The sequence below is a fragment of the Petromyzon marinus genome, chromosome 6 (assembly GCF_048934315.1).
Source record: "Petromyzon marinus isolate PM22_M1 ecotype Great Lakes invasive population chromosome 6, UKy_Petmar_22M1.pri1.0, whole genome shotgun sequence".
Taxonomy (NCBI): Eukaryota; Metazoa; Chordata; class Hyperoartia; order Petromyzontiformes; family Petromyzontidae; genus Petromyzon; species Petromyzon marinus.
This window is the reverse complement of record NC_133672.1, coordinates 1,962,224-2,097,832: the sequence shown is the minus strand read 5'-3', so window position 1 is coordinate 2,097,832 and position 135,609 is coordinate 1,962,224. Positions and strand designations below refer to the sequence as shown.

The 135,609-nt window shown below is 50.9% G+C and overlaps 1 protein-coding gene across 8 annotated transcripts; it reads left to right on the top strand.

Annotated features, from left to right (window-relative positions):
• Positions 1–27,259: 27,259 nt before the first annotated feature.
• Positions 27,260–118,553, top strand: EHBP1 (EH domain binding protein 1). Of its 8 annotated transcripts, XM_076063650.1 has the most exons (28): positions 27,260–27,444; positions 33,862–33,985; positions 35,840–36,208; positions 48,930–48,987; positions 52,249–52,344; positions 53,657–53,710; positions 59,362–59,543; positions 60,898–61,037; positions 62,268–62,372; positions 63,188–63,343; positions 64,013–64,523; positions 67,165–67,230; positions 69,805–70,108; positions 74,443–74,621; positions 75,132–75,180; positions 75,700–76,626; positions 77,055–77,144; positions 78,133–78,291; positions 84,663–84,783; positions 86,653–86,742; positions 90,885–91,021; positions 94,323–94,437; positions 95,041–95,138; positions 96,268–96,388; positions 109,255–109,354; positions 111,140–111,213; positions 113,428–113,542; positions 115,303–118,553. In XM_076063650.1, exons 3-28 carry the CDS (start codon positions 36,105–36,107, stop codon positions 115,391–115,393), a joined length of 4,242 nt encoding a protein of 1,413 aa, XP_075919765.1. In that variant the 5' UTR covers positions 27,260–27,444; positions 33,862–33,985; positions 35,840–36,104; the 3' UTR covers positions 115,394–118,553. The 8 variants fall into 8 exon arrangements, with proteins under 8 accessions (XP_075919765.1, XP_032804305.1, XP_032804304.1 ...); XM_032948414.2 differs by lacking the exon at positions 33,862–33,985 and having other exon boundaries at positions 67,168–67,230; XM_032948413.2 differs by lacking the exon at positions 33,862–33,985.
• Positions 118,554–135,609: the final 17,056 nt, after the last annotated feature.

Sequence of the window (135,609 nt, the reverse complement as noted above, 5' to 3'; positions counted from 1 at the left end):
TGTTTACCCATGATGCTCTACGGCAACGTAAAGTGATTGTAAGATTTGTATCCTTCGCCAGTTGGGGTTGCCCCGAGCATGCCTGAGCTTGACAACGTATACAGGACGTGGCTTTGCTTTAGCTCTCTTGTGAATGTTTGCCAACGGTTTATCGCGTTTTTCCATTTTTTCCCCTCTCTCTCCATAATTGTACTTTAGAATCGCGTGCTGTCCACACCGGAGCATGTTACGTCCTTCATCGGCAATTTGTGGTCGAGCAACTTATCTCTGCTAAGCTTCCAGTGTTCGTAATTGCCACTCGGAGGGACAAGAGGCCCTCATTGTCCGAGGGCTTCGTAGATCAAGGACCCTGCCTTCAATAAACCTGCTTCACTGAACGATTGCCCTTCAGAAGGCGACTCGGGCCAGCACGACGAACGTACTGCAACTCGCACTGCGTCGGGCATTTGTTCACAAGTGGCCAGACTCTTTGACATCTTGGATATTTCCTCTGGATTTGGATTGTACGTTTGTTCAACTCGTTTAATTTGCGTGTGCGTGTGTCTTTTCAGAGTGAAAATTGACGCTCGTGAGTTGCAGTGCGTTGTGAATGCAATTTAGAATAACTCGCATAACACAGGGCCAGGGTTTTGATTGCATAAAAGTGGGAGGCCAAATTTTGATGTTTACGTATGTGAAAATGTGTTTAGTGTGTTCTGGATTAAGATAAACCAACGTATAGCAAGAACATTGCTCGCGTACATGCCACATTAAACTGTCAAAGATATATAGGAGATATGAAAGCATATTAAAATTGGTTTAAAATGATCCTGTTGTGTGTGTGACAGTCCGAATTACAATTCTCTTGCTGGGTGTAGATAACGTGGTACAACTACTATTAAATTGATAAAGACCTTTTATAACGTCTCAAAGCGCTGTACAAAAAACCCACACTCCCAAGTACGAAGACATTCCAAACGAAATACAGTACAAGTTGATAACAGGAATAACGGCGATCACAATATCGATACAAAATTAAGAACTGATGGTGGTGTGGAATTTCTCTTGCTTTTAGAGCTAAATGCCAGTGTCGAGGTTTGCTAGCCTGGAGAGGGCTTTAAGGAGAGAGTCCGTGTCGTTTTACTATTCCTTCTCCGTTGAGAAGCGCAGAATGCAGTGGGTTTACCATACGGCCCATAGTTTGTATTGCACGGCCACCATCGCACTGCTTTGACTTGTATTTCATTTATCTCGAGGTCTCTATGTCTCCATGAGTCTCTATCCCCGTGTGTCTCATCAAGTATACCACGCTATGGGCCAGTTTGTGTAACCTGCAGTGTGAAAGTGTTGCCTGCAGAGGGCAGGGTCAGCCTGGCTGAGAAATGAGACCTGAAATCCCCTTCCCTTGAAGTCCTCTGATCATATACGTAATTATACTCGAAAGAGCAAAAGCGCAGAGAGTATTTGCAATGCAATGATTAAAGCACGGCATTTAACACAGGCATGCCAGCCTGCAGTACCAACCACAGTATCTAAAATAAAATTCATTTGTGTTCCAGGGCTAATTGGATTTCCAGTGGGCCTGACAAAAAGCAATGACCGACCACTCTCATCACGTGGGGAGTCGATTACTACGACTCTCCACTCTATGACTTCGCCAAATATCTCACCAACGAGCTCTAAATGGTCAAAAAAATGCCAAGGCAAGGCTCCCAATCCAATCCCTGATCAACGTCAATACCCTGTTCCCCGTGGACTCTCCCCAACTACCTTTCCCCTCATCTCACTCTACTCCCTCTCCTCTCTGTTCCTGCAATCAAAGGCTTCTGTCAAGCATCCCCCCTCAGTCAGCCGACACCCAGTGGGAGGTCACCCGTTCTCCTCTGCTAGCCCCGTGGTTTTGGAACTCTCCCTCGACCTTCCATCCTCTTAACCTCCCAGCCTCTGTTCAAGTCTGACGGCCTCGGTCCCAGCAACATATTTACGTTATTTATACACCCGCCCCTTCCCCGTTATAAATGTAAGCATGCCTCTAAGCAGCAACTATTTACCCATGCTTGCGTAGGATGTGCAAGTACGATTGCACACGTTGGCGTTGTTTTCACCGTGCAGGAATCCACAAGTACAATGCAGGGATTTAACCTCTGACTAGTAGACACTTGTGCACCCGTTGAAAAGAGCTAAGCAGAGAATTTGCCGATGCTGCTTCTGTGTTGAAAATGGCGCACAAGCGCAATGCAATACAAACAAAACGCATTCGTAAAAAAATTACATTAAATACAGAAATCACAATATTAACTTATACCGATGAGCTATCTGTCGTGGCCCTGAGAGGAAAAAATTGTATCGGCGACGTTTTAGGCATGGGCCTTCATAGCAAATAGAGGGCAACATTAAGAAATTGGGTGTAAACAACTGGTGTTAATAATGTCAACAGTTTTGAATATACATCGTAAGCATTGAGTATATTCTGAGAATCACAACATCCATCATTGTAACCGTGCTGTGTTCCACGCTTATGCTCAGTCTTCTTTCCTTCCCCAAGCCAGTGGCCACAACGGTGGAGCGGCAAAAGAGCTGTGTACGTGCCCAAGTGTTCCATCAACGAATTAATGGCCCTGTTCCACTATCGTGCACAACAGAATCAACTGCAGGAGCGTGCTCGAGACATCTGGGCGTCCCTGACAGTGTAGGGCGGAAATAACTCTCCGGGCTTTGGACAAAACCACTTCCCCACTTAAAGTAAGAAACAAGAATTGTAAAAAAAAGCTAAAACAAGACAAAAAAAACCTACTCCCAAAAGCAGCAGCAGCTGAAACAGGAACCTGAGCAGCATCCGCTTTCTCTTTCAACTCGCTGTGAATAAAGAGAGGGGGGGGGGTCGCTTTAGCTCTTTAATTGAGCTGCGTGGCACTGCGAGGATTGAATTATATTTTTTAAAAAAATCGGAACGCTGTTTCGGGGCTTAAAGGGGATCAGCGGCTCCGGGAGTCACGAAACAAAAAACGGCCGGGAGGAGCCGTCGCCCCCCGCCCCCCACGGCTTCCCCGGTCTCCACCACCCCACTGGTCTCCTGCGCCCCGGCCTCTCTCTCTCCCCCCGACTAACTCAACCCCCCCCCCCCTCGCCTAGCGTCGTCTGACAGGGCCAGGGGCTGCTACCCTCACAGCCACCACCCCCGTCACGCCCGGCCAAAGCAGGGCGTTGTCGCTGTGTGTATGTACGCTGTATGTTGAACTTCTTTCGCGCCGTACGTAGCCAGCCGTGCTAATTGGAGGTGCAGGGGAAGGACAACAATCTGTGGTGAGCAAGAGGGCATAGCGAAACAACAACAACAACGCGACAAAGGGGATGATGGGCGACACGCCGGTGGAGATACGGTTCGGGTCAAGGATGTCCACTACTGGATATCTGTGAAAAAAGAGCTTTAGAGCTCATCGGATTCCTCCAGTATAAATACACATTCTGAAGCATAGGGCATATTGCTGTAGGCTGGACGACTGATTGCCAGGCTTCGGGGTACGGGAGCGTGCCATCGCCCCATTGCCAAATGTGGCTTCGTTACGGCTCGCTCTCTTCCACGTCTGGCGTTTGAACGCACTGGCGGGGCCGGTGGGGGAGTGGCACGTGCCTCCCCAATGATCCGATCGAAATCCCTAATTTCGATTGGGGTTTATTAGTAATAAATCGGCATTTTGCGACCCCCACTGCCACTGTGTAGCATATTATTATGTGCGAGGGACTCTATGAGATGATAGGACAATAGTCTGAGTCCATAGTTGGCAAGAAGTAACGGCAAAGCAGTAATAAGTGACTCAGAATTGTGCGTAGTTGTGTATACAGCACACGACTTCCCTGAAGACAAACACCTTCAGCGAGTGCGATGCCGACCACACAACGCGGTTCGAAATCGACCCTCGATCGATGGCTGTGCCATCGCCGCATCACGCGTCGAATAAAAAGCAAGGGACAAGTCCTTACTAACAACTCCTCTATCATTTTTAATTGCTGGAGGGGTTTCCCCCCCCCCCTACCTGAAAATCCTGGCTCCGCCATTGCTTGCACGGGAGGGATTGTTTGACCATACTTCGCCTCTCCGGTCCGACCGGGTTGGGACACGGGCTGGTGGTAATGGCGATGTTTGCATGCTGGCTTTACATTTAATTCGCTGGAGATCAGGAAGCAGGTGGTGCAGGATTTAGTGTTGGCTCATTCGTTAAGTGATTTCAAAGTTGGCGGAAAACACATTTTCATTTGTGTACTTTTTCACGAATGTAAATTATGGAAATAAAATTCCACATTAACAATAAAGGTAACATTCGAGGCTTTTAAAGTGTTTGGTTAATTTTCGTATAAATTGTTACTCATTACATTGCCCATTCATTCAATATGTACCAACCCATTTAGAGATATTCTTCAATTTGAAAATGTAGAAGTGTCAGGTAAATAAATATACGCGCGGCTTGCTGGCAAGTGACCCGGCACAGTTTCACAAACACAATGGACTTGTAGTCCCGCTGTTGAGAGGAGGCTGGGTGGCTACTTTTCCCATACATCGTCCTTCCTGTCCACTGTGTACGCACAGGACGAGTGCAGCACCCACAACACCACGCGGTCTGTCTCAGCAGCAGCAGATTGTCTGCCTGGAGACCTCTCACCAATTCGATCCGTCTACTAATATTATCCTTCCCATGCACTTTTAAAATTGTCAAGATTAAAAACCTCATTACCTGCAGAACGACGTTGTGTGTGTTAGTCTGTTTGCCTATACCCTCCGGCACCTCCGATGACCACGGTTGGCTACGTACGGCGCGCGTGGTGCCTGGGTAGACGCTCTCGGTCCTTTGGCTGACCCCCGACCATTGGGCCACGACCTCTGCGCGTTCCGCTGCCCTCGCCACGAACGCCCGGACCGCGTTGGAGTCGCTCGGGGCTCTGTGCAGATTCCCCTGGCCGCACAATGGCGGGGGTGTGTTTGGGGGGGCAGTGGCCTCTAAACTAAGAGGTAAACATTTAAGTCGTGGTGAGACGCGACGCGCAGAGAGCGCTCGGCGCTCATTTAACAGTTCTGCTTCCTACTTAAAAGGGCCCTTCACGGTCTCGGGCCTTCATATTCACAGGAACAGTTGATGCCACCTTTGTGCTTCTCTAATCGCACCGTCAGGTCAGTGGATGCCGAACTCTTGGCACGGCACTTGCTCCAAGTCGTTTAAAACCAGGAGGATCTTTAGCTCTTACAGCAGAATACTACTCCAAATCACATCAGGATTTGCTGACAAAACAATGGAATATGTTAAACGGTAAACATATGTTTGAGTTCGTTTATTGTTAAGTGTTGGCCGGTGGCGTTGGGAGGTTTTTTTTTATTGTTAATCGCGTCTGGAGATGCTCTGCATCAAGAGCATCATCTGCATCATCTGCGCCACGTGAATTGTCCGCAGTGACAGCTCACAGCCCAACTCCATGCTGCCTGCAACCATCACGCGCCACTCTCCGTCATCTCGCCTGCACCACGTTTTGTACCGCATTTGAGACAACAAATGAACGGTCGTAGTTTATTTGGGGAAAATGCGATAATCAAAAGTCTTCTTTGGTTCTTTCGGTAAAGTCACGTAGAATGAGAATAAAATAATAAATTGATAAAATAAAATAACACAATAATATTCTCACGACGTTTCGGCCACAACACAAGCGGCCTTCATCAGGTGAAGGGAGCGAGACTGTCTGGTAGGACAGCGCTGGAGTGAGAGAGCCACGTTCAGATCACGGCTTTTAAGCTGTGTGAGAGGAACAAAGAGCCTTGACGAAGGAATTAGCATAAAATTTAGCATTGAAAAGGCTGAATGATTAGCTTGTGACTGGTCACAGAAATAGCTATGTTAAAAGTTAAAGCATACACATCCGCAGAGGCACCCATTGTTAAAAGGAATTAGCATAGAATTTAGCATTGAAATAGCTAAATTAAGGCATTCGCTTGTAACTGCTACAGAAATAGTTACGTTGAAGTCAGAGCATACACATTCACCGAGGCACTTAGTACAAATCAAAACAGGAGAATTTAGCATTGAAATAACTAGGCGAATTTAGCATTGAAATAACTGGGTGATTTGCTAGTGACTGGTCACAGAAATGACTACAAATCTGAGCTATTCACAGTACTATATAGTGAACCAATAAAAACTAAAATATAAATTACCTTCATGTTATCAATAAACTCTATATTCTCCAATCAGCTAAGCTACCAACCATAAGTCGTTATATATCACAATGCTATATGGCGAAAAAATGGGTGGATTCTTACCCTCAAATTTCCGTACCACGGATAGCTACGGGCCCCGTTCAGACAGACGAGTTCGTCCATGGTCGGAACAGAGGAGGGGGAGAGAGACAGCTGCGAAGCCCTAGTATACTCCATGTTGTAAACCATACCATTAACCGTGGTGTGAGAGGTATTAAGAGGCAATGCTGGCGAAAGAGCTGCGGTCTGAAGGTCATCGTAAAATTACAATTAATTAAGAACAGAAATGATTTAACACATCTTTCCAGTGGTTACTGAGCCTGAATCCATCTTCTCGGTTGAAATTGTCTCTGTGCTTGTATATGTGAATGGCCTCATGAACGAATCTCTCATGGTAGCCAGTTGGTTTGCAAAGAACCTCCGTCTTGGAGAAGTCAATGTCATGTGAGCCCACTGAATTGTAACAGTGATCTGCCACGGCAGAGGAGTTCGTCTTACCGTGTTTCAAGTCTGCTTTATGTTCGCGGATGCGATCCGAGATATGTCTTTTGGTTTCTCCAATGTAGCTACTACCACAGAGGCACTTTAGTTTGTAAACGCCCGGGTACTGTATTGGAGAATATAGAGTTTATTGATAACATGAAGGTAATTTATATTTTAGTTTTTATTGGTTCACTATATAGTACTGTGAATAGCTCAGATTTGTAGTCATTTCTGTGACCAGTCACTAGCAAATCACCCAGTTATTTCAATGCTAAATTCGCCTAGTTATTTCAATGCTAAATTCTCCTGTTTTGATTTGTACTAAGTGCCTCGGTGAATGTGTATGCTCTGACTTCAACGTAACTATTTCTGTAGCAGTTACAAGCGAATGCCTTAATTTAGCTATTTCAATGCTAAATTCTATGCTAATTCCTTTTAACAATGGGTGCCTCTGCGGATGTGTATGCTTTAACTTTTAACATAGCTATTTCTGTGACCAGTCACAAGCTAATCATTCAGCCTTTTCAATGCTAAATTTTATGCTAATTCCTTCGTCAAGGCTCTTTGTTCCTCTCACACAGCTTAAAAGCCGTGATCTGAACGTGGCTCTCTCACTCCAGCGCTGTCCTACCAGACAGTCTCGCTCCCTTCACCTGATGAAGGCCGCTTGTGTTGTGGCCGAAACGTCGTGAGAATATTATTGTGTTATTTTATTTTATCAATTTATTATTTTATTCTCATTCTACGTGACTTTACCGAAAGAACCAAAGAAGATGAATCATTGCAGTCACGAAAGCTTTAAATCGAAATCAAAAGTCTAATTGCCACAAATGTTACACGGTAGGGTGGCTAGGAGAGTGTGGAGTTTTCTCCAGGCACCCAGCTTTTTTCCCGCTTGCCAAAGACTTACGAATGCAATTGAACAAAAAACCAAAATGCAGGACCCTCCTGAAAATATGAAGGGACTTTCTTTAAAAACACACACACTGGATGTGCGTGTGCGACGCAGCTGCTATCATCATCGCTGTTATCATTCCAAGGGCTATGGGTGGAACGTCTTTTTTGTGTGCAAAACTCGCCCCACCACTCTCCTGCACGGGTGCCGATGGACAGACGGACGGAGAGACGTGACCCAGAGAGCCAGCCTCCTCCTCCTCCACCTCATCCTCATCCTCCTCCCTCTCGCAGAGGCGCTCACAGACGCCACCTCTCCCGTCGTGGTTCCAACGCTTTTACCATTCCCTCGCGAGTCGTGATGACAGAGTTAACGCCTTCCAGTCACTCGAATGCTGCACGTTATCGCTTTAGTGAGTTGCAAACTTCTTCATAGCCTTGCTGTTGACAGTGGGAGAGCCCCTGATGTTTACTGCTGTGGTCATTTGAGCAGCAGCAGCAGTAACGACAACGACAAGAAAAACTGACGAAAAAAAATCAAAATCGGCGGGGAGGTTGTTCGTGGCCGGGTCATGTTTGCATACTTTAATGAATGCGTCGTTTTGTTCTCCTAATCCTGGAACAAAGTCCCCTCGAGCCGCCGTGGCGTTCTCCCAGCTGCCATCGTGGAGCGCTCGTGGCGGTGATGGTGGCTGGTCGGTGGCCCGCTGCTTGCCTGCAGTTGTTGTGTTTCGTGAGGTCGCTGTGCGTGGCCCGCCTCGGGTTCCGCTGGGCTCTGCTCAGTGTCACCTCGACAAAGATGTTTTGGCTTTGCCTATGCCCGTTCATTGCTGTCCACTCGATCGCCCCATCATCGCCTTCGCTTGTCGTCTCTTGCCCCGTGTTCAACTCGTGTACTTTTGGATATTTTGATCCACCTTGTGGAGATGTGGAATGAGTAAACTGTCATCATTGTTCATGAGAACGGGAGTTAGATTAAGAGACGCCCTCTTTGCCAAAGTTACTCGCGGTTACATTGGAAGAAATTTTAAAATTGTGTTTGAAAAATAAAGCAATAGAATAAACTATATGCGTGATCTATAATGGGTCCTTAAACTCCGATATGTGTGCATCACATTTGTATTTGTAGTATGTTTTTTGTTTGCATTTTGACTGCAAGTGTTGTGGTTAATGCAGACATGAATCCTTGTAAAAAGGTTTCAGTTTTGTTGCCAGAAAAAAAGGGGGAAAACCATATTATTAAATTGTATTTGTGTTTAGCCAATACACCATTGGCACAAGTGCATTCTGGTACACAACAATAAACAGCTGTAGGGTCAAAGTTTGAGATTTCCTGGTGCGTGCATGTTCTTGTTCTTAAATAGATATGTGTTTCATTCAGGTGCCGTTATAATGTACGGCGTATTATGTGATTTCACATTTATTGTTTCACGTGATCGCTATTCAGGATATATTATCAGTTTTTAAAAAAAATGTGTACAATTTACAAATTGGGATTTCTAAAACGTTTTGTTTACACATCTAATGTGATTTACGTTGTTGCGCTTAAATCCAGCCGAAGACTCTTCGTCTCAAACAATGAGCTCTCGGTCAAAAAATAAAGTTCGTCTGTCTAGCTCCCGTCTCCACGTCTCACAACACAATCCTCCTGGAGGATTGATACAGTCGAGTCGAGCGCACGCCGCTTGACTCGCCCAGGTGAGTGAGAGAGACGAGCAGGGCTGGAGCTGCCCAAGCCGGGTGCTCCAAGCCCCTCGTGGATCCCTCTTACGTCTCCCGCCTGACATCCTCACTTGAAGGCGACACGACCTCTTGCAGGCTGAGCACCTCGCCTCGAGACAAATCCCCGTCGTTCCCCGCCAGACTTTTGTTTGAGGTCTCGTGCAGCGTGGCTTTGTGGTCACGTCTCAAAAGTATGGGCCAGAGTTGAGTGGCTGCCATCAGACTAAGTGCGATAGCGCACATGCTGTACGTGCTTTTTGTGTACACGGCGCTCTGTGTGGAACTCTAACACATTCCTGCGGAGGGAGCTGGTAGGAACGTTGGGTTGCTCGGTCAATGGCTAGGGTCAACGGCGGCACCACGTGGTGTATTCCGCAAATATGCCCGACTGTGAGGGCGGGCACAAGCCGGCGTGAGTAGGTTAAACGTTGAGTTTTATAAGGGCACCACGGGGTGACCAGCCCCTACCCACCCAGCCCCACCCCTCCCACCCCCCACCCAGCCCCACCCTCCTTACACAGCCCCTCCCCACCCTCCCCTCCCCACCCAGCCCCTCCCTCCCCACCCTCCCCTCCCCACCCAGCCCCTCCCCACCCTCCCCTCTCCACCCAGCCCCACCCCTCCCATTTTTGGATGCACGACGGACGGACACAATAATCCCCTGTGGGCTGGTGGTGTAACCAGGAGGTTCCTACCAGTGTAACGTCTCCATAGCTGAGGTGCAGTGTTAAATTCGCATATTTATTTTAGTTGCAGTCTTAGTCGAGGAGAAGACGACATGTGGCATTGTGGTCAAGGCTGTGGATTTCTTGTTCGTCATTCTCTTCGTCTCGTCGATGGCAGCAGCCGCACACTGAGTCACTCTTAGTCATCGAATGTTGCTGAGGGGTGGACAACTCCGCCTCAACATTTATAACTTCAGCCATGCAATGAACTCGCGAATTATTTGTTACATATATGTAGCCATTTACCACGTGTGATCCTTCCTCGGTTGCACTGGGGTCTGTAAAAACACGACCGAATGATATTGGCCCGCGTCTTCATTCAGGCTCGCTGATTCCATCTCATCATGGTCGGTCGCGTTTCGGTCTGCGGTGTATAAGCTCAGTCGTCGTCACTCTCGGTGATTCTTGTCTACTCGTAGTCACCACTGGTTATGCAAATAAACAGCACGTTTTATTGAGCAATATTAGTCACTAATTCCTTTTTTTTTAACTAAACGTGGCATGAGATGTGACTTGGCCTAAACACTCTTGCCGGAAAGAATATCAGGGAGCCGATGGAATGACTTCGTTGGCGAGACATCCAAAGTGCCCCACAGGCAGAGCTTCTAAAGCTTCCACTTCTGCAGGGGCCCCACGCGGGGACTGTAATTTCATATCCACCGGTCAAACCTCGCGCGCATTGCACAACAGCAGCTAATGTTGCGAGCACGCGCGCGCGCACGACTGGCTGTCACGGAAAGCTGAACCGGGCGTGCTGGGCACGGGATGGGAGTCGTGAGCTGCAATGGTCACTGGGGCGAGTGGATCACGGAAATTAACCGCTCTCGGGGGTGAGGTCAAGAGTCACTTTGGTGAGCGGATAACGTGACAATAAGGGTCGACAGGGAGGTGGATAGATAAGGGAGTGCCTTTGGGTTCGTGGGGGCATTGTGACCCTGTCAGTCAACGTGCCACGGGCTGCCGGAGAAACAAGGCTGTTGTCTAATCAACAATAAAAGACAATCAATGTAACCCTTTTTGGAACAATCACAGTAGCGTACATTTGTGTTTTACACTTGTATTTAGACTTTTATATACAATGTTGTAAAGTATTTAAAGTTATTGCTGTATTCCTCTGGGTGTCATATCATGAAATGAAGACTCCATTTGTAAATCTCACTGAGACCCATTTGCGTAGTTTTTTTTAAATCTATATATATTTTTACCCAGTAGAGGTCACACTCCCCCCACACACTCTGCTATTATGGGATTGTTTATTCTACAACAGTCAGAGCAATTTTTCTAGTTATCAGAGCTGGAATTTCGACAAATTATGTACAGCACCAGATGTGATATCCTGGGGGGATTTGTGCGTGTGTGTGAAGTCATTGTTGACTGGCCTATGGATTTAACACGTAGGCTTTCGCGACCAATATCATCCATAATAGAGGTTTTTTGGGTAAGATCGCGTAAATATATAAATGTGTCGTTAAAACCCGCCACCACCGGATGAGCGGATGAAGCTGTTGTCTTCACTGGCGTTCCTCAAAAGATGCAGAGATTCACACATCTACGCCTCTATATAAGGAACAAAACAGTAAGACTTCGCCACAAATCTGGCTGTCGCCTGATGAAGCTAGTTGTAATTACTGGCGAAACGTCGTGCTCAGTTTGTAAATGTTGTGGCTTTGCTCTCCAACACACCGGTTAGTGCTCTACTAGTGACGAATTGGCCACATTCTGTTTACGTGACAAACCTCACTAGTTGGCTGTGTCGGGTGGTGGCGGGTTTAACGACACATTTATATATTTACCCGATCTAACCCAAAAAAAACCTCTATTATGGATGGGCTATGGATGCATGAAAACCCGGTTTAGTCACGAGCAGCAGCCTGGATTTGAACCCTGCACCGTAGCAGTGCTGGCTCATTGTCCCCGAACAGCCGCGGAACTCCCCCGCTTGGGGGCAGCACTGAGTCCCACGACGTCCATGGGCAAGGGAAATCATCTTGATTTATTACTTAGCATGCAGTGTGACCTCGACCTCACGCGGGTGGGTATCCCGTGTGTCGTGTATTGACCAGAGTGGTTTCTTTGGTGGGGGGGAGGGGGGGCTACGATAAAAAAATTGCACCCCCCAAAGTTCAAATATGGAACAACGTGGAAATCAATGATGACGTTGTTCGCTGCATCTCCAGGTCGCTGGTAACCTTTGCGTTTTACAGTGACGTTATATATTTGAATATCTTTTACAATTTGTGTTTATAATATGAATGCATAACGACAGCAGTATAAATTAAAATGACAGGCTCTAAATTAGATACATTTCACGTTCGTCGAAATATCAGATCTCCCGCTCCCGTCAATATCACTATTCCCACGCCATCTGCTGGCCACTGCCACGCAACGTCACTTCTCTTCACGGAGGCGTTGGCTCACCTCCATCCCCATCGGTACAAACAGCATGGCGAGCGGGGGATGTCCGTTTTGGAAACAGGCGTTGTTAGACAGTCAGCGGACGTCAAACGGCCGTGAACATTCTTTCAGATGCAATTAGCCAAACTTGATATGATGCCGGTCCACTACCACGCATTACCCATCGCGCAACGTCACTTCTATGCAATGGCACCACCTTCTTGTCAGTCCCAAAGTAAGAAACATAAGAATAGTTTTTTTTTCTCCCCATTCCGGCAATAAAACAGGTGGCAAGACGTTCAAACAACGAACAGAGAACCTCATGCAAGGAATCGACGTCACTTCTGCAAAGGGACGCGTTGGCTCCCGCAATCGGCACAGGGGCCGTCCATAAATGACGTCACGCGATTTTGGACCCCCCCCCCCTTCGTCACACGGCGTCACAAAAAGTCAGACCCCCCCTCAAATATGACGTCACAAAGCTCTGCCCCCCCCAAAAAAAATATATATAAAACATGCTTCAAATCGCTTTAAACTATTGTCATTGTAGTGCGTCTTTAATGCGGCGCTGCACTCTGATGTTGTAGGAGAAAACATTTATTAAAAAAGTCTATTTAATTTAAGTAGAACGTGTTGTCTATATTTATTTAAAGTTGCGCATTTTTATGTGACGTCACATTTCTCACCCCCCCCCTCGTCACACATCGTCACAAATGTCTGACCCACCCCCCCCTCCCCTAGGTGCGTGACGTCATTTATGGACGGCCCCACAGCAGCATGTGGTGAGCGAGCGATGTCCGTTTCCGAAAGAGGCGTTGTTCGACGGTCAGCGCGGACGTTAGACCGGTCGTGAACATTCTTTCAGATGCGATCGCCAAACTTGAGATGATGCCGAGGAGCGCGAGGTGTTTGCGGCAGGCGTCGCCACGTGAGACGCGATGTCTTGCACGCTGCATGGAGGAATGATGTGACACAGTCGACACTCGGTCTCCACCGCCTACGGGCTGGCCCAAAAGTCAGGACACGCAGGGTTTTATATTTCTTTGAACAAATCACAAATGTTACTTTTGTGTATTTCAACAAACGTTCAAACCGACTGCTATTAACATTGATGCGTGCATGAATTCTGGTTTGAAAATAATTTAGGACGTTTTTAATAAAAAAAAAGATGTTGGTTTGTTATCTCAACCCGTTCGGGGTTCTTGCTCGAGCTTTGTAAACCGTGCGTGTACCTGACTGCTAGCGGAGGTACCTGCTCGTGGTGACGATGATGATCAAAGACCATTGATGGGAAGCAAACACATCACTCGAGAGAGGTGAACCCGTTGACTCCACTCCGCGTGTCGAATCAGATCACCACTGCTCTCCACTCAGATTACAATTCTTGAGCAATTATAATGGATGATTATTTTTTTTTACTTGACTGTGATCGTCTAAGCACAATTGGTGGTCCTGCTACCTGGAGTCAATCACTGGAAGAGATTACAATCATCTCTTTGTTTACGTATACAGCCCATTGTAAATCCACTGCTGGATGAAATTAGGCCCTCCCCATACCACGCTGGTTATGGGGGTTATTTGACCGTACTGTCAAATAACCCCCATTGCCTCTTCCCCACTTGACCCGGACAAGTCTGATGCATATCAAACCGAATCCGATGCCTTTTGGCGCCTTTTGGCGTACCTCTGACGTACCAATGGCCTAACACCGTTTGAGTCGAGGCTCAAAAGAAAGCTGTCTCTGGTGTGGACCAATCAGTTTCAAGGACAATGCATACAATGCATATATATGAATCCCTGCAGTCACGAAAGCTTTAAATCAAGACAATGCATATGTTATCAGAGTATGTTTTTTGTTTGCATTCTGACCACAATCATTGTGGTTAATGCAGACATGATTCCTTGTAAAAGGTTTCAGTTTGGTGTTTTAACATCTTAACACCTGTTTTGTTGCAAGAAAAAAGTAGAAACCCCCTATTATCAAAGAGCTTCATAGCTCATCGGATTCCTCCTCCTGCAGTCTAAACAAAGATTCGGATTCCATCACAGTCCCACGCCTAATTCGCCGCTTGCCCCCGTGGCGTGCGAGTCCAGGTCGCGTCTGAAAAATAAGTTCATACCTCAGTGGGCTTTGCCTGGTAGGATGGGGATGGTTTCGTTTTATCTGTGTGTGTTTGGGTGATTTGTTTGCCTTGCTTGTACTTTGCACTCCTATCGTGTTTGTGTGTACTGTTTGTTGTTGTCACGTCATTACCCGTGCCCCTACTGGACATATGTGAAAAATAGCTTTATAGCTCATCGGATTCCTCCAGGATAATTAAATATTCTGATCCTGAAAGGAGGGCAACCTGAGCAACAACTTGCGATTAATTCATGCGCGCAGTCATACCCCTCAAAAAGCCGAACATTGTATTTTAATAAAGGCCGCGGAAACCTGAAATGTAAAGGAATTGTTTATCAGTGTCACGTGCCCTAATTTGTGTTGTTTTTAAAGTATGGTGCTGATTATAACTCTCTGTGATTGGATATAATCCTTCAAGTGTAGGTCATTTCAACTTAAAACACATTGTCTGCGTCCACAACGCACTTATTTGACAAAATATGGAGCAGGAATATATCGTTTGAAAGTAAATATAAAAATTGTATTACCCTGCTCATCAATTTTCCACGCAACATATATTATAATTAATGGCACTTATTTGAACAAAAGTGAATTGGCAACTCGGTATATAAGAAATAAAATAAATAGCATTACTGTCGAGTGTGGCGATGGAAGGAAGTGAAGCTTAATGCATTTTCGAGCCAGATTAGAAACCAAACGGCTCGAATCTGGGCTAGAATCCAGATTTTGGAGTCCAACGCAAACCAAGTTATGTGCAGAGCCATATTCACACTTCTATCCCCTCCCCAGACAGAACTTTTATTTCCCTCCAGAGGGCCCGGGAACCAGAGAGCCCGGAGAAAACGCACGTGAGAGAAAACCATTCACATCAGTAACCTACTTGATGTACTGCCTCTACAGGTACGCAACTTCGCGCGTTGAAAACTTCGCGCGTTACACTGTCAATGACATTACAGGCAATTCCTGTGTGAAGCAAATTGGTACTGTACTCGGGGAAAATTGCACTGAAAATAATTTCCATATGGCTGTGGGGGGATCGAACCCACAAGGGCATACATCGCGCAGCACCGGTCCTGGGCCCTCCACTGATCAACCCGCATTGACCAGCGCGGTGAAGTCTGGTCAAACAACCCCAATGACGAAACAAGGCCTTTATTCAAGCAGTGGATAACGAAGCGTGGTGAATACGTTCACGCTGAATTGTCCACGTCAACTGTGGTTGTCCTTTGGAGAGATTGGCCACGTCCATTGGAATGTGGAATATTTACCGCAGGCTCGGGACTGCCAACTAAAACCACCTCCCACCACCACCGCCAACCACGCCGGCCACTGATTGCAGCAGTGAGTTGCTGAGATTTTTCCACTACAGGCGAAGTTCGTGAGCCATCGTCGCACTGCAACCCGAACAGATGCTCGCCCACAGCATTTGTGGGAGTATCACACACACACATCCTGCGTACAATTTTTGCGTTGACGAAAAACGCGTTGATAACATTATCAAACAAAAACTCTTGGACAACTATTTTAAGCTACATCTCTGTGTACGTACGTTGAAATATACACACACATAGAAGTAAAAACTGCACTCAAGAATGAATTGGCCAAATATCACATTTATGATAATGTGTGGCCATTATTTATCCAGAAAAGTCTTGTGGAGTCTAAAAAAGTATCTTCACGAGAGTCCTGTATTGGGATGTTTGGCCAGTTCTATTCCATGAGTGTTTTGTGTGTGCGGGGTGGCAGGAAAACCACCGCGTGTGTACATCTACAGTCCTTTTGTCAACCCACAGCTGGATGAAGAGTTCACCACGCCGTGTGCGTGTGTGGATGTCATGGGGTTTATTTGACTGTACTTCACCACGCTAGTTAGTGCTTGGTCGGTGCAGACAGGGAGTAAATACATTCCAGTATAGTGCAGTACAATAACCAATTTTGCTGTGCTGCCATCTGCTGACAACTAAATTGCGTGTAGAAAATCCATACCGGAGGCTGAACGGTCAAAGTTGTGCACAGATGGGTTCGTGAACCCGCTTTGCTGTACTGCCACCTCCCTGGCCACCTCGCAGCCCAGCGAGTTCGCACTGCAATCTGAATAACTCCGACGGCTGTGGAGCAATGGGGCTCAAGCTGTGGTGACTGTTTTCACTCTACGGAGGGAAGCGATTATTGAAAATAAACCAGACGGCCCTTGCCAGGCGGTGGCGATCGATGCCAGCGCAGCATTCCACCTGAAAGAGAAATGTGCGCAACGCACACGCTCTTGGTCGAACACACCTCGCACAATGCGCACGCACGCACACACAAAGTCCTTCAAACAGTCAACCGATGAATGATTGAATGTTTTGTTTTGTGAATGTTGGCAAGCACGCCAACGTGGTGTGGACGCCTCGGTTCGTGTAGCCGTGCGTTCCGACTGCGGAGAGCAGTCCACGCACCAATCATCAGAGTAGTCGCTTCCAAGTGTGCAGGCGGTGCCACTGCACCAGCTCAGAGGTGCATAGAGGAGGAGTGCAATTGCATAGGGGTGGGGCTCTCATTGCATGAGCATTAATTTCCCTGTGTGGTGGTGGTGTTAGTTGGCAGTCGACCTCTAAAGGGCAACATCTGTTGGCGTCCCACAGCGGGGCACATTCGTCGCACGAGGGGCCCATGCCCAGCAAGCTACGCCACTGCCTACTATGACGCAAAAATCACATTCACAATCTGAGTACGTACGTTTCGCCAGTAATTACAACTAGCTTCATCAGGCGACAGACAAATTTGGCTCAGATTGCAACTGTTGTGGCTTGGCTCTCCAACACACCGGTAATGCTGTACTAGTGACGAATTGGCCACGTTCTGTTTACGTGACAGCCCTTCACTAGTTGGCTGTGTCGGGTGGTGGCGGGTTTAACGACACATTTATATATTTACGCGATCTAACCCAAAAAACCTCTATTATGGATTATATAAACTAACATGACACAGCGTTAACGACGAGGGGATATTTTGTCACAACCTATTAAACTAAACTATTGTTTTATTTTACTAGGTAAGGCCCATAACTCTTTTTTTCAGAAGCGACCTGGCCACAAGTGATAGCTCTACGAAGTGGCTTATCGTGTGGAAATGGATAGCAGTCAAATACTAGAAACGCGCGACGTTGATTCTCAGTGTGGAGGGGAAACCCGGAGGACCCAGAGAAAAATCCACGCGACCACGGGGAGAACACGCAAAATTCAACGATACAGCAGGCGTTAGGATCGCGTTCAAACCCACAACCTCCTCCATACCAGGCGAGGTGGTTTGCATCTCATAGCAACCTCTGTTCGTTTCCACCTCTCGGCACAATTAGGGCAAGGCTCAAGGCTCCATCCCCACCAGACCGCTCCCCCACTCCCCTCCTCCCTCTGCACTTCGCAGCCCCACGGCCCCTGCTGGGGTTTTGGAGCCGTTGCTCGGAACGGGCGTCGAGGTGGATTTCCATATCCATTCTCAACCGTTGGGTGGCCAAACACGGCTGGACGCAGCTCAACGTCAAACCAACAATGAAGCAGTCTACCGTGCAGCCCTCTGTCAATCCACTGCTGGATTAAGGCCTTCTCACGCCCTCTCAGTCGTGAAGCTTGTTTGACCGAACTTCACCGTCCTGGTCTGAACAAAGTGGCGAAGGAACAGCAGAGGCACACCTAATTTTTTCGAATATCACTCACCACTGGTGTCAGACACGACCGGGAATTGAACTCAGCTCGGCGGGTTCAGAGCACGGTGCGCTAACCACTGCGCCACCGCTCCCCACAGAAGCACTCTAGCAGTGGTAATAAAATCGGCATCGAGCACCCCATGAACACGCAGGCGATGGATCCGACACAGACGCACGATCCACCATACACATCGATCAAACGTTGGGGCACCGTGACCCATGCGCGTGCTAGCCTCACCAGGTCCTTGAGATGATAATCTCTGGAACGCTCAGCAATACCCTCCAGAATTCACACAACATGGAATGGGACACACGCCCAACTATTTGCTACACTTTTGCGATGCGCCTGTTTTAAGATGTTATATAATCCATGTTGTGTAATATTTTATATTTATATACGTAATGTGATGTTTGAGAACAGTAAAAGGCTGTGTCATTTTTTTTTAAAACAGCTTTTAAGAAAAAAACTACTCAAATACAAATATCTACAAATCGACCAGAAAAAAACCCACACATCACTAACGTTCACCTCTATGAACCCTCCCGAGTCGCCACGACTCACGCACGTACCAATCTTACCAGTTTCCAACAGATAAACATCTCCAAGGGAAATCGCCAAATTTCAAATTTCACAAAATTGTAACAATGTGCTGTGGTGGGGTTGGTTTAGTTTGCGTGACATCGTTGCATCAATTGTTCTGGCTGGGCAGCATCAGCTCAGGGAAACTGAAATAACACTCCAGAACTTAATGTAGTCTTAGAACAAATACGTTTGCACGTGTATTAATTACGGAATTTTCCAGAAACCACACTCGAATCTGGCAGCACTTGGTGCATGCAGTAGAGAGAGGCTTTTAAATGCGAAGTGTCAGTGTTTCCACTAAGTGTTTTGGGCTTTTGGCCAACAACCCCGAGTATTGGTGCAACGTAGGGGCTGAGCGGTGTCACAGTGTTCCGCACATTGCGTTATGAACCCAGAAATCTAAGTTCGATTACAGGCCCAGGCTGACGTTTAGCAGTGATATTTGAACCGACCCTATCCCCCTCCTCTTATAAACCCGCACTGACCGGTGTGGGGAAGTATGGTCAAACAATTCCCTTGACAGACATAGAATGGGAAGGCCTTCACCCAATAGTGAATTAACAAAAGGCTGTAAAATAAATAAATAAAAACATTACATGATTTTATTAAATAAAAAAATCCCCACATTGTGAAACAAGACGATGTATTTTTGTTCCAAGACGTTTTTCCCCAGTTGGGTGGAAAACACCAAAACAACAACACACGAAACTCGTTCATCTTAACAAAACAACACCAAAAAACCCTCTCTGAAAACTACCTGATGCTAAATTCCCCCGAATTCACTTTCAGCAGCTGAAGGTGAAACCTCTAATCTGGAAGTAAAACCTCTGATCTGGAGGTGAAACCTCTGATCTGGGGGCGAAACCTCTGATTTGGAGGTAAAATCTGGGATCTGGGGGCGAAACCTCTGATATGGAGGTGAAACCTGGGTTTTGGGGGCGAAACCTCTGATCTGGAGGCGAAACCTCTGATCTGGACCCTCCAACCCAGGCGGCTTCCACAACCCCCGCAACCCCCGTAATTCCAGTGTCCACACGCGCGGTCTTCGTGAGCCAGCCAGCCAGCCAATCGCCGCTGCCCGTAGCGGTCATGTGAGCGTGGTGCTCGGAAGCGGGAAGCGAAACCAGGCACGGATTTCGTAACTCTCTGACCACTGGCGCCGCAACCACCAAAACTGCCGCCCTCCCCCATCTCCCCATACCCTCCTGCACAATGAAAATTCAACAACACGTGCATCAATAACGTTGCCTTCATAGTCCACGAGTCCAGATCAGATAGGGTGACATAACCTTAGTGGGAATTATGTGATAAACATTGCAAACATTATTTGACTATCATGAGCCAAATTAATAAACGCGTGCTCCTAACGATGGGACCTTTGATGGAACCAAGTTCGGATCTGGTTCATGGATTATAAAAGGAAAATATAATCGGTAACGTTTCGGGCAGTGACCCGACTTCATAGCGCAACTAAACTGTCCAAAACGTTACCTTTTGTGCGTTTCCGAAAAGTTTGTGTGCGTGATAATTTAATTATCGATGAGTTTTATTTTTATAAACGGAAGACCGAATTCAATTTCATTCAATTTTTTTGTGCTGTTTCTTTACATCACTGTTTTTTTTCCCTCCAAAACATGCTTGTGTCATGCACTGCACTATGAACCTGGCATCCTGAGTTCAATTCCCAGTAACGGCTTGCATCAGCAGCGATCGATATCTGACGCGGTCCCGGGACTCCACCAATCCGCACTGAGCAGCGTGGTGACGTTTGGCGAGACAACCACGTCATAGGGGAGGCCTTCATCCAGCAGTGGATTGACAATGGGCTGTAAATATAATGGGCTGTACCTTTATGAGACCTCCTTTGCCAGTAACAAGATATAGTAATAGGTTTTACCCTTTTAACTGGCACAAAAAACTGACACCTTTATTCAAGGCATCATGTCTTGCAATAACCGCAACACACATATAATAATATGGCAGTCCTTGAATTTGATTGGTCCACACCTGAGACGGCTTTCTTTAGAGCCTAGTCTCCATTGGTGTTGGACCAGAAGACACCAAAAGGCGTACAACTCAAAAACCTATTACTATATCTTGTTACTGGCAAAGCAGGTCTCATAATGTAAATGCTCACCCCGAGCCCTCAATACTCTGATAGTGTGCTGTTTTTGAGTTGTACGCCTTTTGGCGTCTTCTGGTCCAACATCAATGGAGACTAGGCTCTAATGAAAGCCGTCTCGGGTGTGGACCAATCATATTCAAGGACAGTGCATATTATCAGAGTTGTCTTTTTGTTTATATTTTGACTGCTTGTGTTGCGGTTATTGCAGACATGATGCCTTGAATAAAGGTGTCAGTTTTTTGTGCCAGTTAAAAGGGTAAAACCTATTACTAGGGCTGTGCCTTTGTTTATAATTTATTCGGATTCCCATTCAGCTAAGATGATGATAATAATGCAGACAACATGTGACACGGTGAGATCATTGCAGAATATGACACAGCAGTTATGTATGTACAGTATGTATGTTTAGCTTCTTTCGCACCGTACGTAGCCAACCGTACTAATCGGAGGTGCGGTGGGAAGAACAACAACACCAAACACAAAAAGGAACCATTCCAGAGTCATGTTTCTGTTGGTTCACTGTTGGGGCAAACACAACAGAGTTACAGAAAAGCCTCTGTTTAAACGGTGGGCTGAGAGGTTCAAACTAATAAATATGTGCCACGTGTGTCGTAAATTATTAAAGTTTGGAATATTTCTCAACAGCGGCATAGCGTGGTTGGCATGGACCGGGAATGCAATGGGGCCTCGTGTCCAATTCCCTGCCCCCTCTGCGTAGCGGGCATCCCCAGGCCCCTTCTGACCCCCTGCCCCTCTCGCCCGTGGGAGCCGCTGCAGTTGCACCGCCTGCGCACTCGATGGATTTTTATTAAAATATATTTTTTTCTGACTTCCATTCGGCTCGTGGCTTCAGGAAAACAAGAGCAGTGGCTGTCTCGCTTTGTTTTTGGGTGAGGAAAAGTAATGAACGGGACATGCACCCCCCAGCAACGCGCAGGAAGGGACACGAGGGGGAAGCCCTCCCAGGCAACCCCCGTCCGTAGCGCGGATTAAAGGGAAACTCAACCCCGGTGAGGTCCTGAATGGGAAACTTCGCAGTGGCTCACTCCTCACCTCGCCCCACCCTCCCTCGCCACCCCCATCGGTGGGATTAACAAAACACAAAATCAAAACCCTGGCTTCGCCAACGTGGGTTTCCCCGTGCGTGTCGCCCCACGGGGGTGTTCGCTACCCCGGGCTTGTCTGTGGACAGGGACACAGTTGACGCCGCCTCTCTCGGTTCAAAGGGAGCTGCTGTGGCGTCACGGTTATGGATGTACTGTATGTTGAAATTCTTTCGCACCGTACGTAGCCGACCGTGCCGATCGGGGGTGCGGGGGAAGGTCTGCGGCGCACTGGACTTGCAATCCGGGGGTGGGTCGCCGCTTCGATTTCCCGGCGCGGCAGTTGAAACAATTGGATATTCATTTTGTCGATCAAGCGGCAGGGCGCGTGTGGTGAGGTACAAAGTTGTGAGTCTCTCCCACACCGCTTCCAAGATATCTGGCCTGCGTGGAAGAGTAGGCCAAAAAAATCCCTTTTGAAAAATGCCCTCGCTAGAGCTCCCTTTATTTGAAGCCTTTCCACCAGCAGTGGCGTGAGCCAACAATTTGCAGGGCTGCACCTTATTTCAAAGTTGCGTGATCAGTGCATGAAGATGGGACATAAGCCTAACCTCTGTAAGTGCCCTATCGCTCTTGCATCGTTTTACATACTGACTCTTCCACACATCGTGGGCATGAAGATCTGGTGGTAGCGCAGTGGTTAGGGTACCACTCTGTGGACTCAGCGAGCTGAGTTTGATTCCTGGCCTTGGTTAAAATTAGTGGTCAAGAAGGGATATATGAACCAGTCCTGCCCCCCCCACCCCCCATCTTTATCAACCCGAAATGACCAGCGTGGTGAAGTAAGGTCAAATAATCTCTAGAACAACAGCTTGAGGAGATCTTCACCCAGCAGCGAATTGACAAATGACTGTAAATTATTTATAATATACGAGCCGTATACCGTCGCATGGTTTTCAAAGCATTTCAATCTTACGCTCTATTAAACACGTGTGTGACTCTCGGCTGATCTTGCTGCGAGTGTCGCTTCGGAGCGCAGGGCGTGGAGTTTTGCACGGCTATATTTATTTATGTACGCATTCCGACCAGGACGAGGAAGCGAGCGGCGTTTTCAAGGCCACCCGAGCCCCGTTACGAAAGGAAATGCCGCTCCATCTCCTCCTCCTCCCCACCCACACCCCCTGCCCCGTGCCCCACAGCTCTACTCTGAACCCATCGGAAATTTGTCATCGTCGTTCGTGAGATTCCAGCCGGCGCGCACCGGGCTTGTGTTAGCGGGCAGGCACCGGGCGCACGTGGCACGGGCCAGCGAGCACGGACGGGTTTTGTGCGATCGACAGGGAACTGTTGAAGCCAACGCTTAAAGTAATAATGACGATGACCATTTACATTCGTAAGGCGCATTTAATCCGTAGATCCTCATGCACGCCATGTATGGGAAGCAGGAAACGAACAGAACCTGCAGGGTAAACGGCCAGAACTTGCGGGGGGTAAATGTTAATTTAAGGAGGTGAGTTTTCAGGACAGACTTAAACAGCTCTAACGACACATTGTCTCATTGCCAAAGGCAAAAATCGTTCTTCTATAGTCCGGGAGCTGCACTGCCAAGAACAGAGCCTTGACGTCAGAGTCCTTAGAAGAAGGCCATCCGAAGATCTCAGGAACCTCGTTGGAGAGTGAACAAGGATCAGTTGTTGTGAATATTGCGCGGCTAACCCATCGAGTGCCTCGTAGGTAAGCAGCACGACCGTATAATCCACTCGACGCTTGATTGGCAGCCAGTGCAAGAGACACGAGAGCGCGTAACGACTCCAGTAGCCGCATCCTGAAGGAGCCGGAGTCTAACCCAGCGTGGCGCTTGTGTGGTGTGGGGTTAGCCACGCTTTACCTCGCTGAGCACCGTCAGCCAATTGCCTTTGCTGGAGTGGGTGGATGAAGGTGACGTCTCGAACGAAGTAGTTTGGGGCCGTCCATTAATGACTTCACGCGATTTTGGACGATTTTTTTACCCCCCCCCCCCCCTTCGTCACACGGCGTCACAAAAAATCAGACCCCCCTCAAATATGACGTCACAAAGCTCCCCCCCCCCCAAAATAAAACATGCTTCAAATCGCTTTAAACTATTGTCATTGTAGTGCGTATTTATGTGGAGCTGCACTCTGATGTTGTAGGAGAAAACATTTATTTAAAAAGTCCATTTAATAAAGTAGAACGTGTTGTCTATATTCATATAAAGTTGCGCATTTTTATTACATTGCGCCTTACATTGCGTTTATTCGATCGTAAACATTCGAATGCGTTTAGAACCCTTACATACCTCCTCGCTCTGTTGCGCAATACTCCTTCAGGGCCCTGCTGCACTCTCCTCCTCTGTGCTCACGCGCCACGGATATTCCCTTTTGTAAAGTAGCCGCGACGCTGGTTAAACGGACCATCCTTGTCACGACAAAATAAATTAAAACTTAACCAGGAGCGTGCCACTGTTCACTCCAACCCGAGTGAGCAGTCGTTCTTCTTCTTAACATGGGGTGGACGCTGCACCTGGGGGTTCGAGATGCCCTTTCTAGGGGTGCGAGATCTGGCCAGATGTTTTTATTTAGAAAGTAAATACATAATCGAAACACAAATTGAGAACGGGCACGTGAGTACAACTACTTTGTTTCATGTATTTTTAAACACATTTTTAAGCGATTGAAAACCAAAGTTGTCCAAGGCTGCAGTAAATGTCACGGACCACTGCTATTGAGACTACACATCCCCTTTGCGACGTGGATCGCAGTTCGTTTACGCAGAGGACAACGTCGCGTATCCAACCGTCAGACGTTCGACCCCATCAACCAATTAATGGCCCGCACCCAGCGCAGTATTTGTGCGCGCGGTGTCCACCGTCATTCGGTGTCCACCGTCATTCGGTGTCCACCGTCATTCGGTGTCCACCGTCATTCGGTGTCCACCGTCATTCGGTGTCCACCGTCATTCGGTGGAGATCTTCCCGTGTCCGAGGCTTCTCACTCATTCGACTGCGAGCACTGTACACAAGTTCCCCAGTGAATCGGATATGTGATGTACAGGGTTGTCCAGATGTCTTGTGACCACCCCCCCTCCCCTCAATTTAATTCTCTAAAACGTGATATATTTTGGAAGTAAGGTTTATTTAAAACAGAAATGAATAAGCAAATGGGAAAAATATATATGTTAGGGGCCAATTAATTTGGGGCCACGAGACACCTGGACCACTGTATATTAAATGCACGATAGACTACTCGATGCAGAATATAATGCAGTGTAATGCAATAAAATACCGTTATCAGATGCGGATATGAACACTTCCCAATGGGTGGGGGTAATCAGCACCATCGCCCCTGGCAACTGGAGTGCAGGTTTGATGTGGATTGGAATGTACGGTACACTCGTATTAGCGCAGGTGGAATCCAGGTCAGGTTTTTATGAATGCAAAGGCTTTACTTGGACCAGATCTGGCCATGTGTTATATCATTTCAAGCATTACCTGGTCTGGACTTTATGAATCCGGTGTGGTCCATGGATTATTGTAACTAAAAAATAAATATCTCAGCCGGATATGTGAAGCCCAGGTGTAGTCTGAAGCAGGTTTCAAGATTCTGGATGCAGTCCGGGCTGGGATTTATGTGTGCAGCTGTGATTCCAGCGGGATTTGATGTACCCAGTTTGGATATCATGTATCCAGACCAGATTGTATGGGTCAACGTTATTTCCAGAGCTCAGTCACAGTAATAATACTACTATCATCTATTAATCCGGGGAGCCTCAGCGAATCGTAAGATACCTCTTCAAGAGGATTCTGCTTTAAGATGTTGGGCCGGGTATCAAAGCTTAGAAAGACACCAGGGGGTTGGTAGAGTGAATTAAAACAGTTTATGGCAACATGCGGTTCAGACAGGTTTCAGTTGCACTGTAATCCGTAATGTGTGGGTTGTGCTGGTGTGAACCCCCTTTCATGTCCTCTGTGGTGTGTGCTTGCTATATCGTTGCGTAAATTTTAAAAAAATGTTGGTTCGATTTAATGTTAAGGAATGTGTTTGCGAGTATCGGTGTATAGCAGTGGGGGTATAGTTGGTGCTGCATCTACCCGGTCATCTCAGCCAGCCAACCCATGGCAACCGGGTCTGCCCCGAGACCTCCCGTCAGCGAGCCTTCGACACCCTACGTGATAACCTCAAAGTGCACCTAGCCTGGCACAGGCGCCGCGATGGCGTCACCGTCACGAAGTGGTATTTGATATTGGATTCCGATGTCCAGGTGTGGTCGTGGCCTGCTATATACGTTAACACGTTCAGAATCTACACAACTCACAGCAGCTGAGTTTCATAAACCTCGGCACGCGTCTCGTCGAGGGCCCGGAACAGCGCGAGTCGAAATGCAGTCGAATGACTCCCTATTGCAGTACAAAAACTGGAGGAAGGGCCTTTGCTATTGATGCCCCCAGGGTCTGGAATGCTATTGCCAATAAACTGCAACTTGAATTGCTACCAATGAGATCTTCTCTCAGAACTGCTCTAGAGGAGTTGTACACCCCTAGCTGCCACTGCTATTCATTGGCGTAAAATAAAATAAAATGTTTCGCTCCGGATGACGCTGCAAAGTATTATTTGTATTTTGATTTAGCGTGCTGATCTTAAAGGTGCATTGAAAAGTTTAATACTCCGACCGATGCTTCTATTGTTGTGGAGTAACTCATGCAGCCAGCTATGGCTCTAGGATTTGGTGTTACATGTTATTTATGTAGTTTATTTTTTAAAAAATCGGTCAGTCCTTGTGATCACTGTTACGTTGCAATTATGGCTTTATTTTTTGGTGATTTGGAAAACTTTTTTTGGTTTGGACATGTTTGTTTTGTTGTAGTACGGAGTTAGACTGTGGCCTTAATCTAAGTTTTTGTGGTTGTTGTTGACTTGCATCCCACTGGGATTTTTTGCACACAGCGTTGGTGTACGGTGCTTTTTTTCAGGAATATTTTTGCAGTTTTTTCCATGGATTTTCTGTTTGCACAGTCACATAGTCACTTTAAGATGTTTTTCTTGTTCGTGTTTTAGTTTTGTATTGTTTGTTGTGGTTGCACCCGATTCAAGAGCCGAATGGCTCGCAGGGCTATACCAAAATAAACTGAAAAAACTGATTCGGGGTCGTGCGAGTCCAGTCGGAGTCCAGTCCGAGAAATGTAAATGGATTGCCGCTTCGCTCCAGTCCGGGATTTGTCGAGAGTCCGTCCCGTGTTTAATGAGCGGCCCCGGGGGTGGGAGAGCGACGCGGAGGGCGTGGAGGAGGAGGAGGCGGCGGCTCAGGCAGAGGAGCAGCAGCGGCAGCAGCACGGGAAGCAGATAGAGAAGCAGCAGCAGGAGGAGAAGCAGGAGGAGGAGAAGCAGCAGCAGCGGGAGTGAGACCGGGGGGACGAGGCTCTGCGATGGCCGCTCGGTGAGCAACACAGCCTCGCTTTGTGTTCACACACCACCATCACCAGGAACACCACCATCATCAGGAACACCACCATCATCAGGAACATCACCATCACCAGGAACACCACCATCATCAGGAACATCACCATCATCTTGAACATCACCAGGAACACCACCATCACCAGGAACACCACCATCACCAGGACCATCACCAGTGGTGTGAGTGCGTTCGCGAGGTGGGGCCTCTGGTTACACACCACGTCGTCTTTCATTGTTACACACGTACGGTATATCTCGTGGTAACTGTGGTGATGTGGTAACTGTGGTAGTGTATCATCAGTGGTAACTGTGTGTGATGTATCAGTGGTAACTGTGGTAGTGTATCATCAGTGGTAACTGTGATGTATCATCAGTGGTAACTGTGATGTATCATCAGTGGTAACTGTGTAATGTATCATCAGTGGTAACTGTGTAATGTATCATCAGTGGTAACTGGTGATGTATCATCAGTGGTAACTGTGGTGATGTATCATCAGTGGTAACTGGTGATGTATCATCAGTGGTAACTGTGGTGATGTATCATCAGTGGTAACTGGTGGTGTATCATCAGTGGTAACTGGTGATGTATCATCAGTGGTAACTGTGGTGATGTATCATCAGTGGTAACTGGTGATGTATCATCAGTGGTAACTGGTGATGTATCATCAGTGGTAACTGTGTGTGATGTATCATCAGTGGTAACTGTGTGATGTATCGTCAGTGGTAACTGTGGTGATGTATCATCAGTGGTAACTGTGGTGATGTATCGTCAGTGGTAACTGTGGTGATGTATCATCAGTGGTAACTGTGGTGATGTATCATCAGTGGTAACTGTGGTGATGTATCATCAGTGGTAACTGTGGTGATGTATCATCAGTGGTAACTGTGGTGATGTATCATCACTGGTAACTGTGTGATGTATCATCAGTGGTAACTGTGTGTGATGCATCATCAGTGGTAACTGGTGATGCATCATCAGTGGTAACTGGTGATGCATCATCAGTGGTAACTGGTGATGTATCATCAGTGGTAACTGTGTGTGATGTATCAGTGGTAACTGTGGTGATGTATCATCAGTGGTAACTATGTGTGATGTATCATCAGTGGTAACTGGCGATGTATCATCAGTGGTAACTGTGTGTGATGTATCAGTGGTAACTGTGGTGATGTATCATCAGTGGTAACTGTGGTAGTGTATCACCAGTGGTAACTGTGTGTGATGTATCATCAGTGGTAACTGGTGATGTATCATCAGTGGTAACTGGTGATGTATCATCAGTGGTAACTGTGTGTAATGTATCATCAGTGGTAACTCGTGATGTATCATCAGTGGTAACTGTGTGATGTATCTTCAGTGGTAACTGTGGTGATGTATCATCAGTGGTAACTGTGGTAGTGTATCATCAGTGGTAACTGTGGTAGTGTATCATCAGTGGTAACTGTGTGTGATGTATCATCAGTGGTAACTGATGATGTATCATCAGTGGTAACTGGTGATGTATCATCAGTGGTAACTGTGTGTAATGTATCATCAGTGGTAACTCGTGATGTATCATCAGTGGTAACTGTGTAATGTATCGTCAGTGGTAACTGGTGATGTATCATCATTGGTAACTGTGTGTGATGTATCATCAGTGGTAACTGTGGTAGTGTATCATCAGTGGTAAATGTGGTAGTGTATCATCAGTGGTAACTGGTGATGTATCATCAGTGGTAACTGTGGTAATGTATCGTCAGTGGTAACTGTGTGATGTATCATCAGTGGTAACTGGTAATGTATCAACTGTGGTAATGTATCATCAGTGGTAACTGGTGATGTATCATCAGTGGTAACTGTGGTAATGTATCATCAGTGGTAACTGTGGTGATGTATCATCAGTGGTAACTGTGGTGATGTATCATCAGTGGTAACTGTGGTAATGTATCGTCAGTGGTAACTGTGTGTGATGTATCATCAGTGGTAACTGTGGTAGTGTATCATCAGTGGTAACTGTGTGTGATGCATCATCAGTGGTAACTGTGTGTGATGCATCATCAGTGGTAACTGTGGTAGTGTATCATCAGTGGTAACTGTGGTAGTGTATCATCAGTGGTAACTGTGGTAGTGTATCATCAGTGGTAACTGTGGTAGTGTATCATCAGTGGTAACTGTGGTAGTGTATCATCAGTGGTAACTGGTGATGTATCATCAGTGGTAACTGTGGTAATGTATCGTCAGTGGTAACTGTGTGTGATGTATCATCAGTGGTAACTGGTAATGTATCAACTGTGGTAATGTATCATCAGTGGTAACTGGTGATGTATCATCAGTGGTAACTGTGGTAATGTATCATCAGTGGTAACTGTGGTGATGTATCATCAGTGGTAACTGTGGTAATGTATCGTCAGTGGTAACTGTGTGTGATGTATCATCAGTGGTAACTGTGGTAGTGTATCATCAGTGGTAACTGTGTGTGATGTATCATCAGTGGTAACTGTGTGTGATGCATCATCAGTGGTAACTGTGGTAATGTATCATCAGTGGTAACTGTGTGTGATGTATCAGTGGTAACTGGTGATGTATCATCAGTGGTAACTGTGTGATGTATCATCAGTGGTAATTGGTGATGTATCGTCAGTGGTAACTGTGTAATGTATCATCAGTGGTAACTGGTGATGTATCATCAGTGGTAACTGGTGGTGTATCATCAGTGGTAACTGTGGTGATGTATCATCAGTGGTAACTGTGGTGGTGTATCATCAGTGGTAACTGGTGATGTATCATCAGTGGTAACTGTGTGTGATGCATCATCAGTGGTAACTGTGGTGATGTATCGTCAGTGGTAACTGTGTGTGATGCATCATCAGTGGTAACTGTGTAATGTATCATCAGTGGTAACTGGTGATGTATCATCAGTGGTAACTGGTGGTGTATCATCAGTGGTAACTGTGGTGATGTATCGTCAGTGGTAACTGTGGTGGTGTATCATCAGTGGTAACTGTGGTGATGTATCATCAGTGGTAACTGTGGTGGTGTATCATCAGTGGTAACTAGTGATGTATCATCAGTGGTAACTGTGGTGATGTATCATCAGAGGTAACTGTGGTAATGTATCATCAGTGGTAACTGTGTGATGTATCATCAGTGGTAACTGTGTGATGCATCATCAGTGGTAACTGGTGATGTATCGTCAGTGGTAACTGTGGTGATGTATCATCAGAGGTAACTGTGGTAATGTATCATCAGTGGTAACTGTGGTAATGTATCATCAGTGGTAACTGTGTGATGTATCATCAGTGGTAACTGTGTGATGTATCGTCAGTGGTAACTGGTGATGTATCGTCAGTGGTAACTGTGTGTGACGTATCATCAGTGGTAACTGTGGTAGTGTATCATCAGTGGTAACTGTGGTAGTGTATCATCAGTGGTAACTGTGGTAATGTATCATCAGTGGTAACTGTGGTAATGTATAATCAGTGGTAACTGTGGTAATGTATCATCAGTGGTAACTGTGGTGATGTATCATCAGTGGTAACTGGTGATGTATCGTCAGTGGTAACTGTGGTGATGTATCATCAGTGGTAACTGTGGTGATGTATCATCAGTGGTAACTGTGTGATGTATCGTCAGTGGTAACTGTGTGTGATGTATCAGTGGTAACTGTGTGTGATGTATCATCAGTGGTAACTGTGTGTGATGTATCATCAGTGGTAACTGTGTGTGATGTATCGTCAGTGGTAACTGTGTGTGATGTATCGTCAGTGGTAACTGTGTGTGATGTATCATCAGTGGTAACTGTGTGTGATGTATCATCAGTGGTAACTGTGTGTGATGTATCATCAGTGGTAACTGTGGTGATGTATCATCAGTGGTAACTGTGGTGATGTATCATCAGTGGTAACTGTGGTGATGTATCAGTGGTAACTGTGGTGACGTCTCGTCAGTGGTAACTGTGGTTACTGGTTCATCACCACGGATGCACTTTCAAAGACGTCCTGTTGTACATTAAGAATGTATCCGGTTAACCTGGTGTTGTATACGGTGGTAACGGTGGTGTGTAACCCAGTCTGTTGTTGTACACACGTGTCCTTGTGGTTGGGACCTGCTGACACACGCTACGTAGTATGTGCTAGACACATGCTACGTAGCATGTCCTACACACATGCTACGTAGTATGTGCTATATACACACACTATGTAGTATGTGCTACATACACACGCTACGTAGTGTGCCCTACACACACGCTACGTAGCTTGCGCTACACACGCGCTACGTAGCGTGCGCTACACACGCGCTACACACACGCTACGTAGCGTGCGCTACACACGCGCTACACACACGCTACGTAGCGTGCGCTACACACGCGCTACACACACGCTACGTAGCGTGCGCTACACACGCGCTACACACACGCTACGTAGCGTGCGCTACACACGCGCTACACACACGCTACGTAGCGTGCGCTACACACGCGCTACACACACGCTACGTAGCGTGCGCTACACACGCGCTACACACACGCTACGTAGCGTGCGCTACACACACGCTACGTAGTGTGTGCGTGGCTAATTGGGATGCTTTAACACGCGTGTCAATATCATGGTCGCAGTCGTAGTTCCATATATGGAGTATGTGACGGATATTGTATCCTCCTTGTTATTGTAGCTATTGCTGCTACCACCACAGTTTAACATCGCTGTGCATTTCGTGTACACAGTTACTCAAAATACTATGGCACGTGTTGCGTTAACACACATGTACCGTATGATCTCACACACGTGTACCGTACGATCTCACACACGTGTACCGTACGATCTCACACACGTGTACCGTACGATCTCACGTGTACCGTACGATCTCACACACGTGTACCGTATGATCCCATACACGTGTACCGTATGATCTCACGCGTATACTGTATGATCTCACGCGTGTACTGTATGATCTCACACGTATACTGTATGACCTCACACATACTGTATCTCACACGCGTGTACTGTATGATCTCACACACGTGTACCGTATGATCTCACACATGCGAATTGTGGTGCTATCATACAGCTTTCGAACGGTGGCTTTTTGTGTTGTTTACAAATGTGTTGATACGGCCATCGTGTGTGTATTGTCTTGCAGTGTTCACTATTTGTATCATTGTAATGAGGAATCGTGTAAGGACACGTCCGATTGTGTGTTTACAAATGTGTCGTTATCAACACGGATAACTGCGTACAGATGCATCGTTGTGATGATGATATTTGTGTGTGTGTGTGCTTATTACGTTAATCACAATAGAGGGATGATCGGTGCTCACCCATCATGTATCACTCGCACTAATAAAGGTTATATTGTCGGGGAGTTACTTCTGCAATGTATCGGTGGTTTGAGTGTTTATTGTGTGTTACGAGTTTATCACTGTGGCGGTATTTGTGTAATACAGTAGTGGACTTTGAGAGTGTGTGGTAGGTATTCATAAGTATACTCAATGCTAGAGCTGTGCGTGTTAACAATTGTGTTGTTGTTATAAAGGCGATGTTGGTTCTAATCTTTCATTGCACCGGCATTGACAACACTTGCTAACACGATTTTTGTGCCTGGGTACTAATTGTTTATTTTAAATTTGTTATGCTTAAAAAGTATATAAAATGGCTATTATTATATACCCCACAAACTTTGCTTCTGTGACCAGGACTTTACGTGAAGGAATGACACATGCACACCACGTTTTCTCATTGACAATAGGTACATTTCAAAATATCACAAAAGCAAAGTTTGTGGGTAATAATAGCCCATTCTCTGTACTTTTGAGGCATAAGCAATTAAAAAATAACACTACCCAGGAACAACATTTTTGTTCTTGTTGCACAGTGCAATTTACTACACTCTGCTGCAGGGCTGTTTTTGTACTATTTTATTCATGGCGGTGGCCTGTGTGTTTACAAATGTGTTCTCACATTGCAGGAAACGAGGCACGTTACACATGCGTTCTAATTGCAGAAATACAAAGATACGGAATACGCGATAACTGAAGTTGTTTTTTATGGACTTTTATAAACCTAGCTATCAAGAGGAAAGCTTTACTCCGTATATGTTTTCAGTGCAGTGGAAACCTCGTTATTCCAAACAGATGTGTTCCATTACATTTGTTATTATTGTATATGTGTTGTAAATACAATAACCGGATCAGTTATTTTCAGGACTGTGATAACCGAACGGTTATCCTAATGGTTTGCAGACAGCGGAATACACCATATTCTCAACAGTTGATGTGGAGTGCGGTTATATAATGAATATTGCCTCTACCACGGCATCAATAGTGAACTGAGGTTATGGAAGCTGTTATTGGACGGCAGTGCTGGCACTTAATGAGCTCCATATGTGCCTTCCTCGATTTTGAAAGTGTCTATTGTGTGTGTACAGGGGGCAGGCAGGGACGTCGCGTACTTCGCAACATCACTGACGGCAGCGCAGTGTGACCCAATGCAGCGCTGATGTAATTGTCTTGGGAAATGCGTCACATCGTTGGAATAAAGTGGCAGCTAAGGCAAGGATTCAAACCGCATCTGCTGTCATTACAAACTTAGCACATCACCCGAGGTTGGTTAAATTTCATCAAGTCATTACGGCGCACAGGAAGGGGGCACAGTTTATTATTCCGCTGCCTGTCAATGAAAACAAACGAGGAATGAAGTAAGGCGAATTCACGGAGAGAGTATCTCGATCACCCGTCTCAAACTCGGACGCACCGGTGACATGAAACCAAATGACTGTACGTGGCAAATTTACTGGTGATGTAGTCACGGCCCAATTTACCACAGGAGCTATTGCCTACCCATCGGCATCGTGAAACATTTCAAGAGATGTATCAACATTATCCTGTTGGCGCGTGCCCTGCTGTTTTGGTTCCTCCGTCGCCTCATTCCACGACGTGTTTTTGGGTGCTCCTTCATCGAGGACGTCTTTGACCGGGTTAGACCGTGGCCCTCATTGCAAGTGTGGCTTGGTTAAACTACCGTACTGGGTATATTGAGTCTTAAGCGCAATTCGCGTCCGTGCTTTAATCCTCAGCCGTGCGAACAACGTCCGAATGTGGCATCGGCTGGGTCCGCTGAGTGCTCTTTTTTTATTGCCGTAATATACAGTGGTAATCACGTGGCGGCAGTCGGATGCGTAGATTGTCACGGCCAGTGGCTTGTGAACTTCACACGCAGGGCACGGGGACGGATGCCATCAACCTTGAACGTCTCTCGGTGGGTCCCAAGTGCACCGCAGGCTGCTCGACGGTTTGGTTGCGATTCTTCATAAGCAAATTGACGGAACCGTCTTGTCGACTGGGAACAATGAGATGGGGGCAAAAGTGGTCGTCGTATTCATCCCAGAATCTCGTTCATCGAGGAGGATGGGGCTGCCTGCATGCTCCAGCGTGAGACTCATCTGGTTTAGAGGTAGGATTTGTGATGGCACCAGTCTTGAGTCTGCTGCTTAAGTTACCCGGCCATCCTTTTACTCTCAAGAGATGCATTCATCTGTTCGTCACCTGCGCGTCTGAACTCGACCGATGGCGTTGCTAAGAATGCCAGGATGACTGTTGCTAATAAAGCTGGTTCAGTCAGGGTTTGGAACTATGGTGTGATTTTTAACTACCTGTCATGTTGTAACAGCTACGAGAAGAGAGGAAAAGGTAATAAGACTACTTCGGGCTTGCATTACAAACTCATTTCGGATGCAGACAGTCGGTTACCTCTGTAAACAAGTAGCTTGAACGAATAAAAACCCCATTTCACTCTTGTGAATAATTGACAGACGTACAGTGCTCGGCATGCCTACCGCTGGAGCGGGGATATTTGTGTAGGCAATGTCATTACAGTGAAATGTCATCGAGCTCTTGGTGATTTAAAAAAAATCATCTATATGGAAATGTTTTTTTTTATGACAACTTCTCATTTTGTTCGGAACCGACTGCAAAACGTGTCCAGTTATTAGTCTAGCTTATCGTAGATTTGGTGAGTGATGGAACTGTTCATGCTGCCTTTTGCAGACCTCTTGGGCCTCGAAGGCCACGTTCTTGAGTTTTTCTTTGTTTTTGGCAACCACATCTGCAAACTGCAGGGCAGCCCTCTGCTATGCGTGCATCATGTTAGTGGGGAGCTTCGGGCTGTTACGTGGCTGCCGTGACCTTGCTGCAACGTGTTGTGTTGGCCATAAGCTGCGAGTGTTTTGATCGCAGACAAGCAAGGACTGTGATTATGGTTTTTACTGACTGGAGGAGCAGCCAACTCACTTCCTGGAGCATATTTCAACTTATTTATTTATTTAAAGCTAGTGACGTGCGGTACGTGTTGCGAATGAAAGTTAATAATTTTGCTCATGTTTATTATCTTGATTTCATATTTTGCAGGGGCTGACTTTCGCGGAGTGAGGGCTGCGACCGGAGCCAGGCGAGCACCAGGCCCTTAACCAAGCCATGTAGAGCGGGCGCCGGCCTACTGACAAGTTCGCTGCGAAGACTTGACTATGCGTGGGACACTGAAGCCATACGTTTAGAGCTGTACAGTAACCGTTAATTTTTAAGCAACATTTTTAATTTATTTATTACATTTTATGCAATTGGAGCGATTAGCCGTCAGACTTTGGAGCTCGCTACGACGTGGCACGGCTCAATCATGTCTTCGGTTTGGAAGCGACTGCAGCGAGTGGGAAAACGCGCGTCCAAGTTTCAGTTTGTGGCCTCCTACCAAGAGCTGATGGTGGAGTGTACCAAGAAATGGTGAGTACAAGTACTTTATTCAATAATAATTTTAAGCAATTTCTCAATCTCTCTTGCTGGGCGAAGGCTTCTTCCCCGTGCCATGTGTCGGCCATGGGGTTCGTTTGTTTGCGTACTTCACACCGCAGAGGTCGGTGAGAGTTGGCGAAAGGGGAGGAATGCATCCTGCGCTGGTGCAGATGTCATTCTTCGCTGATGTTAGCATTGGTTGTAAATCGAACTCGGGTCACTGGGGTCAGAGCATCTTGTGCAAACCACTGGCTCCATTGCTCAACCGACCAAGTACTTGATCAACAGATACAATTTCTAACTTGTGTTTCATCATCCTTACGAATATTATATTGGTGGTTGTTGTAAGCGATAGCACTACGTTTAGAATGGCCCATTTCCCATTGATGAGCCAATTTATATCCAGGTAAAAGGTTATGCACCAGAGTTTGTAACTTAACGATCGTGCAGTGACATTATACTGCCTCTGAATATCAGTAGGGCAATTATGATTCACCCTCGCCTAGCTTTAATTGCTAATAGGCGTACCTGTGACACACAGTGCATGCTAACATAATTTAGCCACAGTAATTGGAATATTGACTGCTTGTTACGATGCAGAAAGTGTAACCCCTTTTATTGATGGGATGCCAATTTGGGAGGGGGGGGGGGGTCCCCATTGCTTAGCCCCCGGGCCCTCTCCGTGGCCACGCTTCGTCACGGGGCACACGAGCCACGAGAAGAACATCGTTGGTGGTTGAATGTTCTCATTGTTGTTGTCGTCGCTGCCCCGTTTATTTATTTATATAAAACCCACGCTCTGAACGGTCAAGGGAAGAACCGTGGAATGTTGGAGCGTATGACCGTGGAACACATGCCCCTCGGTCTCCTGACTCCATTCCTGCTCACATGACCATTACCCTGTGCACGGAGCACGCCGCGTCTCGATGCGTTAAGCATCGCTGTGCTGTCGCTCGGAGTGCTGGATTTAGGGACATTAAGGGGTCGTGTCGATGAATTTTTAAATAGAATTGCGCCGTGCATTGAGACTGCGCAACAACTTAAGACCTTGGCATGCGTACATATATTGGTTATGCTCGGGCAAATCAATCCGCAGAAGCTCTTTTTGATTTGGTAGTCTTGTATTTTGTGAAACGTGTTGGGCAGTTGAATATTGGATAGTACAGTGCTTGCTAAAAAAAAGTAAATAAAATGTAAACGGTGAAATTCTACCGAATGTAATTGCGCAGAGAGACAGAAGCAGATGGCGAGTGAGGTGGAGAGAGACGGGCAGCCCGAGATGCAAAGAAAGAGAGAGGGAGACGCACAGGGAGACACAGACGATGAAAGATAGAGGGAGAGACAGACAGAGGGAGATAATTCAGAGACAAGGAGGTGGATGGACAGATTTGTCGGTTTATTGAAGAAGAAAATAAAATATTGAAATATACTATATATACTATTCTGTTTCAAATTCGGATATTCAGAATACATAGATTCGATATTAAACCAAAATATCAAAAGTTTTTTTACGTACTCATGTTTTTATACATACAAAAAAAACTGATTGGATGTACTCATAGTTCAAAAATAAGTGTACAGTGTGTTCCATTTTATTGGCATGACACATTTTGACATTACTGCAATATTGATGCGAGCCGCTGGGTACACTCTGCTTGCACGTGTGTGCCACCTACGCGCTGCAGGAATTGAGCTAAGGGTGACCTTAACGCTACACACATACTCCGCAGTTATATATATAACATGTGACGCAGATGCCAGCAATGATATTCAGGGAAGACTCTCACTGTCTCTTGCGCTGTCACTGGTGTGAGCCGTCTGGCAGGAGAGAGCGAGAGAAAAAAAAGACGTCTGGCAGAGAGGAAAAAAACCACTTGCGCGCAGACTTGGCGAGCGTGCGCGTACCCAGCCTGGCTAATTTGCATGTTAACGGTGTCCCTGCGTCCCGCCCATCTCGTTCCCGAAGATTAGGCACCGCGCACTGAATTTTATTGCTCAGGCTTATGGTAAATTAAAGCTCTCGTGCCACCGGCTTTCACGACGAAAGCCGTGCGTGTTTTTAATTTGTGACTTGTTTAGCGCCTCGATCACTTTCCTCTTCGGTGCGGGTTTTCCGTCGAACACGTCCTTCGGATGGTATTCTTTTTCTCGGCTGGTCACGAGCCGCTTGGTGTCGGTTTCAATGGGGAATTCTGAAGCTCTCGCAGATATCGCATTTTGGGATTCACCCAGGATGCCAAACCCCAGCCAATGGCCTGCGCCGTTTGCTGGGGGTGGGATCGCTCCGCCGTGACGACTCGCGCGCAGCAGACAATTGGGATTATAAACGCACTGTAATGCTGGGGGCATTAACACCGGAGGAGCGATAATGCCATATTTAAACGTGATTACGAATCCAGATGCTTATGAGTCACTGTTGTCATCCGTATGTTAATTAAATGCTTTGTGGTAATTTTTGCATCGCGGAATCCTCCATGCACCCACACACTTGCACTGTTACCGTTCGCAGGAATATGAGATGGGGTTTTTGCCTTTTTTCCCATTGGTAAAATCACGTGACTCACAGTTTAAATCCTATTTGATGATCAACTCGCCCCTTAATGCCTTCTTGGTCACTACAATTAGTACCACTCTGTAGGAAGGCAGCAGTAATTGGCCTATGGATAAACTGACCCCTGTTCGAGAAATGCAGAATATCCACCATTGGCTAAGGGCTATAAACAGGAGATACCCCATGCTCATTTCTGTGCGAACTCAATTTGAATTCCTACGATGTTTGGTCATCTACATAAACATTTAAATTGTATCAAGTACTGTAATCTTATTTAAGGCCCATATATATTTACTCACATGTTTGGTCCTTTGACATTTAAACATACTACACAGTAAACTTAAAACGTAGGTTATTGCAGCCAACATGTCGATACTCTTTGGTTCTATTCGGTAAAGTGACTTTACCGAATAGAACCAAAGAGTATGGATCCTTGCAGTCACGAAAGCTTCAAATCTAGAATCAACATGTCGATGTTGAATTCGGTGATGAAAACTCTGATGCCCCCGGTGAAGGAGCATTACCGGTCAGAATTTGATCAATACATGGAAACGTGTATAACTAATACCTCTAAACGTGACAATCTCATCGCCCAGGTGGTGGTGGGGGGGGTGGGTTAATGACAAGAAATGTCGGTGTGAAACTACCACCACGCGGCCTAACCCGACAACAAATATGGATCACTCCAAAATATTTTGAATGAATAGCGTCAGTTTGAAGCCAACTGCTTCATCATTGATCACAAGCCACCGATCTCCGTTGCAATCGTCGAACCTGGTAAGGTATATGTGAGAAGAGACTGCCAGCATGTAACCTAGCCAGTGTGTGCTAAATGCTGCTGCTGCAAATTGTATAGGGTAACATTTTACGTTCACATTTGCTTGAGCGCCAACAAATCCAGATTCCCTACAAAATTGCGCAGGATGAATGTTGTTCTTGACTCCATGTGGCCATATATGGGTGCGTACGTGTACTGTACCACACCAAAATCTTGGCTGCATTCGGAAAATACTGGCCACGTTAAAAAAAATTACAGCCGTAAATGTCACGTTGTTACAAACATTACTGTAATTCGCTGGACTAGTAATTTCTGAAAATCTTGGCAACTTTTTTTTTATTCATCTCAAACGTAACGACAGTACACGTTGCATGCTGTGTATGCGGTACTTGGCTGTATTGTGTTTGTTTCTTTGTGAATGGCCTATAAGAGTGAGCTGCATGGTCCTGCAGTGCAACAAGAAAAAGTCCATAATCGGGAAAGGCTTGTGCTTGGGCCATGAAGCAGACTGCCCACAATGCACTGCTTTTTCAAGGGATCGATGTGTATTTGTAGAATCATTACACCCTGCTAGTGCGTACAAACACTTAGTATGTGAATTTAATGCCCAACAAGTTTATCTCGGCCAAACGATTTGTTTGTCCGTGAGCATTGTTGGAAAATACTCTGAGATGGGGTTTATTAATAAAGGGGCACGTGATGAATGGCAACCTGCAAATCGGATTCCTTTCACTCGGAGCTTGCTCTTGAACACGACCAAGCGGTCTGACAGTGGACATACCTTCCTCCCCACACGTGTGCACATCGTGTTTTGTAAAATGTGTCCTGCTCATTACAAAGTGTGTTGGTTACCAGCAATCCAAACGTCACGGGCAATAGGGTCCATTTATTTTTTGTGTGGTCCTGGTCCAAGTTAGTTGACGTCCAACACGTGATGTTAAACGGGTAAAACTGGGACCAAGATAAAAAATGCTGTAAACAGGGTGTCCTCTCTTGCTCAAAATCCTTGAACGCGTTTTTCAGGCTCCCCTTATCTTATACCTTTTTGAGAATCGTTGCGGGTACAGTAATTCGCACTTTCACCGTTGCGGGTTAGCGTTGCTTGTTGGATTTTAAGGTTCTGGAACCCTGAAGTATTTGCGGGCAGGAAATGTAAAAGCCGAGTGATCACACTTGGATGGACATCTAATGTAAAAAAAAATAATGGCTTTTAGAGTTACCATCGAAATGAATGGAATTTGACTGTGACTTGAAAGCTGATCTCACAACCTTAAACATCTGCGCCTGCTTTTTGCCTGCAAATATGCATTGGCAAGGTTACTGTAGACGTTGATGGTTTCCATACGAGAGAGAGAATAAGAGGCGGGGTTGGAATGAAATGCATTGAAGTCGAGTTTCTGCTGCCAATTCTTATGCCCTTTTGTGTGTAACATGCGATTGTTGAGCATCAGCATGAGGAAATGAAATGATGCTTACAGCCGTAGAGCATGACTTGGTCATCATTGCCTTCTCGGTTACCATAGCCTCCGTTATACAAGCGCAGTGGCAAATACAAGCAGAAGTACACAGGGGCCTGGGTTTCCGTGAGGAAGTTTGTGTCGGAAAGGAGTGTGATTCCAGTTAGCGAACTTTCTATGTTTGAACCTCAATTTTGCATAAAGAATTCCGCATTGCACGCGTCGCACCGCTAACTCGTGCATTGTGCTCTTGTCAGCAGTAATAGAAAGAATCTAAATAGCAGAGTATGTGATCAATGGTCCACATGGGCACATAAACTGGAGAAAGCTACATCACAATCACGGTGGCGGTGATTGCAGTCGCGTGATGATTATGATGATGATCGTGGCTTCTCCAACACGTATGAACATGGCATGAGGTCGGCTCTTACCAATCACGCCAAGGGTTATTTAACATCCACACCGATTATGATAGGTCTTTTTTACGTTTTTATTGCATGATAGAGCTCTCTTATCGAATCGAAATTATGTTTGGCCAGCAGTTCTCAAAGTGTGCACCTACGTGGATTTCCAAAAGTGTGATACAAGTCACAGCAAAATGTAACTTATGTCAGCGATAAAATGTTTTTTTATAGAAAAACATATCTCAATCACCATCGGTACTCGGTTACCAATTTGTCCCTTCCTGAATTCTCACTTGGGCTGAATGCCCAAGTGCTGAGTTGGGAGAATTCCCACTCAGCGCAAACTGCTGCTGCAAGCCGAGACAGTATTTGCCATACAATTTACAATGGCAGTGATGTATGGATGTTGAGCTTATTTCGCACCGTACGTAGCCATTCATGCTAATCGGAGGTGCGGTGGAAGAACAATAAACTAAACACAAAAAGCACTTGTAAAAAAATGAGTTTTCAAGTGATATTGATTCGGACCCTGCATGATCATGTGAGTGAATAATAGCAAATATCTTCTTGAAAATCTTAAAAAAATCTGGTGCCCAGATGATGATAATGAGCACGTGTTGTCTAGCACGGTTGTGTACCCACACCTACGTTGACTATACACAAGCGCGTACAGTACAGGCTCGCAGTACGGAGCTTTATTTTCTTTGCGCTATTTGACCAGCTGGATCGCACGCCTTCCGGAGTCTGTGGCGGAGAAATGTTTTTATCCCCACGAGGGTTCCAACCGGCACAACGCAGCTTTTTGCAGTGTGTGCATGAATATTCGCATGGATCATTGGGGTTGGTGTTGTACACTTGTGGGGAAATAGGTTTTGTCAATGATATTCTGGAAATCATCATCATCATTAGCCATGATCAATCCACTGCTGGCCTCCCCACTGCCATTTGCTCACGATGCTGTGATGTAAAAAAAGAATCCACCAAGCACCTGCGGTTACGCTGTTGGTATCGCTCCATCTCCTGGTACGTCATCTCGGATGCGTCCCGTCCCTTGCCTGCCGCTCTGCAATTATCCTTGACCATTGGCCACCGTCCCTTTTTTTAGCAAAGTCCTGCCCAAGCCCACTTACTTTATTTACTTAGCTGAACAGAACGACGCCTTATTAAACCCATGTAAATTCTCTAATCTTTTGTGTGTGCATCTCTCCTATGCTTTCATGCGCTATTTAAACACGTTTATTCCGTTTTACTTCGTCAACAACCGTGTTTCGTTTTTGTAACAGCTTGCCGATTTAAAACATTTTAAATGAGAGAAATATGTTATTCCAGAGACGCTATCGTGAAAACAATACTCTGCTGTGTAGTCACTACTATTTGCTGTACTCGGCAGTTTTGAAATTCTTTCACGTGGCAGGAAAATTAATGGAAAAAGTATATGTCAACCGGTAGGGCATTGTAAAAGTCGTTAGCAAAATCCGATAAATGCTGCAATTAATAAGTGGGAGCTGTGCATGCTGATCATGTGACCATGTACCGAAACGTTGAAGCCAACGGTACCCTGGCGGCTATCTATTTATTGCGTATTGATCGTTCGCGCTCGAGTATTTTTCTTCTCTCCTTTTAAAAAAAAAACAGCTCCGGGGGCTGGTCAAGTAAGAACACGTGCGAATATTTACCGTAGAGCTCTCGCACGCCCAAATGTGACGGCGTTCCGATGCGAATCTCTGCCGCGGGAGAAGCCATCGCGGCGCCGCCCCGCGATGTTGTTTCTGTGGGCCGCGTCCACGCCCCCCCCCCGCCGCCCACGAATTGCGAGAATGTTTTCTATCGTGGGCCCCCCCTCCCCGCCCCGTGGGTCACGTTTCGCCGTGCGATTCGGGTTACTTCGCCGCCCGGGCCTTGCGTGGCCTCCTGAAAGCGCGCTAAGTCGCTACCTCTGAGAGAAGGCGGCTGTGGTGGCGGCCGCGGCAGTGGCGATGGTGAAAATTTTAAACGAAACGGCGGACAAAGCTCCTTGCAGAAAGAGCAGAGTTTTAATTAAAAGACGGCGCAAGACTGGCACTGTTGAGTTCCGTACTGGGGTCCGCTTTAGAGCCAGGGTTTGGGATTCGATGCGGAAGGTTCAAGCTGGGAAACGCGGAGCTTGGAGCCCATCAAATATCGCAGAACTGCTTCTGGAATCTTTGATTTGACCGCTCATCCAGGAGGAAATACTTTACCAGAAATGAATGTTCATTGAATTACAGTCAAATAGTGTTTTTTTTTAATTCTCATGGCTGGAATTTAAGCGAATTAAGTGCAAACTCAAACTTATTGTAATGTACTCTTTGGTTTTTTTTTTCGGTAAAGTCACATAGGTAAAATAAAATAAAACAACTAAATTAAATCACGACGTTTCGGAGGCAACACAAGCTTCTGTCTTCAGGTGGAACAGTCACAGCTATTCTGCTATTCTGCTGTGACTGTTCCACCTGAAGACGGAAGCTTGTGTTGCCTCCAAAACGTCGTGATTTAATTTAGTTTTTATTTTATTTTACCTACGTGACTTTACCAAAAAAACAACGAGTATGAATCCTTGCAGTCACGAAAGCTTCAAATCTAGAATTATTGCAATGGGATTTTATGCAGTTATTGACCGGGCTGAGACCGCTAACTCGCTAAACTTGAGAACCAGGTTTAATCACAGGCAGCTGAAATATGGATTTGAAAGCAGGATGTCAGCAGTGCACGGACAGCACTCTGACCTCTGAGCCGGTTGACCACCTCGATTTTAAAATAATTGAACTTTCTAACCTTTTTGAGTTGCATTCATTTGCTTCACTTTTTTGTTTGTACACAGATAAACTTTCTAGTGTGCTGTGTTGAAGCAATAGGAGGGCACGTCTGTGACAATTTGGGTTTCTCTTTCTCATTTTTCTTGAACAAATAAGGGTAATACAAATGGAGCTTGAACCATCAAGCAAACTTAGGTCATCCTCGCAGCGGCTTTTGGGCTAACCATCGAACAAAGACGGTCACCGCATCGCGTGCTTTCAGATGCGCTTCTGTGACCGTCTGGAATGCTCTTCTGATATTAGGAAGCCACTGGAGCTATGTACTTTTAAATCATGTAGATTGAAAACTCATTTCTTTCGAATAGGTCTTTGTGTTTAGTTTGTTGTCCTTGCTTCGCACCTCCGATTAGCACGGTTGGCTACGTACGGTGCGAAAGAAGCTCGAAATAAAGATCGTGTTTCGAGCGCCGTCACCTGGTCGCCTGCGGCATCTCGCCGTAACATCGCGCAGCGTGGTTTTATTCGCGCAAACTCTTTTATACCGGATGACGTCCGAGTTTGTGTTATGTTGCTGCATCCTGCGGCATATATGATGCATGCGCGGCGTGTACGCGGGGCTTGTGCATCCCTGTAGGTTACACGGAGATGAATTGTGCAAAGGAAGTCGATAAATAATTAAACCGTAGAGACCTTAAGCCGTGCAACCACGCGCATAATTAGCAGTGTTGTCGTGCGTTTGGTTTTGGTCCATGTCAAATTTTCGCTGGGACGCTCGCACACTGCGCCGACACCGACGCCAATCTGCGTCCTCCGCAGGGCGATATCTCCTGCACGTGCGCGGCACTGCGGAGCCAACGCAAGCAAAGGATAGAGTTGACCCATTCTGCCTCCACCCCCCCTGCTAGAAAGGGGGTCGCATTTAAATTCTGTAGCGCGCCACGAATGCCTCCCAAGCTTGCCAATGAACCCTGGCTCGCAGTGCGTGCCATAAAGCGTAGAGGTTAATTTAAACAAGGCTCTGTGCTGGGGGGGGGGGGTCAAAGCAAAATAAGTAACCGACTCTAAATGAGTAAAGAACACCACACAAAGATCGCCTTTGTGAACGCCGGGCCGCCGTGGCGTTTTAAATAAAATACGGTCCGTACTCGTTAATGGCGGCCTCGCTCTGGGCTTGTGCTGCACCCGGGAGCACAAACTATGTGAGCGATGCGGGGCCCAGATCGCTTGCTCGCTCACTCGTTCGTCACTTTGTACCCCAACGGGGCGCTTTGCGCTTCTTCTGCGGCTCTGCTCGTCGCTCACAAACTCCTCCCGTCCTATGGCTCGCTTGTGGTGGGATTTGCCCGTGGGATAAATACCTCTGGGGGGGGGGGGGGGGGGGAAGAAGTCATCTCTCCCACCCTCCCCGCCCGCCTCGTCGCTAACGCTCTCCGTTAATTGTCATGTTGCGAAATACTGCATCCTCTTGAAAATGTCGTGGGGGGAATCTTCGCCGGACTTTGCGGGGTTCTCCTTCGGGGCCGTGAGAGCTGCAGCCAGGAGGACTTGCTCGCCCGACGAATGCTTGGCCTCTCCCAGTCAGAATCCCACCATCGTGGCTTTTCTGCAACATCTCCACCACGCGGCGCGTCGAGGGGCGCCGTTTCTCCTCCTTCTTGTTCTTCTTCCTCGTGCGAAATGGTGCGCAGAGCTACGCTCGCACGCTCGCACGTGTCGCATGACAGAACCGATGCGTGCGGGCGCACTTATCATAACGGCCCGCATTCCAGATGAGTAACATTTGCAACCCGCTGCCACAAAAGGCCTTCAAGCAAGATGCTCTGCCGAGTTCCCGATAGTTCTCACATGAGTCTGCTCGGTGTGGGGGAAAGGATCGGCGCTCTTGCTCATTGCATTGAAATGCTTCCGGTGGCTTCTTTGACGCACGGAATTGTTATTTCTTCTCTGCCGCCTCAATTCAATAACGTAAATCCCAAAGGAAATATTTCCGTCGCTTGTTTGGTGGGGACTCGAGAGTTGGTTTCTTGTCCCAACTTGCCGAGGAGAGCCGTGCAGCGTGAACCTCTTAAAATGATTGTTCCAAAATGGCGAACGTGAAATTGCGGCCGTGGTGGTTGTAGGTAAGGGCCGTTGGCGTCCTGCCCTGTGCTGTTAAGGACGCACGTGACAATTCGTCGATTTTGTAATAGATTTTTATTCTCACGAAACTGGCATGAAAGACTGTTTTCATTCAAACTAATGGTTGGAATGAACAGGGCAGTGCAAACTCAACCGAGGAGGACAACGGAGTACAGATAACATGGTACCATCGAGACAGCACAAACGAGAGTGCGCAGACAGTACTAAGGAACAGCACAATACAGACGCACACGAGCAGTAGAGACGAGGGAGATAGCCCAAACGAAGTGGACGACGTAAAATGAGATCGTAAAGTTGAAACAAAACAGATTGTTTTCTGGAATCAATTCTTGGGAATTAATAGAATTATTGGAGGACATGTTTCGTGCCCAGACTTCTCTCCGCCCTCTTGAATATTACTGGGGGATGTTGGCCACAGTGACTCTGGAGTTTGCCCCCCCCCCCCCCCCCCCCCGGGAGAGGGGCCTGAACTCGCTCACATTGGTTCACTTGTGTGGTGTCAAAGGGAGATGCGTGGGTGGAAAGTATTGGCTACAGAAACTATAAAGAGCCGGTGAGCGGCGAACTTGGCCGTGTGTTTGTACGTCACTGGTCTCCCTGAGTGTGACTCATCGGCTGGCAGGTGTGTGGCGCGTCCGAGATTATATTCCCTAGTTGTGGTTATAAAAAGTGAAGTGTGGCACGTAACTTGGCCTGGAACGAGCAACACGTGGGTGATGAGGCAGGGATGGTGGTGTCAATATTTGCTGCATCACCGTTTCCATTCCGGTCACTGCGGTGTCACGTAAACCGAGGTCTGATCAGCTTTGCGATTTGAACACCTGCGGTTCTGATTTAAATTCCCACTTGTCTTAAACACGAGCCCAGTCCCAAGTTTACCACATTTTGTTATCCCTGTCGGTGCCGTTAATGGATTCAAATGCCTTGCGTTAATTTAAAGGTGACAGCTGTCAATTGCCTTGCTTTGTTATTTTTATACGTTTGGGCCACGTGAGCGTGTAAGTCGGATAATATTTCTTTCCCTCTTGCCAGAGCTCTCTCGCTGTCTAAGTTTGGAAGCTTCCGGACGAATCTGTTCGCCCGTTTAGGAATTTTGCCTCGCCGTATCGGCACGTTCGCCGCTGGAACGGAGCGTGAGGAGTCGACGGTGGGTCGATTCCCTGCAGCTGCCTCCGAAATTCATGTTTTGGGAGATGCCAAAGTGCGCCGTCTCTCATGAAGCAGATGGCGCGGACACCGCGGCGTTGCCATGTGCCTCTGTCGTAAATTAGGAAAGCTTGGCATGCATTAAATAGCAAGGGGGATAACTCCGCACATTACCATGGTTTTCCAAGTTTTTCTCGCAAAATTAAAGATGACAAATTAAAGGTCACCGGCGCTTTGGGGGTTGTGTTTTGTAGACGTACAGCAATTGCTTTAAAAATTGCAGATGAAAGCCACGGCTTGCTGTCAATCGCAGGGCTTAACCCTGACTCCACCTCGACTTAGTCGAGTGTGCGGAGCCTGGTTTCGCTGTGCGCACGTGACAAGCGTGACTGGCGCGCGGTGATTTATGGCTTCGCTCAACCACACGCCACGTCGGATCCGTACGCCGCACCTGTACATGGACTACGCGGGCGGGCGGTAAAACCCAGGCCGGTGCGTGCGGCCGATTCATCGTAGTGTCGTTCCGCTGATTCGTGAGCCGCGATAGCGACACGAGGCGCTGTGCGCGTGTAACCGTGGAACGGTCGATAGGGCTGCTGGCTTGCCGCTGTGTCGTTTGTGGCAGGTGCTGATAGAACATTTCTCGGAGTCTTATTTGTTTTTTTGGTTGTCGTCCGTCCATGGCCGCTTTTCTTCAACGAAGGAATTATTGTTATAATTGAATTAATTAATTACATGGAGGTGCTTTTTCCGTTGTGCACTGGTGTGATTTGTGATGCGTTACACCTGCAGTGCCATAATGAATGATGTCCGCGGTCATTTGTTTGAAAACCGGGTGAATGACGCCAACACTCCTGTGTGTTTGACGTAAACTGTTTGAGTTTACGAGTGCATTTGTCATCGTTAAGCCCGCGGAACATGAGGCTGCATTTGCTCCTGGAAGCACGTTTTCTGACCACTCAGTACAGACCTCATAGTGAGCCACAAACTCCACAGGGAGCAGCTCGTAAATGCAGGAGCTCATTATTCAATTGTCTCCGTCAAAAGAAGTGAAGCCAAATACGCGAGAGTCGGTCGATGTGAGAAATATGTCACGTGACTTTGAGCAGTTACACAATGTACAACTCTGCTGAAAATGTCACACCTAATGAAACTTTAAAAATAATCTTCTGGAAAAGAAGTTTTTTTAAATTGGTAAGCCAGTTTGCATGCAGCAGGAAATAATTCTGCCAGCAGCAATCCTTGCCTAATGTTCTATTTTTGCTTGACATAAGTACCTGTTGGTATGGGCATTGTAGACGCCTGCCCGCTTGTTTGTACAGCGAGCGCGCGTGCCTTCCACGTGGAGGCTATCGCTGCATGCCCCGTGTACCCCTTCCCACGTCGCGATGCCGCTTCGCGCGGCGTGTCTGTGCCGCGGAGGCCCAGGTTGGCTAAGTGCCGTGTGGTTGGTGTTCCCGCAGGCAGCCCGACAAGCTCGTGGTGGTGTGGACGCGCAGGTCTCGGCGCAAGTCGTCCAAGGTGAGCGGAACCTTTGTGCGCTGCTGGTTGGCGGTGCTCTCCTCGTTTTCATTTTTGTAATCGTAGCGTTCCACCGTGCATCCGTTTTAAGGTTTCGCTGCTTCTCGCTCGATCGACATGCGAGGTGGCTCCGTTAGTGCGCATTCTCCTGCCACTTGTGCAACCAGTTATCGCTTTAAGTGCGTGCATCTGCGACGGTAAATTTCGTTTGGGAGGCTGCCTTTTTTTTTAAAATGTTGTATCATTAACTCGTGTTCTCTCCTTCACTCCATTGGTTCCAGTTTTGCGTGTGCTGCACACCCAAAGTGCCTACCCCCCGGTCAACCCTAAGCCTAACTCCTCCCCTCCCCCGCCGTAACCCCCGTATATGAAGGGAACGCAAAGCTCCATGCCGAACACGCACATACGATCCCCTGGGGCCGCTCGTCCTGGCCGAGAGCGAGGCTGGACTTTCAAGGGCGTCTGTCCGCAATGCGCGCGGTGGTTTATTCAGGGCGGTGATTCACGGCCCGAGCACATCCGCAGCCAAGTCACTGTGTGGCCCTCGATTCCTTCCGTGGGGGGACTTGTGCCAGCTGTTACAGCAGAGAGCGTGCGTGATTCGGGGTGTTACGGTTTTATGCTTTCAGAGGGCATGTCCCAGGTGTCGGAAGTTCGCAAACCAACTTTCCTTTTTGTGTCGCAAAATTAAGACATCGCTGGCCCCGAGGTTTGTTGTGAGACATTGGGCAGCGATCATCTCCGTGGTGGACATTCTACACACTCGCGGTCATGGCTGATCCCCACCCTATGGGGCGACCACTATTTTGATTTCCTGTGAAGTGCTACTGATTTTATCTTCTCCCAGACGAATGTGGCACTGAGTCAACCCCCCCCCCCCCATCCAACTGCGATTTTGAACTGCCGACCTTTTGATTGCGATTTCATTTCCGGTGCTCACGCCACAGCGCCACCTGGCTCGATCCATTGCTAACGGGGACGTTTATAATTTGTACGGTGAATCCTGGTGTCCGTGATTCGTTGTGCTCCCAACTGTGTTGTTTTGTACTTGCGCGCGGGAAAGCGTACGACGCTTGCGAACGTGATGAGCCCGCGGTGCTTTTGTTTTCTGCGCCTCGTGCGATCACAATAAAACAGCCACCGCCCCCACCCCGCGCACAGCTGACTCCACCTCGATGCTGTCACGCCCATCCTTTGACCAGCCACATTATTTTAACAAATAGTTTTAACAAATAATTGTAACAAATCACAAGTAGGCTCTCCCCAGCCGAGGATGTCCCAAGTGTCAGCTCCTCGAATGGAGGGTATAGGGAAGAGGCAGTAAACCGCTGGCCCCTCTTACACCACCAGACACTTTAGTTGAAAATCGTTAAACGCGCTCAATTTCTCAACTTGACGGTGAACGCGAAGCTATCCACCTTTCAAAGGCCACGTGCCGCACTAAATCTCTAATTTACGCGATGCCTGCGTCTGCTCTTATAGGTGATGTGTGGCGCCGGTGTTAGGGGTAGCTTGCTTTCGGGGTTGAAGGAAGGAAACATTTCCCTTCTTCATTAGGCTTAAGTGACCTCACCACCGTCGTCATTAACGCGCATGGCCTAATAGCACAGTACAAAATCGCCTGTGATGTTTCTGGCAGTGGCCTTATCGCTTTAAAATACCCAGAGGGGTGAATGGCAATGTGTAACACTTACCATGCGGCCTGTTAAGAGGCTATCCAATTGACAACCACTCGATACGTTCAAGCACATTACAGAGATAATGCACAAATGAATACCAATCGACGTAACTAAATTACGCTGTGCTAGTTTCACCGATGTTCGCGTCGGCCACTGATACCGTAGAGGCCTGTCAGGTGCAGAGTCGGCCGTCGTTAATTCTGTTAGACGAGAGTTATTTCATGAGTGCCGCACATCCCCGTATTTCCGCCGTGCCTGCTGGCGTGGGAGCCCGCCCGTCGCGGCACCGGCGCCGCTCGAACACCGTCCGCGGCGATAAGGGGACGGCCGCGACGCCGGAGTTCGTGGCGCGTGTGTGCAGCGCCGACAGCCTCAAGAGGCCATCGAGAAGTGGCGCTACTTCTCCCACGAGGGCCCTCGCGGCGGCGGCGGCGTCGTCGTGATGCGAGGCCGCGTTATTATTTTTTTGTCTCTCGATGTTCGCACCGTTGTGCTCCTTGTCCAGTCGTGTCGTCTACTCCACCGCGGGATTTATCGCTCGCAGCACGGCACCCGGCTCGCTTGCTGCAGCGCGGCGCCCTCCGGTCCGTTTTGCGATCTCGCCCGGTGCTCTTTAGTGATGAGCAGTGGTGATTTAATGTCAGGAATCGGACCTTGTCGGTCTGGTGCCTCTCGTAAATTTACGAATCAATTTCTTTACACGCACACACACACACACAACCACCCTGCTATTTATAACCTGCAGGGGTAAGTGTCTCCCTCGACTGGCTTGCGGTGATTGTTTTTGATGCCCCGTCTCATCGCAGGTCTGTGACCTATCGTAATTGTGTTTCTGCCGAGGAGAATGTATCTAGAGTTTGTTTACACCTCGGGGCGCTTGAAAGTAACCCGTCCAATAAAACCTAATTCAGGTCAACGCTTTTGAAGCTCCGCTTTAGGTATTTTGGGGCATCGAGGATGAAACTTGCATCGTAAATAAGTAGTTTACGTGGTAAATTCATGCGATTTATTTTGTGCCAAATATTTATTGTTACTGATTTTTATTAATATAATATTCACATATATTATTTTCCCCGCAACTGGTATCCGCTCACTGGTTCAACAGAATAAGAAAAAACACCCGAGTTACTGGTTGTGCGCTGTGTGTTAGGTCTGACCCTGTAAACAGTACCGTGATGGCCAGATCCCCAGGAGCTTGTTAAGTAGTGACGTGCTGGCAGTGGATGCCCTGGGGCTGGTCCTGGGGCTGGTCCTGGGGCTGGTCCTGGGGCTGGCCCTGGGGCTGGCCCTGGGGCTGGCCCTGGGGCTGGCCCTGGGGCTGGCCCTGGGGCTGGCCCTGGGGCTGGCCCTGGGGCTCATTGTCTGTTCTGAGCCCTGGTTATTCCTCCTGAGCTGCGTCTTGGTGTTGGGTTATTCTTCCGCCCCCAACCCAAACCCCCCCCCCACCCAAATGTAATTTATTTCTAGTTTTGCATATCGTCTGGAGTTGTGTAATTGCATCTGGACACCGTACGAAGTGAAATTGTTTCTAGGAGTGCCGATGGCTCGTTGCGGTCTCCGAATGGTCCCGTGTCTCGTGTAGGCGCACAGCTGGCAGCCCGGAATCAAGAACACGTACCGTGGTGTGGTGGTGTGGCCTGTGCCCGAGAACATCGAGATCACCGTCACGCTGTTCAAGGTGAGCGCCGCACCACGTCTCCCCCCCCCACTGTGCACCCCCTTTATTGAAATTGGAGCCCTTGCCATGCCAGTCCTTGAGCCTGATTTTCCCGCATATAACCCGCGGGTTATACCACTTTTTACAAACAAAACAAGACCCTACGGAGTATATGGAGGTGCGGGCTATCCCAAAAATATTTTACGCGTGTGACTTGTCATAACTCGTTAAATGTTTTCATGGTAGGACTATTTACTATGCAACACTTACCTTTGACTAAAGCACTGCTGAATAAACCACTCGCACTAAAATTGCACATGTTATCACGTTTTAAATTAATTGTTTGTGCAATTAAACGATAATGTTTGAAGTGCGCGCACTGTTTACCGGTAACGGGAGAGGTGGGGGGGTTGGTGGGTGGGGCAGCTGGGGGGAGAGAGGTGGGGGGCGAGGCAATGGCGTTACCGTAGTGCCGCTATTATCTGCGCAGTGCGCAATCTACTAGTGCTAAAACTGTACTTACTTATCTACCAGTTATGTGTTACTTATTTATTGGATATTTACTTTTGTTACTTATTTATTTAAGTTCACTCGTTTCCGGTTAGTTTGTTTTCTTTGTGCACGTTATGATTAAAATGTTAACAATTGATAGTGGAATGTATTACAAATGTAAACTTCGTATTAATATGGAATTAAGCTGCGGTAAGGACGTTAAATATATGAATGCATGCGGGGTATATGGAGGTGCGGGCTATCTGAAATTTGTTTTACACAAAACGCAATTTTTGCGGGGTATATACGTCTGCGGGTTATATGCGTATGCGGGCTATATGCGGGAAAATACGGTAATGCTTAACTCTGAAACAATACGATTCGTATGAATGCATTGTTGGGGGAGTACACATTCCTTATCAATACTTTTAAATATGTTCAAAGTTTCAATCGGGTTCCGCCGTGGTGCCGAATGGTTTTTGTGATGCAAACCGAACTTTATTCAGCAATTTGTTTCTTTCAAATATAAAGAACACCTCGTGGATGGTCGTAGTTTAATACATTGTTTGGCTAAAAATCCCGTGATCAACTTGGGTAAAACATAAAAACAGTGGCCCGGCCTGACCACAAAATTGTAGCGTGACAGCTGCATGCCACTCGAAGCCGCCGACGCCACGCAGACACAGGGCTGCGCCTAATGCTCGCCCTGGTCATCCCTCGTGGGTTAAATCGAACCGCACCTCTCATTATTAGCACGGTTGGCTACGTATGGTGCGAAGGAAGTTCAACAAACACACAACGTGCGTTGCCCGTGTGCGCGTGTCCTGCATGCGACCGACAGGACCCTCACGCCGAGGAGTTTGAAGACAAAGAGTGGACGTTCGTAATCGAGAACGTGAGTCGCCACGCTCACGGCCCTGCCCTGCTGCTCCCTGCACTGGCAGTTGTTCCACTCCCAGTGTAACCGGCAGTGGTGTGGTGTGTGTGTAGGGTGTGTGTGTAGGGTGTGTGTGTAGGGTGTGTGTGTGGGGTGTGTGTGGTGTGTGTGTGTAGTGTGTGTGTAGGGTGTGTGTGGGGTGTGTGGTGTGTGTGTGTGTGTAGGGTGTGTGTGGTGTGTGGGGTGTGCGGTGTGTGTGTGGGGTGTGGTGTGTGTGTGGTGTGTGTGTGGTGTGTGTGTGGTGTGTGTGTGGGGTGTGTGTGTGTGGGGTGTGTGTGTGTGGGGTGTGTGTGTGTGTGGGGTGTGTGTTGTTATGTGTTGGGGGTGTGTGTTATGGCGTGGTGTGTATGTCGGGTAGGTGTGTGTGTGTGTACTTCCTGTGCCTTTGTTACTTTTGTCAAGATCGCTTGTTCCACTAGGGGGCTGTTGGCACCAGTGAGCATCGGAGCTCGGGGTAGCAACGCTGTGTGAAGGTGTTTTTTTATTGGGCTGGTAAAGTATTTTTTTCCCTGAAGTATGTGCTTATTCTATCAAATGCGCACAGCTGTATTCTACAGTAAGGAAAAAATGTGTTTTTTATAAAAGATATATCCGACAGATTTTGCTTTCCTAAATTTATCAAGCCTACAATAAAATTATAGGTTACCGATGGTATAGATTGTAAATATCAGGAATCGATTCTTACCCCGCGTGTATCACGAGGATAAGAATTTGCTTTAACTGATACATTTTTACACGCTTACTTTTACACACAGCGCTTACAAGTTGCTTTGTTTCGAATTCTTGCGGTGTTTATCGGGATTGAGGGTTCGTGATTGTGGTTGGGAGGGGCAGGGGGAAACGTCCTTTAAAATACCAGAAACAATAAATAAAAACAATCTCTGTCCCTTTTTCAAATCTCGATATGTCGAGGCCCTTAGAACCCTGCTGAGGCCACGGTCAGCAAGTGGCTCTTCAGCTGTAGAAATGTGTGGTTTGAGGCGATGCCTTCCAGTTTGTGACCCACTTCTATTTAACTGGCCAATTCGCTGTGCACAGAGTGTCCAGTTTGATTAGACATTGGATGCTATGTGGGGTTGAGCCTAGGTAGTGCTTAGGATGTGTGCCCACCACACGCGTTAGTTGGGCGCTACAGGCTGCTGTGCGGCTATGTTGCCAGTAGGAGGCAGTGTAGCAACAGCAGCAGCTGTTGTGCTATACTTCCGTGGTCCCAAGTCTGCTTTCCTCCACCGATCCGCAGTGACAACTGTGGCGAAGTATGGACAAATAACCCCCCACCCCCATGCTGTGGAGTTGCTCTCATCCAGCAGTGGATTGCCAAAGGTTACGTGTACAGATTGAACTGCGGAGTGAAGGCACGTCTGTGAAATCATCCCATCTCATAAAATCACAAGTGCTCTGCTGCTGGGCTTAATTTGACACGATTCCAATTAACCTGGCATTCTCCGAAAAGAATTGCTTTATCTTGTCTTGGAATGAAACCTCACCTCCTAAATATTACGTCGTTGAAAAAGTAGCTCAAATGTGCCCTCTGCTGAGCAGCAAGCGCATTGGAGCCAGCCACGAGAATAGCCACCATGGGTTTAAGTAACCATCGTTCTCCCTCGCAGGCATTTTATCCAGCATTCTGTGGCTTTTGCTTTTTTTATTTTCATCATCATTCCTGTTTGCCCCGGAAATACTCTCTGAGTCTCGTGACTCTTTTCCAGGAGGCTCCTGCCAAATTTGAGGGACTACGATACTCCAATCGTCATTAAAAAAATTTATTCGGGCCAACGTGGGTGCTTTGAATATGTGAATCGTTCCGGTTGGGGATTGCTGGTGCAACTCCCTGCTCCGTGTTTCACGAGTCCTGAGCAGCTCTAACGTCCTGTAACCGCACGTGACTCTCATGCTAGAGCTGCTTCTCTTGGCCTTGTCTGCCACGGGGAATCCGCAGGTATCCACGCGTTCCCATCTGTGGTCGATGTACGTGGCTGGCTTCATTCTTCTTGTAGCGTATGCACGTGTTTGGCAGAGCCAGGCCACGGCGTCATCGTCCGCAGTGTTCGGCGTTCTCACTTCCCAATCCTCCTCCACAATACGCATCGCAGCCTGCATCTGTCTGCCGCTTTTACGGTTTGAGTTGTCGCAGATGCACCGTCTGCCCTCCGTTGGGGCATCCGGGACAGGCGCGTGACCTCAGCGGTGTGATAAGGATCATCAGCCCCCTTGTTGAGACCCTGAAAATTGTGTTTTTTTATATTTCAAGAGAAAACACATAGCTTTGTAGGGAACTATTAAAAACCTGGAATTTCAGACTTCTCCCCCCACCTCACACTTCTTGGGAAGTTTCTCGTTCCACCTCCTGGATGACCTTGTTTGTTATGTTCTGAAAGCGGCCCTGGAGAGCCTGACCACGGCAAGGAAGGGTTGCACGTGGGGTACCGGGTTTGTGGAGGTGCTGGGGATTATTGACGAGAAACTGGCTCGTCGCTGTTGGGATATGCTCATTCTGCTCGCCACCGAGCTGTTGTTGAGAGATCGTGGCGAGGATGCTCGGAACCACAGGTGGGTGTCTCGGTGCAAGTCGAGCCCAGGCTCGGTTGAAACGATCCGAGCCGGCTGCGTCGATCAGGAATGCGTCAACGCCGCTTGGGTGCCCTGTTTTGACGATCGCCACAGCCGGCCTGGTTACCCTTCCAGTGTGAACGTGTGCGATTGGTCCACACTCGCGTCGGCGTAGGTCTGTGTTGGGGTTGAGTTTAAGGTTACGTGGAAGCGCGTGTACCTTTGCAGGGTGGGGGCAGAATCGAACGAGAGGAACGTTTTTTTCTTTCTCTCGATTTGAGTGGCGTTTGGAGTTTCATCGTTTTATTGTTTTCTCGCTTTTGGGCCGATCGTTCTTTCGGCGGTGTTGAGCGAGTCGGTTTTGCGCGCGGCCCACTTGCGCAGTGGCGCTGGTGGGAGCGCAACTTGGATTATGTTTGACAGTTCGAGAAGAGCCTTTAGAGCCCCATTTGGTGATGGATGCGTTGGATGGGCAGGGGGTTTGTTATGTCACAGACATTACGTTCCACGTAATCTCGAATTAAATTTCACTCGGCACAGTTGACCAAAGTGACAAGGTGACAAAAACAATGGAATCCGCTTTCATCGGTTCTCGTTAGGTGAACGCCTTGGCGATCGCAAACACAAACGTCGCGAACGCTCGGCTTGGCTCCGAGGTGCAAAGGGATCCCCACCGTGGTTTTGTTGGCAGGTCCGGGTTCGTGGAGGACAGAGTGGAGCGGTTTGTGCGGATGAATGCAAGTGTTTGCAAACGTTAAAATCATCGCCTGCCTTTTGTGGTGCGTGCTTCGGCTTGCAAGGCGTGGAGAAATTACCCCTCAACCGCTGGCCTCTGTATTCGTACCACAGGTGGCTCACAGATTTGTGTGAAGATGTCAAATATAGAAATGTAAGCTACTTATTGTCCCTTGCTTTTCTACGCAGATTAGGTGTGACCTAAAAGACTTGAGTTTGTATTGGTGCTGCATCTGCTTTGTATATTCAGCTTGTAAGCCACCACAGGCAACTCTTGCTTGCATCTTATATGGCTGTTAAGCCCATGCCATTTAAGCCAAATTATTCCTTCATCAAATTGCTAATTCACACGTGTTCATTTGAGGGGTGTGGGGGTGCTTCATTGGAACACTTAATCTATTTGTGTAGTATTTGTTGTGTCCTCTCACTCCACGTGGTCGCACAATGACTGAATAATTAACCGTTTTCATTAACTTAATCTACTTGCTCTAAATAAGTCAATTTATGTACAATGAGATGTCACCGTTTATTTTAAGCTTTCCTGGACGTTCACTTGTAAGCAAACCTTACTCGTGAGTGTGTGGCTCTGAGTGGGATGGTGTCTTCTCACAATTCAATGGTGCCCCAAAAGTCTGAAGGCTATAATGGGGGTTCGGGGGGTGGGTGGTGGTGGGTCTTTGTCTTCTCTGTGCCTACGACTGTGCTGTCGAGGATTTGCTCTTCTGCCGATAACCGGGCAAGGATTTATTCTTCCTCAATAGCAACCGATTTGGTTCCACGAGGTTCAGAAGCCAGACTGCCTCCACCAACCCTCTCCTCCCGCTTCTCGGGCTGCTGCTGCTGCCCCATTTGTCCATTCTATTGGTCAACGCACGCTGAGCCCTCATCAGCACCCCCGCTCCTTTCTCCCACCTCTGGGCTCCGGTGAGCTCCCATTCTGCTGCCCGCTGTCAACACCGGCTCACGGCTCCGCCGCCGCCGCACTGTTTGCTCCTCCGTCCGGCCCGACCTGTAATTCAGCCCTGTCAACGCGCCTGCCTTGTTATCCTAAGCCCAGGGAAGTATGCACAAACCGAGGAGGAGTGCTTTTACGCTAACGGCTGCCACGGCCGCTTTTTGCAACGGCATTCGTACTGTAGACAGGAGGAGGGGAAGGGGCGGGGGGATGGGGGGGGGTTAGGGGTCATCGCGCATTCCTCCGAGGTGTTGGCTTTACCACAATTCTGTTTGTGCGTGACGTACATTGCTGTTTTCATGGTTGCACATTGATTGAGTATTAATTGTGGGATTTAGCAGGGCAACAGTCTCATTGATTGAGAATGGGGCTCCCCCTGTCGGCGTGCTCCCACGCCTGATTCGGTATCGATTCGGTATTGTTGCGTTGAAAGTTAATGAATGGGGTGTGCACAATGCAAAGCGAGTGCCGGCGTGAGGTTTATTCTGTTGCTGGCCGTAGGGTGTGGAGATGATGAGGAGGGGAGATGTAGTGCAGGGGGTTATGGGCGTTACGCCCGTGCGTCTGAACGCTTGTCTCTCATCGCTCTCTTCTGTCATCGCGCGATATCTCGCAAATCGCCCCATTGGACGCAGACGAAATTTGACGTGCAGGCTCCTGGTGCCGCGTTTCACCTTAGCGTCGCTTTTCAAGCCCGCGTTTGTTGGGTTAGAGCGTGCGCACACAGCCTTGAAGAAGCAGCCTGGATGTCAAAATCACTCTGGGTTTATGGAACGTCACTTGCCTGCCACATGATGGTTAAACATTTTGCTTTGTTTCGACAATAAATATCATTTGACGTAAGAACAATAAAAATAAGATTCCAATCTGCTTATTTGGCGCAATATGTTATAAACTGAGTTATCCGAGTTGGATTTTGGAGCGTGGCGAACACAAGTGGTGAGTGAGTGATCTTTAAACCAATCCTCATGACCGATATGGTGAAGTATGGTCAAACAGCCGTAATGACCAACATGGAATGGGGAGAACTACGTCCAGCAGTATTATTGTAATTTATTGTTATTAACAGAAGGCTTAAACAGTTTTTAAGTCAAGGTAAAAGATTGAATTTGAGTGCGGTATAGGTAATTGTATCTGTATGAATGATTCTCATCTCTCCACTTTGCAAGGCAAAGAAAACAAATCGACTGACTTGTCTTTTTGTCGTTAGCATTGCTGGAAATGACGGTCGCTTGAGGAGGCCTTCGTCCAGCAGTGGATTGACCACGGCTACCGCTGCTGCCGATGCTGATGATGATGCTGATGATGATGATCATGAAGATGCGGATGTCTCTTGTGTGACGATGTGGCGGCGGCGGCGTCCGTGCAGGAGTCGTCGGCGGGCCGGCGGAAAGCTCTGGCGTCGGCCAACATCAACATGAAGCAGTACGCCAGCCCCATGCCCACGCAGACGGACGTGAAGCTGCGCTTCAAGCCGCTGAGCAAGAAGGTGGTGGCCGCCACGCTGCAGCTGTCACTCTCCTGCATCTTCCTGCGCGAGGGCAAGGCCACGTACGTACACACGCGCGTTCCTTTAATCCCCCTCGTCACTGCGCGGTCGTTCGGTGCTGTTGGCCGACGGCGCTCGGCGTGCAACTATTTAACAATTCGATTCGTCCTAGTGATTGAAAGCTTCAGTCTTGGGCGACAAAGCGTACTGGCTCCACCATGTTTTGCTTCTTACGGGGAGCGTTATTTGGGGCGGCTTGTGATGTTAAAGAGGTCTGTAACGCTTACCACGTGACGTCTTTGCTGACTGTTGCAACCACCATGTAAGCACAGTTCCTCCTCGCACCAGGGTGGGTGGGACAGCAGTTGAATCGGGCCCCATGGGGGATACTGCCCCCTGCTGGGCGGGCACGAGGCTGCAGTGTCGTGCTGTGAACCCGACTTGGTCATCTCTCACAAGCTCGACGCTGTACAGAATCAGAATGTGTATCTATACTGGAGGAGTCCGATGAGCTACAAAGTTATTTTTACAGATGTACGAATTAGATCTCACCGTGGGTAGTTTCTGCAGTGTTTGTAAATTATTATTTTTTTAACACTTGCTAAACACAGACCCAAAGGTTCAAAACTTCATCAATAGATAAGATTTCCCTGGTTCTTGAATTGACCACGCTTATAAGCACTTGGGGGGTGGGGATGGGGGGGGGAAGGATACTTTTTTGTAGGGAATTCCAAAGTGGAGTTGTGCGAGGAAAGAAGCCGAGAGAGAGAAGTGAGGTGACCTGCAGGGTTCCCGGATTAACCTGACCACGGGGAGTGGGGGGTGGGGTGGGGGGGCGGGGGCATTGGGGGGGGGGGGTGTGTGGGGGGAGAACACAATGAGACGTGGCTAAGGTGGCTCACGTCGCTCGCGGCCACGTCACGGCGTTGAGTCGGCATCGCCGAGTTCCTGGGTTTGAATCCGGGTTTCGGCCGCGCGCGATTAAGCCAGCTTCCCACGTACGGCAAGCGGATGGTCTCGATTGAGTCTGTAATAATTGCACGGTAAACGTCGCGTTAAGTTTGTTTTTGTGAATTCATTCGGCCTATTCCAGTGCTGTTTCAAAGTGCCAGTTTATAACTGACGTGCGACGAACACTGTTTGCAAGGCATGTAAAAAAAAATCTCTCCCCCAAGTGTGGATAGAGTGGCTTATTAAAAGGTGACTTTGAAGTAGTTGTGCGAAGTCAGCTTTCGAGGGGGCCATTCTCTCGACACACGCGGTTCACTGCTCGCTGCGCGATATATTCACCTTGTGACATTGTGCAGGGGGCTCGAGTGGCATGTAATTGGGGGGGGGGGTTAAAAAAACAAAACGACGACGACAATGTTTAATTTAAATGTGCGCACACACGCACACGCTCGCTCACGCACACAGGGACGAGGACATGCAGAGCCTGGCCAGCTTGATGAGCATGAAGCAGGCCGACATCGGGAACCTGGACGACTTCGAGGAGGGTGACGAGGAGGACGAGGAGAGCCGCGTGGACCAGGAGGAGAAGGCGGCCAAGATTACAGGTGCGAAACCCGAGCCGCCCGGGCCCGCCGCGTTGGCCCAGCAACACGCTTTGAGACGCGAGGCGGTTACGGGAGGGTGGCGATATCTCTCGCTTCCGTTTGGTTTTGTGCGGTGGTGGAGGAAATGTCACAGTGATAACAACAGCCCGTACCCCTCAATTAGGTCATTTGAATACGTTCTCCCTGGAGTTTTGCGTTAAGGCATTGGATATCTGAATGATAATGCAAACGAGCTTTTTCCGTAAGAACATGGCAAGCGGCCATGTTGAAGCCCCAGTTGGTACACCTGCCTTGGCAGCGGTCCAGCCATTTGCAATGAGTGTCCTTTTCCTCCCGTCGTTTTGCACTCATCATTTCCAACAATACCGTAAAGTGTTGCCTCTGACGAACGCCCGCTAAGTTACCTCCCAGTTTCACAGGTTTCCGCGGTTGCATGCTGCGTACAGTGCGTGTTGCGTATCTGACGGGCACGTGAATCTTCACACTGTCTCCCGTCGGCGCTGCCCTCGCTCGGGGGGGTGTGGAGGACGGGCACGCCTTGCGCCTGCGCTCTGTCCGCACGCAAAACAGAACGTGGCAATTTCACTTTGCGTTTGTGTTTGTGTGCCCGTGTGTGTGTGCGTGCACGCGTGTTTTTGTTTTTTGCCGCGGAATGTGACTGCATGCAGCGTGCAAGCCGTCGCTTATTTAAGGATGGCTGACGGCTTTGGCTCGGAGGTTGGCCACACTCGCACAGGGCACAAGTGGCGGGAGGCGAATGACCGTTCCGCGTGCATGAGGGATTGACGGATATCTTGATCCCCCTCCCCTTTTTTGCTTCCCCTTCCTCCGCCGCTGCCCCGTGCCGCCCGCCCCGTTCTTCCCGTCACCCCGGGCTCCTGCGTTTTGTGTCCTACGCTCCCCTCCCCTCGTCCTGCATCGCCCCCCTGCCCCTCCCCACCACCACCCACCACTCCGGACCCTCCACGTCCTCGTTATCACCGCCCGACGACGCTGCCGCACTCTTCCCCAGCGAGCCGCGCCCCTTCCCTGTCCCACGCGATGCCGATTTCCCTGCATTTCTCCCGAACCCATTTTTTTTCCCTGTCGATGGCTGCGATGATTCCACCGTTGCTACCTGCGCTCCCTTTTTCCCACCCCCCGTCCCGCACGACGATCCTTGCCCCGCTCTCGCCCACCCACGCCCCTTGCGTGTCCGTGCTGCCTGTCCGTCACCTCTCTCCCCTCTAGACATAGTAAACCAGCTGAATGCTCTCTGCCGCTTAGAGGACGACAAGGATCAGGGCTCCTTTAAACAGGGCCCCCACTCGGCCGGCCTTGCCACCTCCTCCCAAGGTTTTCCTCTTGTCACCGGAGCCGATGGAAATCTGCGGAAGTATATTTTGGAGTTGTCGGCGTATGGAATGACCACCGATAGCTTGTTAAGTCACCATTGACTTGCCTAGTCCTTACTCGCTTTGATGATTGCAGTTAACCTACAAAAAATGAGGTTATTCAGATGGTACTTCCGTGGATTTCTTTTGGGCCCCTCTATTATATGCTGCCAACTTTGTCGATCAATTGATGGATATTTGATGTTCCCCATGTGTGTGTGTGCATTGATCCCTTTGTGAAAATGTTCCCACTCGATTGACTCCATCGTTGAACCCTTGCTGCCCTGCCCCGGTTCCCGTTCTCTGCAAGCGTTGTGTGACCGCTTGCCTGCCGGCTGTTGACGTGCTTGCCACCCGCCGTGCCCGTCTCGCGCTTGCATGCTCGCGTGCCCGCTCCGTCGTCGTCGTCGTCGTCGCTGGAAATCTCCTCCTCGTCCTAGGAGGCCGAGGCGTTGCCTGGCATGCCGCATCGTGCGTTGTGCCCTTGCTTCTTCGTGGCTGGCTGCCCCGTGTCCCGTTGTGACGTCACCCACCCGCTTCGCTTTGCTCCGCGGCGTCTCATTTCCGAGACCTTGCTTGCGCCGACGGACCCGTGGCACCTTTTCAGCCGGGATCGGCATTCGACGTTTCTCACATGGCGGGACATGTGGACGTTTTACTTAAGATCTAAATCGATTATCTTTTCCCCAACCCGAATGTACCTCTCCCCCCCCGCCCCCTCCACCTTCAAACGTGCCACCGTGCTCCGCTCGGCACCTCGAATCGCCCCGCCACCAGAACTCATCAACAAGCTGAACTTCCTGGATAACGCTGATGATGACGAGGAGGAGCCGTCTGGAATGGTGGTGGCGGCGGCAGCGACGGCCGCCATCGCCGCCCCCCCTGCCCCCCCTGCCCCCCCTGCCCCCCCCGCAGTGGTCGAGGTGCAGCAAGGTGAGGCTGATTGGTTGGGAGCTGGGTCGGTCTCGGTGTTTCATTTCATCAGGTAATCGATCAACTTATGTAAAACCAGGCGAGGGTCCTCTAAGGCTTAAGGTTTGTTTAAGCGAACGCTGTGTTACAAAGTAAGTGTCGTACGCGTAGCTAGGACGGTCAAAAGGAATACGCGTTGTTACAAAGGTTAACAGATGAAAGGTCAAAATATATTATTGCAAAACAAATCATCAAAGGATTGAACATTTAACTCGAAATTTCAAGTAAAATAGATTATCAAATGAGCTTCAAAATGTAAAAGTGAAGCATGAGTTAATCTCAAATTAGTACCATTGTTGATGAATGTTGATAACATTTTCCTGGATTTTCTGTTTGCACAGTCACATAATCACTTTAAGATGTTTTCTTGTTCATGTTTTTTTGTTTGTTGCGGTTGCACCCGATTCAAGAGCCGAATGGCTCACAGGGCTATACCAAATAAAATGAACTAAAAATGAATGGCCCTGTACTACGAACCCCTGCATTGCATTTGTAAATAGAGCTCATCAGGGCCTACATTTCAACAAAATAATGTCAACTTGAATATGCCTTGTAGTGTTCACCGCTGACGCTTCACTTGTCTGCCTGGAACCCATGTTGCTCACTCTGCTCTCGTCTGTCAAACCACAGAGGTTAAACCCCTCAAGCCTCCGAGGATCGCCGCGTCATTGACACCGCCACCGCCACATCGCAGCGACACTTCAGCTACCACCCCGGCCCCCGCCACCACCTCCTCAACCTCCGCCACCACCTCCACCACGACCGCCACCGCCGTCACGAATCGCCACCCCGACGCCACCGGCAACTGCGGCGGCGACGATTCCCAGAACCCGTTTGGCGATCCGGACGGGGCGGACGAGGGCGGTGGCGGAAACCCGTTTGAGGAGGAAGCCGCCTCGCCGCCGCAGTGTGGAAGCAACCCCTTCGAGGACGAGGCCGAGGAGTGCGTGCCAGCGCCGGCGCCGACGCCGGAGAGGCGGCCGGAGAAGGGGCGTGCGCCGCCCGTGCCGACGGTGACGCCCTCGTCCTCGCCCGCGCTCACGCCCCAGAAGCCGAGCCGCAAGCGCGACGCGCTCAGCGCCGTCGACATGAGCAAGTACCTGTACGGCAGCGCGGCCGACGACTCGGAGCAGCTCGACGAGTGAGTGGCGGCACCCCTACCTCCCCGGGGGCGTGAGTGAGTGGGGTGGCGGTGAGTGTCATCGCGTGTAAGGGGGTGTGTGTGTGAGTGAGTGTGTTCGAGTCTGTAGGGGTGAATGTTGGAATGTGTGTTTGTATACACACACACACGTGTGCGCATGAGGACACCTGTCTGCGTTCTAGCGCGCACCCGCAACACTGCCGAATGGCAGTGCTCAGACTCGACACGTTGAAACTTCGTAGCTCTGTCATTACTTTGGCAACGGCGGAAGTGGCTGACCCTGTACACCGCTGAACCCCCCCCAGGTATCGGTGCGTGAAAGCTGCTGCTCATGCTGCCCCCCTCCGCACTCACTCTCTCACACCTTCACCTCGACTCATCCTGGGTTATAGTTTTAGTTTCACGAAGTGGACTTGTTTTTTATATTTATTTTATTCATGAGCCGACATATCGTGGCACAACTGACGCTGGTCTCTCTGCAGAACTGGTTTGTCCGGGCAGTATTGCGAGCAAGCGTCGATCACACGCTCGTATCCACTCTGCCTTCCGCTCCCGTGGGCCACTCGGCAATAGCATCGCGTCGCCAGTGGACCGGCGCCGCGTGCGATAAGTGGCCGTCGTTTGTAGCCGAGCGGGGATGGGGCGGAGTTGTGTGGGGGGGGGGCCCTTGTGACGAGCCCCTTCTGCAATGGAGGCCCTGACGGGGCAAAACGGAGCGCGAGCTGAGCGTAAATAACCTGGTTGCAGGAAAATGAGCAATGCAATTGTAAAATAAATCCTTAGTGGTGACAAAATAAATACGGTTTAGGGAATCCATACAAGAGCAAACGTGAAATGAAGCCTTCTAGCTATGACATCGGAACAAAAGGAATAAGACGTGCGATACTGTACGAAAAGGTGTGCACAATAATCGTGCTTGCCTTGTTATTAACGATCACTGTTTTTTAAATAATGAACTTGCAACAACTTTGGTGTTTCACTACTTGGCGTGGCGGTTTAGACACGGACTGTTAACAAGAACTGCTGCATTGTCCTCAACTCCTATGACGTACGGTGAGAATGTTTGTAGACGCCGTGTTAGGCAGCGCTGAAGCTCACAATGTCCACATTATACGCCTTGCAAACCGGATGCGTTCCAATACGGTGTACATAAATTAGTACGCTCAGTCGAGAACAGGACTGGAGAAGATGATAGGAAACAGACGTGGCACGAGTCCCATACCAGTCAACCCCTTATCAGTGCCTACCTTATTACAGACAATCCCGTGCCCCTTATTAACCTCAACGTTCAGCCGACAAAGTCCCACCACAAGGGAGAAACACAAACTAATAGACATAACATTGTTTTGCCCGTATTGAAATGGCTGTACGCTATATGGACCCGAACTGAATTTCCCTGTGTAATAATCTGGGGTAAACCGTATGGGTTGACAGCTATGGTAGAGTAGTGTAGTGTATAGTAGTATATAGTGTCGTGTATAGCATACCTATCAACCCCTTTTCAGTGCTGACCTTATTACAGACCAATTCAGTCACCCCGTGCCCTTATACATCTCAAAGTTAATCCTACAAAGTCCCATCACAAGGGAGAAACACAAAAAAATTTGATTTAAAGCTTCCGTGACTGCAGTAATTCATATTCTTAGCTCTTTCGGTAATGTCACGTTGAAGGGAAACAATAAAATAATGAAATATATATAAAACAATAAAAATTCTCACGACGTTTCGACCATAACACAAACGGTCGTCATCACGTGATGACGACCGTTTGTGTTATGGTCGAATTTTTATTGTTTTATATATTTTATTATTTTATTGTTTCCCTTCAACGTGACTTTACCAAAAGAGCTAAGAATACAAAAAAAATAGACAAAGTTTTTCCTGTATTGGAACGGCTGTACGCCATATGGACCTGAGAACTGAATTTCCCTGTACAAGAATCCGGGTGAACCGTGTGGGTTGACGAGCTATGCAGTCCGGCTCATCACCCATGAGCTGGGTGATGAGAACTCGGCGGGGGTAGTAGCTAATCGAGATGTCGCCGGTCGCTCCCACCACATTGTGGTGGCTTTGGGGGTGGGGGTTCACTGCAGGCTTGGATGATATTTTGTCTTGGAGCGATTTAGAATTTACACGCGGTGATCTGTGAATACGCAGATAATTCAATTTGTGTTTCTTGAGGAAGATCATTGATTCTCTGTCGAAAGGCGAATTTATGAACGTTCACATGCCTACTAACCTCGCTGGCTGCTGTGAAACTTGCATCAGTTTAATTAAAGTAATAATAATGATTATTATTTTATACCATACCTGACTAAGCCTGCTAATGCGGTTTGGGGCAGGGCGGGGTTTGACCGAGACTGGTTTAGACATCGCCCGACGTGGTATTGGTCGTGGTCAGGAGTACAAACTCGGCACTGGTTCGGGGATGCAGTGCGCTAACCCACAGCTCCACCATCCCCCACCCCACGCATCGTTTCACTTCCGCTTGACTCGCGTGTTCATTGCCCGTGCCACGATGGGCGCGGCGCGACGGCGTCGGTAACGTTCCGCGCGCCACGGGACGCCGTACGAGGCCGCGACGGAGGAGGAGGGGAGGGGAATGACCGCGCGGCTCCGTCTCGGGGTCTCTTTCCCCCAGCAGCGCTGCCGCCCCCGCCGCGGAACCACCCGGCGATCGCGCAGCGGCCGACTCGAGCGCAGCAGAGTGAGTCGCCCCGACCGGGGGCGCCCCGACACGGAGGGCCACGTGCGCGTCAACGTCCCAGCGTTACCCGCGCCCCCCCCCCCCGCGTGTGTGTGCGCACGCACGCGTGTTTGCGAGTGTGTGCGTGTGAGCTTGCCATACGCTTTCTGTGCCACGGGGGAGCGAGCGCGCACACCTGTCCTGGCCCGCCTGCCCCAGAGCGGAGCTCGTTTTCATTGGTCGACAGTTGCAGGGAGTCTGTCACTCAGTTTTGTTTGTCTGCATGTAACAAACCAATATGTTAAAATGCATTTATAACAAAAAATCAACAACCATGAGACTGAACGTTGTTCGGTACAGAGCTGGCATCCTAACTCTGCTGCTGTACTCACGTTGTTCATGTAAGCCTCTTCAGGTGAACTACAACTTGGCTTTGGTTGACAGCAAGAGCGACCGTCTGAGAGCTATTCGCTTTGAATTCTCTGATTCTTTGGCCTGCGATCAATGATTTTAATATATAATGTGTGCACTCAAGCAAAATCCGCTTTCCCAAAAAGTAACCAGTCTTAAAGTTGACACAAGTGAGAACCATCCTTCCCTCTCAAATTAATAACTCTGCAAACTTTCGAAGCTTGACATTGTGACCAATTGTGCACATAATTAACACTGCAATTATAACGGTGGGTGACATTGGTGTGTTGTTATTCAACATTGTCGCGCAACAGAACCGGTATCTTTCTAACTGTGGCCTAGCTTGGGATGCCAGGGTGTGCCGTTTCGCTGAGACGATGGTGTGACGAGGTCAGCGGCTTGTCGAGAGGGTGACTGGTTGGGTGGTGGTGATGCCTCTGCTTTTAACTTGTAAGTGGTTTCTCAGACTCATGATATTCTACTGGGGTTGGTTACCAGCACGAGTGGCTGTTAAGAGGAATTTCAGCGAAAAAAGACAAACGTTCTAGATTTGAAGCTTTCGTGACTGCAAGGATCCATACTCTTTGGTTCTATTCGGTAAAGTCACGCGTGACTTTACCGAATAGAACCAAAGATTAAAGACAAACGTGGCTTTAAGCAACGCGGCTGTGCTTTCCCGCACGTCTGACCAGAAGTTTGAAGCTTCGTTAATCTTTGCAGCTCTGTAATGGCAGCACGGTCATCGTGTGACGTCAACAATGCTGCGTTAAAACATGTCGTAGTGATGTCACCGGACCACTGTAATGACACTGTTGAGAGCTTAATGTTTTAAGTCTCGTTGCTCGTCATTGCAGGGTTACAAAATCGTGTAGGACCATGCGGTACTCGCGGCCTCGGTACGGAGCCACCAGACGATCACCGCTTGTAAATTTGTTGGTCCCACCTCCTATAATCTCAGCGGCGTTGATTGTGGCCGTGCACCCCTTCACATCTGCCACCCCCGCCCGTGCTCTTGCATTGTTCCCCGTGAGCGGGTCGAGGTACCGCATCCGTGACGAACGCCGCAGCTTGACCCACTCACCTGCCCGGCAGGGAGAGCCGCACTGAAGGCCGGCAGGGCGCGGTGGAAGCCGTCCTGGGGCCTCTGGTCGTTTCTGGTGTGGGTTGTACGAACTGGCGTGCGGATTGTGCTAACCAACCTGTCGAATTGTGCTTGCACGGTTGTGCTAACCTGGCTGTGTTAACCCATGTGGTGGTTGCGCTAACCCAATTGTGTTTACTCAAATTGTGCTAACCCGTGGGATGACAACGTTTGCAGCTCTCTTTTGGTTGATTTGAAAATTTTAAATCGGGGTTCTGCTGGAGGTGTTGTATGCAGCCCGTCTGTGCGACTGATCGCACCTGCTGGTGCAGTGTGTGATCATTTGTGAAAATTAGCATGGAAACAATAGCTAGATGCAATTGTTTACCGGAGTAATTCCTCATCATTTCAAATCGCAGTTGCAAATGATTTTTCTCTAACAGCCCACTGGAGTTGGTGTCCTGTTATTGGATGGAAATTGTCATGTGTAGCTTATTTTTATTCCTGTATTTTATAGTTATAATAGCAGTCATGTACTACCCTTTATCAGTCCATTGCTGGATGAAGGCTTTCCAGGCACTGTGTCGTTCATAGGGGTTGTTTGACCATACGCTGATCAGTGCAGATTGATGGAGAGAGGGCCCATGACTGTTTCAGATATCACTCGCAACGTGTGCTCGCTATGGACCGTAACCAAACTGAAGGTCACCGGGTTCGTCGCACAGTGTGCTAACCACTGCACTCCCACTCCTGCCCTATATCTCCAATATCTTATTTCTTGTACCATGAATGTCCCCGAGCAGGATGCATTTAATGGTAGAACGTATCCATCGTTTGTTCAAAGAACAAAACCAGGAGAGAGGGAGCGTACACAGTTCGTTGAATGTCATGTAAACGTTTTGCACCTCTGCACAAAGCAACTCAATGAAGTACTTTTTTTCAAATAAAAACGCACGTATGGGCAATCGGCTTTTGTGGGTTCTCACGTTTGCCTTGGGCACCTCCGCAATGGTTATGTTTAGACCTGCAGTGTTAGTCGTGGTTATGAATACACCTGCAGTGTTATAGTCGGGATTAAGGATCTCACTGTTGTTGTGCGGCAGATCGAACCCGTTCTACGAGCCGCCAGCGCCGGACCCTCCCAAGAGCGCGGTGGCATCGCGCGGCAAGGCGCCCGCGCCCCCTCCTCCCTCCTCGTACGCGTCCCCCGCCGCCTCCTCTTCCACGCCCGCCTCCGAGCCCGTATCCGTGGCGATCGCCACCACGCCCGCCAAGCACGAGAAGAGGAAAGCCCCCGCGCCCCTCCCCCCCACGTTGGCTGCTAGCGGCGGTGGCGTCGAAACCCCAAAGGCGAAGCCTTCCCCTCAGGCCCTGTCGATCGCCGAACAGGTGTCACCCTCGCCCAAGGTAAGAGGAACCACCCGCTGCATTGGCACTTCTTCGTTCTTTTCTTTGTGCGGCCCATGTGGATGCCGAGCAACAACTACAGTTTCACATTCAGGTGGTCAGGCCGGATGACCGCACCAGGAGCAGCGGAGCGTATCATCGCCGCGATGTCTCCTTCGTGTTTGTGGATCGGGCATCGCGTCGTTGTACGTTGTACGGTCTGTTTCGGATGACCACAGTCGCGCACTGCTGGAGAGTTTTTGTTTTTCCATTTGTGCACCCGGTATCTGCATCTGCCACGGTTGGCACTGATCTTACGGGGAGTTGAGGTGCACCCGTTTGGCATGCGTCCGATCGCCCCCCCCCTCTCCAGCAATTCAGCCGTGTGTCACGATGCGGGGATTTATTATTATTATTATCGTCTCGTTTTTCTGTCTCGTTTGTATCGTTTCTGTTTTCTATTGCCTCTTTTGGACAGTTGTTTGTTCCGCTAGCCTACTTGTATTGCCCGCATACAATTGGTGTAAGTTGTAATTAATAGATTTTAATACTCAGCACATGAAGTTAATGTGTTTGCTGACCTGTGTAGATTTTTTTTTCATCTCCTCTCATTCTTGGATTTTCTTCCAGGCTCTCCGGTTTTTTTTATCCTACGTGTAAGTTCCTCCAGTTCTGGACCCTCCTGAATAAAGGTCATCCGGGCCATTGAATCTTTCCAGGTTAAATTAGACACACGTAAAAACACATTAGTCAATTGCAACTCGGAGTAAGTTTCTGTAATTGGGTCTTTGTAGTTAAAAGTGGGGTTTGGGCATGATTATCGTAATCTTCTGAAACTTTCTAGATTTGAAGCTTTCGTGACTGCAAGGATCCATACTCTTTGGTTCTATTCGGTAAAGTCACGTAGGTAAAAAATAAAACAACAAAAATCACGACGTAGGAATTCCTACGCTGTCTTCGTGACAGCACGGTCCCTTCACCTGATGAAGGCCACTTGTGTTGTGGCCGAAACGTCGTGATTTTTGTTATTTTATTTTTTACCTACGTGACTTTACCGAATAGAACCAAAGAGTATCTTCTGAACCTGCCAGAGAGCCCACTGCGATGTAGGGGAGGCCCACTGTCCCTCGTTGCGCAAAGTGGGTCTCAAGTAATAACCGACGCAACGTGTAATCGCTCTGTACGACGGATGTTGGGGATGGTCGGGAGGAAGGGGGGTGTATGGGTGGGGGGCGGGGGCACTTTAGAATCTTCAAACTAAAGTCACAGCAGCAGGGACAGCCCACGCTCACTCATAGCACCACTTTACGGGTTTGTTTGTAAAAGGATTTTTTTCTTTTCAACACGTTTTGAGGTCTCAAAGTTACGGAATGTTCCGTTTTCAAAATCGGTGCCGATACGTGCGTGGTGTTTTGTATTTTGTGAAATCCTCTGGTTCTGTCCAAAAACCCGCCCTGTATAATTTCAGTGGTTTCTTCTGATTTCTAATCCTTTCGAAATTGCGTATCTTGCTGAGGCTGCGGGTTGGCGATCGAGGACGGAAATGAAAGAAAAACTCTCCGTTTCCAGATGTAGCTCCAGTTACTCAGTTTGAGTTCACCGATCTCCTTCCGCAAAAAAAACTTACACGGGCAATCGGCTGTGGTCGGAGCAAGGATGGCCCTGACATCGATGCTCCTGTCGCACATCGGACCATGGTGAAACTCGCAGGAGGCGATCACTCCCGTTCCCCCTGTCTGGCACCACCAGTGCCTCCTATGCCCCGCCCACCCACCACCATCTCTTTCGTGTTCCTCTGACTCCTCTTATTGTCTGTAGGCACCCGGCAGTGCCACAGAGATGGAGAACTTTTGCACGTCGCCTTCAACTTAACCACGCGCTATCACGTCCTCCTCATGTGCAGTAAATCATAAATACCACAGTGTCGGCTCGAACCCATGGAACCTGAGACAACAGAGGCACTTGAAACTTTTATCCGAGTCGGCCCGTGCGGGCTGTGGCACTGTCGGTGCGGAAGTCTCAAACACAGGGCAGCGCCCTGCCACACGTGGTGGAAGTGAGGTGTGTGGGACTCGGCTTCCCGTGTCTGTGGGCCCCCCCTGCCCCAGGTCCATGGAGGTTCGTGTGCCCGTCCCCCACGCTTCGTGTCGACCCCGAGGCCCGCACTCTCCCCCCCCCCCCCATCTCTTGTAAAGCCGCATTCCTTTTGGGGCATGGGCTCCGCATCGCTGTGTGATTTTGCCAGCCGCCCCACATTACCTGGCCCTGCCCCAGACTACGCCCGCTTTTGTCCGGGGACCGGAGCCGTCGGTTCCTGGATCCCGACGCGTCAATGGCGCAGTGTGCGGCGGCTGTCAGTCACTGCCGCGGCCGTTGTCCCGAGTTGTTTTGATAGGGACACCTACGCTCAACTTCCCATGAATCTGAGTGGCTTCTATGGCTCCTAAGCAAATATCGCTGTCTAAACGCTTATTATGCGACTTTAATTTTGGTTCATCTGTTTGGCACGGTCGGTTTCGTGCTCTTTTGAAGACCTGGCAAACAAAAATAAATACCCCCGCGGGAGTTGGTTTAGTTAATGCATCGCCGCGTACGCCGCCTCGCCAGACGTTTGCTTGAGGCCTCCGTGGCACTTCCTGTGCGCCAGCTATTTCCAAAGAACCGTTTGTGATTTTATTATTTTTGTCCCCGCACCATCAAACAATGCCTCAAACCACTCGTGCACAAGTCAAGAGTGGCTTCTTGCTCAAATGGCCGCGAGGCGTTGGTCGTCTCCGTTGGCTACGCCGTGGAAATTCCACATTGCCGTGGCGTTAGGTCTCCAAATGACGTCGGTGGTGATGTGTCTGTTGACGTCATACTCGCGTGGGTGGAGTTGATGCTCGGAGACCGTCGGTGCCGTGGGCGGCGCTCCTACGATTACCGGCGAGGTTTTCGGTGGTCATGGCGGCGCACAGGTGGTCTGTTGTGGCGGTGCAGGCTCCTCGCGAGCCACCTGCGCCACCACGTGAGCCGTGGCGATGGCGCCAGGCCCACCGGCGTGGTCCTCGGTTGGCGCGAGGGCGGTGCCTGGAGATGGCGATTGCACGCCCGGCGACGGTGCGCAGCGCCCTGTTGCCGTGGTTACCGTGACCCTCTTCGGCGGGGGTCGCGGCAACCTTTCGGGAAAAAAGCAAAATAACGATGGGAGATAAACTTTTATGTAAATATATGAAATGGCAAGCTTGGCCAGTCTTGCTGACAAGTGGGGCGTCTTTAATCAAAGCGAATATTTTGCCTTGGAAATATGAGATTGAATTTGTCGAGTGGAGCAGGAAGTGGTTGTGTGTACAGCAGTACACACCGATGTAAATTAATTCAACTGTGCGACGTGGAAACAAGCGACTCGAATCCTCGCGTTGCGTGGTGTTTCCCTCCCAAGGGACACGTTCCGCTCGCGCTGGACTTGGCGAGGTTGTCCGTCGTTGGTCAACCCGCCCCACTGGAAGTGGGAGGAGAGCAGCGAGAGCTGTATTAGCATGCACGGCCACTCGGAGCACTTTCTCCCCCGCCCCTGGTCCAAGCACGCTTGCGCAGGTGCTCTCGTCCGCTGTTGTTGTGTCGGTGGGGTCGGCCACGGATGTGACTGGGCCCGCCCGCAAAAAAGAACATTACAACCCCTCTGCCATCTCAAAGGAGGGGATTTCTTTTCAATGGAGATTTTTTTTCTCTTCCCTTACACCCGGTGCAAATGGTCTCCGTGTGACATGAGGAATTTTGCCGTGCGGCAGGAGGGATGCTGCTGCGGCTCCTGTTGATGTAGCATCTCTTATTTTCGCCGTCCCAAACTCTCTTTGGGAAGCTGAGAGGCTGTGGATGTTACGGAATCCTCCACTCCGTGTGGTGTTTAAGGTTCACCCTCGATTCCCCTTGTTAGAGGGAATGTCCAGTTGAACTTGCATGTTTACTTTTGATGATGAACCAAACTTTGTTGTCGCGAGATGTATTTATACTGGTTACGATGATACCGTATTTGTGTATTTGTTTTGTTGTTGTGATGAGTTATATGAGCATAGTAACTAGTGTCACAAGTCTAGAATCTTTTACATTTGTCCCAACAGCCTGTTTGGCTTTGGATTGATGTTTGAGGTTTGTAGTTAATGTTTTATTAACATAATGTACATTAATAAAAATAGTTCATTAACCCAAGGGCCTCAGGGGAGAGTATTGATTTCAAGGAAAAGAGTGCTTGGAGTGAGGCCACATGAGTGTGCAACATTAAAAAACAAGCCCATCGCGTGCATGGATGATGATGACGACTCAAGGTCCCGCGGTTTTTCCCCGTGCCCCCCCCCCGTGCACCCCGGTGTGTGCAGCTGAGTCCGTCGCCGAGCCCCGTGCTGGACAAGAAGGTGAACTCCATCCAGTCCCTGCTCAGCTGGTGCAAGGAGGTGACGCGGGACTACCGCGGAGTCAAGATCACCAACTTCACCACGTCATGGCGCAACGGCATGGCCTTCTGTGCCATCCTGCATCACTTCCGGCCCAACCTCATGTCAGTGCTGAACCTTGCGCGTTTCCTCTCTTGACACTCGCGTCACCTAATGTATCCCTTCCCTGCCATTTCTCCCATCCATCCCCCATGTTACTGCTGCCCCCCCTGCACTATAACCTGCCCTCTTCCTGCCCTTCCGAGATCCTTGTCACGAATATCTTCTGCCCTGCACACTGACCGTGTCCTGCCCTTTCTCCCATCCCACGTTCACGGGGGTGTGCTGTCCTTTGTGCGCTGCCCTCTCTCTCGTCTCTTCTACCCGAGCTTGGTATCATCGTTGCCCCGTATTCTGTAACTTCAAATGGCACCGTGTCAAACAGCTGTGCACCCGTGAAAACAAAATATGACAAATGCTTTGGCATTGCACCGTTTAACCGAGGGATTCTCATTTGTACTGTGTGGGCCTGGTCCAAAATGTTTTTTCTTGGACTTGTGTTCAGCCTTTGCTGATGCTTGGCGGTCGATGGAAGCCATTCCAAATGGCGCTGTTTCTTTGTCCTTTTTGTTCAGCGACTACAAGGGCCTCAACCCACAAAACATCAAAGAGAACAACAAGAAGGTAACGACTCGGATTTATGCGTGTTTTATAATTAAACGTGAATATTGATGTTTTTTTTTAAACATGTATGCATAAAATGGTATAATGGCTTTTACATAACTAAAATACTGCGTTGTCATTCACGTGCTGTCCTTGAGCAAAACAAGCATGCCGGGGTGTTCGCCTCTGCTGAGCTAGAGGTAGAAATGGTGGAAATTACCGCGCCGGCTACATTGCAGAATGAATAATATTACTCTGTAAAAGTCTGCTTTGTTTTGGCATTCCGTGCTTTGCAAGATCGTGCCATATGTAAATGAGCGTGCTGTCAAGCGTGAGTGACAGGATTATTACTCTTTGGGATGAATCGGCTTTAAAGAGCCCTTGTGAGTGCGTGCGATTGTCGAGCATCATCCTAACCCCACGTGCCTTTTATTGCCACGCCGCTCAAAGGCAGCGCAGCTGCCAGCGCATGAAAGAACGAATGACCAAATCCACAAGTGAATGACCACGCGTGCCTGCCGTGTGTGAACTTCCCGGCAGGCCTACGACGGTTTCGCGGGCCTGGGCATCTCGCGTCTCCTCGAGCCGTCCGACATGGTGCTGCTCGCCATCCCGGACAAGCTGACGGTCATGACGTACCTGTACCAGATCCGCGCCCACTTCACGGGCGAGGAGCTGAGCCTGCTCCACGTGGGCGACACGTCGAGCCGCAGCACCTACACTGTGGGCAGCTTCGAGAGCGATGCCGCCGCGGCCATCTCGCAGCGCAGCTTCTACGCCGAGATGAAAGGCGGCGTGGCGGGCACCCCCGTCGACGGGACCGTCGCCGCCGCCGCCGTTGCCGCCTCCGGCACCGCCTCCTCAGCCCCACCGGCCAGAGCGCCGGAGATCGGCGGTGAGCCCGTCGACCCCGGCGACGGCTCGCCGCGGCAAAACGGCAGGCTTCCTGGCGACGAGGTTGGAGGAACCGGACCAAGGTTCGGCGACAGAAGTCGGAAGAGCGACGGGGACTCGGCTGCCGTGCCTGTGCAGAAACTCGCGGTGGAGCCAGGCGCAGCGACGGCGGACGCGCAGAGGGAGCCTTCGGCGGCTGCGGCGCCACCGTCGCTCGGCGTGGACAAGAAACGGCTCCTCCCGGTCGAGCGCTTCGACTTCAGCGACTTGGGCGGGTGCGGCAGCGGCAGCGAGTCCGAGCCGGAGGCGAGACCCGCGGGGGTGGCGCCGGGATCGGCCGCGGACAGAGCCTCGGGCGAGGCGGATGCCCAGGGCCTCCAGTCGGCACTGTCGCGTAAGCCCTCGGGGCACGCGCATCGGGCGAGCGCCTTCGCGCACAGTCGCGACGCCGACCTGGTGAAGAAGAAGCGCGCGGACCTGGCGCACCGCAGCGATTCGGATGGCGACAGCAGCGCGCCGGCCACGAAGCTCAACCGCAGCCTCTCGCAGCGCTCCGACAAGGAGGCCGACAAGGTGCTGCCGCTCTCCCGGTCACTGTTTGCGAGCGGCTTGCATGAGGCGCTCCCTAACCCAGGCTTTGCCTCTGTCTTTCCAAGTGTGAGCGCGTGCTCCAAAGAATGAACAAATGCATGAACATGGGGAGCGGTGCTATAGTGTGCACTGTGCTGCAAACCCGCTGACCTTGGTTTGATCATCGGTCACAGCTAATAACAGGAGCAAGTGATATCTGTACTAATCTTGCACCTCTCCTTAGTCGATGTGTAGAAAGCATCAGCACAGGGGACACAGAGGCGGCCGGGAGTGGCGATGGCCACACCACCCCCTCGTGTGCCATGCCAGCATTCATAGGTGCTCGCTTGCCCCAGCAGTCTGTTGTACGTGCGTGTCCGCGTGCATGCGTGTGTGCGTGCCACGACGACGGTAATGTCGTGTGCTCCCAGGCTCCGAGCAGCCCCGTGCAGAGGTCGGTGCCGCTCACCAAGTCCGCCACGCTCGCCGACGTGGGCACCAGCGGCGTCGCCACCGATAAGGTGCGGCTGGTCGAGCGTGGGCGTGTGTGGGTGTGTGTGTGCGTGGGTGAGTACGAGTGTGTCCGCTTGTGTGTATGTATGCCTGTGCTTGTGTGTGCGTGTATGTGTGTGTGTGCGCGGGTGTTGAGGTGTCATGGTTAGCGCACTAACCCGAGTTCAATTCCCAGCTACGGCTGGCATCAGTGGCAAGTGACATCTGAACCAGTCCTGGGCCTTCCCTAGGTACCACTGGCGGCACAGTGTTCAAACATAACTCGGGAGATGAAGGTTGGCTTAGTGGTGCTGGCCACACCACTCTCTCAAGCACCGTGCCGGCCTTCATAAGGCCTTGCTAACAGCATTTGCCCCAACAGTCTAAAGGGTTCATATTCTTGGTTCTTTCGGTAAAGTCACGTAGAAGGGAAACAATAAAATAATACAATTATAAAACAATAAAATTCTCACGACGTTTCGACTGCAACACAAGCAATCATCATCAGGTGTGATTGCTTGTGTTGCAGTCGAAACGTCGTGAGAATTTTATTGTTTTATAATTGTATTATTTTATTGTTTCCCTTCTACGTGACTTTACCGAAAGAACCAAGAATATGAATCCCTGCAGTCACGAAAGCTTTAAATCAAAATTTAAGCCTAAAGGGTATTGAGGTGCACGCAATGATGTTTCCCTTTTAAAGCATTTTTCATCCTTAATGGTAGTGGGTGACGTTCATCATTGCGATGATTGCTAATTGTTGTTATAGTGCCAAATGTGATGATGATGAAAACGATGGTGGAGGTGATGGTTGTTGCAGCTGTGTACTTTATGATAATATTAGTTTTCGTGGTGATGGTGGGAAGCATTTTTGCAGTGACTGGTGGCACTTGATCATGTAGGTGATGGTCGTGATGATGGGCGGTGGTATTGGACGTGGTCGCACTTATTGTTGTGATGACCCCCGTCGGCCGCGGCGATGACGACGACGACGACGACGTACGTGGCGTTGTGCAGCGTGCTCTGAGCCGCCAGGAGGAGCTGAAGGAGCGAGCGCGACTCCTGCTGGAGCAGGCCCGGCGTGACGCGGCGCTCAAGATGGGAGGGGGCAAGGGGGGCGGCTCGCTCGCCACGCCGGGTTCGGCCCTCCAGCCCGCCAAGCGACAGCCCTCCGAGGTGAGAGCGCAGCTCCCTTGTGCACAGCCATTCGTGGGTTCCGGCCCCTTTCCCAGTTTTATTGCAGTCGCTCTAAATTGTCCGTTCGGAGGTCTCGCCGAGCAGCACATCATCGCCCTGCGTGTTTTGAGAAGGGCCCGTGGTGGGCGATATGGAACTTTTGTGAAAGTGACCTTCATAGTTTGTCGGATTCCTCCAGGATAAGTAACGATTCTGAATAAAAGCAAGAGTGACTGACCCCCCCCCCCCCTTAATCCGCCCTCCAGGGGAGCACTTCCCCACGTGTGCTGCTGGAGAAATGCCCGTCGCGTGGCAAAGCTGACATTTTATAAACTTGTCGGAGGTGGAATGTAGCCAACTTAAGTGAGAAATCACATTTTAATATGATGATTATCCCCGCCTGGCTTTGGTGACTGGGCTGATACCATCAACTAATCGAACTTAAGAACCTGGCTTAGCCACTGGTGGCTGAAACCCAACATTTGAATCCGGCATCTCAGCAGTTCTGGCTCAATTGCTCTGACCCTTGAGCCACCCGGCCTCCTCCACGGACATCATTCTCAAACAAACTGAGCACACGGTGGTCGAAGAAATTGCCAGGAGGCACCGTTAGGGTTGGAGGCCTGAGTCGTGTTGCTGACGTTGGACCGAGACTTTGTCGAGAAGCCCTCGGGTTGGGTGCTGACTCGACTCGAATTCCACTCGCGCGCCACGTGCGGAAAACAATTTCACCTCTCCCTGCTGGTGGCGCCATTTACCTTCCCTCGCGCCCTTCAAAGAGCACACCGCGTGCGTGTCGCACTCTCTGTCGTGATGCCCTCAAGGCATCCGTGCGACGGAGCTCGTTGTGCGGTCTTCAGTAGGCCACTGATTCTCACGTGCGGGGTCATCGCGTTATCGCGCGCATGTGTTCCAGCACTCCTTGGGGAGCAGGCTGCTGTCGCTCGGGCTGTCGTACGGAGATATTTTGAGAGCATTGATGTTTTTTTATTTTCTAATTGCTTTGGCTCTATTGTTTGCCAAACAATGTTGTTACGCATGCGTGGGCTCAAGTGCCTCTCGGTGGCCACTTTATTCCCTGTAGCTTTTGGCTTGATGGATTTCGGACATGTGCTTATGACTAGAAACCCAAGTGCTTATGACTTCTAACCTGAACTATTCTTGTTCCTGGACATTGAAACTTCTAAAGACACTAGCATAAGCACGTTCGCTCCGGAATCCGCATTTCTCATTTGATAATCGATGCTCAGTGTACAGGCATGCACGTCATAAGGGCAAGGGAGGCCCAACTTTTGCCACTTCCAGAGATACTCATCACTCAGAGCCCAGCCTGTGGCCCAACTCATTTTCTCTCTGGCCTTTTGCCAACTACACACGCTGTGCGACCGTGTGTACGTGTGTTCATGTGTGTGTGTCAGGAGCAGTGGCAGAGTGGTTCATGCACGACCCTACTAACCTGTGTGTACTGCATAATTAAATACTTAACTACACACACAGGTGTGTGTGTGTGTGTATATCTACATGTTCTTGCACGTACAAGTGTTCGCACACCTACATTAGCACATGCACACATATGTATACACACAAAGACAAAGATCCCCCGTATAGCCATAACAGACGCTTGGGGCGAGTGCTATTCGTGAGTCGCACCTAATGAAGACTGGCACTGCTCACGAGGCGGTAGGTGGCCAGCACCACGCCCGGCCGACATTATCTCCCTCGTGGCGATGTTCACACATCTCACCATTTGCTTCTTTTCGGCTGACTGGACCTAGGGGAGGCCGTGAGCGAGGAATCGAACTCGGGCTGCCGGGATTGTATCGCGGCGCGCTAATCGCTTCACCACTGCTCCCCACACGCGCATACATCCGCGTACACGCACACGTACACACACTGGCGCGTGTGTGTGTGTGCAAGTGTGCAACATATTGAGTTTGTGCATCCCCCCTGCAGCAGAGAGGCCATTTCGCCGTATCGAGCCCATTATCGTCTCGCGCCGCTTCGCCACGCGCCACCTGTTCCTGAAAGCATTTTGCGATTGCCTTGATTGGGGAGTGGGCGAGCGCGCGGGCGGGCGGGCGCTGTGATTGTGACGTGTCGGGGTGGCCGACCGTGACGTCCATATGCACAGAGTTGATAAGTGCTGCTCCATGATGGACGGCCGAGATGCCTCCTGCAGCAACAACAACAACAAAAATGTGAAATAAGAAAATAAAATCTGAAAAATTGCAAAAATTGGAATTAAATTAAAACCCTTGCACATTTGATCATGCTATGAGTTTTGGATAATTTGTTGGCACGTGTAACTTGGCATGGTTGTTGTTTTACTCGTACGTGTGTGTGTGTGGTTCGGAATGCAAAACTTTTTTTATTGTAAATTTTTTGTCGGTTTTTGAGGCGCAGCCTCGGATTGGCATCTTGTGAAATGAAATGCTCTACATCAGGCCGCTTGGTGGCGGAAGCAGCAGCAGCACGTGTGTGTGTGTGTGTGCGCAGCTTTTATTTTTACACGGTGCAAGACGATGTTGATTTACTTAGAAACATTTCAAGATGCTCTGCCGCAGCGGCAGACATCCGGCGCGGTTGACGGTGGGGCACGCGTAGGCGCGCACCTCGCACTTTCGAAGCGACAACAGGCATGCCTGCGGCGTCGAGGCCGTGTCGGAGAATCCTGAAGCGAGCGGCGATGAGAGCAATTAGTTAACCCCCCCCCCCCCGCCACTGAAGTATTTCTCTGTTCTCGTTTCTACCTCCGGCTCCTCATTCGCCGGGTCGTTAGAGCCGATGGCATAAACTTTTTTTGTTCAATGGCCGCCGTAGCCCTGCGCCAAAAGAAAAAAATGTGAAAAGCAACGACGCAGTCTTGCTACCCCCCCCACCACCACCCCACTCCCCCTTGCCAGCACGTTGGGGCCCACGAACAATCGCAGGGCGCGCGGCGGTGAAGAAGATGAAAGTGCGAGCCGCCGGTGGAAGGACCTAATCGGAGTGTCGCACTCAGTTTGTGTCGTCGTGCGTGACCGAGTCACCACCCCCACCCACCAACCGCAAGCCTCCACTTTGAGTTTCCACTCTTTTAATTTATTTCTCATTTTAAATGATTTCCCATCCAGCCCAAAGCGCCAGCCGGCTCGCCAGCGAAACATGAAAACAACAAAATCTAAGATTGAGACATTTTGTAAATGTGACTCCTTGACTACCGTAATGGGTGATCACAGGAAACCTGTGATCACGATGGCGGTCCCACGGAGCCGGAGCCGAGGCCGGGCCACCGCGTCACCGTGCGAGAGCGGGAGGCGCGAAGGAGGAAGGGGATTAGCTCATTGTGTGAATCATATGTTGATTCGAGTGGCTGTGCTGGGTGGGGTTGTGTTGGCGCGATGGGGGAGCGGCGAGGGCCCGTGGGGTGCGATGAAGAGCGGCGAGGACCGGCGGGGACTGCGAGCGTTCTAAATGAGCGTTATTTTTGTGGCGGAGCAGTGAAGCAAGGGAGGGAAAGTCGTGCGCTAAGCACAATTTGTAGCACTGGCGAGAGATGAGACGGTCGCGTAATGCTTTGACGACTTAACTGAAATTACTTTTAAAAAATGTGAACTTGAAAGTATTCGCCGCCAAGGTTTTACTTACTTCGGTTCACGCCGATCAACGGAGCAGTAGCAGCAGCAGCAAAGCCATTTTAAATTGAGGCCATCACTCGGCGCTCGTTATTGCGTGGCGGTTTATCCTGCAGGGTGCGTGGAGCGATTGTCGGCGGGGGGGAGGGGGGCGGTGGCTGGTGGAGTTGGGAGGCGGGGGGGGGGGGTGCCCCTCGCTGTGCTGGAAGAGCCCCTAGTGTCCTCTTCTAAACAAGCAGGGTACGTCGCTTGAGAGCCCCTGCAAATGTTCCACCCGGCAGCTCTTCCCAGATGGAGTAGCACTTCCTGTGCAAAGGTGGCCAGCTTTGTAAAACCCACGATGTCGCTCTCGACGTGTGCCGGCCCTTTTATCAATCCACTGCTGGATGACGGCCTCCCCATGCCATGCAAAAATTGTATTTTCAAAATGGTTATCGTTTTTGTTCTTTCTTGTAATATTAAAACATGCGTAGTTGCAAAATATATTTTTTTAAAAATTGCCCATGTCTTTTCAGAGATAAAACGCTAATTTTTATAACAGGTGCATAATCACCTGCACGCACGCAGACTTTGGCGTGCATAGGCACGCGCGTACGTACGTATTCGCCCATGCATATACACGCGACCGCGAACGTACGCGCCCCGCATGTGCGTCGCGTGTGCGTGTGCGGTGAATCTTTTAGCGACTGGTGCAGGGGGCTGGACAATCTCACATGGCAGGGGGGGCTTAGTGAGCCGTCTCCCAGGAAGATGGGTAATCCCAGCCCAGGGCCTCGTGCCCCCGTCCCCACCCACCCCCAACCCCCCCCCCCCCGCCGCGCACTCCTTTCCTCTGTGGGAAATGTCGCTCCGCCAGCAATACTTGACCCTCGCATAATGGGCCACGAATTCGGCCGCTTTTTGAATCCAAATTTAATTACCCGTAATTTTGCTTCGCTTTGCTGCGGTGGACGTCGAACGTCGTCGTCGGGGACGCGACAGCGCTTCTCGCCACTCGGGGCGCTCATTGTCTCTGTGCCGTGATTCCGTTTAGTTTATTCCTTTCCACGCTTTGTTATCTCTCCACTTCCACTTTCTGGCATTGCCCCCCTGCCCCCTCGGCAAGGGTAATCTTAACAGGTGCGGCGCGGCGTGCCCGTCGCATTTTCCTGGAATATTATGACATTAAATAATTCCGAAGCGACACATAATGCCCCTGGATTAGGCAGCCGGGGCTGTGTTTTTAAGAAAGTCCTGACAACTGCTAAGCCTCTTCTATTTTGTGGTGGATAAGTCACCTTTGACCCCTGGTGGGCCTGCTGTTATTTGTGGCCCTGCTTCTTCCCATGGCCGGGCTCCTCGGGACCCCCTGCATGCATTCCTAGAACTAGAAACACAAACACACACACAAGGCAGCTATAAACAGATAAGCAAGAGAGAAGAATATCTAACAATAAAATAATGAATACAAGAACAAGAGGTGGTTGTGGATCCTGGGATGTCGCGTTGCGCCCATTGAAGAAGTCTGAGCTTCAGCGATTCCTTTAACGCCCTCCTGCCCCCTACCCCACCTTAAATCCTCACCCAGTCTCTTCCACTGAACTCCCCTTTTGCCTGCTCACCCGCACCCCTAACCCTCATCCTCCAACAGGATCCTAAACTTCTGTTGTCAGAACCGGTGGATTAGGAAACAGGCTGGGGGAAAAGGATTTGTGTTTTTAAGAGACTCGGCAACTTTAAAGTCTCTGCCGCCCGCCTAGGTTCGACTCTGGCTTCCGAAGTTCACGTCTTCAGCCGTCGATCTTCGTCCGCGAGTTGTTTGAAGCGCGTGGGGCGAGCGAGCCCGCGAGTGTCTCCGAGCTGCAGTCGCGGGGCGTGGTGGCGGGGGGGGCTTGCGTGGTGCAAATGTCAAGTCGGCAGTTTGTTGGTAGATAGATTAACTTTGTTTATGATCAGGAAAGAGCCAATTGAGACCAGATGTCTCTTTTTTATTAGGGTCCACTTTGATGTGATGGTGCACTGTGGCGATTTCATACCTACAGATGCCACATTTTTAGCAGGTGGGGCAATGCGCATGCACGTGGGCTTAAATCCTATAGTTTAATTTGTTAAGTGAGGAACATCTGCTGGTTACATCACCAAAAATCTATCCGATTTGAGCCACAAATGTGGCCACTAATATGCTTTCCGAAAACGTTACTTATGGTCATACACAAATATTTTGATTAAATTGTTATAACAGTAATGACCGTTGTGTTGGATATAGCTGCAGGGAACATAAAGATGATGAACACTTATGTAACATGATCAAATTTCTTCTGGTTTTGTACAGCATCTAAGTGCAACAGCATCATTCCGTCGCTTCTGCTGTGACCGATGTAACGCATTCAGCGAATGACCCCCACACTGCACTCCAAGCCGCCAAGAGGTCACTTCTTGTTCCTGCGTTACATTCGTCGCCACGGTGGCCTCCACTATGCAGGAGCCGCCTCGCCCGTTTCTGTCAGAGGAGCGAGGTTCAAACGTCGGCGTCCCTTCCATCGTTGTCGCGGTGTGCCGCACCGTGGCGTCGCCCGCCACGTGACCCGGGCATCCCATGAAAAGATTAAATTTGGCCGCTACTTGTGCTCACCCGGTGTACGTACAGTTGATCGAATGGATGGACGTTAGCTCCACCGGGGTGGCCGGGGTGACCTTGGCGGTGGCCCACGGGCGAGGGCAGGGCGAGGGCTCACCTTTGGGTTCTCTTGTCGCCCCCCCCCCCACTAACCCCCCCAGACGGACGAGGAGCGGCAGCGGCAGTTGCGCGAACGCGCCCGTCAGTTGATCGCGGAGGCGCGCATCGGGGTCAAGTCGTCGTCGTCGTCGTCGTCCATGACGAGGTCCAGGACCGTCTCGGGTGAGTCGGCGCACTCCGTCTCTCGCCGTCCGCCGGTCACGGCTGAGCGGCGAGGGATGTGGTCGTTGGTGCACATGGACTTACAGAGGGATCGCAGACGCGTCGTTTGAGAGTCGGCACGGTCAGAGCGACTTCACAGAGCGTCGCAAAGCCCACTACTGGTTGAAGGCCTTCAATGACGTGTCAGGAGCGTGTGTGGGGTTGTAAACCGTACTTCACGCTGGTTAGTCGTATGGGTTGAAGGGGAAGGACTCAGGGCCGGTTCGGATATTGTTTGCCCCTGATGTTAGCTGTGGCCGGGAATCAAACTTGTGTTCCCAGGTTCATAGTGCAGTGCGTTTATCGCATTGCCACTGCTCCAACCCAATCATGATCACAATGCCCTTTCTACTAATGTTTGAAATGCGAGTATTTAGACAAAACCCTCCACCGCCATGTTGCCCCAGCATACTACAACACCTACTGTTCCCCGGCAGTCTCCCATCAAAGTAGTTAACCAAACTCAGTCCTGTTTGGATTCTGAGATCTGGAGAGATTAGGAACACTGTTGTTCATGTGGTTCATAGACCAGCTCTGACGAGTGGGAGCGAAGTAGCTTGAGTTCCAAGTGAACGGTAAACTCGGCTCGTCACTCATCAGTTTAATAATATTTTATAAGTTGAGTTCTATAGATGCTTGAAAGTAAACTTGGCGTCTTAGGGATTAACTGGCTCCTCACTAGAAATGTGGAATTGCAGCCTTTGGCTCAGGGCTGTGAACAAGTTGGCCATTGGGAGCCACCAGCCAGCAATCCCTCCACATGTGTCATCCACGTCTCCTTGTTTGTAAAAAAACATAATAACGAGCGATGAAATCTGCGGCAAGCGAACGTTAATTTCTGAAGTTATTGCCCTGAATTGTGGAAAATGTACTGTGGCCATTGCCACCTTCTAAATTTTAATTGTTAGTATCTGCCTAAAAAAATGTCATTTAAAATAGCTTTGTGAGCACTTGGCGAGCCCCTACAAAACGTATGTATTCATTTGCGTCACGACGTGGTGTCGCCTCGCGCCTGCGTGCACTCGGCAGGGAATTAACGGAGCGTGTGGACACTGGGAGATGCTGCACTGTGCCGGCTCGTGTTGCCCGCCTTGTTTAGCTCAATGTCGTTGTTCACTTTGTAAGAATGCTGTGAAATGTAGTTTTTCCACTTGGATTCATAAAATTTGGCCGTGCTGTAATTGGATTCGTTAGCGAACCCTGGCCAGTACCTCGGTTGACTTTTTTTAGTTTCTGATTTTATTCCCATCGTGTAAATCGTCGCTCGCTTATAGCCAGCTGCTGACGCCCGCCCGCCCGCACCTCCACGGCGCACGGAATCCTAGCGAGATGCTCGCGTGGCGCAAATCAAAACGTGCACGTTCCGTGGTGCGGAATGTATCGGGCCGGACAGTGGGCCGCTCGCCCGCGGATGGCGATGATGCCTTAAGCGTGGCCTGCAGTGCCGTGGTAACAACACTCGGAGCGGTGCTTTATTAAAATCCCGAGGCCCCTGGCTTGGCTGCCGGCGCAACGCCGCGAATGCCCCCCCCGTTGCCGCGCGCGCGTGTGTGTGCGCGCGATTTTTGAGCTCTGCTTGGCGCGCGCATTCAGCGGCGTGCCAAGTTTCCGAGCTCCGGATTAAGCTGTTGTGACGGCGCGGCGCCAGCAGCCTTCGCGTCCGCGCATGCGGCATGTGAAGGAGGCAAAGGTGTTGGTTAGAGGCGGAAGCATGGCGGGGGGATGACGGTAGACGGCATCCGGTCTCCTCCGTTGGCGGTAAATGGTGCCGATCGCCGGCGTCACGGAGTGGCGTGGCTGCCGTGAGGAACCCGGTGCTGTTCCTTGCAGAGGAGGGCGACTTGGACACCGATGACGCCCGGGCGCTGGCCTATATGATGGAGCTGCTCTCTAGTCCTCCCGGTGCCCTTGCCGCCTCCGGTAAAACTGCCAAACGAATGCGTAACCCAAGAGAATGCTGGCATGCCGCGGTGTGACTGCTGTCGTTTGGCATGCGCTGTTTCTCCACGACTCGTGTCGCCGCCACGCGCCGGCGAGCTCGCTGCGGCCGGAGGGCATCGAAAGGGCGTGAGCGCCCTGCTAAAATGTCTGAAGCGGCGGTCGCGGGGCGGGGGTTAAATTGCAGCTTTTGGGGGCGTCGTCTGGGCCCGCTGTCATTACGGGATTTGTCCAATTGGGATATAGTGGTGATGGCGGTGGCGGCGGCGGCACCTGGGCAGCCGGTGAGGTGCTCCGCGTGAGGGCCTTGCAATTTACGATGACGCGGAGCACGATCCGACATGTCGGGCGCTTCCCTCCATCCTCGGGCAGCAATTATACTCATGAATGGATATGCCCTCAGTCTTTCAACCCCTGCCCCCCCACAAATCGGAACAATTTCCACAGTCGGCTTATTTTGCACTGGGCACATACTTTGGGGTCTTGCCCCCAGCCCTCTGCAGTTTCTCCTGTGCCTCGTTTCAATCTGAAGTCACTAGCACATTGATTTCTCAGACACCACCCTTCTTAAAAGGCTGGGTTCGAATGGTCACGTGATTCTCGATGGTCTGATCGCTCTCGCTGACCGTGCGCACGGAGGATGACTTGCGAGGAATTTCAGCAGTGGCAACAAAAACAGTACTTAAATTGTAAACCTTGGACGAATCTGGTTATCTGATAGAGTTGAAAGATGCCTTGAGTCATCAGCAACACAGCCAAAGCATTATTAGTGTGTTACTCCAAAGTGTCGGACAGTGGCCCGGTCAAGAAGAAGCACAGATGATTTGACGAATAAATGTCCCCGTAATAAATGCCTGTCGTCTAAACGAGCTGCAGTGGAAGATGAATAAATGGGATAAGTGGTGTTCAAAGACAGCGCGCAATTGGCTGCGTGACAACTACACTTTAGCTGCAGTGCTAGCGCTCGGGGCGTGGCGTGGTTACGGCGCTGTCCTGATGGTGCGAGCCTCGTCACGCACTGTCGAGCACGCACTCGTGCATGCTGACCCTGGCGATTTTTAAAACACAAGCCCCAGATTTTCGAGCTCTTGCATTAGATGGCTCGAGATCTCATACTTAATTTGTTCGAGTGAACTATGTTGAAAACTTGTTTTCACATTCGCACCATGTTCGTTAGAGTTGGCTGTGTCCTCTCTGCCGATTTCCTACTGTGAATGGCTGACCCTCGCCACCGAATAAAAATTCGTTCGGTCATTTGTCATTCGTTAGCTCCAAGCCCAAATGCGTGCCTTTCACGAGCACGGCAACGGTTTCGCACTCGGCAGCTGTGCGAGACCCCTGCGTGTGTGGGTCCACGAGGCAGGTGAACGAAGGCAGGTAAACAAAAGTGCGAGTGAAAGAGGCAGGTTAAACGGAGGCGCAAGGTCAACGTCCGTAATCCTCCCCAGCTCCGCGCCGCTGTCCCCGGAGGCTCTGACATTGAACAGCCGCACTGCGGAGGGGCGCAAGCAGGCGGCGAGACCGCCGCCTCCTTCCACCAATGAGCGGCACCCCCGGGGCGGCTCCATCCGAGCCGAGCCGCTTGGGTTCGTGCTCTCCAATTGCTCTCATCAGCCGGCGAGCGTTGAAAAACCATGCCACTTATTTCCTTGGGCGTGGGCTCCTGGCGCGTGCCCCCCCCCCCAGTACTCTGGCAACTACGCCCCCCCCAGCCTGTGAGCCCATGACAGCCAATACCAATACCCACCATTCGCCACTAAGAGACGGTGACTTCACCACAGCGCCTGTGCCAAGCCAGGTACACTTTGAGGCTACGTGTAGTGTCGAAGGCTCGCTGACAGGAGGTCACGGGTCAGACCCAGGTGCTATGACTGGCCAATGCACCAGCTGTGGGCATCGCTCCTCTGCCCTCTGTTGTAGAGCGACTGCCTCCAACTGACGTCCTTCACGAGCCTCCCCCATGACAGCTGCACCCCCTGCACGCTCGCTGGATAGCCATGCCACCGATGTGCGACCGATTTACCCCCTCCACGACTCGTTGGGTTGTCATGATTCGAGGTCAACATTCGATCCCGCAGACAGAATTAGTATATGACAGGAACCTCCTGAAAAAGAGCCTGAGACTCAGTGAGACTTTCCCAGGTAGGCTTAATAAATTATTATATATAATTCGCAAATACTTCCCATAAATTATCATAGATTTTCACTCGCATAATCTCGGGATTTGATGCACGTGTCATGAGTCGAAGCATCGTTCCACGCCCCGCAAATCACACGCTTAATACTGTCAATGAAATAGTTAATATTTGAACGCATCATTCGATGCGCATATCATGAGTGTAAGAGTCGATTTTACAGCTGTTAAATCCCTACTTTTTTTGAGCACTCAATAGCCTTGGATCTAAAATTGCCTACAGAGACACTAAAGCATCATAAGCAGCTGGGCAAACAATAAGGGCAAACAGGAGAACTAACGGAAGAAAAGGAGCAACAGAGGTGAGGGCATGGGGGGGACGAAAGGCGCCCGGCGACTCCGTTCGCAACCAGCAGGTCGCCCGCTGGAGCTACGGAATGCATGCAACGACTCGAATTAATGGTCACGTGTCTACTATTCTGTCCTCGCTTTCCTCTCTCCCTTTCGCTCTCGTCTTTCAATTCGGTGCCGACGCCGGCTCGGCCGTCGTGAGTGCCACATAGAGCACCGGGGGCCGTGCGTGGGGGAAGGTGGCGGTGAAGGCGACCTTGTTTCGCACACTCACGACACTGGCTCACCAGTTATTAGGGACGTAGAGTGCCAAATTGTTTACACTCAGAGGTGTTTGCCTTGGTTTTCACCGTACCTTTCTCCCGGCTTGTTGGAGTGGGAAAGGTAGCCTTGGATCCTTAGCGTTCGCTGTAAAATGCCTAATGTTCAGTCAGCCAGAAGTGAGGCGCCTTGGCAGGGCAGGATGACTCTATCGGTCGGCACAAAGGTGGTGAAGACGGTGGCATAACTCTGCGGCACATACGACACAACGCACGCACGCACGCGTTGCTGCAACCCGAGGTGCCTGTTCGTAAGCGGGGAGGGGGGGGGGATGGCAGAGGTAGGGGGAGGGGTTGGCACATCGCTCGCTGCGGTCCCTTTGGACTGTACGTTTTGTGGGTTTAAACCGGGAAAACATCCGACAATATTTCGGCCAGGAGTTCCAATTTGAGCTGCTGCCAAAGCTGCTGGAAGCTAAAGACGAGCGGAATAACTTAGCCTTCTTAGCCTTTCTCGTACCAGTTGCACCATGGGAACACGTTGTGGAGAAAGTCGCGAACAAAAAAAATCCCATCCGGATTGATAACATTTTTTTCTCATGCTTTGTTTTATTCGATGCAGGCAGTTGTATAACCTAGGTAAGGCTCGCATTGAGCCAGGTATGAGCCGGATGTTTAAGATGGCTACACACACCGATTAGCAGTGTTGAACACTTAATCTCCCATTTGGCCTTTCTCCTCAATGATGAAATTGTCAAACGCTAATCATTCGTAGCTTTCCACCAATCAACCTAAAGCCTCGTTTGCAACGCCGCGAATACTGACCAGAGCTAACCGCCGTTTGTCTGCGTTCACCTCGCGTGAAGACGCCGGCGCGGTCATCGCGATGCTCCGAGAGTGCCGCTGCCATGATGTGTCGTGCTTTTTGAGGCATGGTTTTGCTGTGTGTGCTCTGCGAGGTGGCGAATGGTCAAACGTGATTTCAAAATGTCCCATGCCAGAAGGGAGAGGGAGCGTTTACCTGAAGTCCCCCGCTGTGTCTCAGCCCTAAGCATCCAACCAACGTGGGTTGGATTCCCACACCCGAATTTCTCCACGATTTTAAATAATCACACCCTGAAAAATGTAATACAATTGTGAAAAATCCACCTCTAATATGTGGCGACCCTCACAACTCTGGATCAAGTAATTGGTGCAGTCTGTCACGAGGCCAGGTGGCCAGACGCAGATTCAGGCCGTACCCTCCCGTGTGGCATTGCGGGGCTAGAAATCGGTGCCGGCCAGGGCAACGCTTTCTTCCCCGCGTTCGCTCTGCTTGCCCGCCCCGTGGCACCACGTGAGATGGGCGCTTCGTTCGTTTGGACTTGTGACGACCGCAGGTGGGACGAGCGAGGCTGCGGTCGGACGAGCGTCTGAGTCACGGAGCCGGGGCTCGGGGTCTCTATCCTCGGCCGTGTCGACATCACCACAGCAGCAGCGGCCTGGCACGGAGAACGGCAGCCACGAGCAAGGCGTGGTGAGAAATCGCCCGGCACAAGCCGCACGCACCACCGCCGCACGGAATCCACAACGGCGTACAGATCCGTGTAACCGAGGGTTCTCTGCTGCTTAGATGGACTCCACAAGAGACCGGTATGAGTCTGGTTTACAAGAGTGCAAATTTTTGCACTGGACAGGTAGATGCACACACACACACAATGTGAGGTCATGTGGCTCACTGATTGGATGACTGTTGGTTTGCAATTGAACCAAAAATCATAGCCGGCTCACACGAGTGCGGCAGCATGCAACCGCAGTAACGATGCAAACTATCGTCCATGGGAGGACACGTCATCGACCATCCTGAAATTTCTTAGTGCACCGAGGTCTGTAGTGCATAGCCAATGATTGTTAAGCCGTGAAATTGTGTGTTTTAATTAAACAGACTTGTTATATCAGTGATTTTTGCATTAGGCCACCATATAATGGTGCACGGAGCACTGATTTCACAAACACTATCCAGCAAAATGAAAGAGCGTTATTGTGATAAAATTTTCCGGTTACTGATGATGCCAAATTCGGCTCGGCAGATGCAAAGTGGCGCACGCGATTGCCACGCGAGATTTTTTCTTTTTTCCTCTGCTTGGCTGCAACAAAACGGCACTGGGATTAAAACAAAACCGGTCCCCGGCGGACGGGGGAAGCCGCCGCGGTGGCAGAAACGCAGCGGCGTCTAGGGCGAGGAGCCCCACTGTTAACAGGGCCGGCGCGTGTCGCATTGGCAACCACCGCGCGCGGCCCATCCCACCTCGTTACGCAAACTCGGCGGGCAGAGGGAGGGTGGGCGGGCATGCCTGACGGGTCAAAAAACATTCTCCTTTTTAAAATTTGTTTTGACAAAAAGCTCTGCGCACATCGCCGCTCCCTCCCCTCTCATCCCCTCCCAACAGAACTTCCCGGTTCACACCCAGCTCCTCCCCCACTGTTCCCCTCGCTTGCTCGCCGTATCCCCTCCGCTGGCGCCCGTCATCGTCCCCGGCAGCCCTGCTCCCAAGTTCATTAGGCCATTGTGCGTATGCCAGGGCGTCGGGCTGCACGCTGGCGGGGCTGCGGCGCGCGATAAAGTGCGACGTCTGTGCCGGTCGTCACGCCCCGGCGTTTCTCTCCCGCCGGCGGCAGTGGCCCCCAGCGGTGCCCCCTCCTCCCCAGCGAGGTGACTCGGGGAGACAAAGGCGAACGGGCATGGTGCTGGCCACCCAGCCCCTCGTGTGCCATGTCGGCCTTCATAGGTGCTCACTAGCAGCACTTGCTCCAACAGTCTGTTAAGACTACACAGGGATCTTTGTATGTTTGGTGGGGAGTGAAAGCATAGTGATTAGCACTCCCAAACCAGTGGCCCAAGTTATTAAGACCTGCCATACAGGTCTTAATAGGTGCTCACCAACAGCACTTATCCCAACAATATCTGAACCTGTCCTGAGCCTCCCCTCGTTCAGCTCCGCCTCAAACGAGTAATTAGTGTAACACTGGGGAGACGAAGGCGGTCGGGCATGGTACTCGTCACAGATAATGTAAAGTTTGTGCTCACTAACAGCACGTACCCAAATAATCTGTTTTGGCTTCAGGGGTGATCTGTACGGATTGCATGCGGGTAATGTGCGTGTACTCTGCTAAAACACACGTGTGTTTTATGTATTCAGGTTTCTATCTAATTCCTTGTGTTTGGTCATTATTAGCACAGACAAGCGTGGCTCAAAGTCAGACGATATGAATTAATTATAAATTGTTAAAGGTTAAACGTGGAAATTATTCATGCTGTTAAGAGGTTTAAGATTCAAGTGAAATCAACACTTCTCGATATTTGCACATTATTCAAAACCTTTTGTCTTCTTTCAGTCAAACGTTATTATTTAAATTATGCAACTGATGTAGTATTTTTCCAGATTTTATCATAGCTCGTTTGGAAATTATATCCTATCGCAAGACAGTGAGATATGGTGTGACGGCTTGGGTTTTCCTTCATCCAGCAGTAGACAGATAGTGGCTGATGAATGCGATTGCTTGTTTGAGAGGGAAGATATTGCGCTGGGCTGCGTGGAAATATCTCGCCGTCCCGCTACAGGAAACATCGTGGCCCGGGACACACTGCAGGTCATGAATAACTCACACTTGTAATTCGCCCATGTTTTATTTAACACAAATATTCTTTTCTCGTGTGGCCTGGATAATCCAGTGCACGTGAGGCTGTGTGTGTCTGCGCGCGCATACAGGCGTGGTGCTGGCCCACCCACCACTTAGTGTGCCTTGCCGGCTTTCATAGGTGCTTGCTAACAGCACTTGCCCCAAGAGTCGTTTGAAGGCTATATGGGGGATCTTTCTGTTTTTTGCCTACAGGGTAAGGTGGTGGCACAGTGGCTCGTGCAACACGCTGACCCTGCTGACAACGCTGAACTTGGTTTCATTACTGGCCACAGCTAATGTCAGTGGGATGTGGCATTTGAAAGTTTGCTGGGCCTCTCCCAGATGCCTTCAGCCTTAAATGATCACACGTCTACTGTGCCTAAACAACAGCTGGAGAGACAAAGGTGGTGCTGAGCACACTACTCCTTCACGTTCCTTACACGCTACAATAGGGACTCGCTAACAGCGCCTGCCCAAGCAGTCTTCATGGCTATTTGGGGGATCGGTGGGTATGCGTGCGGTGTGACTGTGACGGCGCGTGTTTATTTGTGCTTGCGCGTCTGTGCGTCTGCGTTGTACAAACACGAGCGCTTCCTTCTTGACCTTGGCCTCCCCGACGGCGGCTCCGTAACCGGATCGGCGCTTGGCGATCACCGTGCGGGCAATGACGCCGTCGCCACGCGGCAGCGCGCGTGTGGGTGGGCGCGTCGCTACGCGTACGCGCACGCTTCTCCAAACATGCACGCGTACGCAGACAATCACGCGTACCCGCGTTTGTTTTTATTGGTGCGTGCGTCTGTGCGTGCGTTCGCACGGACGTGTAGCGGTAAGCTCCAGGTCGGTGGAGGAACAACCCCCCCATACGTACGTTTGGCCAGTAGACCACACGGGTAGCTGGATCTCGCCGACGAGACCCAGCGGCCCAAAGCACACGTCCTCAGCCGCTGTGACGACGCACGTCGCAGTGAACGCGCGTGCACACCCGTGAATGCGTCCGCGTGTTTGTTCTCCGCTGCTCGCTTTACTTTACCCGTGGGCATTTTCGTGCGCGTGGCGTCGGCGCTGACGAACGTCGGGCGTCGTCGCGACGCGACGCCTGCGTCATTGTCGGGACGCGACGGTCGTTTTAAACGGCGCGACCATTGCTGCCTCGGCAGGAGGGCGGCGCGGAGGGGCTGCGTCGTCTGCGGGGCGCCCCGCTCTTCAACCGCGACTCTACGGTCAGGAAGACGCAGCTGCAGTCCTTCACGCAACTGGTGGAGGGGAAACCAGGTGCCGGACCCGTCTCACCGCACACGTAGCGACGTCGCGGGCTTACAGCAGGCACCGTGCTTTGTTAGTAATAGGTCACGCTTCCCGAGCGGGACTCTCTTAATGAAAACTCTTCAGCCTGACCGAGGCTCTGCTCTGGCAGAGTATTTAATTTGCAATCGGAAGGACGGGGGTTCAAACACTGGTTGGAGGTCAACTCGGCCCTTAATTCTGTGTGTGCGTTGGTGAATTGAGTTCCATTTTGTGGGAAGTCAACCCTGGCTGCCCTATGAAATGACTGGTGCATTATTTATCAATTAATCGATCGAATTTTTACGTCAAGTCAGGTGTGAGCCCATTGAGAATAAAGGTCTGTTTTCAAGGGAGCCCCAGATTAGAAAAAGCAGTACAGGACACGCATAATAGCGGTGCATTTGTTTTTACATAACAGAATACGAATGTGGAATTTACACTGCTGGTTCAGCACTGCCAGTGAAGATGAGTAGTACTGCTTCCCGACAGCTTGAGTGCGGAGAAACTTTGGTTTAATTCATGAAATGTTCCTGCGGTGAGCGGTTGGCGTGCTGACGAAACACCGAGGGTCACGAACCACGTCGTCCGCAGAGCCGAGGAGACAGAAGTCGCCGAGCGAGGAGCGGAGGGAGCGGTCGCGGGACAGAGATGGAGCGGCCCCCATGGGGCGGCAGCCGTCGGAGGAGGAGGTGAGGTCTCGCATCGCCGTGTGTGAGTGTGTGTGTGCGTGCGTGCGTGTGTGTGTGCGTGTGCGTGTGTGCGTGTGCGCGTGTGTGTGTGCGCGTGTCTCCAGCTGCTGGCCCCACCGGCAGGCAGGCATGGCTGCGAGCGTGACTCCTGTGTGAGTTTGCGTACCCTCCGCCGTGATGATCCAGCTCCGTCTCCCTTGCGAGAGAGAGCAGCTGCTGTGTCGCTTGTATCGCACCTGCTGGCGAGTACGCGAAACCTCCTTCACGTACCTCCTGTCAACGGCTTCCGTTTCAGCAACCGTTGGATGTTATTCCCAATTAGATTCAAGCTGCGCCGCTGGCTACGTGCCGCGAGATGAAGGGATTTCTCTTGAAATCCCCCGCAGCTTTAGAAGGTGACGTCCACAGGGCTGCTTCTGGAGTCGCGTCATTTGCCTTTTGCCAATACCAGTCACGTGCTGCACCTTGCGTATGCACTGCAAGCAGTGTTCGTTGCCTGTCGGTAAAACCGAATTGAGCAAATGCGAAACAATGTCCGTGTGATTTTTGCTTGGCGCAGTTCTGTGGCGGAGACCGTCAGCTTTGCTGGGCTTGAGAACCGCGGTTGATCATGGCAGGGTGGGGGGACATGGATTAGAACCCAGGATCTCGGCGGCCACGCTGGCCCCGTGCTCTTGCATCGCGGTCGTCCCCCCTGAACTTCCTGGCCAGCTCAAGTCATGTTTTGTAAGATGTCAGCGGCTATCCAGCAAGTTTGGCTTGGGAGTTATTCTCACATGTGGGGTGTTCTGAATTTTTTAAAAAAACTTGATAACCCCCCATGCTGCTATAGTTTATCTAAGATAACTCAACATAGCACATTGATATTGGTAACAATGCACGTATGATGTTTTTAAAGTGTTTTTTTATGTATCATCTCCCACCGAGATTTCTGTACAATGAACTTATTAGTTGACTTTTTTTATTCACTTAATCCGACAACTCTCAACAAAACCCACCGTGGGTGATCGGCTTCTTCCCGGACACCCCTCGTATGACCACGTGCCCGTGTAAACGTCATGCGCGCCATCGTGTTGCACGCACGCACATGCGCGTGACGGTCACCGCACGGAATGCTCCCCGCTTGCAGGAGTTCCTAGACACGAGTCAGTACGTGGTCGGGGAGCTGTCGGCGCTGGAGTGCGAGCAGAGGCAGATCGACACGCGCGCCGCCCGCGTCGAGAAACGCCTGCGCTTCCTCATGGAGACCGGTACGCGGGGGACGCAGGGGTGCAAGGGACGCGGGGCACAACAACAAAGTGCGAGTGAACAAAGTGAACAAGGTGTGAGTGAATATGTCGAGGGTGCGACAGCAGCTCGGGAGAACAGGGGATCGGCGAGCAAAGGAGGCGCAGGGAAACGTGTGGGCAAGGGTGCGCAGGGAAACGTGTGGACAAGGGTGCGCAGGGAAACGTGTGGGCAAGGGTGCGCAGGAAGCCAGAATATGGGAAAAGAGCACGGTGGCAGAGAGTACAAGGCAGAAGGATATTCAGAAGAGGATTCGGCACAAGGCGCGGAGATCTGAGCATTGTGTTGGGTTTGTATGTGTCTGCGTGTGATCCTTTAGGCGTGTGCGATTTACGTCTATCAGGCTAAGATATTAAAGCCGTGGTTTTCTCCACCAAGCGGATGCCACCGCAGTGACGTGTGGAGCTCGACATCCGAAAGTCTCATTGGCCGCTGTCGGGCCCCCTGCTCGCGCAAATACCAAATATAGCGACGAGCGACTCCGCTCCTTTTCCTTTGCCGTTGCTGCTTTTACCGTCACGGGAGAGAGAGTCGCGCGCATGGCGAGAGAGAACTCCGAGCGAGCGCGTGGTCGTATGAGAGGCGCGAGCCTGGAACGGCGACTCGGGCGCGGAGAGCGGAGTGTGCGGGGTGGGTGGGTAGGCGTTGGTTACACCAACGGCCGCTCAGTGCCGCCATGCGCACAATGCACCGGGGCCACAGAGACTCGATCCTAAAGAATAAATAAAGAAACACTCACGTGCATGTGCGGATACTCCGCGTTGAGGTCATGCAGCCTGTTGGGACGGGCATTGTTAGCGAGCACCCGTAAACGCCTGCGTGGTGCACGATCGGGAAGTGTAGTCGGCACCGCTTGCATCCCGCTGTCTTTGTTTCATTGCGGCTGGCAATGATCACGCTCGATGTACCGAGTTGGCTTTGGGTTGATCCTAGCCAGGCTCAGATACCAATAGCGACGGGTGGTGTCCAGTATTCTCGGACAGAAATCAAACCTGAGTCGTTGGGATTGTGGTGCACAGCACGTGCACGCACACACACACACAGACAGACATGCACACACACAACAACAAACATCCGCTCTATAGCCTTTAACATGCTGTTGGAGCAAGTTCTGTTCGCGAGCACAGATTAGGGCAGGCACAGCACACGGGGGGGGGGGGGGGGGGGTTAGGTGGCCAGCACCGCGCCCTTTGTCCCTTTGTCTCCGCATTGGTCATGTTTAACATGGTACCAGGTACTCCTTCAAGGCTAAGTCGACCTAAGTGAGGCCCAGATCCAGTTAATGCTCGTGAGCTAAATGAGTGCGTAGTGTAGTGCGCTAACCACTCCACGACCATTTCTTGCACGCACAGGCAAACGGACATGCACACACCCACGCTCAAGTGTGAAAACACGCACACGCACAAGGCACTCTCTACCACTTGCTCCGGCACACACAACCCCCACATGCTTTACACTCGGCAGACACTTACGCACGCACGCATACACACAGTGTGTGTGTACAAAATATCATTAGGCAGCCCCGCACCCCCTCCCACCCCCAGGTACATTACACCTGGGTGGGCTCCCGTTGCCGCCCACCCAGCGTGGGCCGCGGGGGGGAAGGGGGGGAAGGGTGGCTGCCTGCCTGCCGTGAAGTGCGTTTGGAGGGTGGCCGTGATGCGTCCTTGTTTTCACTGCGGGCCCTCTCGCCCCTGTTTGCTTTGGGGGGTAATGAGTGCCGTTGAGGGTGCGGGCCTGCTGCTTCCAGTGCAGCTAATTTACACCGTGTGACCTGGCGAACAATCCACGGTGGGTGGGTAAAACAAGTGGCCAGATTGACAGGCGTTTACGTGAAAAGGTGTGTGTGTGTGTGTGAGACAGGGGGGGTGGGAGGGGGGTGCGGTTTCGTAAATTTTCAGTTCGCGAGCTAATAATGTATTTTTAGCGATGGCTTATTCGCGCCCACGCGATCCAGCTTCAGCGGGCGAGGGACTAAATGTATGCGAGTTGCGTGAAGAGCAGCGGGAGGGAGAGGTGCTAGAGGGGAGAGTGAGCCCCAGGGGAGGGAGAGAGGGAGGGAGGCATGGAGAAGCCCAATGGTCTGGTGGGTGTAGCCATCGCAAAAGCCAATTGAAGGCCGTGGTCCAGTAATTGACATTTAAAACATTTGAATTACAATTACCTTCCCAATCGGCTAATAGCAGGGGGGTGGGGGGGTATGGGGGTTTGTTTAACATGTGAGCTGGGCTGAGGGTGCTTTTGGGGCCACATGGTGGCCATGCCACGGAGGGAGGAGATGCAAGGGGGGTAGGGGAGACCCAGTCACAATTTAAACTTAAAAACAGAACGGGCAAAATCTGTAATCAAGTCGGCATCGACGCCCACGGTGTCTTTTTTCACGCTGCAACGTCCGTTGCGAGCACGCTCAGCGCGGGAGAGAATTTGCGCCATCGCAGTTTTAGAAAACAATGCCCTCCCTCGACCTCCACCTTAGTTTATTTTATGGAGATCTTAAATTCCATCCTGTGCCTCCCCGTTGATTGGAGCCACTGCCCCCCACGGGCCCCATGCGGAGCGGTCGCTCTGGCACCTGGGAGGCCGTTAGCATTCTCCGCAGGGATCCCACCGTAGCCGGGAGCCACGGGAGAAAGTGTCGTCAGCGGAGGCCGGTCATAACCGGGCCCTTCCTAGGCAGCCGCCGCGCACCCCCCGTCTCCCCGCATACTCTCCCCACAGCGCCGCCATTCTGGTCGGGCGTCGTTTCTTGCTCACTCGCCCACCTGCTCACCCTCCCGCTTGCTCCCACGCCGAGCGACTCCTTGCGATGGACGAGCCTTGCTGCCGATAAGCGAGGCCGCGGGCTGGCAATTAGGGTCGTGGGGGCGGGGGGGCGGTGTGCTCTGCTCGTTAGCGGCGAGGGGAAGCGCTAACGAAGTGATGGACAGGTAAAGTCACGTATGTAGAAATACCGTAAAATTATATTCAAATAAATCAATCACGACGTTTTTCTTAACGAACGCAAATTGTGCGGTGGGATGTGATGGTCAGGAGAAAGTGGTGGGGGGCGAGGGGGGGCTGCCAGGGGCAGAGGTGACATTAATTAGTTAATGAATCAATTAACTCCTGGGCTAAACATGAGTATTTATATAACACCTGCTGGGCTTCCCTGGGGGGTAATTAAAGTGTCAGGGATTGCGTCGTTAATGATTCGGATAATTCCCAAATGAAGCAGTTGATGTTTGCAAAAGCAATTGGCTCTCCCCCATCGAATATTCCAAGTGATGGAATAATCTTGTTGAGAACGTGCTGGCTGATCACACGGGCTGCCCAGCTTGTCACAGTGTCTCTTTTGTGAAAGACTTGCTTTTTATCTTAATGTATTAGAAAGTAAGTTTGAAGGCTACGAGAAAAGGGGCTAGTCAGCGATTGAACCACAATAAGGATAATTCCTTTGCAGTGTGTTTTGTTAAAAGCCACCTTTCATTATCATTTTATTACTCGGACCCCTGACTCGGTTAAACTCATTTAATTGAAGCTTCGGTTACGGTTTTGAAAAACAGCCTCTTAAGTTTCAGATCCAGAAACACTGAGGAGTGGTGCAGTTCGTCTGAATGACAGAAGCTGGGAGGTTTAGGGAAACGCGAACAAAAACTGACAAATTCCCGCGCACGTTCCCTCGCCACTCCCTCTCCTTCATCGCACACAGCACCCCCCAAAGAGGAACCCAAAACAAGATGGGGTAGCCAGGAGGCACGCTGGCGCTGTAGGTGCGGGCTTGTGTGCCAGCGTAGGCTCAGCCCCTCCGTAAACACAACTCTCTTGTTTGCGAGTCCTGATGGACAGCTGTCACCTCTGACCCGCATTTTTGGAGGCGCTGTGGCGTTCGTGCCGCCGTCGCCCCGGCCGTACTCGCGTGGCCGGGCCCGTGTCTCGCTACCGTGGCCTTTTGACGCAAGTGCACGATTGGAGCCCGCCCGTATTGTTGTACGCGCAGGACGGCGAAACGGTTCTTAATTCGTGCATGCCGGCAGCTGTCGGACGCAACGCCCGCTGAGAAATAAAGTGGAACGAGAGCCACGAAGTGAGCATGGAAGCGCGGAGAGCTGCACGCTTCGGAGTTCCACCGGCAGACAGAAAGAGGAGCGCGTGGATCTGCAACTAAATGCAAATCGGACTATGTTGACCGTTCAGAAAAGCAATTGGAGAAAATGCTCGCACGCGTAACGGGTGGCGCTCGCAGCGCTGTCATCGCCTGGCCATGCTAGCAGCCTCACGCCCACAACACCCTTGGCAAGCGCGCCGCTGGCGGTCACCCATCCCAAGCACTAACCTAAGCTCCCTCCCACTTAGCTTTGTGAGATCTGATGAGATCGTGCACGTTGCGGGTACTTTGGTCGTAGACGCGCCCCGTGTGTACGTACCAAACATGTTGACCCCGGTGCTCAATGTTGATGGACTGGTCCCCGCCATTGGAATGTGGAATCTCCTTTTGACTTTTCCTGTACATCCATGCACACGCTCAGCGTTTTGGTCAATCCACTGCTGGATGATGGCCTCCCCCCACACCACGAGGGTCGTGGGGGTTAATTCATCAGACTTCACCGCTCTGGTCAGCGCCGGTTGGTGGAGGCTGGCAGGTTCGAAATGTGTCCATGAGCTATCTACACTGCCCCCTCATGCTCGGCACAATACCCCGGAGCCCAGAACAACCTGTTATGCACGGTTGTCAAGGCAAAATACGTCTGCTGTCCTTTATTTAACATTACTCTGTTGGGACTGTAACAACAACAACCGCCATTCACCACTAACTGGCAGTGATGTCACCACAGCGCTTGTGCCTGGCAATGTGCACTTTAAGGCCATATAAAGTGGGCAGACTAAACACCCCAGGTCACTCTTGCAAATGAGACTATCCGAGTCGCTTGAGTTTCTTACCTGAATTGAATCAACTTGGAGCCGAACCACTTGAAATTCCATTGGCATGCAAAGAATATTTATCAATAGAGACCCAGGAAGCAGTTGTTGGGGAAAGTTACTTGCGTACTGATCTTGATTGTGATTGGTTGAGTAATCTTGGAACTTTGCCTCTGGGCAATGAAGGCAGCTCACGAAGGCTTTGCCGCTGTCGGTGATGCACGTTGCGTGGGAGTGATGCTTCGCTGGCAGAACCGCGCGTCCTCTATAAGTCTGTGTCAATTTTTGTGTCCGATAACTTGTGCCTCCACGGGAGGGTCTTGAGCGGTTTCTACTTCCGTGAGTTTTGTGCTCGGAGCGTTACAATACCGGATCATTGTTGCCACCTCCCCCCCACCCCCCCCCGCTTTGATTTGAGTTTCCCCTGGGGACGTGTGCTTGTGTGTGTCTGCATAACCGTGTTTGGGAAGTGTGTGTGTGTGCGTCTGAGTTTTGGTGCTTCTGCCAATCATCTCGGTCAGTCAACCCAGAATACCTAGGACTGTGCTGTGACCTCCTGCCAGTAGCGAACCTTTGACACTTCACGTGACCATAAAGTGCACCTATCCTGGCAAAAGTGCTGCTTTGACGTCACTTTATGGCTAAGGGTGGTTGTTCTGGTTATCTGAGGTTGCATGCTTGGGACGTGTCTTAGAGCGTGTGCCGTGCGTATTCTGGAATTGTGCTTTTGTTTTGACTGGTATGTCTGAGATGTGTGTCGGGGTCTGAGACCTTACTAGTACTGCGTGTCTAATGAGTTTGTTTGGGATATCCTCGTCTGTCTTATGCGCGAGAGGTTCGTGTGTACTCATGTATGGGCCGTACGCGAGATTTGTATTTGGGACGTACGTGCGTTAGGCATGTGCCGAGGATGTAGAGACGGTATCTGCGTAATGCACGACGCGCGTTTGCTGCGTGCGTGCGGAGGCGATGCCGACAACGAGTGGCTCCGTATCGCTCGTATCCAGGTCCCGGGACGACGCGGATCTCTAATCCACGGGTCAAGTGGCGTCTCGGCAGAAGCGGTGATGGCGGCTGTTAATCCGGCCCGGCCCGGGATTAGCTCTGCCTTTAATTCCCGTCCCAGCGCCGCGATGATCCCCCTCTGCCCCATTGTCCTCTCCTCAGTGCCCAGTGGCGCGCACCCTTCTCTTTCTATTCTCAAATTTTGTTTTGTGTTTTTGTCTCCCCCCCCCCCCCACCTTGCCTAGCGACCCCCCCCCCCACCTTTTCTGATTGTCAACCACCTCCTCTCCCGCATAGACTCTACACTCTCTCCAGCAGCCCACCCGTTATCCCCGCACCCCACCCACTCGCCCCCCACCGGCAGAGCCCCCCCATTCTCTCCCGGCCTCCCCCCCCCGCCCCTTCACTTGTGGCTGATTAGATCGCCTGCCGGACAAACGGGGCCTCCTCTCGATGCTGCGACGACGCGACAAAAGCGCCGCAGCGCGAGAGAATGCGGGGAGAGATGTGACACAAATTAAGCTGCGGTCCGTGTCGGCCTCGGCTCGATACCAAATCCCTCTCCCGTCACAAAGCCGCGCGCCGCGCGAGTCATTTTGTCCGCCGCCGCCGCCACCGCCGCCATGCTCGCCCCGCTTTCATTTGGGAGATTATTGTCATCCCGTTGCACATTCTAGACATTCCAAACATTTTTACGAGCGAGTATTGATGTTACGTGACAATGGATGATTGACTGGTTCCTCGAGCCCCGGTTTGCACAATTAAATGCAGCGCCGTGTCGATCGGCGGCCGTGCCGGGGGCGCCGGGGCCTCGTGTCATCTGGCTTAACGTTGCTTTTGTCGGGGGAAATTTTAGACGCGTTTTGTGCTTTTGCGATAAGCCCGTAGAAGACGCGTCTCGTGCGTCCGCACGGAGCCGAACTCCCCAGTTTTTGTCTCGGTTGACCGGGGGAGCGGGGACGTGGAGCGGCGGCGGCGGTGTCGGCACCGCGGACGCCGTGATGCTCGCGCGCCGGTCGTCGTGCGGCCTGGCCTCCGACCGTTGTTTCGTGACCCCCCAGCTCTGCACGAATCGGTTCGCGCCTTCCCCCGGTGTGCATAACGTTACGTTTGACCTTGACGTTCAAAACATTTATTTATTCGTGCATGGCTTTAATAGAAGCCTGTTAAATGGGCCGTCATTCGATTGCTCCCACATAGCGGCACACAATTTGTACGTTACACAGTTGTTATCGTCCGTTCAGCAATAACATCCCTTTTTTAACTTGGAATTTTCTCGCAATTACTGGATTTTGCAGCGGTTTCTATTTCTCTAGTTTGTCGTACGTTGTCCCCTTTCCCTTCTCGGCAGCGAAAGAAATAAACAAACAATCACAGCGGTGGCGCGGCAAAGCGCGTCGCGGAGTCACGTTGCCCTTTGCCGTCTCCTCCTCCCCAATTAAGGAAAGCGGCGGCGTTTGCGCGCAATGAGCGGCCACTCACTCGGAGATGGGGGGGGGAGGCTTGGCTGCCCGCCGCCGGTGCCGCCAGGAGCAGGCATTGTCGCGGGCGCGAAGGTTAGCGCCCGCTGGCCACGGTCTCGCCGTGGTGAGCGTTTTGCAAAAAAAAACAAAAAACCTTCCGCTAATCTGGGGCCGCAGCGAGGTCCGGACCGAGGGCCCGGCGTCCGCCACTCGTTCCTTTCATTGGCGAGCGCCGGCGGGGCTCGCCGAGGGCCTCCGTGCTCGAGACGGCCCCTTCAAACGCGGGGACCCGAGCCCACAAAGCAACAAAAACGCTTTAACTAGCGAACTCGCTGGGCGCGTAGCAGAAGTAGTGGTGGGGGTAGGGGGGGGTGCAGGGGCAGGAATTAAAAAAAAGTTTTTAAAAGGGAAAAAAAAATCCGTTGAGCAAATTGGATTAAGGTTTGTTCGCTTAATGAGCAGGCAGGGGAATAATTGCGGCAGAAAGCGGCTGTGAAGCATGCACGACAGTCATGTGATTCCTGGAGTCCGCGCTTGAAAGTTGTATCGTCGGCAACTTGAGTCAGGGCACTGGAATCTCTCTCTTTGATTCTGCTCCCTTGTTCCGCGGCTTCAGTTTCTTTCTTTGTCTTGTCTTTTCGAGTTATCCCTTTATAGGAAAAAAAAAAACACGTTTTTTAACTACGCAAGCAAAAAAGTCCTTATCTCCAAATGTGGTATGAGTATTCAAGCTCGGAGCAAGCACGTTTGGTTGTTGTCGTTGTTGTTGTTGTGAGAGAGTTACTGGGGTTTCCCGCGAGGGGGTTTTGGGCACTCTGCGTGCGCCCACGCTGGACTCCCGGAGCCTCCGTGCATCGTGCCACACGCGGCAGAGGTGGCGCTACCCTGTTTGCGAAAACGCTTTGATCGCTGGTATTTTACAGTTGGCCTGCGCGTCTGTTTGTGTGCGTGCGTGTTCACCCGCACCCCCCCCCTCTTCTTTCCCCCCCCCCCCCCCACCGTCGGCCGGTTCTCATGCGGCTTTGCGAGCTGTTTGCACAGAACTCACAGCGGCGGCGGCGGTGATGGTGGTGGCGGCGCGGGCGGGTGATAACCCACGTGACGCCACTCGCAAACACGACCCCTCGCACGCAGGGCCCGTGGAGGCACGTGGGGGGGGGCCCACGGGGGAGGGGGCGCACGGGAAGGCCCGTGGGGGCCCGCGCCTGCACCCTTGCTCGTCACGGCCGAATGTAACAACAAAAACAACATATTCTTTGGGTCTTTCGTTAAAGTCGCGTAGATCGTCACGTGGCTAGATTAACCCATCTGCGCGACTTTACCGAAAGACCCAAAGAATATTAATTCCTGCAGTCATGAAAGCTTTAAGTCAAGAACAACAACAACTTTATCGCAACTGCCACGTGTGTTCTAGGACTCGGTTGGGTGCATTAACAGCAGCAGCAGCTTCTCTCGAGGAGAGAGAGTGAACCTTACCTTGCTGTGAAGTGGCCTGAGCAGGAGTGGTCAAGTGAATTGACTTTATCCCAGGTTTCCCTTGCAAAGTAGAATTAGTAGTCTAGGGGCTCATGTTAGCACCACCCGTGGCGCCAGCGCGTAACGGTACCGATGTAGTATCACAGGGAAGTAATTCCTGTGCTCTGACCCAAGTTGCTGACAATATCTGCAGTGCCTGGCAGCCTCTGGACCACAACCATCGCCGACACGCAGACGACGAATAAACAAGTGATATTGGCTCCACCGCAGCTAGGACAAGCGATGGCACGGGGGCGCCGCCGACCAGCGGCACGGACGCACTCGCCGTGAGATGCCCCCTCGGCTCTCGTCGTTGCTGCCGGTGCTGCGTACGTTTGGGCACGGATGCGCGTGCCCAATGGGCGCGTGACGTCGAGTCGACGTTTAGAAATCTATTCCGCCGCTCGCAAATACGGGCGTCGATTTGCGCGCCCGAGGATCGATCGGTTGACGGCGATTGCGCATCTCACGCAGCTGTCACATTTTAGGGTAGCACGGCAAACAACGCGGACGGAGCGAGACAACAAACGAGAGGAGAGTACAACGAAGCGGTACAATAATAGAGACGAACAACAATCAATCGTGGAGTTGAATCGCGACCTCCGAATCGTGGACATTGATCAAATCGCCGTGGGGGGGGGGGAGGGGGGTGGGTGGCTCATTACACATCGAGCAAGTCGCTACCCGTCGAGTTGCTGTATTGCCGGCGACTGTGGGGGTGGTGGGGGGGTGGTACCGGGGGTGGTACCGGGGGTGGTGCCGGGGGTGGTGCCGGGGTGGGAGACTCCCCGAGGTTGAGAGCCCCCGGAGGGGGAGGGTGGACGGCGTCCCGGAGAGGGGGGCGGTCTCGTCGCGGAGATGTGCAGCGGATGCGTCCGCTTGTCTAGATAGTCTGTTTGTCTATATATCGAGTACTTTGTAGAATCTACATAGATATGTGGATTCAAAATAGCCAAGTGGACTATATATAGACCATTATATTATATGTTTATAATTTAACAATAACATTGGTCTTCAATAATGGTCACACACGTGGTTGAGCTGACATTTGCCGGGTAGTGGTCATCTTTGTTGGCAGACCTGAACTAGCCGTTTGAACTCCACATTGCTATGGCTAGGGGCTAGTATACCCATACATCTCCATCATTTATTTACTTAATATTTTTTCACTTTTGTAAAATATCTCTCTCAAAAGTTACGTAACACCCCTGAGAAATTAATTATTTAAATTGCATTGAGATTGAGATACAGGAGGAGGAGCATGTGGATAAGAGATAACGCAGGTTAATGACATAATCTCAGCTACTGGAATGATGGCTGTTGGTCAAGATTACTTACGGAGTGGAGTGGCAGCCATGAAATGGAACGTCCACCGTGGAGATGGAGCTTGAAATCAGCTTGTATACAGTTGCTAGGTAAATTACTACATTGCAGGATTGTAACATATGGCAGCAGCTTTGGTGGAGGCCTTCTTCCAGCAGTGGATTTACCTGTCGCATTGCTGTGGTATGCGATTTGTGCTGAAATGCGTCCTTACTCGTGCCATAGCCTGGCCCTGCAAGCTTCGGGGAATTTCCAAATCCAGAACAATGACTTGTAGAATACATCTGGAAGAATTAAAAATTCTTAACCAATATCGGCGTAAACCATCGATGCGAATTCGTAATTTTGTAACCGATGAAAAACATCTCGAGATTCGGAGAGGGTCAATCGCTTTGGCGGCGCGATTCGCGTGGGCACACTGTCACCACGGGCACCAACGCCGCACAAGGTGCACGAGGCAATGGTCCGTCGCATCGCCCGTCCCGTACGACGCGAGCGCCGGAGGCTTGGACCCCCGAGCGAGGGCCCCGGATTCCGGCACACGTCGCACCGAGCCGGCCGGAGCGGCCCTGGGAGCGGCGGTGGCGTTGGTTGGCGTCTCCGGCATGAAAACAGTTTAGCTTGGCTTGGGGCTGCATCCTTTGAAGCGGCCTCCTCTCGAGAGGGGCTCAGCTAAAGCCGCCCCGGCTTTCCATTTGTGCCCGTCAAGGCGGCCCGCACAAAGGCCGAGGGGGGGATTTAGAGCCGCCCGTGTTTTAACAAAAGCGACTTCCCCTTTTCTGCGTGCGGCGGTTAAAAAGTTAAAAACACTCCGCCAATTCTTGCCGGCCCTTTCTCGCTTTGATTTTTTTTTCTCTCCACCTTGAGAGAGGGGGGGGGGGTGGGGGGAGGAGGCGGCGGCAGTTATTTTTTACTCTTTGAGTTCTGCCTTTTTATTAAATTTTCCTTTCTAGGCAAGATGGGACGATTTCCATCATCTCACCATATATACTTTATTTGTATTCTTCATAGTGATTTGCTTACCTTTCTTATACTTTGTTTTTGTTGTCGCTTTTTGACATGCCCCTACTGTGGACATCTGTGAAAAAGAGCTTCATAGCTCATCGGGTTTCTCCAGGGTAAACAAAGATTCTGATTGTGACCACCACTCTTGTGTCGATGGCTTCCGTGGCCGGCTCCCCGGATGTCGCTGTTTAATTTGAGCTCAACTCGGTGGCGGCGACGATAGACGCCGCTTGTCAGGAGCCGTGTTTTGATAGCTCTGTGCTGTCCTAACTGGTTTGACGAGGGACTGTTCGACTGACAAGGAGCTGTTCTCCTCCGCCGTGTTTGTGCGAAGGGATTTGGAATAGCAACCGCTTTGAAGAATTCTAAATGTAGCCCGTTTCTCGTACACATACATATGTTTGACTCGTTTGGTTTTTTTTTCCTCTCGGTTGGCTGGATCTGCGGATTACAGTGTGAGCGAAAACGTGGGGGTGGAGGGGCACGTCGTTCGCCATGGGGGCGCACGAGCCCAACGCTGTCCTCTCCGCGCGGTGCCGTGAACCGGTGTGCCGCGCGAAGACGAGACCGTGCCTCCTCCGCCTCCCGTGCTCTCTCTTGCGCAATCTCACCCACCGCAACTCCCAACCCCCACCGTCGGGTCGACCGCTCGCGCTCGCTGGCGAGTCGCGAAAGTGGCGCCGTGGCGGCCGTCGTGCCAATTTTGCCAGGGAAAAAAAAAAAACGTGCGGCAATTGCAAACGCGCGCCGATGGGTAACGACCGCACGCACACACGCAGTTACTCACTTGCGGGGTGTGCTCGCAGGTGCGCTCGCGCGCGTTGGTTACTTCCACGTGAACCGCGTGTGTAACCGCGTTCGCGTTACGCCCGTGTCACAATCGGTAGCAACAGGGGTGTTCCCGGGAGACCGGGTGTTTTTTTTTTTGGTTTCTGCAGTCTACGTCTGATGCAAGTAAATAAATAAGAGCGCAGTCCTTGCAATCGCTAAGCCTCTCTCTTTCGGGCGTCGAAAAGCGTGACGAACTGATGGCAGAGGAGTCACCCGACGTCCGGTTTGCGGAACCAGAATGGGTCGCTTGGCCGTTAACGAAATGCCGAGTGCCCGAGCGTACCGTCGCAGCGCCGAGCTACGAGCGTGCCGGCGTTTGTCGTCGACGCGCGGCTTAGTTGGACGACGGGGCTCGTCGAGTCGCGGTTTGGAGATGATGATGATGATGTGTCTTTTTCGTATCGAGGCACAGGTTTGGTAGTTGCATGCGGTTACGTCTTCATTTATGTTTGGGACCGTGCGTGTGTCTTGCGTTGTCGTGCAGTTTTGTACCCTCCCGTGTTTGGGTCGTGTTCCTTGTGGTGATGTGTGTTGCGTCGTCGAGCTGGCTATTGTGTCGCTGTGATGATTTACGTGACGGATGTACACGTTGGGTCATTATGCCGGCTCGTACAGTGTGTGTTTGCGGCGTTCTATAATTACGTGCGTTTCTTCGGTAAACTGGTTTACGCTCTGACGTGCATCTCGTGCCATCGCGCCGGTCCGTACGGTCGCGGCGCCGTTGTGCCGTTGATCTGGCGTACGCGACGGCGCGCGATGTGTGACCATTGTGACGCCACCGTGCCGTGCAGGTCGCAGCAAGGAGGAGGAGGAGATGCTCATGCAGGAGTGGTTCACGCTCGTAAACAAGAAGAATGCGCTCATCCGCCGTCAGAACCAGCTCAGCATCCTGTGAGTCGCGAGCGGCGCGCCTGCGTGTTTGCGTGCATGTAGGCACACGCGCGCGCACACACCTCCGCACCCGGTGCTCGAAGGAGACATGGGCGACCGGATGCATTCGAGAAGAGGACGAGGAGGCGGCGGAGGAGGCAGAGGCGGAAGGGAGGAGGGAGCAATTTGGCCTGTACTTGATTTCAATAACATTAATGCCGTGAATATACTGGTCCCATCGTCGGAATGTGGAATTTTCACCTCTGGCTCCGGGCCAGCGATGAGTGCTACTCCACGCACATTTGAGCAGAGAGACATTTTGACCTGGCTGTTTCACAGCCTTAAAAAAACGTCGGTGTCTTTTCCTAGGTGCTGCTGTATTTTTTCACGTACATTTATGTTTTTAATGCTCTCACTGTTGTTAATTAGTGCCACTCATCGGCAGGTCGGGTGGATAGTTTGTTTTTATTTCCCCTCCTCCTCCGGAGCTCGCACTGAGAGCCGTCGGCTCGGCCTGAACAGGCACGGTATCCTCACGGCGCAGTCTCTTCTCCAGCACGACTTCGCCGTTCCTGTTCAACCCTACTCCCCCATTGTATCACTTCTTCCCTTTTGCATTAGCCGCTGTTTAATTTCTGACGTCGGTATTTTCGACATTACATGATTATACGTCACGTTTTTATTCGGGCGGTGACTGGAGCACTCGCCGCTTGTTGCAGAGGTTCGCGGTTCGAATTTGGCGGCCGCCCTGATGAATACTGCCGTGTGTATTAGCCTAAAAGTACGACCTGCTGGTCCTCTCGGAAAAAATTCAACCGTGTGCTGCCAAGGCCACATTCATCCGTTTATAGCCAATTCACTTGAGATGGGAGGCTTCCTCCTCTGTGACCTGGGGGTAAAACTCGGATCGGCGCATCGAGGGCTCGGTGCAGGACAAAGCGCCGCTGCCTCCTCCCCTCCGGCCCCGATTACAGTCGAGAGCGTGGAGGAGCGAGCCCTTCACGTGCCGCGCATTCCTTGCCAGCGATGCCCTGCGCTACGGCCTGAGGCAGGGTGACGGCACGGCGGCACCGCTTGTGCCTCGCAGTAAAAGCTCTTCCCGAGCTTCGATTCCTGACTTGCACAGATTAAAAAATCCCACAAAACCGATCTAGTTTCATTGCAGGTCTAAGTTTCACCGCTAATAGTTGCCACGCATACATAATTTATTATGAACATATATTCCAGATGGGTCTCGTCGGCACTTTTGTGACTCGTTAAGTAGCTCGCATGATATGTTTTCTGTTCAAAGCACCGATCTTCCTGCTCAAGCGAGTGACGGGGCAATTCGTCGAGGAGTGGTTCCGGTTTTGCTGATGGCAAGGGGGACGATTGGCTGAGACGGCCCTCTCGCCAATGTTTTGGTCTTGTTACCATCCGGTCGTGAGTCATGAGTCGGCCAGGATTGTTCACACTCGCGATGATCCCAGTGGGGGCACCCGGTCCAGGGTCCCGTGCCATTTGCCAAGCTAGAATTTGTATCCAAACGTGGCCTGGCCATCTCACAGGTCTCACTCCTATTGGAATGATGAGCGATGCAACAGTACAAACGCTCGGGAGGTGAAGGCAGCTGGGTGAGTGGTGCTGCCCCTCCTGAACATATGTTGAAAAGAGCTTCATAGCTCATCGGATTTATCCAGTGTAAAAATAAGATTCTGATTCTGACCGGTTCACGTGCCGCGCTGGTCTCAATAGGCACTCGCTGACGCTCGTTGCTTCCGTCGATTCTGGCGCGGGCGTCATCTTTGTTGTTACCGCCACTCACAGGGAGAAGGAGCACGACCTGGAGCGACGCTACGAGCTGCTCAACCGCGAGCTGCGTGCCATGATGGCCATCGAAGGTACGCGCGCTGTCGCAACACTGACACAACACTTTGTGTACGCAAGGCGTGCAGACGCAACGCATCGACGCGCAGACGCAACGCATCGACGCGCAGACACCTGATGCTTGACGTAGCCATGCAGATGCACGGCACAGGTATACAACAGATGTGACCAGAACACGCACGGCCAATGCATGACATGACACATACCACAGTACATTTTGTTACCTGACTTGTCACTTGACACACAGACACATGACTCTAGGGTTTGGTGTTACATGTTGTTTATGTCGTTTATTATGAAAATTCGGTCACAGTTCCTATGATCACAGTTACATTGCTTTTATGGCTTTATTTTGGTGATGTCGAAAAGTTTTTTTGGTTTGGCCATGTTTGTTTGTTGTAGTACGGAGTTAGACTGATGGCCTTAATCTTAGTTGTCTTGTGGTTGTTGTTGTTGTTTGACTTGCATCCCACTGGGATTTTTGCACACAGCGTTGGTGTATGGTGCTTTTTCAGGAATATTTTGCTGTTTTTTCCTGGATTTTCTGTTTGTGGCGGTTGCACCCGATTCAAGAGCCGAATGGCTCACGGGGCTATATCAAATAAATGAAACTGGAAAAAAACTAACGCACGCACGCTGCATCGAGCACCTCTGGAGCAGCGACTTAGTGGCGTGCGTACGACCCTCCTCGTCTGCCACACGGCCTCTCGCCTAGTTAGGCACGTTTTATCGATACGCGTTGGCACAGGGGCTCGCGGAGGCGTATGGCTCTGCATCACGACAGACCTTCATTACAGAGAATTAGGGGCAAACGAAGTGGAGGGGGGGGGTTGCGATGGGATCGTCGCGTTCCATTTTAATTAGACATTGAAACAGTTGGGACTCGGCAGAGCGGATAAACATCTATTATCGAGCGGCGAGTGCTGTTATCTCCCGTCCCGCGAGGAAAGGGGCATTTGCTAGAAGTAATTGAATGGGCGGAGACGATGGAGGGGGGGTGTGATTGACAGCTCCCAGCCAGGGGAAGGGGGGAGTAGGCGGTGTTGCGGGGGAGGGGTGGAGGTTTCCTCGTGGAGCCGAGGGTGGGGGGCGGGTGGCTCTCGGAGCTGAGATGTATCCACGTTCGGGGAACAACCGATTTTTAACGTGGCGGTGTTTTTTGCGCAATCACGGTGGCCGGGGCTGAGATCAACAACTCTCGCTACGCCTGAGAGGCTGCTTTAATCGGAGGTGGCTGGCGCCTGGATTTGAACCCAGGGCCTCGGCGCTTGGCAGCTAGGTGCACGGAGCTGTGAGCAACATTTGGGGGGGTGGGGGGGGGGTGTTTTCATTCTGGAGTATATGGGATGTAATCTCAGCTGGAGAGAGAGAAGCTATACACAAGGTACTGTATCCATGCCGCTGATACCGTACAGCCCGTTTGTCCGTCCACTGCTGGATGAGGGCCCACCGCGCGCCACGCGGGCCGTGCGGGGTTATTTTACCACACGTCGCCACGCTGGTCGGTGCGGGTTGGCGAAGGCGACGATGCGTAGCAGCGGGAGCATAGACGTACAGTCCAACTGTGTATTTTTGCTCGAGTACCTTCTGCTGCTCACCACGTAGCGCTTTGGTGGGTGACCGGCATGTACAGCGGGTCTTGGTAGGTCGCGTGTTGCACCACTTGCGCCCGTTAAACCGCGTGCGTACTCAACGTCCCCGCGCCACCCGTTGCCCTGCGGCGGTTTGTTGTTTTTTTTGTCCGAAGCGATCCCCATCGCGCACAGCCCATCTTGCCCCCGATCTAATACGCGGAGGGGGAGCGGCTGTGCACTGCCTTCCCCCTGCCCCCACCACCGTGCCATTACTCGTTGGTGGGTTTCGGGTTAGTGGCGAAGTGCCCGTGTGCCCGGCACGCACGTAGCGTGCGTTTGTGCTCCGAGCACTCGACTCGCTCCTCGAAAGATTGCGAGTTCGAGCCCCGGTTGTGGGTTAATTCGGCTGATCCATCCATGCAAGGTCGATTAAAATAGGTCCCTACCACTTGGTTGGAACTCGACAGCGATCTTCATATGGATAGACTGGGCCCCGTCATGGGAATATGGAATTCTCGCAACTGGTTGGCTGAGAATCACTATCAGAGGTTAAATTCTGACCCTCTGCTTGTTTGAATGGGGGGAGACACCTTCAGCTTTGCTATGTACTCGTGTGTGTGCGTGCGTGCGTGCGTGCGTGTCCGCGCATCACAGACTGGCAGAAGACGGAGGCTCAGAAGCGCCGGGAGCAGCTGCTGCTGGACGAGCTGGTGACGCTGGTGAACAAGCGCGATGCGCTCGTGCAGGACCTGGACGCTCAGGAAAAGCAGTAAGAGCAAAGATAGAGATTTCACCCCCCCCACCGTAGCCTGCATAGACTGTCGGGGCAAGTGCTGTTAGCGAGGACCCAGTAAGGATGAATCGGCATGCAAAGCACCACACCCAGCCACTTTTGTCTCCCCAGTGCCGATTGTTACGCATTGCACGAGGTGATTATGTCATACAGCCGAGTCATACCTACGGGAGGCGATGAACTATATCTGATGTCACTGACCGCTGATATTATCTGTGGCCAGGACTCAAATTCAAGTAGCCAGGTGAATAGAATGAGAATCTTTATTTATCTTGGAGAAATTCGATGAGTTACAAAGCTCATTTTCACACATCCAGTAGAATAGGGCAGTGCACTTGCCGCTTGTGCCACCACTCCCCGAGCACACACATACACGTACACACACACACACACTCGTACACGGCACTTTTGTAAAGGGGTGGTGTTGTCAATGGCCATCGATGTTTTGTCTCGTAGTAAGGAGTATAACCCAGGCGTCAAGAACCCGAGTACATTGTTCCCGCTAAACACTGCGGCACAGGCCTGTCTTGAGAGTGTGTTGCAAGTTATACACGGAGCTACTCACATGACCAATCGTTGAATTAGATTCTAACTATCGTGTTAGTGTAAATGAGTTAATTATAATGCGTGTGTGTGACTTGGTGGTGGGGCTGCCAGTCATCTCAGTCAGTCAACCCATGGCACCTGGGTCTGTCCCGTGACCTCCCGCCAGCGGGCGTTTGACACTTCACGTGGCCTTAAAGTGCACATAGCCTGGCACAAGCGCCGTGGTGACGACACCGCCACTTAGTGGTGAATGGCGGTTGTTGTTGGTGAAGCCGTAGTTACCGCGCACCACGCTGTGATCCCAGCTGCCCGAGTTTTATTGCTCGCCACAGCGACTGCAATTGGTAATTGAACCGGTCCAGTGCCCCTTCACCACACCACCAGCCAGCATTGACCACAACCCCACAACTGGCACGGTATGGGGAGGCCTTCATCCAGCAGTGCATTGACAGAGACTGTAAGATATCACACATTAGTTTATATGTCATGCGTATTGGTTTGTGGAAACCTGGCAGCCGCTCTAGATGTTAAACGCGCCACGACGCACTCCGAAGCGGTGCGGGTTCATACAGCGTCTGGACTTGATCGAATCTCGACGGCGTAGAAAGATGAGTCGTCGTGATACGATTCAGGACAAGTGGTACAGTCGTGTAGGACGCGCCAATAGTTACGGGGTCCGCAGGGATGCAGGGCGAGCGTGGGAATTTATCTCGCACGGGACCGGCGTCGTCCGAGCTCGCGCACGTTTGCGGTCCGCCTGCATCTTGATGTACACGAGCGGCTACCTGTGGCTCGCGTTGCGGATTACAATCTCTTATCGCGCACGCCCCGTACGGCTCAAAGGCCTCGTTTGTGATGTTTACGTTTGAGAGGCGTGGATTTTGTGTCGTTCTGTGCAAGCGGCCGTCAAACCACAGCCTCCCTCCCTCCCCTGTGCGCCAGCGGCGTCGCTCGTCCTGCCGATTGGTCAGCCCTATTTTTCCGCATCTACCAATCAACCGCTGCTCGCATTATGCTTTGTGTCAATTGGAATCCCCCCCCCCTCAATAGCCGTGACTCGCTGGGGTGCAGGAACTGACATTTAGGAACCACCTTTCGCATTCCAAAAAAAATGGAAGCAAAAGCGCGTCGGTTGCAGTGTGTCCCACCCGCGGGGGTCACCTGACGCGTCTCCCTACCCGCTGCGTCAGGGCTGAGGAGGAGGACGAGCACGTGGAGAGGACGCTGGAGCAGAACGTGGGCAAGATCGTGAAGAAGGACGACAAGTGCAGCATCCAGTAGCGCCCGGAAGAGACGCGTCGCGCAGCTCCCTCTCCCGGTGGTCGCTTCCTCGCCTCTGGGCCGTCGAGCCGCCCTCCGCATCTCCTGCTCTTCCCGGGATGCGGCGGAGCGCGAGAAGCGACGCCGCGGAGCTTGGCGGCGCCCGTGACGATGTGGGTGACTCTGGGCCAGGAGTGAGCGGGGGGGGGGGGGGTGTCTCCGCTTCCGGCTGCGGGACACGGGGGGGACTGCTTCCGGATCACGACGAAGGCCGCGCCGCCGCCGTGCTCTTGGGCCGTGCGTCCGAGACCCCCGTGTCGGGTCGGGCTTAGCCCCGGGGTCTTGGCGGCCAGCGATCCACTTTGGGCCGTTAATGGAGCAGTGCGGTGGCTCTAACCTCCGCGCCCGCCTATGGCGGCTGAGGGGGAGTAAGAAAGAGGTGAACCCCCAGTCTCCGTTTGACTTTCGCTGCGCATGCGAGGTGGTGCCGTGTGCTTTCGCTCTTTGGACTCTAGAGCGCTTGCGTGTCATTTCCGTAATCCTAGCCCCCCATCCCCCCCGGGTGTTTCCCCACCAGCTCCTTGCTGTTGATTTTTAAATTGCGCTCATTTTTGTTCTTGTTCCTCCCCACACCTGCGCGGGGAATTTTTTCTGAGCGTCTATGTTTGGGGGGAGTTTTCTGAGCGTCTACGTTTGGTGACGACGTTTTACCGTGAGAGCGTCGCGCGCACGAGGCGGCGGCGTGCCGGCCCCGCGGCGGCCTCGCGTTGTCGCCGTTGTTGCAGAGAAGCGACGTCCGTCGGTGACACCGCTCGCCGAGCCGGCAGGTGGAGTGATGGTCGGACGGACGGACACACAGACACACACGGAGCCATGCGAAGCCTTTAGGGAGAGCCCCGTTGTCACCGTAATGGAGCTGTAATGAAACTTGGCTACCCCCGTGCAGTTTTGCTGCAAAAGAAAATAGGATTCACTTTTGGTTTTCCTAATGGGGAACCCTCACAATGCGCGAGCGAGGTGCCGAATAAAGGCCGGGCTTGTTAGGGCGAGAGGCAGGCTTGCTCAGGCTAGGGAGTAAGGCAAGATGTTAGAAATACCACAAGGGCTAGGCTCATTATGACACGGGCTAGACTTGCTGGGCCTTGATTAACAGAGTAGGCTTTGTAAGGGTTAGGTCTAGATTGGCAGGTGATATGGTAAGAACTGGGGTTAGGGAAGAGGCCTAGACCGGGTGTTTGGGGAAGGATTAGATTTGCATTACGGATAGGCCTGTGTGTGGATTAGGGGTTAGAGCTAAGGCTTGGTGAGGTTAGGCTAAACGCTGGACTCGTTGGGTTTTTGGGGCTGTGTTTTGTGAACGTAGACTATCCTTTCCGTAAGTCGTGAACGCTGCGCTAAAGTGCGACGGATTTTGCGGGGTCTCCGTCTCTGGTTTCACATCTCAGTGTCGTCGCCTCTTCTCCCAAACGTCACCGCTCTGCGAGCCTCACGGACAAACGGCAGGCGTGAACTTTCAAAATTGTGCGGCAGCCGGCGTCAGTGGAACATTTGCCGATTCGTCGGCCCGCGTGGAGAGAGAAGGCGGCGGCGTTCTGAATCGAGGCACAAGAGGCGGCACCGATATGATGGTGTCGGGGACTATAGCCGAACCACAAATACAATAAATAAACAAGAGCGAGCAAACGAATCTAAATTAAAGAGCAGCCGTGAATGGTGCGAGTGTTTTAACTTTTGGGTGGGCGCTGTTTGCGCGGGTGTTGGGACGGACAGTCGGCGTGTATGTGCGTGTGTCGAGGGTGACACGCGGGCGACATGGATTCTTGAGCGAGAGCTCTGAAGCGCGAAATACCGCTGCTGTAAAAAATAGTGCCGCACCCTATCAGTAGCTCTAATCCTATCCCAGTTCCCCCCCCCCCGCCAGCCCCGGTCCTACGCAGCTTACAGACGTGCCCATTGCCACCCGGAGCCAGCCCCCAAACAAACCAACTCTGATTGGTCGCAGCATTTTTGTTGTTACCTGCATCTCCGCGGTCAGAACTGGCAACTCGCGTACGCAACAGCTCAAGGGCAGCACAGATAACGGGGAATTTCCGCAATGGAACGGTGCCATTTCTGCCAGGAGATGGGCCCGGTTGCGCGACTTGCCGAGACACTGTGTAAAGGCTTCACGCGCAATCCATTTCGAGCGACATTTGGCAATCGGGCGAAATGGCACTCGGCACTCTGCCACCACAAACGCTTCTGTCGAGTCATCGCGACGCGATGGGTGGCAATCAGGTTGAGGTAATTCTCAACCTGATTTTCGCCGATCAGAGCCACCATATGTGCCATGCAAGATTATGGCTAACTTCACCATGAACAGCCCACGGATTTGGAGGCAGTTTCATAAAACACCTGGATGTGATATCGTTCCTTTGTTTCCCAACTAAATCGGTGTGAACTTGCGCTAAATTGAACTCCAGATGTTTTGTTGCACCAACCACTGACCCCTCCTGACCCCCGCCCTCGCATCTTCGCCTCGCGACCGCCCAGTAGACAGCTATAGAGTTGTTGTTCAACGTTGAATCGATGGTAGAACGCGGCCGGGAGACGTGCGACCAGCGCCTGCCCACCCAGCGTAGCTACGGACTGGGGAAACGTTCAGGCGGTCCTCGCAAACAGAGCTACGGCGATCATCGCCGGAGCTCTGTTTGCCGAAAATCGAGTTTGAAACGTTGGATAGCCAGGTGACCTTTACGTGCGATCCGATTGGACGTTGCCAATCCCATCTGCCACAAGAGGGAGCAGCGAAAATAATTAAGGATCTGGGCAACCAAAAAGGCTTAACGATCGGAAATATCGCGGCAACATTTTCCAGCGAAGACGTGGCGACCGCCCCGAAGTTTCCGTGGAGCGTCGCGGCCGCCATGCTGGTACTCGGCTGGCGGAGTTGAGTGGCGTGCGTTGTGCTGGCCGGAGTGGCCCGGAACGCCGATGGGTAAACGCGAGCGAGGCTGCCACAGTGCAATACTGTATTAATATGAATTTTAATTAGTAGTAAGTGATAGTAATGGCAATGAACGTGGCGTATTAAACGCGCGGCCGAATCGATTGGAGGGGGGGGTGAGTAAGATTTGTGCGTGTGTTGTATCCGCCAGCACTGTTCGTGTTTTTATATAAAAAAAAAGAAGACCGTTTGAAAGGTGTCGCGTTTTTAATTTGTGCGTCGGTGTTTTCAAATTGTGCCGCGCACCGTTTGCCGCTATACACGTGGAAGCTTTGCGTTCTGTGCGGGTGCGTGGTGAGAACAGGCGAAAGGGGGGAACAAGGCCACATTGTGAGATGATGTTTGGCCTTCTGTGCACCGGCCAGCCTGCGGGCCAAGTCGGGGTCCTCACGTCGGCTCTCCTTGCCAGTTTGCCATCTTCTATGACCACCTGTCAACCTGCCAGCATCCACCCATCTTGCCATTCATACCCATTGATTAATAATACAAAATATGATGTACGTATACGTAAACTTCTTTCACACAGTACATAGCCAACAGCGCTCATCGGAGGTGCGATGCGTGGGACGATGAGTCCATTAAATCGACTCGTTTTATCGTGGTCGGTTCCTTGGGAGTCCCTCGGTCCCCACCCTCCTACCCCACACGCAGCGGGGGCACGGACGCGTGGGTGCCGGAGACGTCACAGGCCCCACCCGTCACGTGTGCAGTCGGGCACGCGGCAACGCCTGCATCTGCAACTCGTTTTCGCGGCACTTAATCAGATTAGTGGAGTAATATCGTTGACGATAATCGGTAAGGTAATTCAACACTTAAATAATCGGATAGCCCAGCTCGAAATAAGCCCACTAATCGTTATGCAAAGAAGCCTCTGCTTCTCAACAGGTTTCCAGGAGTGTCCTCCGTTGCTATGTTTGGCCAACGTTCTTCATAACCAATCGCTTGGCTTCTCTCCTCCTGAGACGCACCATATACTCGACGGAGAGGCGGGGGGGGCAGGTGCGAGCATGTGCTGTATCTCTTCACGAGGTTACCACTGCACGCAACGTGGTGAGAACCGTGGTAGCGAGTCGTGAGCTCGTTACGGCAAACCGGCAGGGGACGTCGGGGCACGTGTCTAGGACGGGTGCCACCTTGCTCGGTTTGACTCGGCAGCTTGTGTTGACAAGGAACTCGGTTTTAGTTTTTTTACCAGACGCGTTTTATTGAAAGAAAGAAACACGGGGCAAGGTAGAGCGTGAACGGTGAGACGGGAACGCGAGGGCTCAAGCGGAATGGAAGCGACCTTAACAGGCGAGTTGGGGTCGAGGGGTGCTGTGGGGGGGTGAGGGGGTGTGTGGGGGGGGGGTGAGGGGGTGTGTGGGGGGGTCAGGGGGTGTATGGGGCTTCACGCGAGGACACAGGCGAGTTTAAAAGTGCGAGTCTGGCATCGAGCGTGTGTTTCACGAGCACGCTGGCCGAGTCTACGCCGCTGTATGTTGCAGCATGGAGATGGTCATGGCTCACCGCCAGAGTTTGCTGTTCTGCTTTACCCCCCCGACTCGTCATCACCCCTCATCCGGGCCCCTCCTCGCCTCCACCGCAACCTCCACCAACACGCGCCCTGCCCCGTTCGCCCTGGCAGAGCCGCAGTCCGCTGCCCGCGAGCGACTTGCTCACAATCTCTGATCTCTGGCGTTTTCTATCGTGAGAGAACAACGGACTCGGGCTTTCAATGCAAAGCGAAAATATTTCCTCCTCCCCCCATTCTCTGCAACCCCCCCCCCCCGAACGCGTTTATTTACGCACGTCAAGGACGCGTCAATATTTGTCCTGGCTTTATGCGCGTTCCGTGGCCATTGCGTGCTGATGATTTTGTAATTGCTCCGAGGCGTTTGAGAACGCCGCTGCTGCGTCTGGAGTGTGCCTCTAAGAGGAGGGGGGGGGTGGGGGGCTGTCATCCTCGCCCCCCCCCCTCCTCTCAACTCCCCACGAGTAGTGGGCCAGTCGTGGAGAGAGTTCACAAGGTCCCATTACCTGTGTGGTCATGACCAGCTCATTTACTGTAGCTCTCACTTCATCGTATCAGTCGTGCAACATCATCCTTGTCATCGGCTATACAGCTGTGTGCAAGTTGCCTGTCACTTCCACGTCAAGCTGCTCTGGGTCTTCTCAACCACAGCGACGCCCTTGCCATCGCTGTGCCTGCGAAACGTGAACCTCTCCTTACGTTGCGCGCCTGCGTAGGCCTCGGCATGGTAAGGTAATTTACCATGTTTAACGGGTAAAGGTGTCGACATGCGAAGGGGTAAAGTAAAGATTAGGGTAACGGTAGCGCGAAGTATTACCCGGTAAACACCGTAAACACCCTGTTTACCGTAAACACCCTGTTTACACCCTGTTTACCGTAAACACCCTGTTTACACTAAACACCCTGTTTACACTAAACACGCTGTTTACCGTAAACACCCTGTTCACCGTAAACACCCTGTTTACACTAAACACCCTGTTTACCGTAAACACCCTGTTTACACTAAACACCCTGTTTACACCCTGTTTACCGTAAACACCATGTTTACACTAAACACCCTATCAATTTATTATTTTATTCTCATTCTACGTGACTTTACCGAAAGAACCAAAGAAGACTAAACACCCTGTTTACCGTAAACACCCTGTTTACCGTAAACACCCTGTTTACCGTAAACACCCTGTTTACCGTAAACACCCTGTTTACCGTAAACACCCTGTTTACCGTAAACACCCTGTTTACCGTAAACACCCTGTTTACCGTAAACACCCTGTTTACCGTAAACACCCTGTTTACCGTAAACACCCTGTTTACCGTAAACACCCTGTTTACACCCTGTTTACCGTAAACACCCTGTTTACACCCTGTTTACCGTAAACACCCTGTTTACACCCTGTTTACCGTAAACACCCTGTTTACACCCTGTTTACCGTAAACACCCTGTTTACACCCTGTTTACCGTAAACACCCTGTTTACACCCTGTTTACCGTAAACACCCTGTTTACACCCTGTTTACCGTAAACACCCTGTTTACACCCTGTTTACCGTAAACACCCTGTTTACACCCTGTTTACCGTAAACACCCTGTTTACACCCTGTTTACCGTAAACACCCTGTTTACACCCTGTTTACCGTAAACACCCTGTTTACACCCTGTTTACCGTAAACACCCTGTTTGTTTGCTCCGTGGCGCAGTCCATGGCTTCCATTTCAAATTGGAATCGATAGTCTTCTATAAGAATAAAGCGCTCTACCTAGCATTTACCTGTTATAAACCTTGTTCGTGTGTAGTAGTACCCCAGTAATTACCCTGTAATCGGGTAATTTGTATGGGGTAAGGGTAAAAGGTCGGGTACAGGTTGGCTCGTTGCTTTTGACCTTTGACCTCTTACCTTGCCGAGGCCTGCGCCAGCTTCACTTCCTGCGCTCGTGTTGGTCGCCTGCCTGCGACTCGCCCGGGGTTTCAACACCACCAGCAGCAGCACCACCAGCACCAACACCAGCAGGACCACCACCACCAGCAGCACCACCACCAGCAGCACCACCACCATCAGCAGCACCACCAGCAGCAACAGCACCATCACCAGCAGCACCACTACCAGCAGTAGCACCAGCACCACCACCAGCAGCACCACCAGCAGTAGCACCAGCAGCACCACCACCAGCAGCACCACCAGCAGCAGCACCACCACCAGCAGCACCAGCAGCACCACCACCACCAGCAGCACCACCACCAGCAGTAGCACCAGCAGCACCACCAGCACCACCACCAGTAGCACCACCAGCAGCAGCACCACCAGCAGCAGCACCAGCAGCAGCACCACCACCAGCACCACCACCACCAGCAGCAGGAGGAGGAGAGGCAACGCCACAGAAAATGCCGTGCGGATGGAACCCAGCGAGGCGACATCGCGGGATGCACGGGTGGCGCATGTGCCTGTCATCTCGGTCAAGTGATCCCACAATAACACGGGGGTGGGTCTTCATGAGACCGCTTGTCAGCGAGCCTCCCACGCTGCACGTGGCACTCAAAGTGCACCTATCCTGGCACAAATCGTCGTGGTGACATCACCGCCATTTGGTGGCGATTAGCGGCTGTTTTGTGTACTATTCGTATTTTTGAATGTCTGCGTGTGTGCACTTGTGTGTGCATGTGTAGGCACGTGCGATAAACTATTGTGAGTGATTTCCTGCATTAAACGTTGACTTAAAGCTTTTGTGACTGCAGGAATTCATATTCTTTGGGGTCTTTCGTTAAGGTCACGTAGATAGGTTCAAAGAAAATAATAACAAAAAAAACTACGACGTTTCGATCGCAACACTAGCGGTCGTCTTCAGGAATAAACAAACTCCTTAAAAAAATTAAACAACGCTTTTATTAACAACTTCGTTTAACTCACGGCCGAGAAGTCCGTCAATGATGCGGGGACTGCTGCCACATCAACGCTGACGACTTTAATTAATCGATCACTTCCGGAAGTCGACCACACGTTTGGGAGAGGCGATTCCAGAGTTTAGGGACCGCGGCGTTTTTGACCTACACAAATTTATATAAATAATAAGGCGTCCGTACAAAATGTCAATTGCTATAAAGTAGCGAATTAATTGATGAATTGATTTTGATACAGGCATGCGTTGTCACCGGATCTGAGTACGTTTGCAAAATTTTGAATTGATTGGACAACAGGAAATAGACTAACTTTTGATTACAAGATTTGACCACCACACAGGAATCAAGTTAAGTTAATACACTCCTTTAAAAAAGTTTTTTTTTACAATTTTATTTTAAATTGCACTAAAAAGTAAATAACTCGATTGGACAACGGGAAATTGACATTGATGACAAGAGACACGTGGCGCCTGCTTTTTGTGCGAGCCGATTCCACAGTTTAGGGACCGCGGCGTTTTTCATCTGCACAAAAATATATATCATTAATATGCCGTCCATGAAAAAGTTGTAATTGCTTGAAAGGAGGCAATTAATTGATGAATTGATGCCGATTTTGATACAGGCATGCATTGTCACCGGATCTGAGTACGTGTGCAAATGTGGAATTGATTGAACAACAGGAAGTAGACAAACTTTTGATTACAAGATTTGACCACGACACATGAATCAAGTTCAGTAAAACCGTTGAAGAAAAAGGTCGTAGTTTTTTTATTTTCTTTGAACCTATCTACGTGACTTTACCGAAAGACCCAAAGTATATGATTTCCTGCGTGTTTAATGTAAGCAATTTGTCTATTGCATGCTGGGGGTGATCGGCAGTAAAGCCTCTGTAGTTTTTCCTACACACAACACACACACAACACACAACACGTGTGTATGTTGTGTGTGTGTGTTGGAGTGTAGCGGTTAGCGCTATGAACCCGGCGACCCGATTTCGATTCCCGTTCACGGTCAACACCAGTACCGATTATCTGAACCGGTTCCGGGCTTTCCCTATGTCGACTCGGTCTCAAACGAGTACCTGGTGCGGTGTGTCAACATCGCCACTGGGGGAGACAAAGGCGGCCTGGCGTAGTGTTGGCCACCCACCCCGTCGTGTGCCGTTCCGGCCTTCACAGGTGCTCGGTGACCGCACTTGGCCCAGCAGTCTGTCGAGGCTACACGGGGGTCCTTTGTGTGGCAGTGGTCACTGCCACGCGCGTGCTTCTCGTGTCCCAAGCTGCTGCGCCAGTTGCTGATCGCTTGGGGCTCACTTGGGGGGGGGGGGGGGGTGCTGAGTTGACAAATCGCCGGACAAAGACACCGCTTGTTGGAGAGACACGAGAGCGGTGGAGAAAAACCACACGCGGGACCCCAGGGTGTCTGTGGTTCTGACGAGAGCAGTCGTAGGAAGGGACCGAGCGGGCTCAAAATAAATAAGGGGAGCGAGAAATGATTTTGACACCACAACAACAACAAACATTTCGACTATTTTGAATGAGCAGCAACAAAGCCATTTGCATTCATCTCTGGGCATATCGCCTGCCACGACGTGGGCCGGGAATCGCGGAGACTCTGACACGGCAAGGTGGGAACAAAAAGGTGAAAAGCGTTGCAAAGAAGCATTAAACCGAGAGGCGGAAAGAGGGACGCGTGGATTAGTGAACAAAAGGGGAGGGAGACATTTGAGACGCGTTGAACGGCAAGGGTCGCAAAGCGGGCTTGGGCCGAACGCATCATTTGAAGGGTCGGTGGCCAATGTGCAGAGCCGTGAAGGGACAGGAGGAGGACACGCACGACAGGACGACCACCGTGGTGCAGGTGGAGCGGCGAGGTCACGGGCAGGAGCCACGTGGATTGTTGACATCGCAGAACCCTTGAATGATGAACGACGACGTGTGGGTGTGTGGGTGGGTGGGGGAGGCCTTCAACTTAGCAGTGGATAGATAATGACGATTCTAACACATTACTTGCCACTGATTTTATCCGTCCAGGAATCAAAGCCAGATCGGTGTGCACAGCGCGTTACACGAAACACCTTTACACAGCGGCGGCAGCAACAACATTCTTGATTCGAAGCTTTCGTGACTGCAGGAATCCATACTCTTGGGTTCTTTCGGTATAGTCACGTAGGTAGAAAAAGAATAGATCACGAAGTTTCGATCGCAACACGAGCAATCGTCATCAGGTGGGACAACCACAGCAAAAAAAACCTGCTGAAAACAACAAAATTCGGTCAACCACCACCACCACGGGAGTGGTGCGAGTCGAGGAGCAGCGTTGTGTGCCACGCGTCCGAGTGGTGAAGGCGCATCAGCATCGATCACGGGACAGACCTGCGAGTGATCGTGGGCGAGGAGGAGCAGGAGGAGACGCTGTGTGTGTGTGTGGTCCCCGCTAGGATCGTGACGGCTGCGCGCTGAGTCGCTTCTCACGCGGAGGTGGCCGCGTGGCTTGGAGCGCGAGTGTCGAGTCGCCGTTCAGATCCCGGGTTCGATATCCACGTGTCTCAGTCGCTCATCGATTAAGCTCGGAGTGATCAAACTGTCGATAATTATATATTAACGATCGCGGCCCAGTTACCAGAGGCTGGACACAACACGCATTATGTCAAATTCAGCTTAGACTACAAACTCAACTATTTTTTTTTATTTTACCAGGTAAGGCCCCACTGAGCTACGTAGCTGTTTTTGAGAAGCGACCTGGCCACGAGTGATAGCTCGACGAAGCGGCTTATCATCATCACGTGGACATTATAGCAGTCAAATACTCTCAACGTTTGCTTCTAAATGTGGAGGGGAAACCCGTAGGACCCGGAGAAAAATCCACGCGAACACAGGAGAGACACACCGCAAGCTCCAAATAGAGAGCAGGCGTCAGGGTCAGGATCGAACCCACAACCTCCTGTATACCAGGCGAGGTAGTTAACATATCCTAGCCACCGCGGTGCCTCCAGCTGAGTCCAGCGCCGAGAAAACACCACTCAGGAGTAACGATCACGGGACACGCACACACTCAGTGTGTCGACCCACGCTGAGCACGTGCCCCGAGTCTCGTGAGAGTCGTCGCCGTGCGAGTATGGCTGTATGAGACTGTCGACGTTCACTCGCCCGGAGTTGATTTCCCACCGTGGCTCAAATCAGCAACGGGTGGTTCTGGTGGTTCTTCCATCCTCACCCCCGGAACTCAACCGAACATAAAAACGAGAGACAAAGATCATCCCCATAGCCCCAACAGACTGTTGGGGCGAGTGCTGTTAGAGAGAACCGATGAGAACGCACACCACGAGACGCACACCAGGGCTTGTGTGCGGTTCGCGCTGCACGACGCTGCGCGGAACCGGCTGATCCGAGTTCGATTTTATGCTCACGCCAACACCGAACTGGCCTTCCTGGGCCTCCGCTCGGTCGACTGGGCCTTAAATGACGAATACCTGGCGCGGCGTGTCAACATCAGCAGTGGGGAGACGAAGACGGCGTGACTCTGGCCACACCGACTTCTCGCGTGCCCCATTGCGCTTCATAAGGTGTTCGCCAAGGACAACTTACCACAACATTCTGTTGAGGCACAACGCGGGTCTTTGTATTTTGTGTGTTTTTTTTTGGGTGTGTTGTGCGCACGCACAGATGCTTGTGCACACGCGCCATACGCGCGCGCTTCCGTGCCGTCCATTGCGGGGTCACCTGCCCCAGATTTGGCCGGGATTTTATTTCTAAAATCAGATTTCATTTGCGCGCCGCGTAATCTCTCCTCGCCACGGGCATTAGCGCGGCTTAGCCAGAGGCCCCGGCCAGCGCGCGCCTCGCCAAGCGGGGCAGCCGATGTCACCAGCCGGCCCTGTCCTGTCCACTCACTCGTCACCTGTCCTGTTCACTCACTCGTCACCTTTCTACTCACTCGTCACCTGTCCTGTCCACTCGTCACCTGTCCTGTCCACTTGTCACCTGTCCTGTTCACTCACTCGTCACCTGTCCACTAACTCGTCACCTGTCCACTCACTCGTCACCTGTCCTGCCCACTCGTCACCTGTCCTGTTCACTCACTCGTCACCTGTCCACTCGTCACCTGTCCACTCACTCGTCACCTGTCTACTCGTCACCTGTCCACTCGCTCGTCACCTGTCCTGTCCACTCACTCGTCACCTGTCCTGTCCACTCGTCACCTGTCCTGTCCACTCGTTACCTGTCCTGTCCACTCATCACCTGTCCACTCACTCGTCACCTGTTCACTCACTCGTTACCTGTCCTGTCCACTCACTCGTCACCTGTCCTGTCCACTCACTCGTCACCTGTCCTGTCCACTCGTCACCTGTCCTGTCCACTCATCACCTGTCCTGTCCACTCACTCATCACCTGTCCTGTCCACTCACTCGTCACCTGTCCACTCGTCACCTGTCCACTCACTCATCACCTGTCCTGTCCACTCACTCGTCACCTGTCCTGTCCACTCACTCGTCACCTGTCCACTCACTCATCACCTGTACTGTCCACTCACTCGTCACCTGTCCACTCACTCATCACCTGTCCTGTTCACTCACTCGTCACCTGTTCACTCACTCGTCACCTGTCCACTCAATCGTTACCTGTCCTGCCCACTCACTCATCACCTGTCCTGTCCACTCAATCGTCACCTGTCCTGCCCACTCACCAATTCTGTTCACTAACCTGTCTTGAATATTCACCGACCTCTCTTGCCCCCTCACCTGTGCCCCCGACTCGCCAACCCCGTGCGTCCATTCGCCTGTCCCGAATGCATTCGCTTTGCCCCTCCTGCCCCCACGCCCTCCCTCGCCTGGGGTGGCGCTCTGCATCCCAGCCTCGGCGCAGGTGGCCCCGACTCCTCCGCCTGGCGCGAGGCGTCGCCATGCGGGAGGGGCGATCGCCCTCCCCGCCACCCTTCAGCGTCAGCCACGGCGCTCGCGTGCCTCGTGCCACGTGCTCTGTGTCGTCGACTCTGTACCGGTGTCGAGTCACGACACAGGTGTAGACAAACGGCACGTCGCATTCCCCGTATAGGCCAGTGCAGACTGCTGGGGCAAGTGTTGGACCTATGAAGGCCGTGCACGGCACACGAATGGGTGGTTGGGTGGGCAGCACCACGGCTGGCCGCCTTTGTCTCTACAGTGCGGATGTTGACACACGGCATCATTTACTCATTTAAGGCTGAGTCGACCTAGGGCAGGCCCAGGAACAGAACTCGGGTCACCAAGTACGGAGCGAGGCGCGCTATCCACCACTGTAGCACACACACAGTGACACACACAGTGACACACATTTAAGGCTGTGTATTGATGTGGCGTTGTAACATTGCTGTGATGGTACGGTGCGTTGGTAAGTTGATGCAGTGTGTTGTTGTTGTTGTGTTAACATGTTGTTGCGTCGACGTGTTGTTTGATGATGAGGTGCGTGTTGCCGTGTTGTTGTTGTTGGCGACGAGGTGTGTGCTGGATGCACGCAGCTGTTTACTCTCCCACCCATCATCGGCAGACGCTGGGCCACACAAATCGCCTTAGCGGCAACGCAGGCACTTGACCAGAATCATCGCGCTAAGCCTCACAGAGCACTCCCCCCTCACTCACTCACTCACCATTCTCACCAGCCTCACTGACCCCCCCCCTCACTGCCCCCCCCTCACCCACACCGCCCCCCTTACCCGACCCCCTAACACCTACGAAGACAAAGATCCCCCGTGTAGCCTTAACAGACCGTCGGGGCAAGTGCTGTTAGCGAGTCGCAGCAGCACCTGTGAAGGCTGCCGGCACTGTGGCACCAAATGGGGTATGTGGGCAGCACCACGCCCGGCCGCCTTTGTCTCCCCAATGGCGAATGTTCACACACCGCACCAGGTACTCATTTGAGGCTGAGTAGGCCTAGGGGAAGCCCAGGACCGGTTCAGATAATTGTCACTGGTGTTCCCCCTGACCGGGAATCGAACTGGGTTCTCCGGGTTCAGTGAACACACACACACACTTGTACACCACGCACACTCTGACCATGAAGTGGCCAAAACATCCCCAACGCAGGAAGGCGAGGACACTTGAAGACGCGAGCTCTTCTGGATGAACGTGGACGTCCGTGAGGCGTCGTCCCCCGATTGGGGCGAGCGTCCAGGGGCGGCTTGTTGGGTGCAGGCAGCTCGGGCCACACAGTGGATTTGCGGGGAGCTCGAGGATTTGCCGAATCGATTTTCGAGCTCACGCTGCGTTTGCCGATGGCTTTGGAATCCCACGCTGCCATGCGGCACCTGGCGCTTACCGCTCGGGGGTGTCCATCGGACCATTGCCCTTGCGCCGTGCGTGTGCTGCAACATCGTTGACAGGTGATGATGAGATGATGAGGATGCCACCAGTGATGAGATGAAGATGCCACCAGTAACTGGTGATGTGATCATGATGATGATGCCACCAGTTACTGGTGGCATCATCTTCATCTCATCACTGGTGGCATCATCATCATATGACTGGTGGCCTCATCATCATCAGAACCTTCTCCCACCTATACCCGCCCATAACGGACATTTGTGAAAAAGAGCCTCATAGCTCATCGGATTCCTCCTGCAGTCGAAATAAAGTTTCGTATTCTTAATTGATTTCGTACCAAATTTTGATTTAAAGCTTTGATTTAAAGTTTTCGTGACTGCAGTAATTCATATTCTTAGATTTTTCGGTAAAGTCACCGTTCATACGCGTGGCTGAGCTGCGCGCGAACCGTTACACACGCGTGTAACATGTGCGTAACATGTGTCTCGCGCGTGTCCAATCCACCGTTGAATGAGTGCCATGGAGGAATGGGGAGTTCGCCTGATCATACTTCACCACGCCGGCTCAGTGTGGGTCAGAGGGCGAGGTTCCGAAACCCGTTCGCCTATCGCTCACCACTCGTGGGCAGATGAATATCCATCGTCCACAGTAATCTATGCGACTCGTTCCATCGTTGCGCGCGTTCCCCCCGTTCCACGCCCCGCGTCATCAGCTGTCCGCGTGGTGCAGCTCCCACTCCCGTTTCGAGATCAGCTGGCGGCACCCAGGGGGGACCCTTGAGCCTCGCGCTGAAGGGACGCACGGACAGTTGCTTGGGATGGGAGACGTCTCGACAGAGCGCAAAGCAACGGTGAAGAGACCACGTGGACTCTGCGCAAAATGCGCAGAGTCCACGTGCGCGTTGTGTTGCTGCCTCACTACCCAGGCGAATGGAGCGATCTTTTTGATTTCGTGATCGCCCACCCCCAACCCGCCTCCAACCCCTCCCTCTCCCCCGTCTTCACGGCGAATGTGTCAATTACACATCTGCCACAGTGTGCACGCGTGTGTGGGCGATTGTGTTTGATTGCGTGTGTGTTTGTGTGGGGAGCGGTGGTGTAGCGGTTAGCGCGCTGCGCCACGAACCCCGAGTCCCGAGTTCGATTCCCGATCACGGCCAACACCGGTGAACGATGATCTGAACCAGATCCTGGCACTCCCCCTAGGTAGACTCAGCCTTAAACAAGTACCTGGTGCGATGTGTAAACATCGCCACTCAGGAGACAAAGGCGGACGGGCGTGGTATGAGCCACGCCAGCCCTCGTGCGCCGAGCCGTCCTTCGTATCGGCATGTATGTTGGACTTCTTTCGCACCGTACGTAGCCAACCGTGCTAATCGGAAGTGCGGGTGCTACTCGCTAGCACCACTCGCCCCAACAGTCTGCTAAGGCTATAGGGGTTATCTTTGTCTCTTGTGTGTGGCCAGCGTGAGGCTAATGCACTGCAATGGGACTTCGCCTCCGCCCGCTCTGCAAATAGATTTAGGCGCTGAGTCGGGTTCGTTTGAAAAAGGGATAAGGGATTCCCCCTCTCTCTGTCTCTCACGCAAAATAAAGAGTTAACAGAGAGCGCGCATGGAGAGATAGCAGCGCGCGGATTAGAGGAGTTGAGTTTCTTCCGTCTTCGCCGTCCCGTGACATCTGGAGGCTTTTCCGGAGTAGGAGGAAGAGAAGATGAGGAAAGGAGGAGGGGGGAGATTTAAATCCTAGGCGAAGGGCTCGTCCCATGTTGCTGCTGATTCTGGCCGCGGTGTCTCCCTGCAGGGCCCGAGTCTCGGGCGACCCGACAGAGGAGTGGAGGCCGCCGAGCGAGAGGGCACGGAGTCGGGGCCGTGAGAACGTGGAGTGGGAGGTCTGGGGGGTCTGCAGGGCGGGAAATTAGGACACAGGGACATCGAGAAATAAGGCGAGAAGTTCAGGAAGTCGTGACTCCAGGAGGTTAGGAGACTAGAAACGCAGTAGACCTGTAGCTCACGAGACCAGGAAGTCAAGAGACCAAGAGGTCAACAGACCAGATCAAGAGATCACAAGCGGAGATCAGGAGACCAGGAGTTCACGAATCCAGGTGGGCCGGAGACCACGGGGCTAGGGAATCATGAAGCCATCGAAGCAGGAAACCGGTCGATGACGAGGCCGTGAAGCCAGAAGGTCAAGAGAAGGTCAGATGGAGCCGTGCACGGGCCACGCGACCGGCGAGGAGATCCGCCACAAAGTGTTGGGGCTTGAGGCCGCTGCCCCGAGCAGGAGGAGGAGGAGGAGTGACGCTTTCATCCGCGCCGCACGTGGCGCCCGCGTGAGTCTCGCTGCTCAAACCTCGTGTCGGATCGCAACGTTTGGTTTATTTTCACAATCTACCGTCTTACTGTTAACCCGCTGCCCGGCGAAAGGTGTGTCCACGCCCCGCGTCGGTCACGGAGGCTATTTGACCATAAAGTCACGTAGAATGATAATAAAGTAATAAATTGATAAAATAAAATAATTATTATTAAAATAAAATAATTATAATTATTATTTTATTATCATTCTACGTGACTTTACCGAAAGAACCAAAGAAGATGAATCATTGCAGTCACGAAAGCTTTAAATCGAAATTTATTTGACCATACTTCACCACGCTTGTCAATGCGGGTTTGTGGAGAGCAAGGGAAGCCCAGGACAGGTTCACAGATATCGCACGGCAGGGTGGCCGGATGACGATGGCGGAACTCAGCGCGCACGCCCCCCGCTCAGCTACCGTCACCTGGCTGGGGACTGGAAGATGATCTTCTCTGGGCGACTCACTCTGGGCTACTCACTCTGAACTTACTCTGGACTACTCACTCTGAGCTTGCTGACTCTGAACTTACTCACTCTGAGCTACTCACTCTGAGCTACTCACTCTGAGCTACTCACTCTGAACTTACTCACTCTGAACTTACTCTGGGCTACTCACTCTGAGCTACTCACTCTGAACTTACTCTGGGCTACTCTGGGCTACTTACTCTGGGCTACTCACTCTGAACTTACTCTGGGCTACTCACTCTGAGCTACTCACTCTGGGCTACTCACTCTGGGCTACTCACTCTGAGCTACTCACTCTGAACTTACTCATTCTGGGCTACTCACTCTGAACTTACTCACTCTTGACTACTCACTCTGAACTTACTCACTCTGGGCTACTCACTCTGAACTTACTCACTCTGGGCTACTCACTCTGAACTTACTCACTCTGAGCTACTCACTCTGGGCTACTCACTCTGAACTTGCTGACTCTGGGCTACTCACTCTGAGCTACTCACTCTGAGCTACTCACTCTGGGCTCACTCACTCTGGGCTACTCATTCTGAGCTTGCTGACTCTGAACTTACTCACTCTGAGCTTGCTGACTCTGGGCTACTCACTCTGGGCTACTCACTCTGGGCTACTCACTCTGGGCTATTCACTCTGGGCTACTCACTCTGGGCTATTCACTCTGAGCTCCTCCTGCAACTGTGAGCTCGGCTACCTGAGTTTGATACTCGGCCGCGGCTAACATCAGTAGCGAGTGAAATCGGAACTGGTCCTGCACCCCCATCCACCATCTTTCCCTGCACCAACCCGCATTGACCAGCGTGGTGAAGTATGGTCATGTAACCCCGTGACCGACCGACACAGCGTGGAGAAGCCTCTATCCAGCAGTGTATTGACACATTTCTCTAGAACTGCGTGTTGGTTGTTCAGTTCCTTGTTGTCCTTCCCCCGCAACTACGATTAGCGCTGTTGACTACGTACGGTGCGAAAGAAGTTCAACATACATACACACATACAGGACTGATTACAGACTGGCGTGACCGAGTGATGTTATAGAAGGGCTACAGAGCTTAGATTTGGAAATCATGTAAGTGATTGTTTTCTTATAACAGTACAAATGTGGGTCTCAGCATAAGAATAAAAGCGCCGCTTGTGACGCGCCCAGGGTCTATTGAGGGGACAGGAGAGCGTGGACGTTGGCAAGGTCTGTGGAGCCGAGTGCGCGATCCAACTCGGCTCGTGAAGGTCCCAGGCCTGGGTGGCGGACGGACGCGTGGCGTGGCCGTGCCACGGTGGCACGGCGGCTCGGGGAAACATTCATCCTGCAGTGGAGTGACCACGGCGGATTGTGATGATTTTTTGGGAACTTCTTGAACGAGTGTGACGTTAAAGCCGATAGAAAGCGGTCGAAGTGCCAACTACACGTACATACTCCTACACACACACATATACAAAGACAAAGATCCCCCGTATAGCCTGCACAGACTGTTGGGGCAAGTGCTGTTAGCGAGTAGCACCAATGAAGGCCGGCACGGCACACGAGGGGGTGGGTGGCCAACACCACGCCCGACCACTTTTGTCTCCCCGGTGACGATGTTTACACAATCGCACCAGGTACTCTTTTGAGGCTGAGTCGACCTAGGGGAGGCCCAGGACCGGGTCAAATAATCGTCACCGGTGTTGGCCGTGAGCGGGAATTGAACTCGGGTCGCCGGGTTCGTAGCGCAGCGTAGCGCTCACCACTACACGACCGCTACACACATATACTAATATATATACACACACATATATACTATTACTATTCTACACACATTTGTACTCGTACACACATTCTTGTAGACACATATATCCATATATATTCATATACAATACCGAATACATATAATACCATATACATATATACCCATGTACAAATATTCCAATATGTGTAATCAATTATATTCATAAATACTAATATATACACATATATACTCATACCTAAATATTTACTCAGATACACATATATACTCAAAACCACAAACATTAATATTTGTCATTATATAAACAGCATTTGTACGTGTGAATGCATACTAAAGTATACACATATATACAGGACACAAATTCCCACGCGTTTACCCCATAACTATTGATGCTGTATCGCGTGTGCGTGTGTACACGTTAACACACCGATATAAACTAACACACGCACGACTGCATTCGTATTTAGGCGTAAAATGTTAAAATTACTTGTTTGTGACTGGGGTCATGCGAATCAATGGATAATTGCTAGCTGTCCGAGTGACTACAGCTGACCAATCCTTTACACGTTCTCAAGAATGAACGAACCATCACTGAATGCATTCACACATGAATTCGGACATGAATTCGCACATTCATTCACACATGAATTCGCACATTTATTCGCACATTCATTCACACATTCATTCGCAATTCATTCACACATTCATTCGCACATTCATTCACACATGAATTCGCACATTTATTCGCACATTCATTCACACATTCATTCGCAATTCATTCACACATTCATTCGCACATTCATTCACACATTCATTCACACATTCATTCGCACTCATTCGCACATTCATTCGCGCATCCATTCGCGCATTCATTCGCGCATTCATTCACATATTCATTCACACATTCATTGACACATTCATTCGCACATTCATTCGCACATTCATTATCCTAATACTATACTGTAGCTCGTACTCCGCGCCGTGGTCAAAACTACACCCGGTCACCTTTGTCTCCCCCAGTAGTCGTTTAAAGGCCGGGTCGCCGGTTAATATCGCAACTCCGTGGCCGGGAATCGAACTTGGATGGCAAAGTTGATAGCAATGCAATTCGCGAACCTCTGTTGTACACAACAAAGACAAAGACCCCCCGTGTAGCCTTAACAGACTGTTGTGGAAAAGTGCTGATAACGAGTAGCACCTATGAAGGCCGGAGCGGGTGGCCAGCATCACGCCCGCCCGCCTTTGTCTCCCTAGTGGCGATGTTTATACGTCGCACCAGGCACTGTACTCTTTAAGTCGATCTAGAGGAGGCCCACGACTGGTTAAAATAATCGTCACCGGTGCTGGCCGTGAGCGGGAGATATGAGTTATATTCCTGATCACGGATAGCTCCAGTGGGGTTAACCCGGAGATCTGAGTTCTATTCCTGTTCATGGATAGCTCCAGTGAGGTTAACCGGGAGATCTGAGAACTATTCCTGTTTACGAATAGCTCCAGTGGGGTTAACCCGGAGATCTGAGTTATATTCCTGTTCACGGATAGCTCCAGTGGGGTTAACCCGGAGATCTGGGTTCTATTCCTGTTCACGGATAGCTCCAGTGAGGTTAACCGGGAGATCTGAGAACTATTCCTGTTTACGAATAGCTCCAGTGGGGTTAACCCGGAGATCTGAGTTATATTCCTGTTCACGGATAGCTCCAGTGGGGTTAACCCGGAGATCTGAGTTCTATTCCTGTTCATGGAGAGCTCCAGTGGGGTTGTGATACCCTAACCCAGGGGTCGGCAACCACAATAACAATGAGCCATCTTTTGTTTAATTTGGTAAAAAAAGAATCTCAATATTTATGGTGAATACGAGATGACGGTCCTTAATAAAAAAAAAAGTGACGACGAAGCGGTCCTTAAAGGGGCCGCATGCGGCTCCGGAGACGCAGGTTGTCAACTCCCTGCCCTAACCCATCCTGGACCCTGCCTCCTTCACCACCACCATCACCACCAAGCGGCAC

What these genes read in the sequence shown, in the direction of transcription:
- EHBP1 (XM_032948413.2), top strand. Translation starts at nt 36,105, where the DNA reads ATGTCTTCGGTTTGGAAGCGACTGCAGCGAGTGGGAAAACGCGCGTCC. An exon ending in TCAAAGAGAACAACAAGAAG is followed by an intron (nt 75,181 to 75,699) that starts GTAACGACTCGG and finishes ACTTCCCGGCAG; the next exon opens with GCCTACGACGGTTTCGCGGG. An exon ending in CCAAGCGACAGCCCTCCGAG is followed by an intron (nt 78,292 to 84,662) that starts GTGAGAGCGCAG and finishes TAACCCCCCCAG; the next exon opens with ACGGACGAGGAGCGGCAGCG.